The sequence below is a fragment of the Salvelinus namaycush genome, chromosome 12 (assembly GCF_016432855.1).
Source record: "Salvelinus namaycush isolate Seneca chromosome 12, SaNama_1.0, whole genome shotgun sequence".
NCBI lineage: Eukaryota > Metazoa > Chordata > Actinopteri > Salmoniformes > Salmonidae > Salvelinus > Salvelinus namaycush.
In genome coordinates, this window is record NC_052318.1 from 5,859,263 (window position 1) to 6,003,441 (window position 144,179).

At 41.7% G+C, this 144,179-nt stretch overlaps 8 protein-coding genes across 8 annotated transcripts; 3 read left to right on the forward strand and 5 right to left on the reverse strand.

The window, feature by feature from the left end:
• Positions 1-24,327: 24,327 nt before the first annotated feature.
• Positions 24,328-58,849, reverse strand: LOC120056750. Its single transcript, XM_039004957.1, has 38 exons — positions 58,686-58,849; positions 48,802-49,081; positions 48,423-48,522; positions 48,165-48,250; positions 47,738-47,822; positions 47,277-47,454; positions 45,946-46,110; positions 45,674-45,820; positions 45,351-45,413; positions 45,112-45,226; positions 44,832-44,968; positions 36,192-36,327; positions 35,890-36,062; positions 35,662-35,804; positions 35,454-35,563; positions 35,241-35,373; positions 35,032-35,148; positions 34,845-34,944; positions 34,410-34,556; positions 34,222-34,284; positions 34,001-34,122; positions 32,650-32,810; positions 30,489-30,499; positions 29,704-30,355; positions 29,172-29,275; positions 28,858-29,001; positions 28,594-28,755; positions 28,393-28,485; positions 28,138-28,287; positions 27,861-27,994; positions 27,423-27,719; positions 26,984-27,278; positions 26,206-26,480; positions 25,915-26,036; positions 25,477-25,703; positions 25,165-25,322; positions 24,893-24,996; positions 24,328-24,664 (listed from the first exon to the last, which is right to left on the reverse strand). The coding sequence occupies exons 1-38, from the start codon at positions 58,845-58,847 to the stop codon at positions 24,366-24,368; spliced, it is 6,150 nt and encodes a 2,049-aa protein (XP_038860885.1). The 5' UTR covers positions 58,848-58,849; the 3' UTR covers positions 24,328-24,365.
• Positions 58,850-64,505: 5,656 nt separating this feature from the next.
• Positions 64,506-79,308, reverse strand: LOC120056429 (C-terminal-binding protein 2-like). Its single transcript, XM_039004587.1, has 10 exons — positions 79,191-79,308; positions 78,253-78,424; positions 70,487-70,641; positions 67,612-67,756; positions 67,271-67,477; positions 66,526-66,740; positions 66,160-66,290; positions 65,894-66,021; positions 65,553-65,673; positions 64,506-65,414 (listed from the first exon to the last, which is right to left on the reverse strand). Exons 2-10 carry the CDS (start codon positions 78,308-78,310, stop codon positions 65,225-65,227), a joined length of 1,350 nt encoding a protein of 449 aa, XP_038860515.1. The 5' UTR covers positions 78,311-78,424; positions 79,191-79,308; the 3' UTR covers positions 64,506-65,224.
• A 728-nt stretch (positions 79,309-80,036) lies between these two features.
• fam53c (family with sequence similarity 53 member C) lies at positions 80,037-93,772 on the reverse strand. The gene is made up of 6 exons (XM_039004589.1): positions 93,498-93,772; positions 91,274-91,338; positions 90,595-90,850; positions 90,384-90,441; positions 82,295-83,139; positions 80,037-81,254 (listed from the first exon to the last, which is right to left on the reverse strand). The coding sequence occupies exons 4-6, from the start codon at positions 90,388-90,390 to the stop codon at positions 80,979-80,981; spliced, it is 1,128 nt and encodes a 375-aa protein (XP_038860517.1). The 5' UTR covers positions 90,391-90,441; positions 90,595-90,850; positions 91,274-91,338; positions 93,498-93,772; the 3' UTR covers positions 80,037-80,978.
• Positions 93,773-94,907: 1,135 nt separating this feature from the next.
• On the reverse strand, positions 94,908-97,187 carry slbp2 (stem-loop binding protein 2). The gene is made up of 7 exons (XM_039004959.1): positions 97,063-97,187; positions 96,444-96,521; positions 96,175-96,258; positions 95,824-95,970; positions 95,436-95,603; positions 95,245-95,356; positions 94,908-95,087 (listed from the first exon to the last, which is right to left on the reverse strand). The coding sequence occupies exons 1-7, from the start codon at positions 97,185-97,187 to the stop codon at positions 94,908-94,910; spliced, it is 894 nt and encodes a 297-aa protein (XP_038860887.1).
• A 3,445-nt stretch (positions 97,188-100,632) lies between these two features.
• On the forward strand, positions 100,633-103,655 carry zmat2 (zinc finger, matrin-type 2). The gene is made up of 6 exons (XM_039004590.1): positions 100,633-100,708; positions 101,241-101,352; positions 101,565-101,688; positions 101,882-101,955; positions 102,470-102,615; positions 102,799-103,655. Exons 1-6 carry the CDS (start codon positions 100,691-100,693, stop codon positions 102,937-102,939), a joined length of 615 nt encoding a protein of 204 aa, XP_038860518.1. The 5' UTR covers positions 100,633-100,690; the 3' UTR covers positions 102,940-103,655.
• A 767-nt stretch (positions 103,656-104,422) lies between these two features.
• On the reverse strand, positions 104,423-107,061 carry LOC120056752 (putative ammonium transporter 1). The gene is made up of 7 exons (XM_039004960.1): positions 107,055-107,061; positions 106,387-106,476; positions 105,459-105,680; positions 105,260-105,342; positions 105,039-105,164; positions 104,709-104,933; positions 104,423-104,566 (listed from the first exon to the last, which is right to left on the reverse strand). Exons 1-7 carry the CDS (start codon positions 107,059-107,061, stop codon positions 104,423-104,425), a joined length of 897 nt encoding a protein of 298 aa, XP_038860888.1.
• Positions 107,062-110,113: 3,052 nt separating this feature from the next.
• On the forward strand, positions 110,114-123,564 carry LOC120056847 (lymphocyte cytosolic protein 2-like). Its single transcript, XM_039005086.1, has 21 exons — positions 110,114-110,678; positions 110,828-110,890; positions 111,040-111,086; positions 111,583-111,648; positions 111,745-111,770; positions 111,880-111,920; positions 112,032-112,230; positions 112,450-112,547; positions 112,654-112,720; positions 115,638-115,739; positions 116,194-116,219; positions 116,494-116,513; positions 117,793-117,912; positions 118,454-118,478; positions 118,625-118,637; positions 118,768-118,858; positions 119,001-119,062; positions 119,189-119,298; positions 119,869-119,943; positions 121,347-121,496; positions 121,842-123,564. The coding sequence occupies exons 1-21, from the start codon at positions 110,601-110,603 to the stop codon at positions 121,992-121,994; spliced, it is 1,632 nt and encodes a 543-aa protein (XP_038861014.1). The 5' UTR covers positions 110,114-110,600; the 3' UTR covers positions 121,995-123,564.
• A 2,336-nt stretch (positions 123,565-125,900) lies between these two features.
• Positions 125,901-127,230, forward strand: LOC120056432 (forkhead box protein I1-ema-like). The gene is made up of 2 exons (XM_039004591.1): positions 125,901-126,495; positions 126,683-127,230. The coding sequence occupies exons 1-2, from the start codon at positions 125,901-125,903 to the stop codon at positions 127,228-127,230; spliced, it is 1,143 nt and encodes a 380-aa protein (XP_038860519.1).
• Positions 127,231-144,179: the final 16,949 nt, after the last annotated feature.

The window sequence follows — 144,179 nt, forward strand, 5'->3', positions numbered from 1 at the left end:
TAAGCATATCCCAGTTTAGGTCACCTAACAGTACGTGCTCTGAAGATAGATGGGGGGCAATCAATTCACATATCGTGTCCAGGGCACAGCTGGGGGCAGAAGATGGTCTATAACAAGCGGCAACAGTGAGAGACTTGTTTCTGGAAAGGTGGATTTTTAGAAGTAGAAGCTCGAATTGTTTGGGTACAGACCTGGATAGTATGACAGAACTCTGCAGGCCTATATAATCACTTCAAATGGTTACCATAGTGAGGGAGCATTACCAGTCTCCATGGTATCCACGTCATATGTTCAGGGTATTTTTCTTAATAGAAATCTATTTTGAACTCATTATAAATAAGCCCTCGTAAATAAGTTCCCTGCACAATGATGATCATTAAGGATAATTGCAAACATGACACATCATGGAGCATTGCTAAAAAGAGAATAGACGTGACAAGGTACAGTCTAATGGGGCAGGGGGGGCAGGGGTTCCATCTGAGATAATCTGCATCACATATCGTCTTAACGTTTTACATTGTACCAGAGTTCACAAAACAGGAAGTGATGATGTTTCCTGCTCTCCGTGATGTCACAGCGGAATACCAGACCAGAGTCAAATGTATGAGCACAGCCTTTTCCCTTTCGTTCTATCACCCACAACTGAGCTTTCACATTACACATCTCTTGAATGTTATAGTTCTCAACAGTTGTAATCTCCCAATGCTGATCGAATGATCTTTATGCCTTGTCTTTTGTAGTCTTTTATGAAATGAATGTGATGACTATTCCAGGAAACAAACAGCCACTTATTGGACTAGAAGGAGCTGTGCTGTAAGAGAATCAGATGTATAGACTTCCAGTTAATCAATTTGAGCTTTATGTTGATTTTATTAATTATGGACCAACATGCCCTTGGATGGACAATTGTACGTATTGTGTTCTTTCTTTATTCATACTGAGTTGTCAATGATTTATCTATTTCTAGGAAAGAACACACAGAGGGAACTCAAAGGTCAAAATGTAAATTCACATATTATTCACAAAGTTAAGATCAGAAAAACCTTGTGACAAAGGGAGCCTGATTATCACTCCTGATTATCACTGGTCCTATTGAGAGGATGTCTGACTGGATAAGTGCTATTCATATCAATAAGGAAATAACTCCCCATTGTTTGTCATCAAACAGGCCTAGTAAAGACCATGTGATTTGCTAGAGAGGGACAGAGTCCTGGAGCTCTTCCAAGAGGGCCATAATGTAGATGAGCTGCCCGTGCACGGTCCTCAGTGAATCACACAGACCAGGGCTTACTGTATATCAGTATGTTAGCCATTGGCATGCGGTCAGTCGGGCCTCTCTACTGTACAACAGTTCCCCCCCAGGCCAGGACTGATTGATGGTCAACATAACACTACTCTGAATCTAGATGTAAACACTAGTCTACTGCACAGTGCTACTACTTCACATAGTTATTTATTTATTATGAGGCCAGCGTGTTGTCACAAGAGCTCCTTGATTTCTATTGATATCGTGGGAGTGTCTGCATACTCCCATTCATATTTATCTGTATCCTATTTCATTTGGTGTTATTATTCTTAGCTAAGCCCTTGTATCAAAGGACATCTGTGTTCTGACTTTAGAATAGCTATAAGGTTAGTTAATAAGTTGGTGATCGCTCAGCTGTCTGAGTTTTACAGTGCTCATGTGTGTCAGGCCCAGTTGAGAGCCCAGGGGATCGTTCCACATCGGAGGAAGGCTAATGAGCCCACAGAAGTGGTGAGGAAGGCTAATGAGCCCACAGAAGGGGTGAGGAAGGCTAATGAGCCCACAGAAGTGGTGAGGAAGGCTAATGAGCCCACAGAAGTGGTGAGGAATGCTAATGAGCCCACAGAAGTAGTGAGGAAGGCTAATGAGCCCACAGAAGTGGTGAGGAAGGCTAATGAGCCCACAGAAGGGGCGAGGAAGGCTAATGAGCCCACAGAAGGGGTGAGGAAGGCTAATGAGCCCACAGAAGTGGTGAGGAAGGCTAATGAGCCCACAGAAGTGGTGAGGAATGCTCATGAGCCCAAAGAAGTGGTGAGGAATACTAAGGAGCCCACAGAAGTGGTGAGGAAGGCTAATGAGCCCACAGAAGTGGTGAGGAATACTAATGAGCCCACAGAAGTGGTGAGGAATGCTAAGGAGCCCACAGAAGTGGTGAGGCAGTCAACAACAGTTCCCAGCTACAATTGGCTGTTTTCACAGACCCCCTTTCAGACGTAGAAGGATATAACTCTTTCTATTTTCAGCCACTCCTTTCTTCCCTTTTCCTTTTAACAGGCTTTACTACTGAGGGCCAGCTCTGTGTCGGTCACTGGGTCTATATATATATATATGTTAATTATAACAGGCTTTACTACTGAGGGCCAGCTCTGTGTCGGTCACTGGGTCTATATATATATATATGGTAGTTATAACAGGCTTTACTACTGAGGGCCAGCTCTGTGTCGGTCACTGGGTCTATATATATATATGGTAGTTATAACAGGCTTTACTACTGAGGGCCAGCTCTGTGTCGGTCACTGGGTCTATATATATATATGGTAGTTATAACAGGCTTTACTACTGAGGGCCAGCTCTGTGTCGGTCACTGGGTCTATATATATATATGGTAGTTATAACAGGCTTTACTACTGAGGGCCAGCTCTGTGTCGGTCACTGGGTCTATATATATATATGGTAGTTATAACAGGCTTTACTACTGAGGGCCAGCTCTGTGTCGGTCACTGGGTCTATATATATATATGTCAGTTATAATAGGAACTCAGAGAGGTAAAAGAAAAGGAGTCTGGGAGAGTGAAAGAATACTGTGTGCGCGAGTGTCTGTGTGTGTGTGTGTGTGAGTCTGTGTGTGTGTGTGTGCTCATTCTAGGTAGCATTTGGTCCAGTAATTCCTGTCATGCAGACCGTTCAACTTGCACCGGCTCCTAGACTTGCCTGTCTAGTTTGAAAGTTGTTCTATTCCTCAACCCCCCCCCCCCCCCTCAGGCAGCTTGTCTCCCTCCTTTTGGCTTTGAGAGGCCTTTCACACACTTCCTTTATTAACAATCACTTCACATGACACAAAGAATTCACATCAAAGCTGAGAAATAAAGGCTGTATTCCCTTTTTTTGTGTTTTCTTACAACAGAAAATACTTCAGTCGGTTGTAATATGTCCGTAGTTCACATTTTTTAAGATCTAGACAGATGTTAAGTGGAAATACAGGCATGTGTGTGTGTGTGTGTGTGTGTGTGTGTGTGTGTGTGTGTGTGTGTGTGTGTGTGTGTGTGTGTGTGTGTGTGTGTGTGTGTGTGTGTGTGTATGCTATGCATGGCTGCAGGGCCTCTACTATCCTATGTCACAGTATACAGAAACACATACCAAAGGGTAACCAAGTACATGATCAAAGCAGTTCTGTAAATATATCTGAAAGAGCGTTGAATAATAGAGCTTTTTGTTAAATACTGTATTTTGAGACCCTATCATCCTGTTATTGGTGTGGTTGGCTGACAAATTTAGCCCCCTGTGGTTTTCTGAAGAGTGTGGAAACTGTGACAGGGACTCTTCTGCTGCGATACTTCCTGTGTGTACCATGCACTGCAGGGGGAAAAACACAAGGGAAGTGACACGGCTCAGGGCAAAACAAGTTGTGGTTTAACTTGAATGATTCCTCATATAACGACAGGAATAGACGAACTGTAAATATTGTGTTTCTGTATACAGTAACCACAGGAGGCTGCTGAGGGGAGGACGGTTCATAATAATGTCTGGAACGGTTCAAATGGAATGGTATCAAACACCTGGAAACAATGTGTTTGATGTATTTGATTCCATTCCACTTATTCTGCTCCAGTCATTAACCAATTAAGGTGCCACCAACCTCCTGTGACAGTAACATGCACACAGCGTGTGTGTGTGTGTGTGTGTGTGTGTGCGTGCGTGCGTGCGTGTGTGTGTGTGGACTAAATGGCATTGCCATGTGTAGCCTATAGTTATTACTCCTCCTTCCTCACTCTGAACAACCTCACACCCCATGTGTGTTTTCAAGATCAATCGCAGTTTCACACTGAGATAAAAGTCTTAAATCCTTAGATAATGTGGCCTACATATCGTTGACATTAGATGTTGTTTACAGGATGCCTTGGTTCTGTGTGATCAGGGAGAAGTGGGCGGTGCTTGACTACTTGTCTTAGTTGACCCCACCCACAAAGCATAAAAACAGAAAGTTCTAGAATACGGACACAGACAGAACTTTCCAAATTCGATTAATTCTATAAGATGCAAATTACAGTACATACATACTGCATCTGTATTTAGAGTGTCACATGGTTTATTAGGAAATCAGGTCTAAATGAGGATTGTGGTAGTCAGATTGTCAACTTGTATGTAATATGTAGAAACTATCAGTGAATTTAGACATTGCAACACAGTAACTGTAGCCGTTGTTTGGCCAAGAACAACACTGCTTGTCTCTGAAATGTATAACAGTGAAGCCATGTTTACCTGTGGTGCCCACTCTCATTGTTTTCGTGAGAAGAAACAGTTCAGTCTGAAATTACATTGACTTTCCCTCGCCAACCACTGACTGTATTAATCCTGTGCTACAGTACAGATTTCATCTGCCTGCACTGGAACATGAGTGGGGCTGAGGTGTGACGCTGACACATACTGGTTCCCCAGCTGCCCACTCAAACCAGGCCTGAAGTGTACAGTTAGGCCTGACCCGACCACAGCACCCCTCTCCTGAAACTGGCTTGTAGTCCCACACATTTCCACAAGTCAGATCAGACCTTTAGCGGTGTCTTAACTGGTGTCTTAACTGTAAGTGTGGCTTGTCGTAATGTAACCTTAATTCTAATGTGAGTTAATAATTGCTGGGAGTGGATTAGATAGACAATGATCTCACATGATGTGAGATCGCCTTGCCGGTCTTGGCCTTTTCCCATGAAGTGGATCATTTACTGTATCTTAAAAATGATCTCTGAGCTAAATGTCAGTGACACCATCAGTATTTTCTATTGTGTTGTTTTTCATGTCTTGAAAAGAAGTCGATATGATGATTATCTTTTATTTAACCCTGTATATGTATTTAAATTGTACTTCACATGTTCACCACATCTCTGAAAGCAGCTAATGCACAGATGTAGCAAGTCTACTGGGTTGTGCCACATTACTGAATCCCATATGGAAACCATTGATTTACTGAGTGTAACATCATTAAAACTTTAAATTAAACCAGTGACACAGTCATTTTTTAGAGTGATTCAGAATTTCTGCAGATTAATTTACATATACACTGAGTGTACAAAACATTATGAACACCTGCTCTTTCCGTGACATAGACTATCCAGGTGAAGCTATGATCCCTTTTGATGTCACTTGTTAACTCCACTTCTATAAGTGTTAATGAAGGGGGGGAGACAGGTTAAAGAAAGATTTTTAAGCCTTGAGACAATTGAGACATGGATTGTGTATGTGTGCCATTCAGAGGGTGAATGGGCAAGACTAAATATTTAAGTGCCTTTGAACTGGGTATGGTAGTAGGTGCCAGGTGTACCGGTTTGTGTCGAGAACTGAACTACTCAATATTAGGAAGGTATTCTTAATGTTTGGTTTAATGTCAGTGTTTATTACCTGGGTGGTTCGAGCTCTGAATGCTGATTGGCTGAAAGCCATGTTATATCAGACCGTATACCACGGGTATGACAAAACATTTATTTTTACTGTTCTAGTTATGTTGGTAAGCAGTTTATAATAGCAAAAGGCACCATGGGGGTTTGTGGTATATGGCCAATATACCACACCCCCTGGTGCCTTATTGCTTAAATATACTACATACAGTATGTTTTATTGTCACATACACCGGATAGGTGCAGTACGGCGCCCCTGGAGCTAATCAGAAGTAGAGCGTGATGCATAATAATGACAGAAATCTGGAGAAATTAATTATTTAAAAAATGAAAAAAACCTTTGACCTTTTATTCCACTATCAATGTACCGTGACTCACCAGTGTCACCAATTACCTTTGGATTTCCTCTTTTCACTAATGACAATTCAGATTGGCTAAATATCACTTTGAAGGAGTTTGTTCAAAAGGAGATGTAACATGTCCAGGGATGGTGTTGTAAAGACATGTAACATGTCCAGGGATGGTGTTGTAAAGACATGTAACATGTCCAGGGATGGTGTTGTAAAGACATGTAACATGTCCAGGGATGGTGTTGTAAAGACATGTAACATGTCCAGGGATGGTGTTGTAAAGACATGTAACATGTCCAGGGATTGTGTTGTAAAGACATGTAACATGTCCAGGGATTGTGTTGTAAAGACATGTAACATGTCCAGGGATTGTGTTGTAAAGACATGTAACATGTCCAGGGATGGTGTTGTAAAGACATGTAACATGTCCAGGGATGGTGTTGTGTAACATGTCCAGGGATGGTGTTGTAAAGACATGTAACATGTCCAGGGATGGTGTTGTAAAGACATGTAACATGTCCAGGGATGGTGTTGTAAAGACATGTAACATGTCCAGGGATGGTGTTGTGTAACATGTCCAGGGATGGTGTTGTAAAGACATGTAACATGTCCAGGGATGGTGTTGTGTAACATGTCCAGGGATGGTGTTGTAAAGACATGTAACATGTCCAGGGATGGTGTTGTAAAGACATGTAACATGTCCAGGGATTGTGTTGTAAAGACATGTAACATGTCCAGGGATTGTGTTGTAAAGACATGTAACATGTCCAGGGATTGTGTTGTAAAGACATGTAACATGTCCAGGGATGGTGTTGTGTAACATGTCCAGGGATGGTGTTGTAAAGACATGTAACATGTCCAGGGATGGTGTTGTGTAACATGTCCAGGGATTGTGTTGTCAAGACATGTAACATGTCCAGGGATGGTGTTGTGTAACATGTCCAGGGATTGTGTTGTAAAGACATGTAACATGTCCAGGGATAGTGTTGTGTAACATGTCCAGGGATTGTGTTGTAAAGACATGTAACATGTCCAGGGATGGTGTTGTAAAGACATGTAACATGTCCAGGGATGGTGTTGTAAAGACATGTAACATGTCCAGGGATGGTGTTGTAAAGACATGTAACATGTCCAGGGATGGTGTTGTGTAACATGTCCAGGGATGGTGTTGTAAAGACATGTAACATGTCCAGGGATGGTGTTGTAAAGACATGTTACATGTCCAGGGATGGTGTTATAAAGACATGTAACATGTCCAGGGATGGTGTTGTAAAGACATGTAACATGTCCAGGGATGGTGTTGTAAAGACATGTAACATGTCCAGGGATGGTGTTGTAAAGACATGTTACATGTCCAGGGATGGTGTTGTAAAGACATGTAACATGTCCAGGGATGGTGTTGTAAAGACATGTAACATGTCCAGGGATGGTGTTGTAAAGACATGTTACATGTCCAGGGATGGTGTTGTAAAGACATGTAACATGTCCAGGGATTGTGTTGTAAAGACATGTAACATGTCCAGGGATGGTGTTGTGTAACATGTCCAGGGATGGTGTTGTGTAACATGTCCAGGGATGGTGTTGTAAAGACATGTAACATGTCCAGGGATGGTGTTGTAAAGACATGTAACATGTCCAGGGATTGTGTTGTAAAGACATGTAACATGTCCAGGGATGGTGTTGTGTAACATGTCCAGGGATGGTGTTGTGTAACATGTCCAGGGATGGTGTTGTGTAACATGTCCAGGGATGGTGTTGTAAAGACATGTAACATGTCCAGGGATGGTGTTGTAAAGACATGTTACATGTCCAGGGATGGTGTTGTAAAGACATGTAACATGTCCAGGGATGGTGTTGTAAAGACATGTAACATGTCCAGGGATGGTGTTGTGTAACATGTCCAGGGATTGTGTTGTCAAGACATGTAACATGTTCAGGGATGGTGTTGTGTAACATGTCCAGGGATGGTGTTGTGTAACATGTCCAGGGATTGTGTTGTCAAGACATGTAACATGTTCAGGGATGGTGTTGTGTAACATGTCCAGGGATGGTGTTGTAAAGACATGTAACATGTCCAGGGATGGTGTTGTAAAGACATGTAACATGTCCAGGGATGGTGTTGTAAAGACATGTAACATGTCCAGGGATGGTGTTGTAAAGACATGTAACATGTCCAGGGATGGTGTTGTAAAGACATGTAACATGTCCAGGGATGGTGTTGTGTAACATGTCCAGGGATGGTGTTGTAAAGACATGTAACATGTCCAGGGATGGTGTTGTAAAGACATGTTACATGTCCAGGGATGGTGTTGTAAAGACATGTAACATGTCCAGGGATGGTGTTGTAAAGACATGTAACATGTCCAGGGATGGTGTTGTGTAACATGTCCAGGGATGGTGTTGTAAAGACATGTAACATGTCCAGGGATGGTGTTGTAAAGACATGTAACATGTCCAGGGATGGTGTTGTGTAACATGTCCAGGGATTGTGTTGTAAAGACATGTAACATGTCCAGGGATGGTGTTGTAAAGACATGTAACATGTCCAGGGATGGTGTTGTGTAACATGTCCAGGGATGGTGTTGTCCTTACATGGAGCAGGATGCTATAATATCAACCGCATAAAGCAAAGATATCAACCCAGGCTTTTTCAAATAGTAGCTGTTCAATGATCCCTAATCCCATTTTCATTAATGAGTTATTAAGGTGACATTTGTTATTGTCATTTTATTGGGATCCTATTGTCTGTTGTGAAAGCAGCAGCTACTATTCTGGGGTCCAGAAGGACAGAACTACATACTGCACATTTAAATATAAATACAGTACCTGTCAAAAGTCTGGACACACCTACTCATTCAGGGTATTTCTTTATTTGTACTATTTACTACATTGTAGAATAATAGTGAAGACATCAACACAAGGAAATAACACATATGGAATCATGTAGTAACCAAAAAAGTGTTAAACATAGTGTTAAACATATCAAAATATATTTTATATTCTTTAAAGTAGCCACCCTATGCCTTTATGACAGATTTGCACACTGCTGGCATTCTCTCAACCAGCTTCACCTGGAATGCTTTCCAACAGTTTTGAAGGAGTACCCACATATGCTGAGCACTTGTTGGCTGCTTTTCCTTCACTCTGTGGTCCAACTCATCCCAAACCATCTCAATTGGGTTGAGGTTGGGTGATTGTGGAGGCCAGGTCATCTGATGCAGCACTCCATCACTCTCCTTCTTGGGCAAATAGCCCTTACACAGCCTGGAGGTGTGTTGGGTCATTGTCCTGTTGAAAAACAGGGAGAGAGAACAGGCTATATGGATCTACACCTCATTCAGTATTTAGTGACGTTAGTGTTTAGAGGCACTTTCTGATCATGGAACTACATTCTCTTTCATTATATTCTGTTCACGCTCAAATGGAACCAATAATGAAGAAAATCCATGCAATTGAAAATATACACCACCGTTCAAAAGTTTGGGGTCACTTAGAAATGTCCTTGTTTTTGAAAGGAAAGCAATTAAAATAACATCAAATTGATCACAAATTGATCAGTGTAGACATTGTTAATGTTGTAAATGACTATTGTAGCTGGAAACTGCAGATTTTTTTATGGAATATCTACATAGGCGTACAGAGGCCCATTATCAGCAACCTTCCCTCCTGTGTTCCAATGGCACGTTGTGTTAGCTAATCCAAGTTTATCATTTTAAAAAGCTAATTGATCATTAGAAAACCCTTTTTCAATTATGTTAGCACAGCTGAAAACTGTTGTCCTGATTAAAGAAGCAATAAAACTGGCCTTCTTTAAACTAGTTGAGTATCTGTAGCATCAGCATTTGTGGGCTCGATTACAGTCTCAAAATGGCCAGAAACAAAGACCTTTCTTCTGAAACTTATCAGTCTATTCTTGTTCTGAGAAATGAAGGCTATTCCATGTGAGAAATTTCCAAGAAACTGAAGATCTCGTACAACGCTGTGTACTACTCCCTTCACAGAACAGAGCAAACTGTCTCTAACCAGAATAGAAAGAGGAGTGGGAGGCCCCGGTGCACAACTAAGCAAGAGGACAAGTACATTAGAGTGTCTAGTTTGAGAAACAAACATCTCACAAGTCCTCAACTGGCAGCTTCATTAAATAGTACCCGCAAAACACCAGTCTCAATGTCAACAGTGATGAGGCGACTCCGAGAATCTGGCCTTCTATGCAGAGTTCCTCTGTCCAGTGTCTATGTTCTTTTGCCAATCTTTTTTTATTGGCCAGTCTGAGATATGGCTTTTTCTTTGCAACTCTGCCAAGAAGGCCAGCAATTGAAAACAATTGGTCCAATGTGATGGCATGGGGCTCCATTCAATCACTCACATTACAGTATTTACAACATGCATGTAAACACTAACACACATCTTTTTCCAGTGTGAAATAGCAGGCTCCGATGAAGGCGATTCAAGCCGAAATGTAAGCCAAATGTTTACTTGTCCCATGAATAAATCTATCAGATTTATGAAGCAACAGAGTGCTTCTTTATTCTCCTGAACAGTCACGAGTTGAAAGGTGGAGACCTAGTCAGTTGTCCAACTGAATACCTTCAACTGAAATGTGTCTTCTGCATTTAACCCAACCCCTCTGAATCAGAGAGGTGCGGGGGACTAACTTAATCAACAACCACATCTTCAGCACCCAGGTAAGTAAGATGTAGCTGCCTTGCTCACAGACAGAATGACAGATTTTTACCTTGTCAGCTCAGGGATTCGATCCAGCAACCTTTCGTTTACTGGCCTAACGCTGTAACCACTAGCCCACCTGCCACCCCTGAAGTATCCCGGGGAAAGGAATGTTTTTTTTGGGAACATCACACACTGATTTGGGTACTGAAAGAAAGAAGAGTCCTCTCAGATAACACTGTTGTTGAAGCGTATTGTTACGCGTGTGTGTGTGTTTGCAGGAGGTTCAGGAGTATAAACTCATTAATGTTGCAAAATGCAAGAATGATTGAATTCAGCTAGTATTCTGTTGTTTCACTCATCATGTAAATCCTCTTCTCTCTGTGACAGTTGGTACCCTTCTTATTCTCCAGGAGCTCAGCTACATCTCACAGTATAGAGAAGTGGGCAATGTTTTGTAACTTGCATGCTAGGGGCACAAGCCTCCATGACAACAAACCTCACAAAATATGCACACATTGTGAGAGGTAAAATAAACAGTCGGATTCCAACAACACCATGAGCAGAGAGAGAGAGAAGGGCCTTCGAGAGAGTGCTCATCAAGGCCCTGATTCCAGCCCAAGTTAAGCGCGCATATTCGTTCAGGGTAGAAATCTAAGAAATGAAGGTGTGGCGGAGGTGTGTCTACAGATAAGCCGTATTCTGACCTTGACCTAATTCCCCTCATAATTCCACCACCTTTACACTCCAGAAAACCATGAATAAGGCTGAGCGAACCTGCCGTTTCCAAGTGGAAAAAGCCTCTACTTTATTTTTTTCCAATAAAAATAACAGCATTCTTTATGCACTGTAATTTATACATGAATAAGAGCGGATGTAAATGAGTAATCCGTTTTGAGAAGGGGATTGTAAATACACATTGATTATTTTTCTTTACGATCCCTGGAGACGAATGTGAAACCAGCCATATGGAAGCAAACTGAAAATCATATCAACTTGACATGTATTGTGGCCCCTTTTCCACAGTGAAATAGGCTACAAATAGCTGTGCCGTAAATTCAAAATTTTTATTGTGTGCCCTCGCAATTTGCGTGTATAAAATTTGGACAACCAATCTATAGGCTTCTGTAGGGCTGAACCTGCCAAGCTGATGAATGTTTTAATTATAGCCTATGCCCTGGCTTTTCTCCATTTTACATAGAAATGTGTATTGTGTTAAATATTAGCCACTATCAGGAGCCACTGTCAGTAATACCCATTGATTTATAACTGCTACTTTTGTGTTAGTTTCCTTCCATTTGTAGCCTACATTTTGCATCATTCCATTCCAATCTGTTTACCTTTCTTTCCTCTGTCAAGTCCAGGTAAGTAACGTTGTGCAACCATGTCGGACATGTTTCCTATTTTAATCAGTTATGGAACTACAAATAGCAAGTTAAACCTGGAGCCTGGAGCGCGGTTGTCACGTTCTGACCATAGTTCTTTTGTATTTTCTTTGTTTTAGTGTGGTCAGGGCGTGAGTTGGGTGGGTATTATCTATGTTTTCTGTTTCTATGTGGGGTTTTCTTGTTTGGCCTGATATGGTTCTCAATCAGAGGCAGGTGTTAGTCATTGTCTCTGATTGGGAACCATATTTAGGTAGCCTGTGTTCTATTGTGTTTTGTGGGTGGTTGTCTTCAGTCTTTGTGTGTCTGCACCAGATAGAACTGTTTCGGTTTTCACTTTTGATGTTTTTGTATTTGAAGTGTTCTGTTTTTGATTATCATTAAATTAAGATGAAGACTAACCACGCTGCGCTTTGGTCCTCTCCTTCTTCCACCGACGAAAGCTGTTACAACGGTTGACAATGACTGTATCGTTGTCATACAGTTCCATGATTGTAAACTTTTTTCCACCTTCCAATATTTCACGGATTAAACTTGAATATGACAACTTTCAGGATGAATCAAACCACTCTATTCTTTATTCATCAATATATTTTGTGCGTAAAGGCTCTCTAAAGCTGTTTTTTGTGTGATTTACACATACTTTCCTAACCCTAAAATGTGCATAAATACAAAATCAGAGTATTTTTTTATCTACCAGTTGGTGCTGTAATGGAGACGAAGATACATACTGTAGATGCCATTCTTTCATTGATCCATATATGCTGAATCCGTTCTCTAGATAAACTACATCACCAAAAGTACAGTGGGGAGAACAAGTATTTGATACATTGCCGATTTTGCAGGTTTTCCTACTTACAAAGCATGTAGAGGTCTGTAATTTTTATCATAGGTACACTTCAACTGTGAGAGACAGAATCTAAAACAAAAATCCAGAAAATTACATTGTATAAATTTTAAGTATTTAATTTGCATTTTATTGCATGACATAAGTATTTGATACATCAGAAAAGCAGAACTTAATATTTGGTACAGAAACCTTTGTTTGCAATTACAGAGATCATACGTTTCCTGTAGTTCTTGACCAGGTTTGCACACACTGCAGCAGGGATTTTGGCCCACTCCTCCATACAGACCTTCTCCAGATCCTTCAGGTTTCGGGGCTGTCGCTGGGCAATACGGACTTTCAGCTCCCTCCAAAGATTTTCTATTGGGTTCAGGTCTGGAGACTGTCTAGGCCACTCCAGGACCTTGAAATGCTTCTTACGGAGCCACTCCTTAGTTGCCCTGGCTGTGTGTTTCGGGTCGTTGTCATGCTGGAAGACCCAGCCACGACCCATCTTCAATGCTCTTACTGAGGGAAGGAGGTTGTTGGCCAAGATCTCGCGATACATGGCCCCATCCATCCTCCCCTCAATACGGTGCAGTCGTCCTGTCCCCTTTGCAGAAAAAGCATCCCCAAAGAATGATGTTTCCACCTCCATGCTTCACGGTTGGGATGGTGTTCTTGGGGTTGTACTCATCCTTCTTCTTCCTCCAAACACGGTGAGTGGAGTTTTTATTTTTGTCTCATCAGACCACATGACCTTCTCCCATTCCTCCTCTGGATCATCCAGATGGTCATTGGCAAACTTCAGACGGGCCTGGACATGCGCTGGCTTGAGCAGGGGGACCTTGCGTGCGCTGCAGGATTTTAATCCATGACGGCGTAGTGTGTTACTAATGGTTTTCTTTGAGACTGTGGTCCCAGCTCTCTTCAGGTCATTGACCAGGTCCTGCCGTGTAGTTCTGGGCTGATCCCTCACCTTCCTCATGATCATTGATGCCCCACGAGGTGAGATCTTGCATGGAGACCCAGACCGAGGGTGATTGACCGTCATCTTGAACTTCTTCCATTTTCTAATAATTGCGCCAACAGTTGTTGCCTTCTCACCAAGCTGTTTTTCTATTGTCCTGTAGCCCATCCCAGCCTTGTGCAGGTCTACAATTTAGCCCTGATGTCCTTACACAGCTCTCTGGTCTTGGCCATTGTGGAGAGGTTGGAGTCTGTTTGATTGAGTGTGTGGACAGATGTCTTTTATACAGGTAACGAGTTCAAACAGGTGCAGTTAATACAGGTAATGAGTGGAGAACAGGAGGGCTTCTCAAAGAAAAACTAACAGGTCTGTGAGAGCCGGAATTCTTACTGGTTGGTAGGTGATCAAATACTTATGTCATGCAATAAAATGCAAATTAATTACTTAAAAATCATACAATGTGATTTTCTGGATTTTTGTTTTAGATTCCGTCTCTCGCAGTTGAAGTGTACCTATGATAAACATTACAGACCTCTACATGCTTTGTAAGTAGGAAAACCTGCAAAATTGGCAGTGTATCAAATACTTGTTCTCCCCACTGTATGTGTATATCAAATTAGTGGATTGGGCTATTTCAGCCACACCCGTTTCTGACAGGTGTATGAAATAGAGCACACAGCCATGCAATCTCCATAGACAAACATTGGCAGTAGAATGGCCTTACTGAAGAGTTCATTGACTTTCAACATGGCACCGTCATAGGAATGCTGCCACCTTTCCAACAAGTAATTTTGTAAAATGTCTGCCCTTCTAGAGCTGACCCAGTCAACTGTCAGGGCTCTTATTGTGAAGTGGAAACATCTAAGAGCAACAACGGCTCAGACGAGAAGTGGTAGGCCACACAAGCTCACAGAACGGGACCACTGAGTGCTGAAGTGTGTAGTGCGAAATAAATTGTCTGTCCTCAGTTGTAACACTCACTACTGAGTTTCAAACTGCCTCTGGAAGTAACGTCAGCACAGGAACTGTTCGTTGGGAATTTCATGAAAGCCTAAGACCACCATGCACAATGCCAAGCATCGGCTGGAGTGGTGTAAGGCTCACCGCCATTGGACTCTGGAGCAGCGGAAACGCATTCTCTGATTTGATGAATCATGCTTCACCATCTGGCAGTCCAACCGACGAATCTGGGTTTGGCGGATGCTAGGAGAACGCTACCTACCCGAATGCATAGCGTCAACTGTAAAGTTTGGTGGTGGAGGAATAATGGTCTGGGGCTGTTTTTCATGGTTCGGGCTAGGCCCCTCAGTTTCAGTGAAGGGAAATCTTCATGCTACAGCATACAATTCTAGACATTCTAGACAATTCTGTGCTTCCAACTTTGTGGCAACAGTTTGGGGAAGGCCCTTTCCTGTTTCAGCATGGTAATGCCCCCGTGCACAAAGCAAGGTCCATACAGAAATGGTTTGTCGAGATCAGTGTCAAAGAACTTGACTGGCCTGCACAGAGCGCTGACCTTAACCCCATCGAACACCTTTGGGATGAATTGGAACGCCGACTGCGAGCCAGGCCTAATCGCCCGACCATCAGTGCCCGATCTCACTAATGCTCTTGTGGCTCAATGGAAGCAAGTCCCTGCAGCAATGTTCTAACGTCTAGTAGAAAGCCTTTCCAGAAGAGTGGAGGCCGTTATGGTAGCAAAGGGGGGACCAACTCCATAGTAATACCCATTATTTTGGAATGAGATGTTCGATGTGCAGTTGTATATTCTATTGAGTCTGTCGACAAAATTCTGATTAAAGGTAAATCGTATTTAAAGGGACGGCTTAAGATAAATGCACTGAAACCCCTATTGAATAAAATCTCCACAAGAAAATATGTTGGCTAGCAAGTGGTAGGGTTTTCAGTGGTTGAATTACATGTATTCAGTACTTGCAAGGGAACCACACCTGCAAAGCCCGTTACGCATCTTCATAAGGTAAGTCTGAATACCAATTACTGAGAAGTGCATAGGAAAGGCGTGTGTAAGAAAGGAAGGACAACTTGCTCCGAGCATCTTGACTGCCAGATGTGGCAGAGGGGAGGTCTCTGTTACTTCTGACTGGAGTATACAGGCCAAGGGTGGAGGGATGCTTGTAGAATAAACACTATCTGCTTAGCCTCGTCACAGTGCCACCCTCACCCCTTTACCTCCAGATCTCCAAACATGGTTTCTATTCTGGTCAGGCGGGGGCCCTCCTTTGGAGTGGATGGTGGAGGGGCGGCATGTGATGTGGCACGTGTCGGTCCTTAGGCGCTCGGCTGCAACACGTGAGTGATGCGAGGAGACAGAGGAGCGACGAGCGGGGTGACATTGTGACAGCAGCCACCCAGAGGTCTTGTGTGCTACCCGTTCCTGGTCTCTTCCTCTTTGGAACAATTCAGAGACACCCATATGATTATGAGCCAAGCCTAGGCTGCAGATGACATGTGCTGTGATCTGAGCATGGCTGTGTCTAACATAAAGTCAGAGGGACACTGCTGGCAGGAAGCTGGGAGCACAAGAGCCGTGGAAGAATCCTGCAGCCATACTATAAAAAGCAACAGTCTCATAAGGTTTCAGGTTTCTAAGGTCCCCATTCCACATTTTAATCCACCTAAGTATGGCTGAAAATGTTTATCTGGTCCTGTGGTGTGTTCAGCAGCCTGTTAAATCTGCCGAGCACCAATGCATGCTCACTTGTATACTGTAATGGCGCCGGAGGGGATGGCTGCTGTTTTATGAGCTCTTTTGTTAGGTTTTGTAACTTATTTTGTACATAATGTTGCTGCTACCGTCTCTTATGACCGAAAAGAGCTTCTGGACATCAGAACAGTGATTACTCACCTTGAACAAGATGAATAATTTTTCTTTAATGAGTCGGACGAGAGGGATTTACTCCAGACACCCAACGAGGCCCTCATCCCCGTCATTCGCAGGAGAAAAAGACAGAGATATCGCGGAAGGAGATCGGGATGCCTTGTCAGGATCCGGCGTAAGAGGGAAAACTGTAATATCTTATGTTTCACCGAGTCGCGGCTGAACGATGACATGAATAACATACAGCTGGCGGGTTACACACTGTATCGGCAGGATAGAACAGCAGCCTCCGGTAAGACAAGGGGCAGCGGTCTATGTTTATTTGTCAACAACAGCTGTTGCACGATATCTAAGGAAGTCTCAAGGTTTTGCTCTCCTGAGGTAGAGTATCTCATGATAAGCTGTAGACCACACTATCTACCAAAAGAGTGTTCATCTATATTTTTTTGTGGCTGTCTATTTACCACCACAAACCGATGCTGGCACTAAGACCGCACTCAATGAGCTGTATACGGCCATAAGCAAACAGGAAAATGCTCCTAGTGGCCGGGGACTTTAATGCAGGGAAACTTAAATCAGTTTTCCCTCATTTCAACCAGCATGTTAAATGTGCAAACAGAGGGAAAAAAACTGTAGACCACCTTTACTCCACACACAGAGACGCATAAAAAGCTCTCCCTGGCCCTCCATTTGGCAAATCTGGCCACAATTCCTGATTCCTGCTTACAAGCAAAAACTAAAGCAGGAAGCACCTGTGACTCAGACAGTAAAATGTGGTCAGATGAAGCAGATGCTAAGCTACAGGACTGTTTTGCTAGCACAGACTGAAATATGTTCCAGGATTCTTCCGATGGCATTGAGGAGTACACCATATCAGTCACTGACTTCATCAATAAGTGCTTTGATGACGTCTTCCCCACAGTGACTGCACGTACATACCCCAACCAGAAGCCATGGATTACAGGCAACATCCGCACTGCGCTAGTGTAGAGCTGCAGCTTTAAAGGAGCGGGACTCTAACCCGGAAGCTTATAAGAAATCCTGCTATGCCCTCTGACGTTCCATCAAACAGGTAAAGCATCAATACAGGACTAAGATCGAATCGTACTACAAAAGCTCCGACGCTCGTCGGATGTGGCAGGGCTTGCAAACTATTACAGACTACAAAGTGAAGCACAGCCGCGAGCTGCCCAGTGACATGAGCCTACCAGATGAGCTAAATTACTTCTATGCTCGCTTCGAAGAAAGTAACACTGAAACATGCATGAGAGCATCAGCTGTTCCGGACGACTGTGTGATCACGCTCTCCGTAGCCGATGTAAGTAAGAGCTTTAAACAGGTCAACATTCACAAGGCCGCAGGGCCAGACGGATGACCAGGACGTGTACTCCGAGCATGCGCTGACCAACTGGAATGTGTCTTCACTCACCTTTTAAAACTCTCCCTGTCTGAGTCTGTAAGACCACCATAGTCCCTGACCCCAAGAACACTAAGGTAACCTGCCTAAATGACTCATAGCACTCACGTCTGTAGCCATGAAGTGCTTTGAAAGGCTGGTCATGGCTCACATCCTCATCCTCAGATCCTCAAAAGGTTCTACAGCTGCACCATCGAGAGCATCCTGACTGGTTGCATCACTGCCTGGTATGGCACCTGCTCTACCGTCCGACCACTAGTCACTACAGAGGTTAGTGCGTACGGCCCAGTATATCACTGGGGCCAAGCTTCCTGCCATCCAGGACCTCTATACCAGGCGGTGTCAGAGGAAGGCCCTAAAAATTGTCAAAGACTCCAGCCACCCTAGTCATTGACTGTTCCCTCTGCTACCGCATGGCAAGCGGTACCGGAGCGCCAAGTCTAGGTCCAAGAGGCTTCTAAACAGCTTCTATCCCCAAGCCGTAAGACACCTGAACATCTAATCAAATGGCTACCCAGACTATTTGCATTACCCAACCACTCTTTTATGCTGCTGCTACTCTCTGTTTATTATCTATGCATAGCCACTTTAATAACTCTACCTACAAGTACATATTACTTCAATTACCTCAACTAACCGGTGCCCCAGCTCATTGACTCTGTACCGGTACCCCCGGTATATAGCCTCGCTAATGTTATTTTTACTGCTAATCTTAAATTACTTGTGACTTTTATTTAGTTTTTTAGTTTTTTTTCTGTAAACTGCATTGTTAGTTAAGGGCTTGTAAGTAAGCATTTCACTATAAAGTCTAAACCTGTTGCATTCGGCGCATGTGATGTCATGTGAACTGTCACTGTTGATAGTAAGCTTGAGTTGAGGTCAACAAAGCAAACTATTTTGTTTGTCATTAGCATCCAATAGAAGATGTGTTCAGGGTGATCTATCAGTTATCTCATACTAGCCTGGTATGGTTCATAGAAGGGGAACACTAAATCAGTGAGAACTATGGTTGAAAAGCAAAGATGAATGTGAGTGTGTGCTTGTATGAGTTTGTGTGACTCTGGGACAATGTGAGCCGTTGTGAAGAGAGGAAAACAAGAGAAACCAGTTGGAAAGGTTAAGGTGGAACAAATGGGATGGAAGGATCAGATTAATCATGACAGTGCCGCTAATGACTCATCCCCCATTTCCACAAACACACACTCGGTGTGTAAAGATTCTCTGCTTCCTTTGGGTGATCTAATTGGAATGGTGAGAGCAGCAGTATTACCATGTCTACTGTTTTGTTCACCATAATGGTACACCCTGTTTCGTGTCTTCCAGTGAAAATGAGCCTACTGTAATGCCTGTCTGTGAGGCTGTATTGGGTTCTTGTTTGCTGTGTCATGTGGACATGTCCTCATGTGACAGGAATCCTTTCTTTTTATCAGCTTGAAACAATAAAGCAGTGAAATGGATCTGGATGCGTGTGTCTTACTTTATTAGAGTCTCCAACAAGTCTCCAACAAGTCTCCAACAAGTCTCCAACGAGTCTCCAACAAGTCTCCAACGAGTCTCCAACAAGTCTCCAACGAGTCTCCAACAAGTCTCCAACGAGTCTCCAACGAGTCTCCAACGAGTCTCCAACGAGTCTCCAACAAGTCTCCAACGAGTCTCCAACAAGTCTCCAACGAGTCTCCAACAAGTCTCCAACAAGTCTCCAACGAGTCTCCAACAAGTCTCCAACGAGTCTCCAACAAGTCTCCAACGAGCATAAATAAGCCTGAATAAAAACCTGATGTGTTATTGTTAATGGCAGATTTCCAAATAAATAATTGTCACAAACTCCCCATAATTAACCTGTAATTGCATCAGTTTTCATTCCTCAGTATGTTGGGGGAAATCAGACAGCATAGTGAAAGTCAAGGCAGAACAGTAGCCTGTGTCTCTCCATCTCTGTCTGACTCTCTCCATCTCTGTCTGACTCTCTCCATCTCTGTCCAACTCTCCATCTCTGTCTGACTCTCTCCATCTCTGTCTGACTCTCTCCATCTCTGTCCGACTCTCCATCTCTGTCTGACTCTCTCCATCTCTGTCTGACTCTCTCCATCATCTGTGTTATGTGTTCCGTTGAATTATTATGTAGATGCACACAATCCTGAAATATGAATGAAATAAAACACTTATACAAGTTTGCATAATTTAATTTAGCGTCAAAATAAATAGCCCTAACTATTCCTTGCATTCAGTGGGCTCTGAAAGTGTTAGGGGATGAAGAGTAACTTTATGTGTGATCCAAGATATGATAAATGTCTCTACCATCTACACATCCGCTGAAGTAATGTTACCTCTAAACATAAGGGTCCCATGTGCTAAACTGTTTTCTATACACAGCAGCATTCCTTGTGTGGCAAGTTATATTTTTTAAATTTAACCAAGCAAGTCAGTTAAGAACAAATTCTTATTTAGAATGACGGCCTACCCCGGCCGACGCTGGGCCAATTGTGCGCTTCCCTATGGGACTCCCAATCACAGCTGGATGTGATGCAGCCTGGATTGAAACCAGGTACTACAGTGATGCATCTTGTACTGAGATGCAGTGTTGTAGACCACTGCCCCACTCGGGAGCCCGATATACTGTATGTCTTTTAGACAATGTATTGTGACTTGATCACATTTACATGTTCTATCAGCATCACTTCTGAAGTTGTCATACTCTGTGGGCGAGTGCTTGTTATGTGACATAAAACATGTAGGTAATCATTCCAAAGGAGTTCATGCTACGGGATGAGACATGGCCGCGCGTGTCACTCGCTAAACACATTTTTACGCAATGAAGTATTCAATAATTGTCATCCTTTTAACCTATAAATGCAGCCCTAGGCTTTAGCATGGCTATTAGCTGCTCAATACATTTGATGCAGAATCTGAATTAAACTGAGATGCTGGTTCATTCTCTAATGAATTCCACATACCCACACAAACAACCCCCCAGGCGCTCAAAGTTGTAGCTTTGATATAGCCCAGTTTACTCTAGTCATGTCTTGGTGATTGTCTGAAAGTGACAGGGCGTCAATCAGCCTGTAGGGCCAATTATGTATAGTAAATGGGTACGCCAGTCCCTGTTGGGATCTAACAACATGGATCTGAAATGTCAGGTTGGGTGACTGATGGGTAAAATGTTGGGCGGGGTAGGACAAACTGGTCAGCCAGCATACCATCTATTGCTGAACCTTACAGCGGCTACAACTCCAGATAACATGTTTACAGCTCCAGATAACATGTTTACAACTCCAGATAACATTTACAACTCCAGATAACATGTTTACAACTCCAGATAACATGTTTACAACTCCAGATAACATGTTTACAACTCCAGATAACATGTTTACAACTCCAGAAAACATGTTTACAGCTCCAGATAACATGTTTACAACTCCAGATAACATGTTTACAACTCCAGATAACATGTTTACAGCTCCAGATAACATGTTTACAACTCCAGATAACATGTTTACAATTCCAGATAACATGTTTGCAGCACCTTGGCCCAATTATAGCCTATTCTTTTTGATTCTAAACAAATTAAAAATAGGCCTGATTAATTGACCAACCCATTTGCAGCGATAATATATAGCCTAGCAACTGCAACAATTTATCTTATTCATCTTATTCTGTTCTGTGGGTGACTGAGTAGGAAACCCCAACTCAGAAGCTAAGAGATCAACCAGAGCGCAAGACATCAATGGCAGCACCACAATGTAGCCTTTCTCTGATGATATGGTCTTTCTTCCTCCCAGCCAGCATCTTTCCTTGAAATCCTTTACCAGTCATGATCATTATGAAATATAAAGTCTTTGAAGAGAACTAGCCTCAGTAATGTCAAGAACAGATCAATTTACACTGAACTAAAAAAATAACTTCAAAGATTTAACTGAGTTACAGTCAATTTAATCAAATTGATTAGGCCCTAATCTATGGATTTCACATGATGAATGGGAATACAGATATAAATCTGTTGGTCACAGATACCATTAAAAAAAGAAGGGGGGTGGATTTAAAAAAAACGTAAGTACCTTTATTTAACTAGGCAAGTCAGATGAGAACGAATTCTTATTTACAATGACGGCCTAGGAACAGTGGGTTAACTGCCTTGTTCAGGGGCAGAACAACAGATTTTCACCTTGTCAGCTCAGGGATTCAATCTTGCAACCTTTCGGTTACTAGTCCAACGCTCTAAACACTAGGCTACCTGCCGCCCCATTTGCCTCATGCAGTGCGAAAAATCTCCTTCGTATTGAGTTGATCAAGCTGTTGATCAAGTTGCTGGATATTGCCGGGAACTGAACACGCTGTTGTACACGTCAATCCAGAGCATCCCAAACATGCTCAATTTGTGACAAGTCTGGTGAGTATGCAGGCCATGGAAGAACTGGGACATTTTCAGCTTCTAGGAATTGTGTAATGATCCTTGTGACATGGGGCCATGCATTATCATGCTGAAACATGAGGTGATGGTGGCAGATGAATAGCATGACAATGGGCCTCAGGATCTCGTCACGGAATCTCTGAGCGTTCAAAATGCCATCGATAAAATGCAATTGTGTTCATTGTCCGTAGCTTATGCCTTCCCATACCATAACCCCACCACGACCATGGGGCACTCTGTTCACACTCTGTACACGCTGTCTGCCATCTGCCCGGTACAGTTAAAACCAGGATTAATCCGTGAAGAGCACGCTTCTCTATCATTCCAGTGGACATCGAAGGTGAGCATTTGCCCACTGAAGTCGGTTACAAGGCCGAACTGCTGTCAGGACGTTAAAGACAACGAGCACGTAGATGAGCTTCCCTGAGACGGTTTCTTACAGTTTGCACAGAAATTCTTCAGTTGTGAAAACACAGTTTCTTCAGCTGTTGGGGTGGCTGGTCTCAGACGATCCCGCAGGTGAAGAAGCCGGATGTGGAGGTCCTGGGCTGGCGTGGTTGCACATGCTTTGCGGTTGTGAGGCAGGTTGGACGTACTGCCAAATTCTATAAAACGACATTGGAGGCAGCTTATGGTAGGGAAATGAACATTCAATTCTCTGGCAATAGCTCTGGTTGACATTCCTGCAGGCAGCATGCCAATTGCACACTCCCTCAAAACTTGAGACATCCGTGGCATTGTGTTGTGTTACAAAACTGCACATTTTAGAGTGGCCTTTTATTGTCCCCAGCACAAGGTGCACCTGTTTAATGATCATGTTGTTTAATCAACTTTCTTGATATGCCACACCTGTCAAGTGGATGGATTATTTTGGCAAAGGAGAAATGCTCACAAACAGGAATGTAAACTAATTTGTTGTCAAAATTTAAGAGAAATAAGCTTTTTGTGCGTATGGAACATTTCTTGGATCTTTTATTTCAGTTCATGAAACATGGTACCAACACTTTACATGTTGTGTTTATATTTTTGTTCAGTGTAAGAAGATATCAAGTTTATCTTTATTTTTGTGGACTGTCCTGTGGAGATTAAGTACAATATAATTGACAATACATAATACTGATAAACAAATGGTAAGTGTACAGAATATGTATTTCTTTTCGAATGTCCATGCTTCATCCAGAGATATGAAATTAAAAATGCCTATTGAAATGGCAAAAAAAAAGAGTAATTCACTGCAATGTTATGTTTATGGAATCTGGGGATGATTATTGGCAGGAAATCACACTATTAAAATGCATGAAAACTAGATCATCTAGGTGCTGGCTATAGGTTCTAAGAGCAGAACATTGAAATGACCTCTACAAACAAAAAGGCACACGTGGCTAGTGTAACTTGTATGAATCAATTGGGCCCTCTGCTGTTCAAGAAGAGAACTACAAATGATCCCATCATCCCATTCTTTCCTAAGGGCCATAGTTTCCGGAGTGCTGTTTTTTTTTCACGCAAATAAAGGGTAAAAACACTTAAGTCATTCTTCATTCATTTACTTCAATGAATATATATTGAAGCAATCCAGTTAAACAATAAGTACACTTTATTCACATTGGGTTCATGCATATTTAAAACAGTTGGAACACATTTATTTGGTCAATTATTTCTATACATCTAGATTATTTACTTAAACGGATATAAATATATATTCTATAATAGTACATTTACAGAGACAATGTTTTTTCAGTCAACAAGTCATCTTTGGTCACAAAAAAACAACTGTAAACAGAATTACAAAGGAGTTCACATTTGAGCTTTCCTACTATTGATCAATATTGTGACCAGCCTGTATACCTTAGTAGGGAAAAGGGGTACCTAGTCAGTTAGTACATGTTGATAACGTTTGAGGCTCTCTTTAGCAGCTTATTCATGACATCTGGGTAATACGACCCAACTTCTTCAAAGTGCTCTTTCGACAGGAAAAATATATCCACATAGTTATCAGCAATGGCAGTGTATCTATACAACTTGGATTTCAGCAGCAAGTCAACTCCCAAGGCGGCTCCAGTTGTAAGATACTCAATGGCCTCCTTTCCAGTTCTCCATGAGCAAAGTTTCACCTTACCAATCAGGATCAGCAACATGCCACGGCCAGAGTCTCCCCTTCTACTGATGTATTCCCCTAGAAGAGATCGCATTTCAGCATGTATACCGAAAAGTATACAATGTTCCCCACTCAAAATACTTGTGAATAACTCATGTGGTAATGTACACACTGTCAGATTATTCCTCAGAAGTGGTTAGGTGCAGAATCTTAGTTAATGAAGTCCATAGAAAATGAAATGGGCAAAATGTGAAGTTATGCAGGTGAATTTCAAGTTAGTATTTAGCCCATGATGCTCAAATTTACCAGAGGTGTAGCTTTTCAGCAACATTTTCGTTGCCAAGTGTCGCAGGAATGTTTCTGAGAGGTGAGTGAAGAGCTGATTTTTCTTCAGTAGATTCACGCTTATTCTAAAATGGTGAGAAAATAATAAAGGGTTTTTATAAGCCCATGCTACATGGTCTTCTTTTGTACACATCATTCGTCAAATGAAGTAGTAGTTTGGTACAGTATGTAACAGTTTAACATTTCATCACTAAGCAGTTGCAGACATTAGTATTGATGGCTTGGCTAGTTACCTTGAGAAAATTTCAACTTTCATACAATGAGGTGTATCTTTGAACAATTCTTCTGAATCTATCCCTTTGGTGCGTGTCCATCGGTAATTGTAGAATCGGATTACGCGATTTTGCAGCGCTGATGGAATGTTTTCATCCATCATGTAGTTTTGGACTGCCTGCATTAAAATAGAAAGATAATGAGTCACTCAAATTCATAGTTCTCTCGCAACAGTACGTAATTTTCAGTTTTTGAAGACCGAATTGCAATAAATCAAAAGTTGACTCTTCAAAAAGTTAGTTAAATTCTAGTCTTGAGTATTTTGTTAATACCTGCAGTTTCTCTTCATACGCCACTTGAAGTGATTGCTTGTTTGTTTGAGTGGATGAGAGAAGTCCCATATTATAACTGACTTGCATCTTGGAAAGAATCATTATCAAAATGGAGAATAACAATTCTCTGTATGTCACTGCACGGATATCACCATAGCCTGTTGTTGTGTAAGTTGCTAAAGTCCAATATACGGAGTAGGTGTAAATATCAGGGAGGTAAAACACTTCTGTAAAAACAAAACATTAAAACAACACAAATAAATCTAGTGTTTACATATTTAGAAACTCAGAAATGCTGCATATGTCAGACTAAAACCCCTGTCAAAAGTCTAATAAATGTATTGTAATTAATACATGAATTATATTCATTTATTTATTTTCATTATTAAAAACTAATTTAACCATTCATTATGCCTTATCCATTTTAGCTGACCTTACCTGTGTTGACAACCCACGATTTAAAGCCACCATGCAAAGCAAATAAAAGAAATAAAACTGCGGTACAGTGGACAAACAGGATTGCATGGACCAAGTACTTGATGATTCGTATGGCAAGCAAGCTGTCAATGTAAAACGAGAGAAGAGAAAATAGATTAGAGGCAAAAGACTGGCGATAACACCAATCAACAACTTGACTGTGGGAAATTGTATCACACAACTGTTTAAACACATACTGGTAAAAACAGCATTGAGAACATGCTAAATTTAACAAAAACATAATGCATATACTTAGTTATGATGGATTGCTCCTCCTTGTGCATGAAGACAAGTACAGTCAGAATCCGGAGTAGATGAAAAGTGCGAACATATACTATTATGGGCAGAAATGTTGTCGGTGACACTTGATTCATGAGATGCAAAATTGTAAATGCATATGGGAATGAGCATATGACATCATAAATGTATCCCACTTTCCTCGTCATATAGCTCAGTGACACAGATCTGTAGTCTGAGATGTATGATCCACTTTCATCGTAGAAACAAATATGAAATTTCAAAATGATCTGAAAGAAAAATAACATTGTCTATGTAATCACACGCAAAGACCGAAAAACAAATCCGTTCTGAAGGGTATTTGCATATTGAGGCAGGCTTATACAAGGTTAAAACAAAAAGGTGGGTGTAGTGTACATTATAATTTATGGAAACACAATGTATCAACAGACTGAAAGGACCCTAAGGTGGTTATTTAGATTACTGACAAATTCGTGAGCTGCGTCTCTCACCTCAATCATTTGAATGTATTCGATAATCATAGTGAACAAAAAGATGCCTCGGTCAAGATCGTACACAGATGGCTGAAATTGAGGGAAATCAATGATTCATATTTTCTTATACTACTTACAACTCAAGTGTCCCAACACGAATATTCATACAGATTATTATTATATTTGACTGATATTTTACCTTGAGGTCAATAATACAATAGGCAGAACTCCGCTAATGGATATAGCAAACAATTATGCGACAACGAATTCTAATTCCGAGAACAATGTGTACCACCTACCATATATGTTATCGCCCAAAACAGAATGATGATCAGAAGGCAAGATGTGTACTGATACACAACACGTACTGTGCTCTCCGGATTGATTGTTGTGTTGTGGATTCTGATGACGTTCAACAGAAAACTGATCAAGAATTGAGTGATGCTTGTCTTAATTCGGACATGAAATGGGAAGTCTTTAAACTTTGCTTTATTTTCCTCTTCTGCCATGCAGTGCTTGTAAAGCTTTATATCTGATGGACGAAACAAATGGCTCATGTATAAATGGTGCAACCCATAAAAGCTACAATTATAATAAATATGTTAGCTGCAGCAATACTACACCAAAGAGCTAAGCAAAGCTTTTTCCTATAACTTGAAAGATTTTAAAAAAAGCAATGTTGGCACCAAAACATTTTTGTGGGGCAGTTTAAAAATGTGTGGTAGGGTGCCTCAGTACAAATACTTATAAAAGTTACATAGAATTGCTTTTGCAGGACTTTCTATTTCATCAACACATGAATATAGCAATATTTTTGAAGTAATGCCAGCCAACTTACATCCTGTGTCATTCATAAGTATGTCAGTTGCTGAAACATTCTTCTGAACTTTTGACATGTCCATTGTTCTTTGCAGTAGCTGTTCACGTTTCGTTTCTGCAGCTTTCTTTATCTGTTTGCAAATGTCTGGATAGTATTTGACAGTTTCATCAAGGCTTTTCTTGGAGAGGACATACAGATCACAATTTGTGGCAGCCCTGGGACGCACAAGAAAACAGTATAATACTGTTTGTTACAAGACATACAATGCTACAATCTGAAATGTATTTGATCAGAGACACATCATTTTATATTTAAATGAGAGAAAATTATGCTTTAAGTCATCAAAAGTATCATGCCTTATTGTGGTTGCACGAGGTTCTGCAAACAGAAGGCTCCCTTCTCCAAAGTATTGTCCCGAATTCAGTTTGATGATAACAGTCAACTCGTCCTGTGACAAGACTTCTACTTCTCCCTTTTCAATGAAATACATCTAAGGGAAAAAATGCTAGTAATGACAAAAATGGTGAAGAGAGCAACAGCAACATTCTCATGTACACCCTTTCCTGTCATTAGGATTGAGCCCTGCTGTCATAGAAAATAGAAACCTTAACACAGCAGGGCCGTGTGTCACACCTCAGATCCAAAGTCATTTCTTTTGCATATCAGGTCATTAGCTCTGTAAAGGCACGGTCGAATCTGTCTAGCTAGTAACCGAATGAATCCTCCATCTGTTTCCAATTGGTCCACACTCTCTTTCCTCAGAATTTTGTGAAAAAAGGGTCCCTGTAGAGTTGGCAGAACAAAAATAAACTTAGCTTCCAGAATTAATTTTGAAGAAAATATTTGAAGAAAATATTTATGAGCTGGAAAAAGTACAAATTATTTTACATCAAGCTTTCCAGATAATGTTCTCTCGAGTGGGGATAAATGTTGTGCCACTGAGTTCCGTCGCTGCTTCCTCTTGATATCAAGTCCAAATGCCTAAAATTAAACAATAATAATAATAAGTGCATACGGGTATATTTACTTAAGTCACAACATTAAATCAAGGTAGTCTAAGCTGATAAAAATATAAATTGATAAATGTACCTTTGCAATAAGGTCAGAGTAGATAATGGTAGATATATCTCCGAGTAGAGACGATGGCAAATACTCAAACAGTGTGTCTTGGTCTATTCCTTTCGTTCTTATCCATTTGAAAGCATAGAAGTTCACAGTATTGTGATATAGAGCCCCTGTAATGTTCTGACTCTAAGGCAGAGAATTGCACATAATGAGAACTCAAAACATACAACAGGTAAGCAACAGATGTTGCTACAAACAATATCACATCTACAAAAATAAAAACCTTACCTTCAAGAATAGTTGTATGCTTTCCTTTTTCTCAGTAAAAGCTGCCCTTGTAGCATCTGCATTGGCTAACATAGCAGCAAATGTACCAGCCACATAACCACAATACAATGCTCCAGACACCATTATGAAGACCATGGTCATTTTCTGCAAAGACACACACAAAAAATAACAACAATATAATTACTTTCAAATACTGTACATTTAATAATAACCGTATAAACCTTTTACAGTAGCTTTAAAAATATATATATATTGCTGTGATCTTGAGTTGTACAAATTGATCCTGAAACTGTTTGTAATTTGAATAACCTTACCATAGAGGTTAGATAAGGATGTATATCACCATAGCCTACACCACTGAGAGTTGCAGTAGCAAAATATAAACTTATGGAATACAGTTCTGTGAAGGTAGCCGTTTCTGAGGGGAAGAAGAGTTGTCCATGACAATACAAAGTTCTCAAGTAAGTTACACACTTTCCATAACATTTTTTTTTTGATAACCTATGTTGTAGTGTAATTTAATGATATTATACAGTACCAGTCAAAAGTTTGGACACACCTACTCATTCAAGGGTTTTTCTTTATTTGTACTATCTTCTACATTGTAGAATAATAATGAAGACATCAAACCTATGAAATAACAGATAGAATCACGTAGTAACCAAAAAAGTGTTAAAACAAATCTAAATATATTTTAGATTCTTCAAAATAGCCACCCTTGGCCTTGATGACAGCTTTGCACACTCTAGGCATTCTGTGTCCAAACTTTTGACTGGTACTGTATATGGTTAAGATAGTAGTACAACAATAGTAGCAGTAAAACAAACTAGTTGAGTTAGAACCTACCGTACACTACGTTAAACGTGTAGTCCATGTGATACACCCAGGATTGTGATGAACAGTTGTGCTTTATCATAGGCAATAAGTAATTGGTTGTGTCACCAAACAAGTCTGCTGGAGGGCATACAATTGCAAAAACGATGCAAGTGCTGAAGTGAAGAAAAAGGACGCTATACAGAAAGAACTTAGCAAATGTGACAATCGTCTTTTCGGTTGCAATCCCTGATTGCCAGAATGAAAATGCAAGAGGAATCCGATATAACTGGAGAAGATGTGGGGCTCTGAGATATGCATATAGGTGCAGCGCTTCACTGTTTGAGTAAAATCCATTCTCATCAAAAGGGGAAACCACCATCCAGCCAATAACTTCCCAGGGAAAACAGCTGATGAGATCTATTAGAAAGCTTGTCTTCACATAGTGTTTTGCCGTTTCCAGCGTGTCCACTTTGAGATTGTCCTTGTAAAAAGCAACATGCAAACGGATATACATGTCAATCCAGCAAAAAAGGCCCAGAATGTAGGACAAAATCCAGAGTTCCTTTTTGTAGTGGAGAAAAGCAAAAAGAAGAGAGCTATTGATGCTGACCGTTATGGCCAAAACAAATCGGAAACATTCCCATCGGATGTACAGTGGATTGCTAGGCAAAATGGCACTCCTATATCTAGAAGAAAAAAACATTTTCATTACAGAGCAGTGTCATACACTGTCATCAAGTCCCATAACATATTATTATTTCAAGTCATTTAGAACACACTGTCTGTCTGTCAGTTTGTCTCAATGAAACATTAAGCATTATATACACTGAAGGACAGGATCTGAAGAAAAACTGCTAATCTCTCTTGCGCACTTCTAAAAAACAAAGAGAGGTTGTAACTTGAATAACTTCTCACACTATTTTTAATTTACTTTTGTTTATTTAGTAAATGTTTGATTACCTATATTTCTTGAACTGCATTGTAGGTTAAGGGCTTGTAAGTAAGCATTTAACGTTAAGGTATACGTACACGTGTTGTATTCGGGGCACGTGACAAATTCATTTTGATTTGATTAATTTGTTACAGACATTCAGTGCATTCGGAAAGTATTCAAGACCCCTTGCCTTTTTCCAAATTTAGTTACGTTACAGCCTTATTTCAAAATGTATGAAATAATTTTTTCCTCATCAATCTACACAAAATATCTCATAATGACAAAGCAAAAACAGGTTTTTCGAATTTTTTGCAAATGTATTAAAAAAAATCGGAAACATAACATTTCCATAAGTATTCAGACCCTTTACTCAGTACTTTGTTTACGTATGTTTGGCAGCGATTACAGCCTCAAGTCTTCCTGGGTATGACGCAACAAGCTTAGCACACCTGTATTTGGGGAATTTCTCCCATTCATCTCTGCAGACCCTCTCAAGCTCTGTCAGGTTGGATGGGGAGTGTCGCTGCACAGCTATTTTCAGGTCTCTCCAGAGATGTTAGATCGGTTTCAAGTCCGGGCTCTGGCTGGGCCACTCCCGGACATTCAGAAACTTGTCCCGAAGCCACTTCTTTGTTGTCTTGTGTGATTAGGGTCGATGTCCTGTTGGAAGGTGAACCTTCGCCCCAGTCTGAGAGCATGTTTTCATCAAGGATCTCTCTGTACTTTGCTCCGTTCATCTTTCCCTTCCAGTCCCTGCCGCTGAAAAACATCCCCACAGCATGATGCTGCCACCACCATGCTTCACCGTAGGGATGGTGCCAGGTTTCTTCCAGTTGTGACGCTTGGCATTCAGGCCAGAGTGTTCAATCTTGGTTTCATCAGACCAGAGAATATTGTTTATCATGGTCTGAGAGTCTTTAGGTGCCTTTCGGCAAACTCCAACTGTGCTGTCATGTGCCCTTTACTGAGGAGTGGCTTCCGTCTGGCCACTATCATAAAGGCCTGATTGGTTGAGTGCTGCAGAGATGGTTGTCGTTCTGTAAGATTCTCCCATTTCCACAGAGGAACGCTGGAGCTCTGTCAGAGTGACCATTGGGTTCTTGGTCACCTCCCTGACCATAGCCCTTCTCCCACGATTGCTCAGTTTGGCAGGGCAGCCAGCTCTAGGAAGAGTCTTGGTGGTTCCAAACTTCTTCCATTTAAGAATGATGGAGGCCACTATGTTCTTGGGGACCTTCAATGCTGCAGAAATGTTTAGGTACCATTCCCCAGTTCTGTGCCTCGACACAGTCCTGTCTCGGAGCTCTACAGACAATTTCTTCGACCTCATGGCTTGGTTTTTGCTCTGACATGCACTGTCAACTGTGGGACCTTATATAGACAGGTGTGTGCCTTTCCAAATCATGTCCTATCAATTGAATTTACCACAGGTGGACTCCAATCAAGTTGTAGAAACATCTCAAAGATGATCAATGCAAACAGGATGCACCTGAGCTCAATTTCGAGTTTCATAGCAAACGGTTTGAATACTTATGTACATTTCTAAAAACCTGTTTTCACCATGTCATTATGGGGTATTGTGATGTCATTATGGGGTATTGTGTGTAGATTGATTAAGTTTTTAAAAAATCTAATCAATTTTAGAATAAGGCTGTAACATAACAAAATGTGGAAAAAATCAGGGGGTCTGAATACTTTCCGAATGCACTGTAATTTGTCTCTTGGAGCAAAAAAACTAACTAGATGTAAATGTTTATGTAAATGCTCGTTATATTGTGGTTTTTATTATGAAATGTGGATGGTTTGACAGTGACAAGTTTCACGAGCCTGAGCAGTTGTCTGCATACCTTGGTGTGGGAGGTATCAGTTTAGTTTTGCTCAGTTTCAGAAGTTTTTCCTCAACAGTTTCTTCCTCTGCTCCAGCATAGATTGGGAAGTTTCCAAAGTCCTCAATATCTACAATCGTTGTATGTTTAGTTTTTTCTAGTAATTGAATAACAGAGGCACATATTGTATGCAGACATGGTGAAGGGAAAACTTACAACACTTTGACTTCTTGGCATATCGACGACCTTGATATGTCAACGAGGCATCTTTCTTCTTTAGTGTGTCATCATCCTGTTCCTCAGACTTCATAATTTCTTCAACGCTTTGCAATAAAGTGTCGTAATACCCTGGTGTTGATTGCAATTCTGTAATTTGGCTAGAAGGAAACAAAATCAGAAATCATGATTTGCATTATATAATTCACTCAATCTGTTTCTCTACCAGTATATGGCATTTCTAACGTTTGTGCATACACATTTGAACAGGAAATCTCTTATCACATTTGACAATTCATATGACAATTCATATTATGGACTCTATTTAACAAAAGGATACATCTAAGGGCAGGCGGTAGTGCTATAGGTTCAGGTGTGTGTCAAAAATATTTGTGCTATTTTAATAACTATCACATTTACCGGCGCACTTGCTGGAGTTGGTGCAAATGCGCTGGGTTTTGATGAATAAATAAGTTGTGGGTGTGTCGAGGCTTGGCCTCTCATGCTCCATGGCGGAATATGTGGTTGCTTCAAGTTGTGTTTACGGTCTTTTATGTGTTGCCTTGGAATCAACTCCAACTCCAATTCCAATGTTAGTCCATTATAGTTTGTTAAATGGCTTATGGACACGCAGCCTACATCATGGAGTGTTTTAAGCAAGTCCAAAACGGGACCTGCATGGCTAAAATAATGTGAGTCTGCCTACAATGTATAGATAAAAAAGGGAATATCATCTCACTGTTTTACTCCTCTCAAACTTGATATATTAATAAAGCTTAGATGATTAAGATGTATTTCCAAACGGTCTCAGGAGCCAAACCCTTATCGACAGTCTTGACTACTTCGCTATTGCAGTGGGCAGAACAAAAAAAGCCTTCATTGAGAGCAGGGGAGGTTATGCTTGGTTTTTAACCAAATAAACGAAATAGGAAGAAACATGTATTTTTTATGTTTCTAAATACGAAGTATAAAGGCTACTCATGTTCCAGGCGCAATATGGGCAGTGTGCGTCACCGCTGGATAGGTTGTTTCCGCCTTCAACATTTATCCCATTACCACATGCGTAACCGCTAAAACCAGCTTTTGGTTGGTCTTAAAATCTCTATCAGCACTGCCTGAAATTAACACTTTGGATCATGATTTTAAGGACATACCTCAAATATGTCTACCCTCCCATCTGAGCGCAAGCGAGCTGATATAAGACGGGTCAATTCCCGAACCTGGCTTTAGGGCTTGGAAATGCCATTGCTACAGTTTTTACATGACGAAATTGCAAACTAACGTGCGTTTGACACTGGCGCCGCCTTAACACCAACTGAAACTAGAGCTCCAAGTGTTAAAATAGATGTACCTTTCAATGACCGGGTATCTCTCCAGAACAGATCTAATTTTGTCAAAATCGATCACTAATATCTCACAATGAGTCTTTGCACGGACGGTCATTGTAGCTTGTTTTCCAAACAGAAATCCAGCCTGAAATTAGATCCAACGAGTATTCAGTGTAACATTCCAAATATGAATAAAAGTAGTCAATCAAAACTTTGCTTGAGGAAATGTCTCTGTAAATATTACCTCTCCGAAATACATTCCTTCACCGTAGAGTCCAACAATTTCAGACAAGTCATCACTTAGAATCTTGAAAATCAAATCAAAGGATTTACTTGTAAAAACAAAAACAAATGGGGGGTGGGGGTGAGTAACTGTATAATGTGAATACACATTACGTATCATTCATACAAGCATAACTCTTTCATACAAACCTGACAAGTCCCTTTTCGAATGCAAAATAGTTCTCTGGTAATAGTTTCACTGTACTGGATGATCTCCCCTCTGGGAAAGAAATACATGACAGAGGTTGATGCGAGATCCCGAATAAACGCTTGTCCAGCTTGCTCGAAATAAGGAATCTGTTGAGTAAAAATAAATGTCCCTCTTTATTTAAACATAGGTTGATTATGCTGTATAAAACGGATGATGGTTGCAATGAAAGAAGAAATAACTAATGAGCTCATAAATGACTCAAAAACATAATAGTGTCACCCCTGTTATGACTGTAAATTAAGTTAAAGCTGTATAAAAAATCGATTTCCTTTATAAACAGTCTGCAATGTGTTTTTCTTCCTAACTACAAAATATGTGATATGACTGTCTTTATCAGCATACAGGTACATACTGTACAAAACAAATATGGATACCTTTGACAAGAACCTCCCTCTCTCTTTCATCAGGACAATCTGTTGAAGTTCGATTGGCAAGTCATGCATTAAAAATTGGCCTCCTGGGTATGCTTGACCCCTGAAACATAAAAATAATAATACATATTTGGTCTATTGAAAGGAATGGCCTCTGAGATATATTTGAAAAACTTAAAAACAAACTTACTGGTACTTTGACCAAAGAAGACTCATATACTCAGTGACCCTTGTTTGAAGAGATAAACTAAGGTCATGGCTTTCCATGAAGTTGGTCATAGCTGAGAGGAGATTCTGAAATGTAACCCTGGAGAAAAGATAGTCTTGCTTAGGAGTTATAAACCAATGCACATCAATACACACTCATTAAAAAACATACAAAAGTAAAAAAATATTTACCTGGCAGCATTGTGACTGGCCAATGTGGCATAGACTTGACTGATAATGTAGTTAAAGACAAACAAGCCAATGAAGCAAACAAACACAGCAGTAAGTCGCTCTTTCATAGTGCTGGGAACAATGTCACCATATCCTGAGAGAGAAATATTCAGTTATGAAACGTTTAAGGCACTGTACTGTTGTATTTACTGAGCGGGGTGGACTTAATCTTACCAATGGTTGTCATGCTTGTTGTGGTCCAATAAACAGAAATCATATAATGATACAAGTTGCTATGGCTGGCTTTCAGTCCTGTGTTCCAGGCCCATGACTCTTCATCACATCTATGGAAAATTGTAATACTTGTCTAAACATCAATTGAAACATAAGTCATTAACACTTCCAACCCATTGTCTTTTTTTCTAAAAGGTTGGAATATTACCTGAAGTCCTTGCAGCCTGTGAGATACATTACTCCAGAGCAGCAGTGCACAGAGAAAATCAGGAGGAAAAGACATTTAGCCGTTCTTAGCTCAAACAGGTTCTTATCCATGTCATTTTCTTTTTTGTTGAAAAACAAACACACCTGAAATGTAAGAACATTTGTGTTCAGGTTCAGCCTCACAATGACCTACATGGTCATAAAAACTATGAGACATTAAACTTGTTACCTTCCGAATCCAAATAAGACGATTCCATCGGACATAGCCTAAAACTCTCCAATGTGCTTCTCCGCTTGTTGTAAAAGAGAAGAAGTCCAAAGGGAAAACAGCCAGGACGTCATAATACAGATTCCAAGATTTTCGATAGTTGTCAAAAATACCCATTATGTCAGCTTGATAGCCTTTGTTAACAGAGAAAATAAACCACAATTAACATGCGTGTTTCTATTCACTGAAATGGCATCGGTATCAAACCTATCAAAACACAGTGAGTACTCTTTTCTATAAAACAACAAAGACCAAAACATTACCATCTTTTGTAAAAACTTCTGTGCGGAGGTTCACAAATATGTCGATAATGGCAAAAAAATCAACCAACGAGCTGATTGTAAGATAGAGCGCACCCCATCCTTCGTTGTAAAAGCCTGTAAAGCCATTTTTAAAAAACTTCACAAAAAACATTTTCAGTAATCGATTCATTTTAGATTAAGGACTAACTAACCTTTAGTGGTGGATGCATTTCTTTCAACAAAAGAGTTTACAGTTGTTCTAGTGGTGGTCTGGAAAATCAGGTAATTGAAAAATTCCAACAGGACTCACCCTTTGTGTCTAGGTTGTTGGTGAAAAAAAGTACCCATGTTTCAATAAAAATTGAAATGGTGATACACCAAAACATAAAAACCTCCCACTTCTGAGCCAAAATGCCATCTGGTCGAATAGTTCTCATCCAAACAGACTGGGATCAAAAAAAATCAAGATATTAAGCACTCATAGAAGGATATACAGTTGAAGCCGGAAGTTTACATACACCTTAGCCAAATAAATTTTAACTCACGTTTTTCACAATTCCTGACATTTAATCCTAGTAAAAATTCCCAGTCTTTGGTCAAATAGGATCACAACTTTATTTAAAGAATTTGAAATGTCAGAATAACATTAGAGAGAATGATTTATTTCAGCTTTTATTTCTTTCATCACATTCCCAGTGGGTCAGAAGTTTACATACACTCAATTAGTATTTGGTAGCATTGCCTTTCAATCGTTTAACTTGGGTAAAACGTTTTGGGTAGCCTTCCACAAGCTTCCCATATTAAGTTGGATGAATTTTGGCCCATTCCTCCTGACAGAGCTGGTGTAACGGAGTCAGGTTTGTAGGCCTCCTTGCTCGCACATGCTTTTTCAGTTTTGCCCACACATTTTCTATAGGATTGATGTCAGGGTTTTGTGATGGCCACTCCAATACCATGACTTTGTTGTCCTCAAGCCATTTTGACACAACTTTGGAAGTATGCTTGGGGTCATTGTCCATTTGGAAGACCCATTTGCGACCAAGCTTTAACTTCCTGTCTGATGTGTTGAGATGTTGATTCAATATACCCACATAAATTTCCTGCCTCATGATGCCATTTATTTTGTGAAGTGCACCAGTTCCTCCTGCAGCAAAGCACCCCCACAACATGATGCTGCCACCCCAGTGCTTCACGGTTGGGATGGTGTTCTTCGGCTTGAAAGCATCCCTCCTTTTCCTCCAAAACATAACGATGGTCATTATGGCCAAACAGTTCTATTTTTGTTTCAGAGGATATTTCTCCAAAAAGTACAATTTTTGTCCCCATGTGCAGTTGCAAACCGTAGTCTGGCTTTTTTATGGCGGTTTTGGAGCAGTGGCTTCTTCCTTGCTGAGCGGCCCTTCAGGTTATGTCGATATAGGACTCGTTTTACTGTGGATATAGATACTTTTGTACTTGTTTCCTCCAGCATCTTCACAAGGTCCTTTGCTGTTGTTCTGGAATTGATTTGCACTTTTCGCACCAAAGTACGTTCATCTCTAGGAGACAGAACGCGTCTCTTTCCTGAGCGGTATGAAGGCTGCGTGGTCCCATGGTGTTTATACTTGCATACTATTGTTTGTACAAAAGAACGTGGTACCTTCAGGCATTTGGAAATTGCTCCCAAGGATGAACCAGACTTGTGGAGGTCTACAATTGTATTTCTGAGGTCTTGGCTAATTTCTTTTGATTTTCCCATGATGTCAAGCAAAGAGGCACTGAGTTTGAAGGTAGGCCTTGAAATACATCCACAGGTACACCTCCAATTGACTCAACTTATGTGTCACGCCCTGACCATAGTTTGCTGTGTATGTTTCTATGTTTTGTTTGGTCAGGGTGTGATCTGAGTGGGCATTCTATGTTGTTTGTCTAGTTTGTCTATTTCTATGTGTTTGGCCTGATATGGTTCTCAATCAGAGGCAGGTGTGTGTCGTTGTCTCTGATTGGGAGCCATATTTAGGTAGCCTGTTTTGTATTGTGGGTTGTGGGTGATTGTTCCTGTTACTGTGTTCCTGTGTTTTGTGTTGTCACTTTACGGGACTGTTTCGTCTTCGTTCGTTTATTTTGTTATTTTGTTTGTTTCACGTATTCCTATTAAAATGGAAACTCACCACGCTGCATCTTGGTCCGACATTTCTTACTCCTCAGACGAGGAGGACGAAGACTACCGTTACAGAATCACCCACCACCAAAGGACCAAGCAGCGTGGTAACGGGCAGCAGCAGCAGCGATCGCAGGACTCCTGGACCTGGGAGGAAATTCTGGACGACAGGGGACCCTGGGCACAAGCTGGAGAATATCGCCGCCCCAAGGCTGAGCTGGAGGCAGCGAAAGCGGAGAGGTGGCGGTATGAGGAAGCAGCACGAAAGCGCGGAAGGAAGCCCGAGAGGCAGCCCCAAACATTTCTTGGGGGGGCACACGGGGAGTGTAGCTAAGTCAGGTAGAAGACCTGAACCTACTCCCCGTGCTTACCGTGGAGAGAGATGGTCCAGGCAGGCACCGTGTTATGCGGAGATACGCACGGTGTCTCCAGTACGTGTGCATAGCCCGGTGCGGTACATAGCAGCGCCTCGTATCGGCCGGGCTAGAGTGGGCATCGAGCCAGGTGCCATGAAGCCGGCTCTACGCATCTGGTCTCCAGTGCGTCTCCTCGGGCCGGTGTACATGGCACCAGCCCTACGCATGATGTCTCCAGTACGTGTGCATAGCCCAGTGCGGCCTATTCCACCTCGCTGCACTGGCATGGCTACGGTGAGCATTCAGCCAGGTAGGGTTGGGCAGGCTCGGTGCTCGAGACCTGTAGTGCGCCTTCACGGTCCGGTCTATCCGGTGCCTTCTCCACGCACCAGCCCTCCTGTGGCAGCCCCACGCACCAGCTCTCCTGTGGCAGCCCCACGCACCAGCCCTCCGGTGGCGGTACCACGTACCAGGCCTCCAGTTCCAGCACCCCGCACTCGCCCTGAGGTGCGTGTCCCCAGCCCGGTACCACCAGTTCCGGCACCACGCACCAGGCCTACAATGCGCCTCCAGGGTCCAGTATGCCCTGTCCCTGCTCCCCGCACTCACCTAGAGGTGCGTGTCCCCAGCCCGGTACCACCAGTTCCGGCACCACGCACCAGGCCTACAGTGCGCCTCAGGAGGCCTGAGCCGTCCTCCTGTCCAGCGCCGCCTGAGTCTCCCTCCTGTCCAGCGCCGCCAGAGTCGCCCGTCTGTCCTGAGACGCCAGAGTCGCCCGTCTGTCCTGAGACGCCAGAGTCGCCCGTCTGTCCTGAGCCGCCAGAGTCGCCCGTCTGTCCTGAGCCGCCAGAGTCGCCCGTCTGTCCTGAGTCGCCCGTCTGTCCTGAGCCGCCCGTCTGTCCTGAGCCGCCAGAGTCGGCCGTCTGTCCTGAGCCGCCAGAGTCGGCCGTCTGTCCTGAGCCGCCAGAATCGCCCGTCTGTCCTGAGCCGCCAGAATCGCCCGTCTGTCCTGAGCCGCCAGAGTCGCCCGTCTGTCCTGAGCCGCCAGAGTCGCCCGTCAGTCCTGAGCCGCCAGAGTCGCCCGTCTGTCCTGAGCCGCCTGTCTGTCAGGAGCCGCCCTTCAGTCCAGAGGCGCCTGAGCCGCCCTTCAGTCCAGAGGCGCCTGAGCTGCCCCTCAGTCCAGAGGCGCCTGAGCTGCCCCTCAGTCCGGAGGCGCTCCTCAGTCCGGAGGCGCTCCTCAGTCCAGAGGCGCTCCTCAGTCCAGAGGCGCTCCTCAGTCCAGAGGCGCTCCTCAGTCCAGAGGCGCTCCTCAGTCCGGAGCTGCCCCTCAGTCCAGAGGCGCTCCTCAGTCCGGAGGCGCCCTTCAGTCCGGAGGCGCCCTTCAGTCCAGAGGCGCTCCTCAGTCCGGAGGCGCCCTTCAGTCCAGAGGCGCCCTTCAGTCCGGAGGCGCCCTTCAGTCCGGAGGCGCCCCTCAGTCCAGAGGCGCTCCTCAGTCAAGTGGGGCCCTTTATTAGGGTAAAGAGGTTACTGAAGCGGGCAATGACTATGGTGGAGTGGGGTCCACGTCCCGCGCCAGAGCCGCCACCGCGGAGAGATGCCCACCCAGACCCTCCCCTATAGGTTTAGGTTTTGCGGCCGGAGTCCGCACCTTGGGGGGGGGGGGGGGGGTACTGTCACGCCCTGACCATAGTTTGCTGTGTATGTTTCTATGTTTTGTTTGGTCAGGGTGTGATCTGAGTGGGCATTCTATGTTGTTTGTCTAGTTTGTCTATTTCTATGTGTTTGGCCTGATATGGTTCTCAATCAGAGTGTTTGTCGTTGTCTCTGATTGGGAGCCATATTTAGGTAGCCTGTTTTGTATTGTGGGTTATGGGTGATTGTTCCTGTTACTGTGTTCCTGTGTTTTGTGTTGTCACTTTACGGGACTGTTTCGTCTTCGTTCGTTTATTTTGTTATTTTGTTTGTTTCACGTATTCCTATTAAAATGGAAACTCACCACGCTGCATCTTGGTCCGACATTTCTTACTCCTCAGACGAGGAGGACGAAGACTACCGTTACATTATGTCAATTAGTCTATCAGAAGCTTCTAAAGCCATGACATAATTTTCTGGAATTTTCAAAGCTGTTTAAAGGCACAGTTAACTTAGTGTATGTAAACTTCTGACCCACTGGAATTGTGATACAGTGAATTATAAGTGAAATAATCTGTCTGTAAACAATTGTTGGGAAAATTACTTGTGTCATGCACAAAGTAGATTTCCTCACCGACTTGCCAAACCTATAGTTTGTTAACAAGAAATTTGTGGAGTGGTTGAAAAAAACTAGTTTTAATGACTCCAACCTAAGTGTATGTAAACTTCCGACTTCAACTGTACAATTAAATAAATGTTCTCTTATTTCTGAGCAATTTGCTTCGTTCATTTAACCTACCCTTTTCACATCTGTAGATGTTTTAACTGATGAAGAGACATTGTGGGACTGGTTTGCAAGATATTCCATAAACAATGTAAAAATCTTCTGATCCCTTGGCTGAAAAGGAAAATAATTAAATACAATAACATCACGCAAAGTCTATTTTCCTCAAATAGACGTGCAGTACCAGTCAAAGGTTTGGCCACACCTACTCATTCCAGGGTTTTTCTTTATTTTTTACAATTTTCTACATTGTAGAATAATAGTGAAGACATCAAAACTATGAAATAACACATATGGAATCATGTAGCAACCAGTGTTAAACAAAGAATTTTAAATTCTTCAAAGTAGCCACCCTATGCCTTGATGACAGCTTTGCACACTCTTGGCATTCTCTCAACCACCTTCACGAAGTAGTCACCTGGAATGCATTTCAATTAATAGGTGTGCCTTGTTAAAAGTTATTTTGTGGAATTTCCTTCTTAATGCATTTGAGCCAATCAGTTGTGTTGTGCCAAGGTAGGGGTGGTATACAGAAGATAGCCCTATTTGGTAAAATACCAAGTCCATATTATGGCAAGAACAGCTCAAATAAGCAAAGAGGTGCTTTGCTGGTGACACTGTCAGTGATTTATTTAGAATTCAAAGCACACTTAACCAGCATGGCTGCCACAGCATTCTGCAGCGATACTCCATCCCATCTGGTTTGCGCTTAGTGGGACTATCATTTGTTTTCAACAGGACAATGACCCAACACACTTCCAGGCTGTGTAAGGGCTATTTGACCAAGAAGGAGAGTGATGAAGTGCTGCATCAGATGACCTGGCCTCCACAATTACCCGACCTCAACCCAATTGAGATGGTTTGGGATGACTTGGACCGTTGGAAAAGCATTCCAGGTGAAGCTGGTTGAGAGAATGCCAAGAGCGTACAAAGCTGTCATCAAGGCAAAGGATGGCTACTTTGAAGAATATAAAATGTATTTTGATTTGTTTAACATTTTTTTGGTTACTGTAAGAATATTTCAAAGATAAATACACAACGCAGAGGACGAGAGGTCAATAGAGTACTAACGGTCAATAGGGAATTATCAATGGAAATAGTTGGTTTTCAGTTCAACATCTGTTAGGAATGTCAGTCCTGAACTTATAGCTCTACATGTGGCACGTGCTTATTGGTCCAACCTGAAATAGGATACTTGTTATTTGGCCATTGGCACAGTTTTATTGCAAGGAATTGTAATTGGTCAATCACAGGCTAGGGCTGGGTTATAAAACTACATTCTGTCCCTTTGTTCTGTGGAGAGAACCACAGGAGAGAACCACAGGAGAGAATCACTGGAGAGAATCACTGAGGACAGGGAAGGAACGACCATCTACCATCTACCTCTCAGCATAACATCTATGATTTATACTCTTTGAATAACCCTATTTACCTCCCCCTGATTTGCTTTCGGGTCTGTGTTATTAAGTGGCGGCAGGTAGCCTAGTGGTTAGAGCGTTGGACTTGTAACCGCAAGGTTGCAATATTAAATCCCTGAGCTGACAAGGCAAAAATCTGTCGTTCTGCCCCTGAACAAGGCAGTTAATCACGAGTATCAACCCCGTATCCGGGATCACCCCCCACCCCCCCCACACTGATTAGCATCGCTAGCATAGCTTCACAAGTAAATAGTAGCATCTAAATATCATTAAATCACAAGTCCAAGACACCAGATGAAAGATACAGATCTTGTGAATAAACCCATCATTTCTGTTTTTTAAAATGTTTTACAGGGAAGACACAATATGTAAATCTATTAGCTAACCACGTTAGCAAAATACACCATCTTTCTTTGTCCACCATTTTCTCTCTCCACCACTAGCTATCACCAATTCGGCTAAACTAAGATATTGATAGCAACAAACCAAGACAAAAACTCATCAGATGACAGTCTGATAACATATTTATGGTATAGGATAGGTGTTGTTAGAAAAAAGTGCATATTTCAGGTAGAAATCACAGTTTACAATTGCACCGACCATCACAAATCGACTAGAATTACTAGATAGAGCAACGTGTATGACCAATTTACTCATCATAAAACATTTCATAAAAATAGACAAAGCATAGCAATGGAAAGACACAGTTCTTGTGATTTCAGACCATATTTCAGATTTTCTAAGCGTTTTTCAGCGAAAACACAATAAATCGATAAGTTAGCATACCACATGTGAAAACGTTAGTAGAGTATGAATTCAAGGCAAAGGGAGCTATAACGTTATCATCGCCAAAATATATTAATTTTTTCACTAACCTTCTCAGAATTCTTCCGATGACACTCCTGTAACATCATTTTACAACATACATATACAGTTTGTTCGAAAAGGTGCATATTTAGCCATACAAAACCGTGGTTATACAATGGAAATAGTCACAACTCAAGCATCAAAATGAGGGACGTCAGCTTTCAGAGTGATCTAGTTTAATCGAAAGCTAATCATATACTTGACTAAAAAATACAGAGTTGACAGGAATCGAAAGACAAATTAGTTCTTAATGCAACCGCTGACTTACATTTTTAAAATTATCCTTACTTTTCAATACAGGGTTCGCCAAGTGAAGCTATACCAAACAAAATGGCGAAATATGCGTTTAAAATATTTCGACAGAACAACGATTTATCATATTAAATATTGCTTACTTTGAGCTGTTCTTCCATCAGATTCTTGGGCAATGTATTCTTTCTTGGGTTTAATCTTCTTTTGGTCGAAAGATGTCCTTTGTCCGTCTAAATGCCCGCTAACGTTCGACCGGGACCCCGAAATGTGCCCGGTGCTTCACATAGAAATGCATCAAAATCGCACTAAACGGATATAAATTGCTATAAAACGGTTTAAATTAACTACCTTATGATGTTTCTAAGTCCTATATCGAATTAAATTACAGACGGATACATTTTACGTTGATAACCGAGCCTTTGAAAATGGCATCCGGAGGTGTCTTCCTGCGTAAAGGCGAGCGTCGAAAGGGGGGCTACCCTCACTCCTTGGTCCTTTATAACCTCTGAGAGCTACGCAGAAGGCCCATTCCACTTCTCATTGGTTACTGACATCCAGGGGAAGGCGGGTGCAGTTCGTGTCGTTCCATAGGATATACACAGACTTTTAAAACTGATCTGAAATCAGAGCTTCGCTCTCAGACCTTTCACTGTCTGTCATGGATTTCGCTGTAGAAAGAGTTCTGGGTCACCCACAGACATCATTCCAACTTTGTATGAAACTAGAAAGTGTTTTCTATCCAATAGAATTAATAATATGCATATTGTACGAGCAAGAATTGAGTACTAGGCAGTTTAATTTGGAGACGACAAAATGCTAATTCGGAACAGCACCCCCTGTAGTCGCAAGAAGTTATTAACCCACTGTTCCTAGGCCGTCATTGAAAATAAGAATTTGTTCTTAACTGACTTGCTAAGTTAAATAAAGGTAAAATGAAAGAATAACATCAACTGCTAACATTACTATATGATTCCATATGTGTTATTTCATGATTTTGACATCTTCACTATTATTCTACAATGTAGAAAATAGTTTGGACACACCTACTCATTCAAGGGTTTTTCTTTATTTTAATTATTCTACAATGTAGAAAATAGTTAAAATAAAGAAAAACCCTTGAATGAGTAGGTGTGTCCAAACTTTTGACTGGTACTGTTCATCGCTGAAGCATGAACACTGGATGAAATGGCTTGTGATAGAACTCATACTTACCAACAGATTTACACTTAAATCCTTCTGAAAAACCACATTCTGGGGGTTCGATGCCACTCCTAGAGCAAAGGCTTCCCTAATAGGATGCTTAACATTATGCAGCCGTTTTTGAGCTGTTCTTGCTATCTTCAAACCAGCTGTTGAAGATATTTTATTTTGCAATATGACAGTATTTTCAATGTCACAGAATATACATATTTCAAAGAACAGATTTCAAGGGATGTACACTACATTAAACAATATGTTCTATCAAAATGTGATTTAAAAAAACTATACCTACCTTCTGGGTAATCCGCAAACAATGCAAGAAGATCACTGCGTTCCAACACACAAATTTCACACAATGTTGCTGCACAAATCGTAGTGTTTCTCGGAATTCTGTACATCAGATAAGCCTTGAAGGACAATAATCATATTTTACACACACATTATGCATAAGCCCATGGAATAGCTTACAAACACATTTTTAAAAATAAATATTTCAAAATATCAAAACAGACGTTATGCTCTTTGCCATACCTCTCCAATTAACGATCCAGGCAGCAAACGGGCAACTTTGTCACAATAATTATCTCCTAATACCTGTAAGGTGGGCATAATAATTTGTAAACAGGAAGCAATTTTCTAATTAATTCATTTTGAAATATGGAAATCTAAATTTGGTTGGACACTCAATGTTTACAGCATAGGACTATACATTTTCACTTTAGTTTGGTAAAGACTTGGATGATCGATTAAAGTTTTGTACTAACTAGTTTAATCATGTTGAATGAAAAACTATTATTCATTATGATGGCATCAACGTGATGACTGCTGATATTCATAGATAAAACTAAATGTACCTGCACCACTCCATGTTCAATGTAGTATGCATTTTGATTGATTTCTCCAGGCTTTGCCAAAATTTGTCCAGGACTGTATGTGTAGGTGTTGAATTTAAGTGACAAAGCTCTTTTGAAGCCATCTTCGGTATCATGAAACAGGGTTGTCTGAAAGAGAATACAAAACATTGAATACTCATTGTCTCAACAGTTCAAGCCTTTGACTTTATCTTAGTACTATAAGGATCATACATGGCTGACCAAACCAAGGTACACATTAAAACAAATCTTACCTTTTTCATCAGAGGTTTGTAACAAGCAGAGGATATTTCTGAATGTAGCGCAAAAGGAAGGTCATCCAGTAGGCCAGCGATTATACTGCCTTTGCGATGCGTCCACAGATAATAGTAATATTTATGCACCCATGTTTGAACTTCCTCTGGCAATCCCATTTGTTTCTGGAAAAAGACAAAGAAAAGCTGTTGTTTTTATCACGATTATTACTTTTTTATACAACGGGTAGGTCCAATCCTGAATGCAGATTGGTTCAAACTGGATTCTAGCCGGTGTCTATTCCACAAATTACCATCAGCTAAATCTATGACTAAAATGCCTATCCACTGTCTCACCAGCCCAGCCAAGCAATTTATTAACTTGATCTCCACTATAAAAAGCATCTAGACATTATCTTACATGTCTTTTAGACTAACATTTAGTTTTCAACAGCAGAGATTTGTATAAACCTTCCTGTCTGTCTCTCCGACATTTGCAACATTGTTTCAATATCCAAATTCGATCTCCAGCTGTCCCATAGTAATGAACGTGTCGGGAGTCGGGACGAGACAGACAAGCAGGCAGCGTTTCTCAGCCAGACGAAATCATTAATCAGATGGCATAATTTTTGGGAGATATATACAAAGAAATGTCAATTGAAAAAAGATAAAACAAAATGTATTGCAGCTAGTTTACAGCCTTTCCAGCTTCAGTTTGAAGTGACTGTGTTAGCTGTGTTGTTGGCTAGCTCCTCTGAACAACAGTGTCCTGATGAGTGAGCACATTTTCTATGCCAGGTGAAATCACGCCTCATTAGCTCATTGTTATGGATGTATCCAAATAAATGTCTTTAGAAAACAGCTTAAACAAATGAAAATTAATCTACTTTGCTGTTATTCTGGCTTGATTGTAAATTAGCCATAGTTGGCTAGCCAGCAAGTAAGGGATAAGAACGGTGACAGCCAGTATGGCAATGGAACACTTAGAATGACTGCCATAGATACAGAACAAAAAGACTGAACACCTGGGTCGCGTCTCTAGCAACCGAACCGATAGAACGAACGACCAGCAGGCTTGCGTAGCAACCCTAGATTTGTGTCGGGACTATATCTTGTGGAAGGATAAAATAGTATGAATAAGTTAATCAAAATAACATTTTTAATGAAAATTTGTCAATTTTTATTTGAATATTGTGGTAACCCGTTGTATAAAAGTGATAATGCCCTCGAAACCGGTGTTTGGAGGACATATTGACAGGGTTTGCCCTAACAACACACGTGCCAATATATCCTCCAAACACCGTCTTCTCGGGCATTATCACTTAATTATGTCAATGGGTGTTGAGATATACCATATGAAGACAAATGGACTCCATTCGATGGCAGAACCTTCCTCTCCGGGCATCCAGATTGCTAATGATGGAGCTCATTCCAGTCGCGATGACTCCAATGAAGGCAAATAAACCAACCACCATTACCAGTGAGGCAACCATAACCTCCGGGATCTTCTTAGCATGTATGTCTCCATAGCTAAGAAAATCTAAATATTATTATACTTTCAGTTCTTTATGAAAAATTACCAGTATTCTAAAGCATTCAATACAAAACACATGTGCCCGTCAAAAACAAACTAATGCAAATACAGAGGAACACAAATGTATGGAGAACGTCACAAAGCATCCATGTGGTTATAGGTAGCCCAGATGGTTATTTTGTGATGTTTAATAGCCTTTGTCTAACATCGCTCACTATATCCAAGTGGTACTGGTAAAAAATATATATATTTAAACCCACTAAAGAGCAACTTACTTACCCCACAGAACATAGAGTTATTGCAGACCAGTATAGTGACGTGGCGTAAAACTCAAAATCTGTTACTCCAGTCAAATTGGTTGAAACTTCAAGAGAAAACATTGAATTCAATACATAACAGTGACTCATTCATACATGCACCTACAATGATACATTTATTAACATCTTAGTGTTGTTAACATGTTTATCAACACCAATGATGGGATTACATCGTTGGTCAACACTTATGAAACAAATCCCATCTCTGTTTCCAGTCATTAGAGAATGTTTTGCTCTACATCAGGGCTCTATGCAGACTCTTTTTTTCCCTCCTAGATGTAAATTACAGGTCGCACAGCAAAATATTTATGTGAGTAAAATGGTTGCACTGTAGAGCCCTGCTCTAGCTAACTACCTCATTTTGCAAAGAAGAAAACTCTAAAACGTACACTCTGGCAACAGCTGTAACCAGTTCTCCTCTTTTGGACACTCCCTTGGATGGCCACCATGAGCAGCAATACACGCCTGATTGTACCTAGTATGCAAAAATAAAGAAGATAATAAGGAATTCAACTTTAAAATACAAGTATTTTATCTTTCATCTTGAGACTGAAGGAAAAAACATGTCATAGTCTTACTTGTAAAGGGGCCTTTGAATGGTGGGTGGTTTGAAGGACCATGTAATTTTGACTAAAAGACCAACTCACCAGGCACACGCAGAGACTTGAACACAGAGGACAACAATAGAAAAGGAATTCAGGACTGCAACATGTATCTTGTTGGTGTCAGGTTCTTTTCCAAAGGACGCTTAATTGAAACAATATGAGACAGTATATACAGGTTAATAAGATTGGATTAATTGGCAGTTTTGGAAGAATTTTTACAATATAAATTAAGCTAACTGTTTTTTTGCCACAGTAAATAGAATTCTATCATTTTATCTTGTTGACATTATGTTAATCATTAACATGTACCATTATTTTATTTTTTTAAGTTAAGGCTTTAGGTGGTTTACAAATACAGTATTGATTATTAATGTCATCACTATTGTACAATAAAACAATCAAATGAAATCAAGAAACTTACATATTATGTCAAACAGCCGTAAGACTCTTAGACATCGATTGATATGCATAAAATGCAATTCAGGCGAGGCGTATCTCAGAGTCTCAAAGGGAAGAACAGCCAACAGGTCCATGATAAACCATGTTTGGAGATATTTTCTCTGCACTGGTTTAGAATCGATTATGACGACACCATTACTTTCATATCCAATGTAAAAGCGTGAGATGATGTTCAACAGGAAGATCACATCCAGGCAGTATCTTATCCCAACAACGACAGGGATAGCGGAGTTGAAGAACAGCTAAAAACAAAGCAAAAAGGTTAGCTGGAGGGGGACCTGTATCCGTGATTTTGACCAGATAGACAGATCATCTGCAGAGATATAGCTCCCCATGTATTCGCCTAAGATTGTACTTTTCTATACCACATATCATATGGCTGTGTACAAAACCGAAATAATCTTATTTTAGCGCATATAAAAATCCGCCAATGGATGTTTTAACAAGGTGGTGCTTCTGAGTACGGCTCGGGGGAGGCGCCCTCCTTTGGATTCAGAGATTTTTGAACACTTATAAATGCCATTTCCTGCAATCTAGTGCAAAAAACGGCCTTATATGATATATCATTTTTTTTTTTTTTATGATATAGTGCATATATTTTTTTTTACAATCAATATTACCTTACATATATGCTTAGTTGCATTCAAAACAGCTCATAAAAGTATTTCAGTTGAATGAATACTTGGTAGAACTGTAATACAGAAACCAGCTAACCATCTATATGTACACATAGTGCTGTATTGGTGTGTATTCTCAGAAGAAAATGTTATTTTACAGGAAATATTATATAATTCCTATAATATACTCCAATATTCTATATGTGCAACTTATTATGGTATTTGGTTTGCTATAACATTTGATTTAAAGAGACTTGGAGGATTTGGGCATGCTTTTCTAGGTATCCTACCATAAGCCCTAACACACCTATTGATTCTCTAGTAGCGATGCTCTAATGCTGGATGTGAGGTAAGAAAATAAAGAAAACGAAACCGTATTTTTTGTCATTGTCTCTCAGGATCAATGAATGGATCACTTTTGTCGATAAAATTAAGTATATTAAAATACTGGGTGTACCGGCCCTTTAAATAGCAGTCGTTTCTACCACATAAATATGACAAAAAATATATTTACTTAACATTTCTAAAAACTAAATTATACTATATTCAAATGATGGTAAATCAGCTTTTTAGTTCTAGTGTGGGTTGTCCTTTGAAAAGAAAAGCTGCAGATTATTATTTAAGGGAAAATATATATATTTTGGTTTGACAGAATATGCAAATGTACTGTAATTGTGCTAAAATATCAGTATTTCTTTATAATATTATATACATGTCTAATGATGTTTTGATAAGAATTAAATTGATATTTTGCTGGAGAAATTTAACCACTCTCAAATTCATAGACAGCGCTATGGATGCAAGGACTAACGATCCATGACATCAAAATTCTAGTTTTAACCATGATGAGGCCACACAGGGTACTTTGTTAACAAATAGAGAAAAAAACAAGCTACAGCCTATTTTGGGTTCTGATGGGTTACGACAGTTAAACTAAGATAATGAGGCATAAGTTATATTCGTCAAGAATCAATGGGTACATATCATTCATTTATAAGTCCAAAAATAGATGTAGCAACTGCAGATTGCCCCTTTAAATCTGACTTTGTAGTGTTGTAGCACAGCACTTGCCCTGATCACTAGCTACCGTTATTCTAGCTAGCTACACACATTAAAAGCAAGGTAACATTGAGCCCCACAGTGGACGGGTCATAAAATACCCATAAAACCTAACGTCAAACACGGAAATAGTTCCAATAGTTTTTTCACTATTCATTTTGTCCTTTGTGGATTTTAGAATGTGTTTCGTGTAGGCTTACCCTGACGTGACGTTTTGATAACTGTGTAAATCTCTCTCGGACAAGGTGACTTATATATATATATATACTGAACAAAAATATAAACACAACATGTAAAGTGTTGGTCCCATGTCTCATGAGCTGAAATAAAAGATCACAGAAATTTTCCATGCGCACAAAAAAGCTTATTTCTCTCAAATTTTGTGCACACATTTGTTTACATCCCTGTTAGTGAGCATTTCTCCTTTGCCAAGATAGTCCATCCACCTGCTAGGTGTGGAATATCAAGAAGCTTATTAAACAGCATGATCATTACACAGGTGCACTTTGTTCTGGGGACAATAAAAGGCCACTCTAAAATGTGCAGTTTTGTCACACAACACTATGCCACAGATATCTCAAGTTTTGAGGGATCGTGCAATTGGCATGCCGACTGCAGTAATGTCCACCAGAGATGTTGCCAGAGAACTGAATGTTCATTTCTTTACCATAAGCCGCTTCCAACGTAATTTTAGAGAATTTAACATGATACGTCCAACTGGCCTCACAACCGCAGATCACGTGTAACCACTCCAGCCCAGGACCTCCACATGCGGCTTCTTCACCTGCGGGATCGTCTGAGACCAGACACCCGTACAGCTGATGACACTGAAGAGTATTTCTGTCTGTCATATGGCCCTTTTGTGGGGAAAAACTAATTGGCTGGGCCTGGCTCCCAAGTGGGTGGGCCTATGCCCTCCAAGGACCACCCATGGATCCGCCCCTTATATGAACTGTAACTCAGTAAAATTGTTGAAATTGTTGCATGTTGCATTTATATTTTTGTTCAGTATATATTAGCATAAAAGTAGACATCATGGAAGACTACAAATCCTGCACGTCACCTCTAGCTGACACCTTTACTGTCAGCTAGCTAGCTTTACTGTCAGCTAGCTAGACTCCCTTTCTAGGGAGTTTTTCCTAGCCACCGTGCTTCTTTCTACACATGCATTGATTGCTGTTTGGGGTTTTAGGCTGGGTATTCTGTACAGCACTTTGAGATATCAGTTGATGTAAGAAGGGCTTTATAAATATATTTGATTTGATCCAAAATGACATATTGAACACTTTAATGTACAGTCCCATATTTTTTTTTGGCATTTGGTCTTGTCTTGTACAGAATACTATATGTATAATGTGCCATGAATACTAGGTAAGTTTTCTGCAAAGAAGCTATATAGTTAGCTTGCTACCTACCTACATGATATTAGCGACACCCTTATTTTACCAGATCCTCTTCTCCTTTAGCCGGTGGAGGTCTTTATTTAATCGCTTATAATTTCTGGCAACTATATGAACCAGGTGAAATCTATTTCAATTCATGGTGTCAGAAGGCACCACTGTAATAAAGCAATTCAGAACTAACTTGTTGACATGTTCTGTTGCAGATTCAATGCCAGAGTAACTCATTGCAGAATGTATCCATAATCATGAATAAATTAAGCATATTTATTTGACAAGAATGCACTTAGTCACCCATCAATCAAGTCAAACACCTGCACTCCAACAATTACATTGTTTTAAAGAAATCAAAATAGTAAACAATGCATACATATGCCTTTTATACGTAACATATAAACATCTGAATTTAAGTATTCATTCAATGATTTATTAATCAATACCACAAACCTGTGGCATTGATGAGCACCATATGAACTGTTATTACTATCCAATAGCGTACAGATTCTTCTGCTTTTCCAGTTTAGGAATTAGACCAGCACAAATAACACAACATGTAAAACAGCATATTGTGTTTTTGGTGGGCGAGTTACAAATGGAAAAACTGGATGCGTGAGGTAGTTTTTTTATATAAAATACTAGGTCAACTCCAGCAGAATGAGAAACACATTTAACAGACTTAAAACAAGGAAGCCATGCCTAAAGATATATCAACACCCTTCTGGTCAATTTAACAGGTCCATGTTGCTGCTGTCAATTGTAAGCAGCACATTTACCACTGTATTCAGTCTTAACCCCAGAATAAGCCGGACATCGTTACACAGGTGAGAAAAAGGTAGCAAAAACAGTACACCGCAACACTTAAAATTGTTAGTGAGTCTAGATGTTATCAAATCAGGAGAAGAACAAGTGAAGAAAGCAGCATAGGCAAAATGGGTGAAGGTAGGGTAGGTTTATAGAGGTTTATAGTGTCCGAAGTTGAGGGACCATAGGGCATAGTGTGGAATAAGAGGCAGCTAGAGAGATAGTCGGTCATGGAATAAAAATAAAATAGGGTGTGCTTTCTGCACCCCTTTTAGGTCGATGTCACAAATATCCGGCCCATGTCCAGTCATACTCGGGGTGCAGGCGTGTCCCTTGATGTTAGTCCGTCTGTTGCAGCATTCAAATCGTGGTCATTGTGTGTCTGTGAATCACAACATTAAAAATTATGATTGATCACAGCATTTCCACAAATTGAGCCATAGACAATACAACTTAAGCATTGAGGACAGCATTTTGTTGTGGTCTGCATCTATAAAGGTCAAGTACAAAATGGAGGAAGTAAACAATCTATGGCTTAGATTGAATTCAAAGTAGACAAAAATGACAAAATAAGCAATATGATGCAACAAACTACTACACATATGAAATACTGTACCACACAGGCCAGTACAAAAGCCTACACATGGAGAGGAACCTAAAGGCACATACAGTACCAACCAATACTACTCTCCTGACAGACAGGGCAGGTGTGGACCAGTGCTGCCATGGCTGCAGTCTTCTGGTTCGCAGCTGCTCCCTTCTTCTTAGCAGCCGCCGCCATGGCATCAGTCAACAAGTTCAACTTCAACTTGAGAGTGGAGCATGCGTTATATATCAAACACTATCAAGAATTATCAAGAATGCCTAGCCCTAGCTTCACCATATAAGTTAGCTAGCTAGTTAACTAGCAAGCTACAATGTTGGTTTATAAAAGCCAAAGAAAGCTAAACTTGTTTTTATGAATTTTTCATGCATTTAAATGGCTGGACAAATAGACGGTTTATGTAGCCATCTAGCCAGGCTAATGTTGCTAACTTGCTAACCATGAGCTAGCTAGCTAGATAACAGGCATTTTCAATAGAAAAATTGCCCAAGACAGTTAACAGAATTGTCAATTTAAACAACTTTAGCCAATTTAATAATTACAAAATGTAGCTAACATTAGATAGTTAATCCAGATATTCTTACCTTTGCCTCGATTCGGCAGTCTCATCCTGATCATCATGGCACTGGTCAGTGATGTGAAGCTTGAGACAGGAATTTGTAGTTCTGTATGATAGCCACATTATCAGCTAATTAGCATTTAATTTTGGTGTGGGTAAATACATATATTGATAATAAATATTGTAAATATTATATTGATAATAAAAGTCATCTTATCCGAGAGAGATTTACACAGTTATCAAAACTTCACACCTGGGTAAGCCTACACAAAACAGAGCACTTATTCGAAGTGTTTCTAAAATCCACTATGGATAAAATGAATGGTCGAAAAACGATTGGAACCATTTTCGTGTTTGACCACTAGGTTTTTATTATGACTCGTACTGTGGTAGACTTAAATGAAGGATACGTATATACCCACGGTTATGTGGCCTATTGGATCACTCCAATATGGTATCCTTCCGTGCGGCAGAATACATTCCAAATAAGGATTTCAGATTAGTCCCATGTACTGGGTAGTGCTGAGGCTGCGGCTGACCCCCTTAAATAGCTGCCACCGCACTACTTCTACTTCTTCGCACTACAACTCTACTACTACTTCTTTTTACGTAGATCACAGACAAAGAGGATTGGATTGATCCAATAGTGCACATAACCAGGTAGGGCTGAGCTCAGGGCAGTCATAGTTGCCCCTCCATCCCCAATCAGCAGAAGTAACAACCAGCAACATTTTTTTTTTTTTTTACCTTTATTTAACTAGGCAAGTCAGTTAAGAACAAATTATTATTTTCAATGACGGCCTAGGAACAGTGGGTTAACTGCCTTGTTCAGGGGTAGAACGAGAGATTTTTACCTTGTCAGCTCGGGGATTCGAACTTGCAACCTTTCGGCTGCTAGTCCAACGCTCTAACCACTAGGCTATCCTGTCGCCCCACATTGACTAGATAGTACCTAGAAACGATGCCCAACTGGCCGAGGCGCAAATGTCACTGAGAGGAACTCCTCGGAGCAGGGCCCACGACGTAGCTACTCCTCTAGTAGAATGCATCCCTACAGAAGAGGTCAGTGGCCGTTGGCCAGCCAATATGCTGTAGTAATAGTTTCCACAATTCAATGTGAGAGTAGCAAACGAAAAACCGATCAGACTGCTGTATTGCCTGTGTCTGTGTAATGGGGCCCTGACCGGGCACAGCACACTTGGGGAAAAACACCCAGCTCACCCACAGCAGAAAGGCATATGCGGACAAATGTAAGGGCCCGGTTCACATGTCTATCAGACAGGACCTTCGGCAAGAATGAGGGGCCCGAGCGGACCATTGCTGGACAGAGACGTTGATTTCCCTTTATAAATTTGGAGAGCTATGGCCGTCGTCATGGCATGCCAAGAAAGCAGCTAGATACACTCTCAATGTGGATGCCGCTCGGCCCACATCGAGCAGTAACTGTGAAAACCGTCAGAACGATTGCACATATGACACTCACAACCAGGTACAGAATATGCCCCACCACATTTGATATGACGCATTGGTAGAAGGAGCCATGACGCTCCGCAATGTGTTCACCACATTGTCCTGAAGACTGGTCCACTAACACCTCTCAGAGGCCAAGCCCGAAGATGGAGGCGGTGCGGGTCCGGGTGCCACTGTGTATCCAGAGCCAGAAAGAGCAGGTCAGGCTTCAGGGGCAGCTGCTATGGGGTCCCTGAAAAGAGGCACAACAGACCACTTTGGTGGTCTCGGCCAGAATGGAGCTATCGAGCAATTCAATTCAAGGTTTATTGGCATGGGAAACATGTTAACATTGCCAAAGCAAGTGAAGTAGATAATATACAAAAGTGAAATAAACAAAAATGAACAGTAAACACTACACTCACAGAAGTTCTAAAATAATAAAGGCATTTCAAATGTAATATTATGTACAAAAGTGAAAATAAATACACATAAACATGGGTTGTATTTACAGTGGTGTCTGTTCTTCACTGGTTGCCCTTTTCTTGTGGCAACAGGTCACAAATCTTGCTGCTGTGATGGCACTGGTGGCCCATCACGATGACCCTGTCTAGCGTAGCTGTGATCAGGGGAAATGGTGGGAACGCGTAAAGCTTTGTTGCCGGCCAATCGTGAGTGAGCACCACCTGAGGGTGTCCGAGAGCATGTCCACTGCATTGTTCAGGACCCCGGGGATATGTGCTGCTTGCAGTAATGCCAAGCAGTTCTGGGCCCATGGCAAGAGCTCCTGAGCCATTGGACCAGGAAATGCTGTCCTACTAGGTTGGGCTGGAACTGTTGGAGAGCTTGGCGAACCACCCTGAGCTCCAACACATTGAATTGTTGACCACTCCATGGCGTGCTCCAGTGTACGCCATTCCTCTGAACATGGCACCCCAACCCATCAAAGAGCGTCAGGGCACACCAGCTCTCTGCGGAGAACTCTGATCAGGAAGGAGCGGGATAGCAAAACATGCACTCAGCACCAACAGTTGACTGTGTCTGTGTTGTTTTGGATGCCGGCCATCACTGAAGTGGCCTGATGGAGAATGCCTAGTGGAACCAACAGTGAAGCCACCATCAGTAGACAAAGTGCCAACAGTTACTCGAACACCGACATGGCTCGTCCAAGATAGAAATGGTTGAGGTAGGATAGGATTTTGTTGCCCTCATGAAAGTCGAGTCTAAGGACATCTCAAGGTAGATCACCTTCTGTGAGGGGGTCAGGTGACTCTTCTCCTCGTTTACAGTGAGGCCCAGAACTCTGTGGTTCAAGAGGGTCCTCGTGTCCGTTGTGGCATGTTCCCTGGATGGGGCAGACTATTTAATCGTCCAGGTAAGGCAGTTACTCATCCAGCAGAATGTGCCACCAAAGGCAAAAGCCGGCAGGCCAGCCAAAATGCTGCAGTAACAGTGTCCATAACGCAATGTGAGAGCCCAGTCGGATAGGCCGTGGCCCAGAACTCTCTCACCATAGTAAAACAAAACTGATAAAGCTTTCGTATTGGCTCGGTCTGTGAAAAGTAAGTGTCCATTGCCCTAGCCGTGCACAACAAACTAAGGGAAGCCCCTAGTTCACCCGCAACAGAAAGAGGAGCATATGTGGACAATTGTAATGGCCGATTAATGTGTCTGTCAGACAGAACCCGTGGCCAGAATGAGGGGTTAGGATGTAGGTTGAAACACTTTTCATCTGAACTCATTCGGAAACATTCAGTCAACCAGGGCTTCAACACCAGAAGACCCTGAGACATTAAAAGGCACCAGAACTATAGCTGTGGCCGGCATCAGAAATAGAGTTTGTATCCTTCCATTACTGTGTTCAGTACCCATGGGGACTCCACTTGCCGCTCTCAGTTTGGCCTTTGGGCCTGTGAGAAGCTGCCAATGCCAGCGACAAGCACCTCAGGATGACTGCCGACTGTCACCCTTCTTAGACACAGTCTAAGCCTGTGGGCAGGGACACCTTGCATTTCTCAAGGTCGAAACGCCATACTGGAAAATTACATTTCTCTCTGTGTGAAGAAAAGGGCAGTGTAACAGAAACATATGGCAACCCCAGCTACACACTGCGTATGACCAGTAGTGTCATCTAGCTGTTATGTGAGTTTCTAAGGGAAACTAGGATAGTTACTGTCTGTACTGTAAAGTAGTGTAAGAGAACTATAGCTCAATCAATCAATCAAATGTATTACTAAAGCCATTTTTACATCAGCCGATGCCACGAAGTGCTATACAGAAACTCAGCCTAAAACCCCAAACAGCAAGCAATGCAGATATAGAAGCATGGTGGATAGAAAACAACTCCCTAGAAAGGCTTGAACCTAAGAAGAAACCTAGAGAGGAACCAGGCTCTGAGGGGTGACAAGTCCTCTCATAGATGACCAGCAGGGTCAGATAATAATAGCTAACCCAGATATACACTGAAATCCTCAGTGTAATAGATATGAGCTGTGAGTTTCCAAGTGAAACTAGCTAGCATAGTTACTGTATGTACTGTAAAGTAGTGTAACAGAAAACTATTACGCACCAACCCAGCTACGCACTGTGTGACAAACAGAAGTGTAATAGAGCTGTAATGTGAGTTTAATGGAAACTACTATTGTTACGTCTGTACTGTAAAGTAGAGCAACAGAAAAAACATACTAAACCCAGCTACACACTGTACAATGCCGCAGTGTATATATCTGAAAAGTACATTTCCAAGGAAAACCAGGAGAGTTACTGTCTGTACTGTAAATAAGTGCAACAGAACTATAGTACACACAGCTACACACAAACCCTTAGTGTAATACAGCTGAGATGTGAGTTTCCAAGGGAACAGTGAACAGACAAGTCACACAGACAACCCCTCAGCGCCGCAATACTGGTCGACAAAACAGAGTATCGCCAAGGTTTGTACACTGTCACAAGTAATAAAAACAGGGACAAAACCCAAACGAGATAGCTGGCATGAGCCAAACCGAGTGGGGGGGGGCAGCAGAGCACCCTGATGGAGAGGCTAGCTAGCTAGCTGCTCCAAGCTATTGAATAGCTGCGGGTATACTTCTGCGTTTGTACACTCTTAACATAAAGCTCTTACTAAGCAAATACTCTCTGGAATAAGCCGGAAAGATTAAGAGGTGGAAGTATTTAAGGGAGTCAGCCGCAGCACTAACCCATACACTGGACTGATCTGAAATCCTTACTCTAAATGTGGCCTGTCGCGCGGAAGGATACCATATTTGAGTGATCCAATATAACAGTAGTGCTCCATACTGACAGCAACATAGCTACATAAATATTTTACAAGGAAGAACATAGCTAACGTTAGCCTACCTCAAATAAAGACACTGTCACAGCCACCAACGATGTTAGGGCGATGAATAAATTCCATATTCGTACAATGTTCTGTTTCGGAGAAATGATGGTGACCTCATTTTTTTTCAAAACGGTTGTCGGGCATTCCTCCTTGATATTGTACATTTCCTCGAAACCCATTGTTAAGGGACAGTTGGTATGGTATCTGTAAAAATCCGCCAGAAAACCAGGATTTATCTGTTTTACTAACGTTAGCTAGTTAGCTAATTTAGTTAGCTAACTAGCTTTCTTTAGCTAATGTAATCTATCTTCATCATAAAAACGTACTAGATGTTGAATTCAAGACATTTTCGTTTGTATCTTCTATATATAACTACCGTTTCTTCAATGTTTCTCTGAAAAAAATAGGGTAAATGTAGCTAACGTTAGAGAGCTAGCTATGAGATGTGAGGGAAACCGTAATCTCTCCGATAAAAATCCGTTGGTGATGCTCTCCTCGCTATTATTCCAAACACTCGTTTGAGCGCGCGAGTAAGGCTTTTTGAAATCTGCAGGTGTACCGTGCAGGTTGGCTGTGACAGGAGCTTTTCAAATGCAAAAGTTCATACACACCAACTTGAATTACTGCATGTGAAGCTTTTAACATTGTCAATGAATCATGAGACCAAACCAATGAAAATAAAATTATAAAATGCATTTCGGAGGAACAGGAATTTTTTATTAAAATACTTTATTGTAGAAGCTAACATCACAAATACGTGTTTCTATTTAAAAAGTTCAGAATAAATCCTAGTTACAAATGTATTGGGTTTTTCCTCATTTTGCAGTCTGATGGAGATGACATCTAAACATGAAATAAAATAACCTAATGCACACAATGACATTTGTGTACGCTGTAATGTAAATTATCCAGGCATAGAGCACATCACATTTGAACCACATTGATTCCATTTCTAAAGATTTGATATCTCTCTCAATAAGACAAGTAAATCAATGATAAAACTTGATTGATGAAACAGGCAAGGACAACTATTTATTTTGTTATTGTTCCATCAAAGCAAGTAACATTCTCATCTCTATAAAATGTTTTGGATTCTAATTACTAATTAATTCCCACAAGGAGCAAGACATACCACCAGACAACTTAAACACCACAAAGCATTGAGATCAACTAAGGTATTTCCCTATACTTGGCCAGTGTATCATAATGAGCAGGGGTTGATTTGAAATTCTGTAGCTCATTGTGCCCAAAGATGGCAGAACTCAGTTCCAATGCTTTTCCGGTTGTAAATGACCCGATTACAAGTAGGACTTATAGGAGGCTGCCCACCTTAGGCAGAATTGCCTGTTTGAATAGCCTACTCTCCTCACACACATCCCCTCTCCAGTGACACGCACAACTCTAAAGCTGTGCCTGGCTCAGTGTTATATCTATAAACTCCCTTGATTTTCAATGACTGTTGGGGGTGTTAAGGCTTTGCCACAAGCATATTTTAATCTCTGACTTTATACAACATAGGGACTTCCTTATCCACATCACACTGCTATGCTAAATACACAACCAAAAGTGTACTCGATTTTCCACTTCCTCTGTTCTTATACTTACCTTGACAGTCAGGAAACAGATTGGACATCCCTGCCAAGGACTCACTGCCAAGCATCAATTCTGTCAGATTAAGAAATTAAGCCACATCTAATCAATCAGTTTTCTAATTAATATACTAGTAATGAACCACTGTCCTCCGGTCTTCAAATGTTCTGAATGTGGGTTGTGAACACCCATGTGACCAAGCCACAGATGCAAACACACATCACCACACAGCAGCAAGCCCCAGGTTCACACTCAAAAGCTGAAAACAACCAGAATAGTATTCCACATGTGATCAGGGCCTTGCACTGAACCAACATCAACTGGGCTCCGACCACCTTAGTAATATTTCTATGGTTGTGACCTCGTTTTGCTAGGATGAAATGTGTTTTAAAGTTAAATTTAAAATGTTCAACTTCATATTCATCATCTTCAGCACCACCCCAACATATGTGAAAATGGCACTTGTCTATGTTTGTAGTAAAATAAAATGGAAAATAAGTGTTTCCAATAACATAATAAACCAATTAGCGGTGGCAGGTAGCCTAGTGGTTGGAGTGTTGGGCCAGTACCCGAAAGGTTGTTGGATCAAATCCCCGAGCTGACAAGGTAAAAATCTGTCGTTCTGCTCCTGAACAAGGCAGTTAACCTGCTGTTCCTAGGCTGTCTTTGTAAATAAGAATTTGTTCTTAACTGACTTGCCTGGTTAAAGAAATTAGTAGATAATCAAAATTATTTAAAAATCACACAATGGACACCGATGCTGTCATTGGAATCACATCTAGTCTTTGTTACTACAGATCATAGAAAAACACAATTTTCACTTATGGTGGGTCTGGAGATGATTATGTTACTTTCTAAATGTAACCCGTTACAGTTACCTATCCAAATCGTCAGTAACGTAACTTTGGATTACCTAATCTGATTACATTCAGTTACTTTTAGATTACTTTCCCCTTAAGAGGCATTAGAAGATGAGATCTATTGCAGGATAAATCATTGTTAAAGTTTACATAGCTGGCCATATATGGATGTTACATTTTACTTTATGGGTTGGTTATGTAGGCTTCTTCTAACCCATCGCTTTCTACTACATATAATAATACGATTAAATTATATCATTACATTAAAAAACAAAGTCCATCAGAATTCCAGTCATTCCAATAAATGTTACACCCCTTGAGCTTCAAGAATAGGACTTATTAGCCAGCCCTACTCTCTTGTTTATGATTTTGTTGTCATGGAGGACTGATTGGGCTCATTGATTCGAGTTGAAAAATAAATGCTGCGCTCATGGAATGGCATGTTTTGAGCACTACTGAAAAGTGCTATTTACATGTGAAAAATGAATGCCATATGCTGCATTTGCTATAGGCCTATTGTTTACCTTTTAGTTGGTGACATTTTGATATCTTGACAATATGCAGCTGTTTAAAGGGCAAATCCATATGAAACAATAACAAAATGGACACCCTGTCTCTGTTTTGGTAAAAAGCTGAGGGATGGGCCTTGAGAAATGTAACCAGTCTCAGATTAATAGACAAAGCTATGGATGCAAGGACTGACCATCCATGATATCAAACTTGTTTTAACCATGTTATGAGGATACACAGTATGTTTACATTTAGAATGTTTACAAACATTAAAGACAAGCTTATATTTTGGGTTCTCATGTAGTGTGACAGTTGAACTAAGCTCATGAGGCATTTATAAGTTATGTTCTTCAAGAATCAATGGATATATATATATATATATATAAAATGTTAAAGTAAAATAACTGATGTAGCAACTACAGATTGGCCCTTTAAGTCTATCAAAAGTGTGCGAGTTTGAGCATGTGTCCATTAGGCCTATGGATTTTTTATCAGCATGAATTAGATGGCGCAATAAAATACCCACTTTTATTCCATAGGCTGTAATCCGCACTACGCATGTGAGCATTTTTCATCGTTTACTCTAGTTGGATAATCTTTGGATGCCGACAGCAGTCGCACCATTGGAAGACATAGCTCGGACTGTAGCCTAAAAAAAAAGTATATTCCTGCTCTTTTCCCGCGATCCATCAAACACATTTGGTGTCATCATAGTGGTCTCTGACTTGTGGTCAGACTCGCTCAGGTGGAACAATGTTGTCATTGACAATGTTGTCATTGAGACAACAGAAGTGTCCCCCCCCAAAAAATTCACAAACATACTTTCTGAATATAAAAAGTAATCCTCGAGGTAATCTAGTTCTTCAAAAAGTATCTAATCTGATTAGAATATTTTTCCTGGTAATGGATTACAGTTTACATGTTCTTTTTTTGTAATCCCTTACGTGTAATCTATTACTCCCCAACCCTGGAGATGAATATGAAGTTGAACATTTTTGAAATTTCCCTTTAAGAGTGACATACAAAAATTCCTTGAAGACTGATTATTGTAGTCTATTTGAGATTGACAGCAACTGTGGAATCCATATGGGTAAAATAAGTTTCAACGCCTGCAGTAATAACACAAGATGAAACCCTAAAATGAGTGTCAATGGCAGCAAACACTGTTGGGGGGGACAATGGTGATACCGGAGTACCTAAAGAGGATAGATAATTTGAGGACTTGACAAAGATAATATTGTTTTCATGTTCTATTCATATCCAAAAGGTAACATAAAAAAAGAAGTAGGAAGGTATGAAGACCGTCGTCAAGCAAATCTTAGCAACCACAATGTGCAGAACATCTACGCATTTAATCAAAAGAAGAAAAAAAAAGAAAAAAAAGGTTATAAGAGCAAACTAGTGTACAGTTGTGGCCAAAAGTTTTGAGAATGACACAAATATAAATTTTCACAAAGTCTGCTGCCTCAGTTTGTATGATGGCAATTTGCATATACTCCAGAATGTTATGAAGAGTGATCAGATGAATTGCAATTAATTGCAAAGTCCCGCTTTGCCATGCAAATGAACTGAATCCCCCCCAAAAACATTTCCACTGCATTTCAGCCCTGCCATCAGCTGACATCATGTCAGTGATTCTCTCGTTAACATAGGTGTGAGTGTTGACGAGGATAAGGCTGGAGATCACTCGGTCATGCTGATTGAGTTCAAATAATAGACTGGAAGCTTCAAAAGGAGGGTGGTGCTTGGAATCATTGTTCTTCCTCTGTCAATCATGGTTACCTGCAAGGAAACACGTGCCGTCATCATTGCTTTGCACATAAGTGCTTCACAGGCAAGGATATTGCTGCCAGTAAGATTGCACCCAAATCAACCATTTATCAGATCATCAAGAACTTCAAGGAGAGCGGTTCAAGTGTTGTGAAGAAAACTTCAGGGCGCCCAAGAAAGTCCAACAAGCGCCAGGACCGTCTCCTAAAGTTTCTTCAGCTGCGGGATCGGGGCACTACCAGTACAGAGCTTGCTCAGGAATTGCAGCAGGCAGGTGTGAGTGCATCTGCACGCACAGTGAGGCGAAGACTTTGAGGATGGCCTGGTCTCAAGAAGGGCAGCAAAGAAGCCACTTCTCTCCAGGAAAAACATCAGGGACAGACTGATATTCTGCAAAAGGTACAGGGATTGGACTGCTGAGGACTGGGGTAAAGTCATTTTCTCTGATGAATCCCCTTTCCGATTGTTTGGGGCATCCGGAAAAAAGCTTGTCCGGAGAAGACAAGGTGAGCGCTACCATCAGTCCTGTGTAATGCCAACAGTAAAGCATCCTGAGACCATTCATGTGTGGGGTTGCTTCTCAGCCAAGGGAGTGTGTTCACTCACAATTTTGGCTAAGAACACAGCCATGAATAAAGAATGGGACCAACACATCCTCCGAGAGCAACTTCTCCCAACCATCCAGGAACAGTTTGGTGACGAACAATGCCTTTTCCAGCATGATGGAGCACCTTGCCATAAGGCAAAAGTGATAACTAAGTTGCTCGGGGAACAAAATATCGATATTTTGGGTCCGTGGCCAGGAAACTCCCCAGACCATAATCTCATTGAGAACTTGTGGTCAATCCTCAAGATGCAGGTGGACAAACAAAAACCCACAAATTCTGACAAACTCCAAGCATTGATTATGCAAGAATGGGCTGCCATCAGCCAGGATGTGGCCCAGAAGTTAATTGACAGCATGCCAGGGCGGATTGCAGAGGTCTTGAAAAAAATGTGTCAACACTGAAAATATTGACTCTTTGCATCAACTTCATGTAATTGTCAATAAAAGCATTTTACACTTTTGAAATGCTTGTAATTATACTTCAGTATTCCATAGTAACATCTGACAAAAATATCTAAAGACACTGAAGCGGCAAACTTTGTGAAAATTAATATTTGTATCATTCTCAAAACTTTTGGCCATATGTGGTGGTCTTGACACAGAAATATACTGTACATATTTCTGTGTTTTATCAGCAGAGACATATAATGTGATATTATTCAATTTATGTCAAAAAGCTAAAAAATAAAAAATGTTTAAAAAAAAATCACAGCCACACTTTTATTGTGATGACTAAATGTAGAGTCCGACATTAGAAAATCCTTTGTAAGGTTTGTGAACAAATAGTAGTGGGGGGGAAAAAAATCTTCAATACCGTTCCAGACTTATGCCTCACTTTATAGCATGTCAAACAGCAAAAGAGATAACAAAAGCCAAAAACACAGGAAAAATATTGGAAAAGGTCTCCACAAAGGACTAATTTACAAAACCACTGAGCCACATGAACGTCAGACACAGAGGGGTTTAAAAGCAAACTGGGAGAAAAAAAATTCCTTGAGTAATCCACTTATTGCATTCTGGATGAGAGAAAACAGGATGTGTGGAGAGAGTCGAGGATTCTGTCCCTCCTGAAGGATTCTGTTCTGTAGGACGGGACCAAAGCCAGGTCAGAATGGACCTCAATACCAGTGTCTATAAGCTTGAATGAACATGAAGGGTGACGACGGAATGTTGTGGACAAGAGGGGGATTGGGGACAGTTGGGGGGGTGGGGTGGAGGGCTACTGGTCCGTTGGCATGTCTCTGTCTGTTTCTGCTTTAGAGGGTTGCCCCGGCGATGGGGTGTGGGGGGGTCGGGACATGGGGGCAATCCCATGTGCCATAGCCAGGTTTCCTGCAACAATTCCCTCCACTGCAGCACCTGCCCCTGTCAGACCTCCTGCTGTCACTCCCACTAGACCAGTAGGGAACCTGTCGTTCAGCGGGTGGAGTCAAAAGAATTACAACAGCTTTCTAAGGACATAGAACACAAGCCAGATTCAAATCGAAACCTGGAGTTGTCTTAATGTAATTTATATATTACCTACATGTGCTTAAGTCTAGTCGTACCTGTAAGCTGCAGCTCCGTTCTGTTCTGAGTGCACGGCCCCATGGTCCACACCAGGCCACTGGGGTGTTGCCATCAGATACTCCTTGTTCACACAGTTCTTCAGACTGTCAGGGATGCGGCCTGTCGGGAAAACCATCACAACAGTGAAGCTAACTGATCAAATGATCAATGACAACTCTTGAAAAGGTTCTTTGTGCGGTAATACAAACTATATCACTAAAATGGTAAAGACTACTGTGCCAAGTATCACATGGCTAGACGGTTGTTCACTCTGCACGCCTGGTGTATTTGTGCCTATAAATATTCTGTCATACACCCTGAGGCTTGCATAACTGAATACCTGTGATGGCCCGGCGCACTTCTCTAGCTGCCTCCTCCCGAGCTTCAAGGGACGCCTGCTCACTGTACCAGGATGTGTGGGGGGTGCAAATCAGATTGGGAGCGTCCTTCAGTGGGCCCTGAGAGAAGCTGGAGAGATAAACAGATTTAAGAGTGTACAAGGTGGAGTTTATACAGAGAATCACAACTTTTAAAACAGTTATTGTTTTCAAGTCTTAAATGGCTGGCCTATAAGTTGGAGGAGGAGGAGGCTGGGAGGAAGCTGACCTGAAGGGCTCTGTCTCATGTACGTCCAAGGCCGCACCCCGTATCCTTCCCTCTTTCAGTGCCTGGGCCAGGGCCTTCTCATCCACCAGGCCCCCTCGTGCCGTGTTCACCAAAAATGCCCCCTGGCGCATCTGCACAGAGATCACAGTCAGAGGGAATGGGTTAGATATCGCAAAGCAAGCCATGCAGACAACAATAACCAAAACACATGATCTCATTATTGGGGAGAACGGAGATACACTCAAGACTCGAGGTTATGAGGGGTGACTTGTTCATGGAGTGTGAAAGTGAAATCATTGATAATTGGGGGTGTTGTGGGTGGTACACACCTGTGGGTGTGTGTGTGTGTGTGTGTGTGTGTGATACCTGTTTAATGGTGAAGTCGTTGATGAGGTGATGGTTGTGCTCGTTGAGACTGCAGTGCAGTGACACACAATCAGAATGGATGAGAAGGTCCTGCAGGGTGGCCATTCTCTGCAGGCCCAGAGAGCGTTCCACTCCGTCTGGCAGGTAGGGGTCGTAGAATATCACACTGAAGCCAAAGGCCTTGGCCCGCAGCGCTACAGCCTGGCCCACTCGCCCTGCGGAACAAACACAGACACTGTATGCTCAGACTGGAGGACGGAATAGCGGAGAGAGGAACCGCTCACTAACTCTGAGAAAACTAAAATGATTTGCATTAAATATACACTGAAATGACCTGTGAGGCCACCCATAATAATTACTATAAAAACGGTTGAGCGTGAAAAACTCAGCAGCGTTGCGTTGCAGTTCTTGAAATAAACCGGTGCGCCTGGCACCTACTACCATACCCTTTTCAAAGGCACTTAAATCTTTTGTCTTGCCCATTCACCCTCTGAATGGCACACACACACAATCCATGTCTCAGTTGTCTCAATCCTTCTTTAACCTGTCTCCTCCCCTTCATCTACACTGATTGAAGTGGATTTAACAAGTGACATCGAGAAGGGATCATAGCTTCACCTGGATTCACATGGTCAGTCTATGTCATGGAAAGAGCAGGTGTCCTTAATGTTTTCTATATACCGCGTCCTTTGTGACTACACTTGCAGAGAGCCCATGCTAAGACAAGATCCATTTCCCTCCTCACCCAGGCCAATGATGCCCAGCGTCTCTCCCCGGATGCGGGCAGCTCCGCTGGCCACCTCCCTGATCTGCTCCACGCTGGAAGCCCTGGTGCCCTCTCTCATAGCCTGGTGCATCCAGGTGACGCGGCGGTAAAGGTTCAGGATCAGACACATGGAGGTGTCCGCTGTCTCCTCCACTGACGTGGCAGGCACATTACACACAGCTATACCTGAGGGGGACAGAGCACAAAGGAGACAGTGGTTAGTTCTCATATATATTAAGGTGGATGGATGGGTCGACTGGAGGGGTGTAATAGGTCGACTGGAGGGGTAGGAGAAGCAAAGTAATGATCCAGTAGCCAACCTAGTTCAGCCGCGGCCTTGATGTCCACGTTGTCGAAGCCACTACCTATTCGCACGATGATCCGCAGGCCCTTGAACTTGTCGAGGTCATCCCGCGAGAGAGTGATGGTGTGGTACATCAGGGCGCCCACTGCTTCATTCAGCACCTGAAGCACCAGGGAGAGAATGGGTGAGTAGTAGGGCTGGGAATTGCCATATGTAGAGTGCGCGATTCTATACAGTTGAAGTTGGAAGTTTACATACACCTTAGCCAAATATATTTAAACTCAGTTTTTCACAATTCCTGACATTTAATCCTAGTAAAAATGCCCCGTCTTAGGTCAGTTAGGATCACCACTTTATTTTAAGAATGTGAAATGTCAGAATAATAGTAGAGAGAATGATTTATTTCAGCTTTTATTTCTTTCATCACATTCCCAGTGGGTCAGAAGTTTACATACACTCAATTAGTATTTGGTAGCATTGCCTTTAAATTGTTTAACTTGAGTCAAACGTTTGGAAGTGTGCTTGGGGTCATTGTCCATTTGGAAGCCCCAAATAGCGACCAAGCTTTAACTTCCTGACTGATGTCTTGAGATGTTGCTTCAATATATCCACATAATTTTCCTCCCTCATGACTCCATCTATTTTGTGAAGTGCACCAGTCCCTCCTGCAGCAAAGCACCCTCACAACATGATGCTGCCACCACCGTGCTTCAGGGATGGAATGGTGTTCTTCGGCTTGCAAGCCTCCCCCTTTTTCCTCCAAACATAACCATGGTCATTATGTCCAAACAGTTCTATTTTTGTTTCATTAGACCAGAGGACATTTCTCCAAAAAGTACAATCTTTGTCCCCATGTGCAGTTGCAAACCATATAGCTTTTTTTGGGGGGGTGGTTTTGGAGAAGTTGCTTCTTCCTTGCTGAGTGGCCTTTCAGGTTATGTCGATATAGAACTCATTTTACTGTGGATATAGATAATTTTGTACCTGTTTCCTCCAGCATCTTCACAAGGTCCTTTGCTGTTGTTCTGGGATTGATTTGCACTTTTCGCAACAAAGTACGTTCATCTCTAGAAGACAGAACGCGTCTCCTTCCTGAGCGGTATGACGGTTGCATGGTCCCATGGTGTTTATACTTGCGTACTATTGTTTGTACAGAAGAACGCGGTATCTTCAGGCATTTGGAAATTTCTCCCAAGGATGAACCAGACTTGTGGAGGTCTACAATTCTTTTTCTGAGGTCTTGGCTGATTTCTTTTGATTTTCCCATGATGTCAAGCAAAGAGGCACTGAGTTTGAAGGTAGGACTTGAAATACATCCACATGTACACTTCCAATTGACTCAAATGCTGTCAATTAGCCTATCAGAAGCCATGACATAATTTTCTTGAATTTTCAAAGCTGTTTAAAGGCACAGTCAACTTAGTGTATGTAAACTTCTGACCCACTGGAATTGTGATACAGTGAATTATAAATGAAATAATCTGTCATGCACAAAGTAGATGTCCTAACCGACTTGCCAAAACAATAGTTTGTTAACAAGAAATTTGCGGAGTGGTTGAAAAACCAACCTAAGTGTATGTAAACTTCCAACTTCAACTTTATGTAGAGTGATTCCTTATGTAGTGCACGATTCTATATGTAGTGCGCGATTCCATACGTATAGTGCGCGATTCCATACGTATAGTGCGCGATTCCATACGTAAAGTGCGCGATTCCATACGTATAGTGCGCGATTCCATACGTATAGTGCGCGATTCCATACGTATAGTGCGCGATTCCATACGTATAGTGCGCGATTCCATACGTATAGTGCGCGATTCCATACGTATAGTGCGCGATTCCATACGTATAGTGCGCGATTCCATACGTATAGTGCGCGATTCCATACGTATAGTGCGCGATTCCATACGTATAGTGCGCGATTCCATACGTATAGTGCGCGATTCCATACGTATAGTGCGCGATTCCATACGTAAAGTGCGCGATTCCATACGTATAGTGCGCGATTCCATACGTATAGTGCGCGATTCCATACGTATAGTGCGCGATTCCATACGTACAGTGCGCGATTCCATACGTACAGTGCGCGATTCCATACGTACAGTGCGCGATTCCATACGTACAGTGCGCGATTCCATACGTACAGTGCGCGATTCCATACGTACAGTGCGCGATTCCATACGTACAGTGCGCGATTCCATACGTACAGTGCGCGATTCCATACGTATAGTGCGCGATTCCATACGTATAGTGCGCGATTCCATACGTATAGTGCGCGATTCCATACGTATAGTGCGCGATTCCATACGTATAGTGCGCGATTCCATACGTATAGTGCGCGATTCCATACGTATAGTGTGCGATTCCATATGTATAGTGCGCGATTCCATATGTATAGTGTGATTCGATACTGTGATTTTATTGCGATTTTATGTTCCAAACTTACTATATGTCTGCTGCAGAGGGACAAGAGAGACATGAGAAAACAAGTTTTGATCAGTCATGGAAATAAAGTGCTTAAAACAAATTGGCTCCCTGTTTAAAAACATGGAGAACAAGCTACAGAAGGAAAAATACAGGAGTGTTGGTGCAAGTACAGCCAACTAGCGCAAAAATAATATTGCGATAGTCAAAACGATACGATATCTGTATCTGTATGTATCTGTATCGATCTTTTCCCCCCATCACTGGTGAGTGTTCAGAAGAGGCTATTCAATCGATATCCTTATTCTACCATTGCAATAAAAGAGCAGAGACTTTCCCTAATTCTATCGAGTTGGAAATAAAGCCCACCACAAAAATAGCAGACGTGTTCACGATGCAGACATTTCCCTCGCTAAAAAGTGCAGACAGATACTTAGAGGAGAACCATATAGTTAGAGGTTGGGTACCTTCTCGTGGATCTCCTGGGTGGACTGGGCATCACAGAAGGCCACCGTGGCCACGTCCTTCAGGACAGGCATCTCCACGGTGCAGTCGCGACCATCCAACAGTGCCACTAGGGGGCGCGGGTGCATCGGCCCATTCAAAATCGGGGGGCGAATGCCTAAACAAATCAACATAAAACGGACAAGACTTAAAAATAAAACACTCTTTGGATCTTTATCCAGGGTGTATCACTTGTGTCCTTTCTAACGGATCAATCAGATAGAGCAATGTGATCATGTAGTAGGTCTAACCGATTGAATTGTATGACAGTTAGACCTATGTGATCATGTAGATGGCCTAACTGTCACACATTTCCATTTATATCAAACTTCCAGTATAAAAAATAAAACCATTAAAAAATATATTACAAATAGCCTATTAAAAGACAGTTAGACAGGGCTTAGACTCGTGGGCTAAGGTAATAGCCTATACAAGCACACTGAATAACAGATTCACTACATAGAACAGTCCCCCCCACCCAAAAAAATAAAGGAAGTTTGTTCTGATGTGTCTGTCCTATAACAGAGATAAGAACAGGAAACATGTGTTTTTTTTTTTACATGTATTTAACCCTTTATTTTTGGCACTAAACAGCCTCCATATATACTTCCATAAATTTTTTTCAACTGGTCCTGGGAGACCTTTGGAGGAATCTCGTGACGGCCTACCCCGGCCAAACCCTCCCCCTGGACTACTGTTCAGTCGTGTGGTCAGGTGCCACAAACAGGGACTTAGCAAAATTGCAATTGGCTCAGAACAGGGCAACACGGCTGGCCCTTGAATGTACACAGAGAGCTAATATCAATAATATGCATGTCAATCTCTCCTGGCTCAAAGTGGAGGAGAGATTGACTTCATCACTACTTGTATTTATGAGAGGTACTGACATGTTGAACACCCATGCATACCCAACAAGACATACCACCAGAGGTCTCTTCACAGTCCACAAGTCAAGAATAGACAATGGGAAGCCACAGTACTACATAGAGCCATGACTACATGGAACTCTTTCCACATCAAGTAACAACAGTGGGGACTGTGAAGTAACACAAACACGATAACATACGCACACATGGATATAGTACTGTAGATGTGGTAGTGGTGGAGTAGGGTCCTGAGGGCACACAATGTGTGGTGAAATCTGTGAATGTATTGTAATGTTTTTAAAATTGTATAAACTGCCTTAAATTTTGCTGGACCCCAGGAAGAGTAGCTGCTGCTTTGTCAGGAACTAAATGGGGATCCATAATAAATACAAATACAACCCCAACCAACAGGGCAGACTCCTCCAGCCCCCAACCAACAGGGCAGACTCCTCCAGCCCCCACAACAGGGCAGACTCCTCCAGCCCCCACAACAGGGCAGACTCCTCCAGCCCCCACAACAGGGCAGACTCCTCCAGCCCCCACAACAGGGCAGACTCCTCCAGCCCCCACAACAGGGCAGACTCCTCCAGCCCCCACAACAGGGCAGACTCCTCCAGCCCCCACAACAGGGCAGACTCCTCCAGCCCCCACAACAGGGCAGACTCCTCCAGCCCCCACAACAGGGCAGACTCCTCCAGCCCCCACAACAGGGCAGACTCCTCCAGCCCCCACAACAGGGCAGACTCCTCCAGCCCCCACAACAGGGCAGACTCCTCCAGCCCCCACAACAGGGCAGACTCCTCCAGCAGAAGGGTGGGGTTGGAGGCACAGGCTTCTTTTGAGTTATTATAACCTTAATTTCCCCTGCCCTTCTGCAACAATACACAGTCTGCCCTTCTGCAACAATACACAGTCTGCCCTTCTGCAACAATACACAGTCTGCCCTTCTGCAACAATACACAGTCTGCCCTTCTGCAACAATACACAGTCTGCCCTTCTGCAACAATACACAGTCTGCCCTTCTGCAACAATACACAGTCTGCCCTTCTGCAACAATACACAGTCTGCCCTATCACCACAAAGCGCACACATCTCAAATAAACATCAATTAGAAACCTAAATTAGCAAAGATAGATATGGCTCATAGCTGGGAGATAGATACTGCATTAACAGTTGTCAATGCAGTATGTATGTGATATTGATACAGTGCCTTCAGAAAGTATTCACACCCCTTGTTACAGCCTGAATTACATTGAGATTAAGTCACAATACCCCATAATGTCAATGTGGAATTATGTTTTTAGATTATTTTTTTTACAAATTAATTTAAAATGAAAAGTTGAAATAAGTATTCAACCCCCTTGTTATGGCAAGACTAAATAAGTTCAGGAGTAAAAATTGCTTATCAAATCACATAACTTGCATAGACTCACTGTGTGCAACAATAGTGTTTAACGTTATTTTTGAATGACTACCTCATCTCTATACCCCACATATACAGATAATTGTTCGGTCCCTCATTCGAGCAGTGAATTTCAAACAAAGATCAGGGAGGTTTTCCCAATGCCTCACAAAGAAGGGCACCTATTGGTAGATGTTTATATTTTTTAAAGCTCATGTAGAATATCCCTTTGGGCATGGTGAAGTTATTAAATTACACTTTGGATGGTGTATCAATATACTCAGTCACTACAAAGATACAGGCCTCCTTCCTAACTCAGTCACCGGAGAGGAAGGAAACCGATCATGGATTTCACCATGTGGCCAATGGTGACTTTAAAACAGTTACAGAGTTTAATGGCTGTGATAGGAGAAAACAGAGATCAACAACATTGTACACAATACTAACCTAAATGACAGAGAGAAAAGGAAGCATGTACAGAATAAAACATATTCCAAAACAAGCATTTTGTTTGCAATTAGGCACAACTGAAAAAATGTGGCAAAGAAATTAACTTCAATGTCCTGAATACAAAGTGTTATGTTTGGGGCAAATCCAACAACACATGACTGAGTATCAAGCATGGTGGTGGCTGCATCATGTTATGGGTATGCTTGTCATCGGCAAGGGCTAGATAGTTTTTTAGGATAAAAAGAAACTGAATAGAGCTAAGCAGAGGCAAAAACATAGTAGTGTTGCACAGGTATACCAGTACCATGGTACAAAAACGTCATGATACTTATAACATTTTAGTATACCTGTAGTACCATTTAATATGATACTACCTAATTGTTCAGCCCTACCAATCTAAAGAACCTGCTGGTGCCTATTATTACATTTTTATAAAGTCAGTTCTGTTTACGAATGTAGTTGAATCCAAGCAACAGCCACTAGTCTCTTGTATGAGCAGGTTCAATGATATCCACTTCACTTTCATGCCCATAGCACGTGTGGAAGTTGTAATCAGCCCTCACCTGGTTCTCTTCATCCGCATCTATACCTTGCATCAGTTTTTTTTTTTAAATATATATATTTTGCCGTGATGGCGAGAACCTGATGACTCTTTTGTTGTTTATTTTATTGATTTAACTAGGCAAGTCAGTTAAGAACAAATTCTTATTTTTTACAATGGCCTACCCCAGCCAAACCCTCCCCTAACCCGGACGACCCTAGGCCAATTGTGCCCCACCTTATGGGACTCCTGATCACGGCCGGTTGTGAATACAGCCCGGGATCGAACCAGAGTCTGTAGTGACGTCTCTAGCACTGAGATGCAGTGCCTTAGACCACTGCGCCACTCGGGAGCCTTAGATGTTCACATTTGTTACATTGGAGCGGAACCTTTCAAACCTGAAATATTTTGTAACTGCAGAAAAAATGTATTTTATTATTTTGGATGCAGTATTTGCACCATACTGAAGTTATACTGCACTCTAACTGCAATCTTTTTTCGTATGAGGAGCTAGCGATGTTGATAAATTGTATAATTTCATCGCCTGTTATAACCAAGAGCCCAGTCTGAGTAGACTTTGCAAGTTCACCATAAGCTCAGCCTGAAATCAAACCAGGGTCTGTAGTGACACCTCTAGCACTGAGATGCAGTGCCTTAGACCGCTGAGCCACTTGTACTATTGCATGTGTGAAACAGCACAAATACAAGCACCCATCAAATTATTATTACTTGAAGGGCAGTATTATTACTTGAAGGGCAGTATTATTACTTGAAGGGCAGTATTATTACTTGAAGGGCAGAGAATGCCAACCCACTCCAATAGTGCAATTCTAAAATCTTGATGCCAGAGTCCCAAGTAGTGACGGCTGAAAACACAAATAGCCTAAACGAACAAGCTCATTCATAAGAGATAACATTACCTTAGCCCCCCTAAATAAACAAGTTAGTTTACCCTCCCCCAAGAACTATGAGAGATTACATGCGTTTAGCAATTAACACATTGATGTGTGTGTGGACTTTTTCAATCTTAATGATGTGTTGTATTGACAGTGACACCAACAACCAAAAAATTGGGCAACAGTGAATGGACAGTAGCCCAACCGGACAATACAAAGTGTAGCAAGTGTACCAACTAAAGCAAGTGTCACATGACCCTCACAATTATAAAAAAAAAAAAAAAAAAAAAAAAGGCACACAAGGGGCCTTGTGGACCTAAGATTTCTTCAGAGCTAAGGATAATCATAGAGCAGCCTAGAGACATTGATGGCACTTAATAAAAGAGATGAACATGAGAATTCAAGCCTCAAAGCAACAGCACTACACACACACAGACCACACAACTCATTGTGACTGTCAATAGCTTCCTTTGATAGATAGATATATATCTATATACACACACATATAGTACAGCTTAGTGCTCTGTCGCCTAAAAGATTCCTTCATTCATCTTTTTTTTTTTAAAGACAAGTTATGGACAAAGAAATTGCTTTTTGGCTCATTCTAATCTGATCCAGAACATGAAAAACATAGCAGTAATGAGGAGCTAGCCTGACAAATATTCACAGGGGATTGGAACAGAATTAGAAAACACACTGCATAGCAAAAAGGAGTGTTCAACAAACCTACAAAAATGACCTACTTCTTTCTGGACAAAAAGACGAAGACACGAATTCAAATTAACCTAAGGAAGGACAAGAAAGGCACATTCGACAGGGAAAGAGAGCGGAGCTGGCTACACACATGCACCATATGGTCTGGCAGAGTGTATGACCATGTGACTGTGTGACCGTGTGTGTGTGTGTGTGTGTGTGTGAGTAGAAAGCCTGGTCCGACCAGCAGCAGGGCCATGCACACAATGCTATTCATTCAGCGCTCATTCATTCTCCCCCGTCCGCCTGCCACTCTGTGGGTGTAAGTAAGCGAGCTCGCAGGGAGGGGTGGGGGATAATGCTGCAGTACCCCACCCTGCCCCCTGCCACACAGGCTCCAGAGCACTCACACACACAATACTATAAAAGACCAAGGACAAAAATGCACCGGGATGGCGAATCACCTATTTAAATAATAAAAAACAAAATAGCAGATTTGTACTCCTCTGTCCTATCGATCTAACCCCGCCTACTCCTCCTCTCCTTCCTTCCTTCCCTCTCGCTATCGCGCTGTAGGAAAACAAAAGAGAAGACATTCATCATCCTAACCTTGCATGCTGCAGTTGACCAGCCTTTCTTCTTCTCCTTCTCCACTTACAGTTACTGTCAGAATGCTTTCGCTTGGCACAATCCCAGGCAAACTCTCTCCTCCTTCAACCTACCCCTTGCTCCAATCAGAGTGAGGAACAATTCAGCCATAGCCAACCAAAACTAAGCTTATTAGCATTGAGAGGCTAGGTTGGGTAGTGTGCAGTAGAGGCAATTTCCATGTTGTTTTTTAAAGAGAAATGTGAGCCAGTGTGGTGCATTGCTCGCTGGAAAAACAACGAAAATGTAAATGATTATGGCCAGTCTATTCAAATAAAATATTTTTAGAAGATTAAATTCAGAAAGCACGTACTAATTCACTAATATAACAAATTCATGAAATTGTAAAATGATCAAAAGGCCACTACGTGCAACATTGATTTGACTGGTCAACAGTAGCTAAGGAACTGACTGTATAGGCTACTACTTGATACTAGATTCATATTAAAAATGGTGCATAAAAAGCAAAAAGCTATTGTGGGAAAAAATTATTTTAAAACATAGCTAATTAAAACCCTTGAATGATTTTTATACATTTAAAATAAACACGAGTACAGGATTACAATCATCCCTGTCAAATAAAAATCCTAGTATCCCAAAAAATATTTCTGTGGATATTATTCCAGTGGATGCTCATTATGGAAGATGAGGCTATAGTGGGACCTCCGCAGCAAACTCAGCAGTCACCTGCACCACTGTAACAGAGACTGTATCCCTGCCACAGCAGACCTGGGGTTCGAACACATGTCACAACCAAACAAATGCATTCATCATCAATACCAGTACAGTGGGGCGGCAGGTACCGTAGTGGTTAGAGCGTTGGACTAGTAACCGAAAGGTTGCAAGATCGAATCCCCGAGCTGACAAGGTAAAAATCTGTCGTTCTGCCCCTGAACAAAGTTAACCCACTAGGCAGTCATTGAAAATAAGAAATTGTTCTTAACTGACTTGCCTAATTAAATAAAAAACTGTATTTCAATCTCAGAAAGATGAGCTGCGCAATACAAGTTTAGCCATCCACTACACATTTGCAGTCAAATCACTGTCAGGAAGAGCTGAATAGCCATTCACATTGATATCACAACCAGTTCCGCAATTATAAACCGAGAGCTCAATTAAGTCAAATGGGAAAATTCTAAAAATCCTAATCCACAGTTCTTTACCTGCCAGCATCCTCTGGGCACTGGACAAAGCACAGAGCAAATGGTTATTCTTTTATTATATCTAGGTAACTCAAATGACTTCAAGCGTGTATATAAGTGCAACTGGAACAAATGTGCCTTTCAGAAATCACATTCCTGACAGTTCCACCACTGAAAGTAGAGAGCTCTGTTCAGTTACATGGTAATATATATTTTTTTAAATGCCCATTTGCACTCTACCTATCCAGCGGCGAGAGAACACTGGCACCAACGGATAGCCATAGAAATTAATAACATGGTGTTAATACGGCAGTATTTTGACTGCATATGTGAGCGCCCTTAAGTGACTGGTGTATCAGCAGAAACTCTGTAGGTAGCACATTAACCGTAGAAATAACAACTACATTATAGAAGTTTAATAAATTATTATTCGTATTATTATTATGAAGGGATGGAGGCACAAGGTTTGACAGTGGCATGAGCCAAACTCAAGCCAATGGTGCAAGTAAGTGGTTCATCAGTGTGTGACTGTCCTAGAAGCAGGTGTGTGATGCAAGGAAAACATACAAGTATACAAGTATCAATGTAATCTAAACTGCCAGTAATGACTTGACAAAGGCAACAGGAAGTAAGTAGGTCCACAGGCACCCTCCCTCTTTTGCTGTTTATGGAATTAGATCTGTCATTGACTCCGTTATTTGACAACCCTTCCCAACACAGATTAGACAGGAGTATAACATTTTGAAGTGTTATTGTCACATACACTGGGTAGTTGCAATGAAATGTGTTGTTTTACAGGGTCAGCCATAGTTGTATCAGGGACAGAAGGGGATTAGTTATAAATATCTTTGGTCGTATGGCGCTATATGGCACTGTCTGACATAATGAGGTCAAGCACAAATGTATGGTGTCCATCACCTATGTATGTCTACGGTCCATCGGGCCAATGTTAGTCATTTCCCATTCTACATTGGAGAAAATATGAAAATGTCCAAGAATCCTTAGATAGCCAGCTGTTAACTACAAAAGTTTGTACACGTGCATTGTCAGTCTCTAACATGATAATTGGGGAAAAGTATGTTAATACTGACCTTCACAAATTCGGTCAAGCCTCTGTCGCTTGACTTTATGCTTATCCATGAGAGCCATCGGCGTTCTTCACTCCAGCCAAAGCACAAACAAATCAGACCAAAGCTGAGCCACACAAGGCAAATGTCAGAGTCAAACACCTCCCAGGGAACAATTATATGCCCCGGTGAAAACCTGTAAATAAAATTAACAGCGTTTTAATATCTACATGACTGGCTTAGCTACTAAACGTTTCCTAGCTACCATGCCTAAATGTGTAACCACATGACTAGTTGTATGGATAATAAAGTTGTTGATTTGGAATTACATATTTTTATCTAGCTATTTTAGCTAACGCTAGCTAGCATCACTTTGAATGGCTAGTACAGCTGGCCAGAGCCAATACTGTAGCTTGCGCCACAGCCGATTATCGAGCTAGCTAGCTAACGTTCGTTTCTTTTCCTAACTTTCACACTGCACTGGCTTCTTAGTTAACGTTAGTTAGGAAATAAAAAAAACAATTCATTTGAAGCACCAGTTTATAGCTAGCTAGCTAAATACCCACGCAATTTACACAGTAGTTAACTAGCTAGCTGGCTAAATGTTGCTAGTTAGCTAAAAAAAAAAAAAAGTAACTAGCCTACTAATTCAAAGTCGGTAGCCAATATTCGTGTGGCTAACATGGCTAGCTAGTTAGCTTTTTTAAAATCCCGCAAACGTGATACAGAGTTGCACGAAAATAGGCCTGTTTTACAAAGCTAACACAGCTACTGTAGCTAGTTAATACTACTAGCTAGCGCCACTGATGGTAATTTACAAGCAAATCAACACACGTTTAGGCGGCGTAAAACTATTTTTGCTTCAAGAGAATACCAAGAAGACGACCACGGAGCAGTAACGTTAGCTGTTGGATCAGATCACAGCACTACTAAGTAGCTAGCTAAGGTTATTGGTTCATTACCAAGTACTGCAGGTTCTGTTAATCTTGGTCTTGTGGGGGTCAATATGAGTTTACGTCTTCCCACTTAACGGATCGTCATGAATCCAAACAGTTTGTTCAGATGAGTCAGGTGACGGACGAGTCGGTGTCACAAAATAATGAGAAGTCTTGATAAACCACGGTTAGTGGAGTGTGGCGCCTTCACGTAACACAGGGGGTATTGCAGACCAGGCTACACACTGACCATCCGACCCCGATTTCTCAGGGACCACATTTGAGCTTGATGAGGTTTCTTTCAAGATGGCAAGGGTCATAATGTATTCTTAACCACAGGTAGGCTGCTACTTCCCTTTATTGCACAATAATAATCTCTACAGTACCAGTGATCTGAGTGGAGGACAGTCACATGAGGCCGAGTGGACAGTGCTAAAGCATTATGCATTTTAGTCATTTAGCAGACGCTCTTATCCACGATTTACAGTACATATGTTTCACCTAGTCGGCAAGGGAATTCGAACCAGCGACCTTTCAGTTACTAGCCCAACGCTCTAAACCGCTAAACTACCTGCCTTCCTATCCCCCATACTATGCTAGTTGGGGATGAGGCGCATCAGATGCAGGGCATCCTGGCGAGTGTGATGGGGGCCACTCATTCATGGTGGATGAGGACAGATACCTGACATACATGCTTGAGATCAAAGGGAATATGATATATAAATGTGCTTAAAATAAGCAAACGTAAAATGGTAAAGACTAGATCACATGCAGTTGAAGAGCCCTTCCCCATAATCTTTTCAAAAAAGCTCAGACTCTTTGTTTCCTTTCCTTGTAAAATAATTTCCAATAAACTTTATTTATACACAAACTGAGTTTGAAATCGCCATCTTTTTAACACATACAATAAAAAACATCTCTAAAAGACAGCAATGGCCTTCCCCGGGTCTGTCAACTACCATCTTTACACATAACTTGTTTTCAACAAATGATCGCTGTATAATACAATATTACAATGTGCCCTCAGTGGTTGCCTCCCATTTTTAGGTTTTTGTTTAACTTGTCAAACACAGTGCATTCATTATCAATGTCTATACATCTCTATATTCAGAGGACGAGTCCTAGAGATAAGAAATATTAAGAAAACAGCAGAAAAGAAATAACAAAAGGACTAATATCAACTGCTACACAATTCATTTCATTTTCATAGTAGTATTTATTTATTTTTTTACAGAAAAAAAGTTGTTCTTAAGGCTTATGCTGAATCATGTGGATTGTTTACCAGGAAATATAAACTGCAATGACATACTGCCCTTTTGCATCAAACTTAACAAAACACAGATATTTAATTCATCACCATCATTCAAGAAAGTCTATTCTTACTACTGTACCGAGAAAAAAAAGACAATCGAGAGGAAAGTCATTGTAAAAGAAAGCAAGTGACCAGAAGGTTGTTAGTCTTCCAACATTCCATCCTAGTCTGTTTGAGGGCGCATTTAAGAAGCCATTCAACACACACTACGGGAATAGCTGGCATCTCCAGCATTCAGATTATTCACAAGAATGTTTCAGCAACTGGTTCTGGAATGTACTCTGATGGAAAGACCACATCCATGGCTACCTGCATGAATTGTTCTTATTAGTAGTAGTCATTTCATGACCGTTGTCAATGAGATTATATATATACACCCCAGCTCATCCCATGAGAGAGAAGTCGTGTTCCTGAGAGCCCTGCTGATGAAAGCGGAGCAGGGCTGGGGTGGAGTGTTGAATGCTGGGGCTAGAGGGGAAAAACAGTCTCCAATTAACAAGATTTTAATTTTCTTCAATTAGGCTCAAATCTAGTTCTGTACAATCCCTCTCAAAGACACTCGGCTGACACTCTTCTCGATCAGGGTCCTCCTCTTCCTCCCCCTCTTCACCCTCCTCATCACTCTCGCTTAAAGGTCCAATGCTCGTCCTTCCCAGCCCCTCTGCTGGTGAACATGATCCTCTGAAATCCCCCCAAAAAGGCTCAAGGCCCATGCAAACGTCCCCTCCAGAAGCCAGCCGCCCACGCTCCATACAACTCAAGGGGTCGGTACTGCGAGTCTGGAAAGACACAAATAGGAGAGATCAAACAAGGCCTTGTTTACACATTTTATCATGTCTCTAGAAATACAAGAGCAGTTTACATTCAGGACTGTATTCAAACCACACATGTTCTCTATTTACAATAAAGAAATAGATATATCAAATGAAACCAAGTTGATATAACTGGCTAGGAAGTGGAAAAATGTAGCATCATACATAATATCTGTGATTCTTTTAACATGGGCGCCAAAGTTAGTTTTTCAGTTAAAATGTGACAAACTGTAGAAACAAAGGTAATATGATACCACATCTCCCTGAAAATGAACTGTGATAGTATCGCCAAATTGAATATATGGGGCTGAACTGACAAAAAACGGTAGAGGTCTAAGCCTAGTCTCGTATGCCCGACTCAAACTCTTCAAATGACTGTGGCTTTTGAAAGAGACTATTCTAAACTTAGCTAGAACACAACTGTTTTACATATACCACATGCACACGTTTTAGTGGGAAATTAACAACTTCTTAGTGTAGTATTCTTAGTATTTTTTTAATGTCAGGGGGTGACTGGAAGCACTAAAAAGGGAAGCCAGACTTTCTCAAAGACATTCAGCAGCTGCATGCAAAGTATATGCAAATAAATTCCAGTGAGTCTTGGTGTACAGTACAACAGTGGGCTGCCATTGCCTACAGTCAGGGCCATTGAAACCCTGCCAATCACCCAAACTCAAGGGCTGAGCCTAGGGCATGGGGGGTAGAAGAGACAACTGTGGCCTGAGACAATGGGTAACAAGAACAATTATAGGCAGGTGTGGTCTGGGTGACAGTTTTGCCTCATGTATGTCTACTGATGTTATAAAAATGAATGGTCCATCTCACTGATGAATTGGAATGTTTCTTTGTTACAGTATGGTTAAACTGTGTAGTTTGACAAGCTTAACAAGGATGTCTTTTAAGCCTTAACCTTCCTCTGGCTAGAAGATGGCATGTTCCACCTCCACCAATCTACATACGGCAACAATTTCTATTCATTTGCTGACCCGCGGTTATCTTTTGTTTACCTGAGTCATCTTGGTGAAGTCCAGTACTGGCCGGGCAAATGGTCTGTCTGGGTCACGGCGTCGCTTCAGGCCCGGTTTGAGAAGAAGCAGGTCGCAGGGCTGGGAGTGGCAGCGTGGGAGCTGAGGGGGGATGGCTCGGCGAAGAGAGGACGGGGTGCTGCAGGCAGAGGAGGGCGAAGCAGGCACAACTGGAGGGGGTGCTGCACGTTGGGGTGGAACTGGAGGCGGGGGCAGGAACTGAGCAGCAGCTTCTCTGATAAGGACAGGGGACAGCGAGAAGCGTCGCTGCGGAGGAGGGGGAGGGTGGAGCGGGGAGGGAGAGGATGAGCAGGACGACGGAGAGGGGAAGAAACAGCAGCAGGCGCCTCCTCCAGCAGTGTCACTTGGGTCCCATGGGAAATTCCAGGGCAGTGGGGAGTCAGGGGAGAGAGCAAGGCTAAAGAATGTGGGGCTTGAAGAGGAGTGTAGAGAGGAGTTTAGAGACGAGCTAGGAGCACGAAGCGGACAAGGCCCCCCCGCTCCCCCTCCACTGTGGCATTGGCGATTCACAGGTGTCCAGACCCTCGACGCGCTGGGTCGCCAGGTGTAACGGCAGCGTGAAAGGTCCTCTGGCACGGACAGTGAGCGACAGTGGCGTTTCGGGGGTGGCGGAGGGGGAGGGGGTGCACCGGGAAAAGACAGGTCCGTTACTGAGGTGCTTGGGACCAGGGGCCGGTGCAGGGCTTCCCCCTCTGGGAGGTGGGTTTCGGGGGAAACCAAAGGGACAGGGCCGGGGGGGAAACTGGAGCTCAGCACACCCTGCAGGCCAGGCTTGGAGGGAGGGCTGAACTGCCAATAACTGCTCTCTGTGAGGATAAAGAAAGATGATACCATTAATATAAACTACTGTCAATATTCATTTAATTAAATTGTGAGAAAATGGACAAAAGGCAATTCATTCCTGATGCAATGTAGTTGCAGCTTGCTCTTGACAACAACCAACAAAGAGGGAAGCGGTACCATGATTAAACTTTTACAGGGAGCTGTTATGCATTAAACACAGTGGACTTGGTCCTTTAAAAGGGAAATTTCACCGCTGGTCTTTCACAGTATATGTCCATTAATATGTTAAAAACCAAGAATTTCCAGGCCTCCCGAGTGGCGCAGCGGTCTGAGGCACTGCATCGCAGTGTTGCGGAGTCACTACAGACTGGGGTATCTGTATTCCAGTCATGTGAAATCCATATACTAGGCCCTAATGAATTTATTTCAATTGACTGATTTCCTTATATGAACTGTAACTCAGTAAAATCTTTGAAATTGTTGCATGTTGCGTTTATATTTTTGTTCAGTGTACAGTTGTTTATCTAAACAAAAATCTAGCTAGGTTTCATAATTCGCTGGCTAGACTTTTCAAAGCAAACTAATGTAATTAGCCAGCTGCTATCTGGCGATGTGATTTGTAACTTTGCAAGCTAACGTTAGCTACATTAGGTTACGTTAGCTACAGCCTATCGGACCGTATCTAACCATTAGCTAGCTAACTAACTACCGCATAAGCTAAAGGCACTGGCTTATGTGTTCTACTTACAGAGTCCGATCCCATTAACATCTGCAGCGGCATCAATATCAAGCTCAGGACCTAGTGTAAGTCACCTTTGCTAAAATTTGTTCCATGACTCCATGATGAGCAAATAAACACATTGGACCCAGTGGATGAAAGCTTTCAGCCAGGAACAAGCTCAAGCTCAACATCATCTGACTGGGAAGAGGAAAAGACTGCACAGGGCTGGCAAGAGCCAAAGTGTATAGTCTATGAGTCCAAGGTCAAGGAGCTCATGAAGTTCTGCCAGACCAGCTGCCATTGCCCAACACAAGGTTCACCAGTTAATGAACATTCAGGACTCTGCCTGGAACGTGCAGCCAACACAACATCCATATTCAGTAAGACTGATGTTGTAGTATAATACAGAATGCATAGTATGCTCACAACTGCATTGTGGTCTAGATATTGCTAGCTCTTGTACATATGTATATAACAGATTTATTTTATTGAGAATCTTATTTACAAGTGTATTGACAAGTGACTAAACGATTCCAGCTGCATCAGAAACCAAGCAAGTGTTGACTTCAACTTCATGATCAATTTATTGTGATATTCATGTAATGTTTTTTTTGAAGTAACTAACAACAATCTTTATGCGAAAACAAATGATGCAGGTAGTTGGTGTATCATTTACACTTTAATTTGTGGGCAAGTAAACATGTTTCAATAAAACAGCAGATTAGTCAATGTAGCATATAAGTAGACTTGGATTCTATTCAAAACATTATTATTTATTTGCTCTGGAGACCGAGGTGAGTTTACACAGCAGTACGCAGGAACAGTTGTATGACATACACTGAGTGTACAAAACTTTAGGAACACCTTCCTAATACTGAGTTTTGTACACTCAGTGTATATACAGTAGAATAAAAATAAAATTAATACTACAGTTTTAAAAAGGGAATATTTGCATATTCCCTTTGGGAATATGTGGGTGCAATGGGGTGTTCGCAGTCACTTTGAAACAAGGGGAGATTGTTGTTATGGACTTTCCACATCTCATCTAAAGTCATCAACTTATTTGTCCATCGTGTGAGGGATTCATTGCTTTAATGGCCCCAACAACACACGCAGGTGTAACGGATGTGAAATGGCTAGCTAGTTAGCGGTGGTGCACGCTAATAGCATTTCAATCGGTTACGTCACTCGCTTTGAGACCTTGAAGTAGTGGTTCCCCTTGCTCTGCAAGGGCCGCGGCTTTTGTGGCGCGATGGGTAACGATGCTTTGTGAGTGACCGTGGTTGATGTGTGCAGAGGGTCTCTGGTTCGCGAGGGGACGGACTAAAGTTATACTGTGACATTGATGCTGTTGACCCGGATCACTGGTTGCTGCGGAAAAGGAGGAGGTCGAAAGGGGGGTGAATGTAACCGATGTGAAATGGCTAGCTAGGTAGCGGTGGTGCGCGCTAGCAGCCTTTCAGTCGGTGACGTCACTTGCTCTGAAACCTTGAAGTAGTGGTTCCCCTTGCTCTGCAAGGGCCGCGGCTTTGTGGAGCGATGGGTAATGATGCTTCGTGGGTAACTGTTGTTGATGTGTGCAGAGGGTCCCTGGTTCGCGCCCGGGTCGGGGCGAGGGGACGGACGTAAAGTTAAACTGTTACATTGATGCTGTTGACCCGGATCACTGGTTGCTGCGGAAAAGGAGGAGGTCGAAAGGGGGGTGAGTGTAACGGATGTGAAATGGTTAGCTAGTTAGCGGTGGTGCACGCTAATAGCGTTTCAATCGGTTACGTCACTCGCTTTGAGACCTTGAAGTAGTGGTTCCCCTTGCTCTGCAAGGGCCGCGGCCTTTGTGGAGCGATGGGTAACGATGCTTCGTGGGTGTCAGTTGTTGATGTGTGCAGAGGGTCCCTGGTTCGCGCGAGGGGACGGACGTAAAAGTTTAACTGTTACACAGGCAAAGGAATTCAGTGTTCTGTGCCTAGCTTCTCTCCACATAGAACAAACTCCAAAAATAATCTGTAGGCCACCAAACTGTATTGTCTGTAAGATAATGACAACAAAAAAATGCCTTTCATGGGCAATCGTTGTGTTCTGTCTGTATTCCTACTGTAGCAACACGATGCAGAACATAACACATCTCACAGCCACACATTAGCTAGTTAGCTACAACACACAGGTATAGTTACTCAAAAACTAATATGAGTCATTCCTTTACTCTCCATCCAAATGAATTCCTTTACTCTTCATCATCATCAAAACATTTCTCCAGCTTTGATCCTAATAAGATGCAATGAGGTTAGCTAGCTATAACAGACTACAGTACATTTTAGGTATAGCAAACAAAGCTGGCTAGCTCAACTTGCCTAGCTTGGCTTGTAGTGGTACTAGTAAGCCCCGTTACGGCCGAATCGATCACAAACTTACATGCTGACCAGACCGGACACGTCGTGTGCGCGAGCGTCGCAAAATAAATGTAGAAATCCATGTTATTCAATTATTTCACCCACACTGCTCGCGCGCGCCAACCAGCGTCTGCGTTGCCAAGGGCTAAAATAGAACTCATTCCTATTTCTGACGCAGATCGCGCTGAAAGTCCTGCCTCTCCCATCTCCTCATTGGTTTATAGAAGCAGGTACCCACGTGCCATCTCCTCATTGGTTATACCCACGTGGGTGATTGAAAGACGAACTGTTTTGCCGGTAGTCTTGGTAATACTATGAAAGTTTAGATGCCAATCACCATATAAGTTCAAAGATGAAAAAGCCTGGAAGGAGGAGAGATGACTAGAAACGATTAGGTTGGCCGTTTTATGTGTGGATTAATTGGCGGAGTAGAGGAGCTTGTGCATTTCATGTAAAATAACAACTCAATGTTTATATCCCAGGACAAACTAGCTAGCAACAGCAAGCTAGCTAAATACGACAAATTAGCTAGCAAGTGCAAGCTAACTAGCTAAATTGCCATACATGTTTAATGCTTTTCGACCTGTCCCCAAATTAATGTCATTGGTTCAGAGTTTGTTTTGATATTTTAACCTGCGTGTTGTGATCGCGTTTGTTGTAGGGGGACAAAATACATTTATGCACGATAGCGCACAATGGCGCACGCGCGCAGCCGGTTTGGGTTCCGTGTTATACTGTACTGAACAACACTGCTTCATTTGAAAAAAGAGCTTATATTGCTAGCTAGCTACCGACTACAAAACAACTTACTCGTTTGTCATTTGCCCTTCTGGTCCAGCTGGTCTAGACTGCTGCCACCAGATGACCTTGGAGGTTCTAAAGAACATCTCCAGCACATCCATATGTGAGACGAAACTTCGATGGTCTGTCACAGACACACGATCCATTGGGTCTGCAGTGACCCTCTACAGTAAGAACTGTCCGCGATCTAATTCGTTGCAGCACAGACAATCGTCTTCTGTCGGAAATTCTGTTTGTTCACTTGTTTACAAGGATATGCTTCTTAGTAAAAACCTATTTGAAACAAGCCATTACACTTCGTTATTATCATGCCATTACATTATTATTATTATTCAGGTTATTACTTATAAATATTAATCAACAAATTAAGAAATGCCAGGTTGAAGGGGATCGGTCGCATTTTCGTATTGACAACATTTAACTGAGTCAAAATAAAGAGATATGCCTACCTTGTTCTTGTCTGTTGGCTTTTCTGTATGTACATTATTTTTATACAGATCCTATTTCGATGCACAAAACCATTCAAACGAAGTAGGATGGGTTTTCTTCTACTTTTCCTTAAATATTCGCATAAAGTCACAAACACAGCTGCTGCAGCCATTCGATGGCATTGGCATATGTTCGTCAAAGAGAGAACGCCATATTGAGAGAAGTAATGTAGCCTAAGCTACTGAAAACACGCCTTTTACAAGATTACATAATGACAGGAGCGTTTGATTCTTATTGAAGAGATGGAGTCCAGACAGGCTTTAGGAAACTTTCTGAATGGACATACACTCCCCAGCCATTTTTTTAGGTGGTTCGGTCTTACAGACAGTGAGTCATGTGGCTTGTTATATAAAGCAAGCAGACAGGCTTCGAGGAATTCAGTTACTGTTCGATTGAATGTTAGTATGGGCAAAACTAGTGACCTAAGCAACATTGAGCGTGTTATGCTCGTCGGTGCCAGGCGTGCCGGATTCTAGTATCTCAGAAAACGGATGGCCTCCTTGTCTTTTCACACACGACAGTGTCAAGGGTTGACCGAGAATGGTGCGACAAACACACATCCAGTCAGCGGCAGTCCTGTGGGCGAAAACAGCTCGTTGATGAGAGAGGTGGAAGGAGAATGGCAAAAATCGTCGTGCAAGCTAACAGGCGGGTCACAAACAGACAAATAACACTGCAGTAAAAACAGCGGTGTGCAGAACGGCATCTCGGAACGCACAACTCGTCGGTGCTCGTCACGAATGTGCTATTGCAGCAGACGACCACACCGGGTTCCACTCCTATCAGCTAAAAACGAGAAGAAGCGGCTCTAGCGGGCACGCGATCACCAACACTGGACAATTGAGGAGTGAAAAAACATTGCCTGGAACATGACAGCGAGTTCAGTTTACTTGAGTGTCCTGCGCAGTCCATCCATACAACCAATCAACTACCTACCTCATCCCCATATTTGTTTTTGTTTTTCTCCTCGTTTGCACACCAGCATTTCTACCTGCACATCCACATCTGCACATATATCACTCCAATGTAAGTTGCTCAATTGTAATTACTTCGCCACTATTGGCCTATTTATTGCCTTACCTCCTTACTTCATTTGCACACACTGTATACAGATTTTTATATTGTGTTATTGACTGTACGATTGTTTATCCCATGTGTAACTCTGTGTGGTTTTTGTTGCACTGCTTTGCTTTATCTTGGCCAGGTCGCAGTTGTAAATGTGAACTTGTTCTCAACTGGTCTACCTGGTTAAATAAAGCTGAAATATATATTTTTTTTTTAAGTCCCCAGACCTCAACCCAATAGAGTATCTTATAGATGAGATGGAACGGGCTGTTCCCAGCATGAATGTAGCGCCGTCCAATCTGCAGCCATCGCGTCAGCATGTACCAACATTCCTGTGGAACATTTGACACCTTGTAGAATGCCCCAAATAATTCAGGCTTTTCTGCAGGCAAAGGGGGATCCGACCCAGTACCAGATGGTGTTCCTAATAAACTGTCCGGTGAGTGTATAGGCTAGAGAGAATCAGCTTCCTTTCCTGAAAGTAGGCTCTAAGATAATGAATTGACAAGGAAAGTACTGTATGAAGGGGACAGCTATGCTATGGTATGAAAATGACATTGACAATCCTACCAAATACAAGTATGAAGTGTATGTAGTGATAGCTGACAAGTACAGGCTTTGAGGAATCATCCCTGCCAACTGTAGTTTCTGTTTTAGGAAGATTCCCTTTGCATGATCCGCCCTAAAGTACATGCATGCAATTGATCAGGTAATGTGGTTTCCTGTTTGGGGTGTATATAAAACAAGGGGTGGTGGAGAAGGAAACCCTTCCCCAGGCACCATAGTACTGTTGTTCAGTCTATTTAACTTTAATAGCAGTAGCCTACTTTTTGAGAAGTGGAAAATGCACGCACCTCTAGCCCCAGTGCCCAGTGGGGTTGCCTAACACACTCTCTCTCTCTAATAATGGCTTGAATAATGGGCTAGTCCGAGGAGTTTTCTAGGCAGAGACCATGGCGTGTTTTTTTAAAGATGAGAATGTCAGCTAGCATTCAGACCGTATGACTGTGCACTCTCAGTAGCCTTTTGAACATATGGCTAGCTACGCTACTCCCCAGGATAAGCATTGAGTTGGGCAGCTAACAGGTTGTTTGTTGAATGTACATCCCCTGATCAATCCATTCCTGCGTCTCATATTTTACATTACAAAATGACTGTGTTATTATTATGATATTACAGTGGTTATGATTACCATATTTCAATGATGAATAGAAATACACCTTGCAAATCACCTCGTCATCCATATACCACTCTATCGAAGGACAAGAACATCTATAAATTATCAAAAACGTTGTGACATGTAATTTGGCTACTGGTCTATTGTGTCACAACATTTTGGTGCAAAATAATTTCCTAGGATAACTATATGAGCTAAAATGCTGAACATGTGTGCAATGTTTGCAGTGCCAGTGCACTCAGTTGTATTGATTTCTATGCCACCAGTTTAGCGAGTGGTTCCCCCAGTGCTGTCACAGAGCAATTGACAGAAACCAACTGTTTTTCAAAACGTCTCTGCAAATGAACGTAAAAAGTAGTCTTATTTTTTTTTAAACAAGGTGAAATTAGATTACTATTGGTTGTGAATAGGCTACTGGGTGGTTGTCGAGTTGTTTTCTAACAGTTGTTTTCCCTATTAAAATGTTTCATATACTCCTTTCAACAACCAATTCCCTTTTGTAATTTGGAATTCACCCCCATTACCCTGTGCTCGTGTCAACATGGCACAGTACAATGCCAAAATTACAAAGCGTAATGCAAGGATTGCTGAATCACAGGCTAAGTGGCTATACTTGTACATACTCACCAGGCATCAATCCATCTGTAGGCCAGCAAATTCCTAGGTTGTTGGGGTCCAGCAGAGACTGGAAGACATACATGTTCATTTAGAGGAACCACAGCACAGAAAATAACTATCAGCAGGAGAAATAAATGGTCCTAAACATGAGGACTATATTACAGTCAAGACAAGGGCACGCAAGCAGTCATAGGCTAACACAGAAGTGAAGAAAACTTACCACGTTGAGGGCCGTTTGGTGAGTGTTGCCGTCCAAAATATGTTCCGCAGACGCTCGACGATCAGTGTGACCATGGCATGGTTGCGAGGAGTAGGGGAGGTGGGTGAGGTGGAGGGTAAGGGGGAGGGGTGACCCTCTGTCTGTTCGTCCGTCTGATTGTGAGTAGCCGAGCTATTCTGGCACCTCCAGTACTCCTCTGGGCCAGGTTGCCCTGCCCAGTCTCACTGGGGCATGTTCATCACTGTAGTCAGCTCACCTGAAGGGAGAAATCAGACACACAACAGGAGCCCTGTTACCACTTTTGTCTTCTCAACAGGAAAAGGCAGTACAAGGGTCACCTTCATTAAGCTCCAAAACAGGAGCAGGTGTTTAAAACGGTGGTGGTGCCTCTTAAATGGGAAATCTGTCTAAATGTTTTAGGACATTTGCAATAATCCAATTTTCATCATATTCTGTACAGTTTGCCATATTGACTTTGGTGACCCATCCCTTTCTCTGTCAAAAGTCTCCAGACCTAGAAGATGGAGACTGACTTTGAGATACTCAACCACTGAACAAACCTTTAGGAAACATGCACATTAACATGTGTTCAGACACACACTATGTAAGTGCAGAAAGAATGGTGACAGGTGCCTGGGGAAAGCATGAAGCCTCAAGGTGCCTGCTGTTCAGGGCTTACCTGCCTGATGAAGCCACTCTGGGTTTCTTGAACAGTCCACGCTATCTGGAATCCCTGGGACGTCCCTATCCCATTGAAATTAAAATGTAAAATGGTTAGGGTAAGGGTTAAGGTTATGGACATCCCCTAGATTCCAGATGGCATTGATCACTACGCACATGTCCAACAACCAGAACATTTAAACAAAAACGAATATCTCAACCAGTAACCTTAAAAGGATACTTTGGGATTTTGGCAATGAGGAAATGTATCTATTTCCCCAGAGTCAGATAAACTTGTGGATGCCATTTTTTATTTCTCTGCGTGCAGTTTGAAGGAAGTTAACTACAGCTAGCGCCATGATTGGAAGTATATGGCAATAGAGAGCAATAGTAATAGCGTCTTTTTATAGGCACTAAATCCGCCATGGTTTGTTGAACAAAGTCTATGGAGAAAATGAATGGAGTTGTTTTTTTAATATCGTAATGAAACAGCAGGGAGCAGGTCTCGAACCCTCGACCCCCTAGCCCGAGGTCCGGCGCGCTATCGACTGTGCCGCAAAAGCATGCTCGTGCGGCAGAGTCGATTTCCGCGCGTATAAACCCAGGGTCGTTACAATATTTTGTTGTTGATAAACACCGAAAATAAGGTCTGTGGTAAGCAGGCTTAGGAGATCTTGTACGTTTTGTTCTACGATATAATCTTCATCAGCTAACGTCCCTTTCTGTGAATTTTTAAGCATGTATGTAATAAAGCACAACAAAGCTCATAAAGGCTTCATAATTCACGAAGGTCATGTTAACTGACTGATATCTCATAGAACAAAACGTATAAGATCTCATAAACCGGTGTTAAACGGCAACAATAATGTCTGAGGTTATTACAAAACCCTATTCTTTCCCCATAGGAATGTCTGAACAAACCAAGAGATAAATCATTCCGTTTTTTAGGACCACAAGCTGGCGAGCTCAATGAACTGGAAGCCTATGGTATCTGCTAGCATGCTAGTAGATACCCATAGACGTCCAGTCATTGCACTAGCAGATACCCATAGACTTCCAGTCATTGCGCTAACGCTAGTTATCATTGGCTCGCAAAACTTACTCTTACTTCATACTGGACACCAACATAAAAATGGTATCCACCTGACTCTGGAGAAGATAAACAAAGAGCCTCATTGCCAAAGTCCGTAAGTATCCCTTTAATGATGGATATGTACATTTGAAAGGGGGTCATACTGAGGTCCAATCGTGCAAATTATTTTTGTATTTATTATGGATCCCCATTAGCTGCTACCAATGCAGTAGCTACTCTTCCTGCGGTCCAGCAAAATGAAGGCAGTTAACTTATATACAATGAAAAACATTACATTTCAAAACACATTAAGTGTGTACCCTCAGGCCACTGATTTACAACACAAAATCCATATGTGCGTGTGTGTATGGTGCGTATGTTATCAAGCTTGCCATAATCTATCAATTGGCACGCTCTTCTGCATGATAAAATTGCCAATGGAACAGATTGAGAAATAGCTAGTTTGTTCGGTAGCTACCATTTTGGGGGGGGGGGGGCATTTGGAAAGCCAGAATGACGGCTACATAGGGCTAACTAGTAGATAACACATAAACTGGCAACCCTGTAGTCCATTACAAACATATCCAGTGTGCAATAGTAGCTATTCATTCACAATTATTATATCGTAGTTTTGAAGGTCGGTCTAAACCCGTTCACATGATATTAAGCATTCTCATCGCTATATCAAATAAAACTAACGTTAGCTATTCCGCTAACATTGGTAGCTAGTTGTGGATGTAACGTTAGATCCACAACTAGCCGCACTGTGACAATCTGATGCTATGGTAGCTAACTAGCCGGTCAGTTAACGCAAGCGCAAATCGTAATGTCTATGGCTAGCAAGCTAACGTTAGCTCAGCTTACGTCCATTTAACTGATTATGCCGATTTGCAGACAAACACATACACATTAAAATCAACATAGCTTGTTGGCCTTAAATTAGTCAATTACAATGACTCCCTCCCCACCATCTGATTCAATCCCTAGCTATCGAGGCTCGCGAGCTATTGCATGCAATTATTGCTACACCCTAGGACCTCTGTGCTGTGTCTAGGACGCGTGCTAGCAAAACACGGCCATGCAGAATATAATGCAGTGAGCTATTTTCTGATTAATGAGGCTGGTACCAATAACTTTTTGTAACGGCTACTTGATTTAATGTCGTTCTTACCTTGACCAAGAACCCCACCGGAACTTAGGCCTTGCACACACGGGTTAAATACTGCTCATGAAGGATAAACCCAATTTGTAGCCTGTGCAGCTCCCGACTATTCAGCCGCGCTAGTGTTCGGCTATGGGTCTCCGATGTATTGACCTATTAAGCATAACATGTACCAGACCATTCGTCGATTCCAATATCTGGAACATAACATTTAATATGATCAGCGTGCCAAATATCTAAAGATACTATCGCCCTTTGAAAAATACATCGCCTACAATCAATTCATCCAGTCGTCCATTTAAAAAAAAAACATTCACACGCCCGTAAGCGATTGGAATTCATAAATAAAATTTACCGTGAGAAGGGGGGAGAGGGGCAAGCAGTGAGTATTCAATAGTTCAAACAAAATATAAGTCGACAACATTAAAATAGCTCGGAATTTATGCTGGAAATAAAAAGTTAGCTCAAAATGTCATTCATGTTTGGAAATTGCAAAAATTGGACTGAACCGACAAAACTGTTGTGGGACTTGTAGTTCGCTATATCAGGATCAGTTGTTTACGTGACAAATTGATAAGACCTGACAAATAGTGTCAGGGCCCAACATTGGAATCGATAACTTTTTATATTAGGCTCTAAGACGCATTGATCATCCCACAATACATCTGCGTCAAATTGGCGGGTATTGGTGTGGCAAGTAAAAACAAACAAAAAACACCAAGCGTATAGTGTCATCTTGTGGCTGATTAGCGTAATGCAGTTAGTATGTTGGAGCCTAGTGCCATTTCCCCAGAGTCAATTTTCCACATATTCAATTTGGAACATATCTTTATTAATTTCGTTCTGCATCAGTACTCAGGTTGTACAAAAAGACAAGAAAAAAAAAAAGAATAAAAAACTAAACAAAGTGATAGCATTTTCCCCATCGACATTGTTTTTAGAAAAACAGCTAGGTAGGCAGGAGAGGATGGTGCATGAGACCGTATAGAGCCTGACAGTCAGTTGGGTCACAGACTGGTGAACATGGTGATGTGGCTGGTGAGCCAAACGCAACAAAGCTAATACATCTTTACTCTTTAGAGAGAAAACAGAATTCAGGCAGGTCAGGATAGAGTCCTGTTTTAGAGAGGATGGGGCAGTGAAAACCTAACATAACTAAATGTAATTGTGACAAAGGTAAACAGTGCAAAAAAAGTGAATTACAGTGGGTCCAAATAGACATCAATGTAGGTACATGATTAGTGAAGCAGTTTGAAAATGTGCAATACAAAACCATAACCAAAGTGTAAAAAGTGAACCCAAAAGTTGTAAATATTTTACAGCAATCATCCCTTTCATAGTCAGCACAACACCCAGTGCAACCCTGCAAGTCTATTAGGATATACCCAAAAGATCTACCGCTGTGACTGACAGCAATGATCAGTATGGCTTCCACAGTAGCCGGTCGCCCTGCAGGGGCGCCTGTTGATCGCGGGAGTGGTCAGTTTCCAGGAGAAATCTCAGCCACCCCACCACATTCTCATCAGCTGTTAGATGACTGCTAAAGGCGTACCCCAAGCCTGGCTGGGAGGATGGCACCTGAGGACCCGACACATCCACCTAAAGAGAGGCAAGTCACAGTCTGTACAGTTCTCCAAATACAACACAAAATCGGGGGGGAATAATGAAACAAAAAAAAAAAAGGAGAAAAAAAAGATTAAAACTGACACACCTGAGATCCATGGGGAAACATCCAGGGACTGTTGAATGACATTACTGCAGGTTTAGAGGAGAAGGGGGCTTTGGAGTTTGACAGCATCCCTCTGGTCCGCTCTTTACCACTACAGTCTTCATATAGCTCGCAATTCATCTGCTCAAGCAACCCCTGCCTGCATATAGTCAAGAATTGATCGGGTCAACTTAAGACAAGCAAATACTATTACAAATGTAAAGACACCCAATACCTACAGTTGGTCAAGAGGGTCTTGTTCCTCAGCTTCTCCATGCGGTTCAGACAGAGGGTCCCACGCATGCAGAGCTCTCCGCCAAAGGCGAACCTGCATGTCCCAGGAACGGCGGCTGTATTTTCTATATTTGTTTGGAGTGGATGGGTGCAGCCCAGAGATTCTCAGACGCCTTTTAATCAGATAGAGGAGAAAAGCATAACTAAATATTCCAACTTCTCATGGAGACTTACATGTATAGCCAACTTTTAAGTTTCCAAGGTTTCATCCAATAAATAGTTCAGTAAATGTGTTTAGGGCTTTTCACAGGCCATTAGTTATCCTTTAGAACCTAGTTACCGTGCCCTTTTCTGATTGCAAAAAAATAAACAGATAATAATCAGTTGTCATACTTGGGAACTTGCTCCAGGTAATTCTGGTAGCCAGAGGTGTTCTTGCCGTACTGAACCTGTTTCTGCCGTCGTTTCAGAACAGATTCATTGCCTTCCATGTGAGCTGGATCCAGGTTTCGTGGGGCCAAACGCATCCCTGCCTGGGACCTAGGGAAACAAGCCTTCAGGATTTCTACTAAGATTGCTTGAAATAGTGCATGGAATTTCCCATCTAAAAAGAGAACATGTTATACATTTCAAAAGAGCAATGGTAAAAGGTTCAATTCAACTGATTAAGGAACTGAGGCCCTTCATATAGGAGTCCTTAACTATGCTCTTTAGGCTAACAAAAATAAATGAGTGGATTCCTACCTCCTGATACCATCCATGTCTTCCGTTCCAACAGCAACACTTGCAGTAGACATCCTAAGGATACATCGCTCAAGGATAGAGGCCCTGATAGGAAAAGCAATCGGACAAAAGTTCAGGTTAGAGTAATCAAGATAAAAATCAGGAAAGAAAGAAATGACCTAAATGTTTTCCTTTGCAAAAAAAATTCTCTAGTGTGCACTAACAAATAGAACCGTTATTAGAGCCGAAGTCCAAGGCAGGTGCTGGAATACCAGAGTAATGAAAAATACCTGCGCAGCTTTTGCATAGCAGGGGCAGGTCCTCTTTCTCCATTAATGGGGGAGGGCGGCATGGCTGGGGCTGTATTACTGAAAGGGACAGGAAAAATAAAGTAAAGGGGGATACCTAGTCAGTTGTACAACTGAATGCAGTCAACTGAAATGTGTCTGATTTTAACCCAACCCCTCAAACAGAGAAGTGCAGGGGCTGCCATAATCAACAGCCATGTCTTCAGCACCAGGAGAACAGTGGGTTAATTGCTTTACTCAGGGGCAGAACAACCTTTTTACCTTGTCAGCTCGGGGATTCAGCAACCTTTTGGTTACTGGCCCAACACTAACCTTAGGCTACCCACATAAGTAACTAGTGATTAGGTGGATTTTTGCCCAGCTGAACAAACATTTAATTTAAGGCATAATTATGGTTAGGAACAAGGGTTAGATGAGAGTTCCGGTAAGGGTTAAATGTTAGGGAAAGGCACAGAAGTTAGTTGGGGGTTAGCGCACTGCCTTTCGTTTTCTGCAGGTCAAATATTCTCTAAAAGTACACCAGACATTTGGGCCCAAAGCAGTTTCTCTGGGTAAATTTGGTTTGACTGTTGTCGTGCTCAAATCAACAAAAGAAATGTACCTGACCAGACTGTCATACACAGAGCTACATCCTGGGAGAAGCCAAGGTTCAGGGCTGCTTGGATAAGAAGGTGGTCTGGACCTGAAGCCAGGGGGCAGCGCTGGAACGCCAGACAAAAGAGGCATTGACCAACCCCTAAAATAGCAGTACACAGGGAGAAAAATGTTATTCAATATAAGTGAATAGTTTTTTTTCAATTATACCACTTAACATAACTTTGAGGGTAGACTATACAATTTTTCAGAATAAATTACGTGACCTTGTTGTAATTTGTGACAAATAAAAAAAAAGAAAAATGATCTAGCGGTGGTCCGCCACTTTATGGTGATGGGATTTTCGGCCATTAACATAAGAAAACTATCCTAATCATCTTCAATGTAGACTCGATTTAAACTACACCTGATAGAATGACAAACAAAAATACAGACCTCGGCTCCATAAATGGACCTTGAAATGCGGATTCGACGCTTGTTGACATGATATATTTGGCTGCAGCCACGCAGTAAATTCACCATTGCGGCAAGGAAAGGTTTTAAATGAACGCCAGGTGCCATCAGGGCGGGGCTGCAGGGGTGTGGCACCTGCCCCATCTTGGGTGCGTTCAGTTCGATTGAACGTTGGATACGTTGCATAACGGCTTGTTCTGAACGACATGCTTCCCCAAAACGCCAACACCCGTTTCAAGGTGCATTTATAGAGCCGAGGTCTGTATGTTTTTTGTCATTCTATCATGTGTAGTTTAAAACTACTGTATATTGGCTGAGTAACATTTTGTTCCCTGCTCCCTCCCTGCTATTTTAGGGGTTTGCTATAACTTTGGTGCTCATGAAAGCACCATATGTTATAGAAATCTGTCAGTCGATGACACAGTCGAAGATTTTGACGCATGCAACATCTGAGCAGGGGAACAAGACCATAGTTATGGCTAAAACCCTTATTTCTACAATTTGTCCTTGTTCAAGAGGATCAAATCCGTAATGTATCGTTGGTAAATTGTGACTGACTGACTGATTTACAAATAATAATGAGTAGGGCTAGTTATTTAGAATGCAAGGTTCTTTGTAGATCAGTCAGCAGACACCTGAACTGAAGGCTGCCATGACATACAAGTCCAAATATAGAGTTATATGGGGCGAGATGCCCCATGGGGTAGGTTGCCCCCCACCCCCCTGTAATTCTCACAAAAACCACATGATGTAAAAAAAATAAAAAAAAATAAACAGTTCCTCAGCCTTCCTTGATCAACTACAAATGCCATAATTCCATCAAAACGATTTTGAGGTAAGTTTATAATTTCAATTGCAATTTAGAAAAAGTTATAGATATAATCCAAGTTAGATCCATTATTATTTATTAAATGTACATGTAGGGAAGCCTTAAGATAAATCTTCCACTTTTTTAGAGAGAAAAATGTTGATTGTTTTTTAGTGAAATAGTAATATGTTAGATTAGTATGTTGGGGACAAGATGCCCCTCCTGAATGTTGGTAAGAAAAATAAATGTTTGCACTCATTTTAGGAAACATAAAGTAGCATATAGAGTGATTAGAAATACATGTTTATTGAACCAATACTCATTTGTTCAATAGTTGTCCCCCAGGCCAAGGATACAGGAGGCGAGTCCTAGCAAAATAAAGGCTGACTCAGCTACAGTCCTGACCGCCTCACCCCACAAGAGGTTCCTGGAGGACAAGGCAAAACAACTTTGAGAGAAGTAAGAATGCAAAAGGACACAGAAAAAAGCTGTGGTGCCACTGAAAAAGGTTGTTCCAGGTTCCAAAACCACAACAAACACCCTAAATGAGCTCTTCTCTGTTACCGGTGGGGACTGGATACGGTGCAAGTGTAACAGTATAACTTTAAACCGTCCCCTCGCCCCGACACGGGCGCGAACCAGGGACCCTCTGCACACATCAACAACTGACACCCACGAAGCGTCGTTACCCATCGCTCCACAAAAGCCGCGGCCCTTGCAGAGCAAGGTGCAACACTACTTCTAGGTTTCAGAGCAAGTGACGTAACTGATTGAAACGCTAGTAGCGCGTACCCGCTAACTAGCTAGCCATTTCACATCCGTTACACTCACCCCCCTTTCAACCTCCTCCTTTTCCGCAGCAACCAGTGATCCGGGTCACGGCACCAATTTAACAGTATAACTTTAAACCGTCCCCTCGCCCCGACACGGGCGCGAACCAGGGACCCTTCTGCACACATCAACAACGGTCGCCCACGAAGCATCGTTACCCATCGCTCCACAAAGGCCACGGCCCTTGCAGAGCAAGGTGCAACACTACTTCTAGGTTTCAGAGCAAGTGACGTAACTGATTGAAACGCTACTAGCGCGTACCCGCTAACTAGCTAGCCATTTCACATCCGTTACACAAGCAGTGTCCGAGGTGGGCTCAAGAGCTATGCTCAAATTTAACTGTCGTGGGATTCATTTGTGACCTTTGTGTCAATAAAAAAATCTGGGAAAATGCCATTGTGTTAAGTTATTGTTATGAAATGCTTAATGTGTGTGTGTTTAATCAACATTTAATCAGTTAAATTCCAATGAAAAATATCAATATTACAAACTATTGAAAACCGTTTGCTCTTGAATTCATTTTAAAGACTGCTGGGTCTCTGGGTTCGCGCCCAGGCTGGGCTGGGTTCGCGCCCAGGCTCTGTCGCAGCCGGCCGCAACCGGGAGGTCCGTGGGGCGACGCACAATTGGCATAGCGTCGTCCGGGTTAGGGAGGGTTTGGCCGGTAGGGATATCCTTGTCTCAGTATGTAAAATGTAATAAAATGTATGCACTCTACTGTAAGTCGCTCTGGATAAGAGCGTCTGCTAAATGACTTTAAAAAAAATATATATATATATATATATAAAAAATATAAAAAATAGGTCAAATTGTATTTTTTCAAAAAAATAGGGACACTTCTGTGAAACCCTATGGCATAATCTTCTATTAGCTGCCCCTTTCCTAAAAAATAAATGTTAACATTTAAACTGTAGGCATTTATTTTCCTTTATAGTTTGCCACCCTAAACATGGCCAAAAATGTTTCTCCAAACTTTGTTTTTTTGTTTCAGCTATTAGGCATTGGGGGGGGGGGGGGGGGGGGGGGGGCTCTTACCCCATGTTACCCTATCTTCTTAAAATCTGCTAACTTTATGCCTAACGATAAACTTAAATTAAGACCTTATGCCTAACCCTAAACTTAAACTTGGCCCCCAGATGACAACCTCACAACTAAATTCATTAAATTTGACGATATAGCCTATTTTTACTTTGTGGCTGTGGTAGGCTAACTAGTGACAACCCTTTGGTCCGGCATCCCAGTACGCTTAAAGTACTTAATTTAATAGCTAGCTAATCTTATCTGATGTACAGTAGATAATAATGATGAATATGATTGTTTACCATAATGCAATGCATTCGATTTTTCCATTTCATAAAAAATTCTAAGAAAGGTGTCAGCTTTTGTTTAGAAATCCCATTATATGACGAATCTATGACTTGATATGAATAGGCCATTTATTTTTCCTAATTAAAACAAGGCGCTCGACATAAAAACGACAATATACTTCACATCCCCAAAATATTGCGACAGTGACGTATTCCAAAACGTTGTTACAAACAAAATGGCGTCCGGCAGTGGGGTATGTATCGTCTAAATTCGCGAGGCTAATTAATCCTAAAGGTTTTAGTGAAATCAACATGACTTTTGTATGTCATAATTCGTGTGAGAGTAGAATGTTTGAGATAAATTCTAACTTTGTAAAATCACCAGCCATTATGGACGTAAGCTAGCCGTGCTAACTAACTAGTAAAGCTTGTGACTGTTACCAATGGCTGTTTGTTTAACTCATTGATTCTCAAAACTCTCCTCTGGACCCCCCCAGATGTTTCACAATTTTGTTGTAGGCCTGAACTAGTTCACCTGATACACTTAGTCAAGGGCTTGATAATTAGTTAGTCAAGGGCTTGATAATTAGTTTACAATTTTAATCAGATTTGCTAGCTCAGGAATATTTCAAATACAAGATACGGTTGTTGGTCCCCAGGAGGTTTGAGAAATATAGGTAGGAAGTAAAAACTATAAGTAATTGTGCTTGAAGAAATTGTTCTGTCTTGAAATGTACTGTCATCATGCATTTCTTAAACTAACTTTTTTTTGTTTTGTTGCTAAAGTCCAGTGGTGGAGGTAATAGCAGCAAGAATGATTTTCGACGAAAGTGGGACAAAGATGAGTATGAACAACTGGCTCAAAAACGTCTCGATGAGGAGAGGGACAAAAAAGATGGTAATTATCCATTCGCCCCTGTAACTAACACATGGGAGTTAATAATACAGATTAAGTGTTTCTACCTAAACTGTCAAACTATGGAGGCAAAATTCTAAGTGAAAGCTTCCAACTGAAATTGATCCCCACGAATCGATTAATTCCTGTGAGTAATGAATAGAGAACAAACACACCTTGAACATATACATAATTATCATGCCCCCTTCTCTCAGGCAAGCCAGCGCCCCCAGTCAAGCGGGAGCTCCTGCGACACAGGGACTACAAGGTGGACCTCGAGTCCAAGCTGGGTAAAACCATTGTTATCACCAAGACCACACCACAGGCTGAGATGGGCGGGTAAGAGGCTGGCATCCAAAGATGCTCCTGAAATGAAGTTGACACTGTATTGTCACTCCCTTATCTAACAGCTGTATGCATTATATTATTTATGGATACAGATTAGCCCTAATTGATGTCATTGTCTTTTTGACAAGTGATACAGGTGTCTGATAAAGGCATTGAGTGCTAACCTCTTCTATCTAATGTTCAGGTACTACTGCAATGTGTGTGATTGTGTTGTGAAGGATTCCATCAACTTCTTGGACCACATCAATGGAAAGAAACGTGAGTATGCACAACATTGTCATCTACATTAGAAGTGCAGCGTATGGCCTGCCGAGCGGCGCAGCGGTCTAAGGGACTGCATCGGAGTGCTAGAGGTGTCACTACAGACCCGGGTTCGATCCCGGGCTGTATCACAACCGGCCGTGATCTGGAGTCCCATAGGGCAGTGCACAATTAGCCCAGTGTCGTCCGGGTTAGGGGATGGGGTGGTGCTTTACTTGGCTCATCGTGGTCTAGCGACTCCTTGTGGCGGGCCTGGCGCCTGCAGGCTGACCTCGGTTGTCAGGTGAACGGTGTTTCCTCTGACACATTGGTGCGGGCGGGTGTTAAGAAGCTCGGTTTGACGGGTCATGTTTCACAGGATGCATGACTCGACCTTTGCCTCCCGAGCCCGTTGGGGAGTTGCAGCGACGAGACAAGATCGGAAAAGGGTGTAAAATACCAACAAAAATGTAACGTGCAGCGTAGATGGCTAAATTGGTAATCTGTTTTCTCATCTACTTTCTCCTCACAGACCAGAGGAATCTGGGAATGTCTATGCGCGTAGAGCGATCCTCATTGGACCAGGTGAAGAAACGATTTGAAGTTAACAAGAAGAAGATTGAGGAGAAGCAGACGGAGTATGATTTTGAAGAGCGCATGAAAGAGCTTCGAGAAGAGGTAAGTGATGGGGCTAGAATACTGTCAGTCTTACTCTGTCAGTCCAAATGGATGTAATGTGTATTATTAGTTCAGGTCAGGAAATAAATGCCATTGCTGGTATGTCTAACAAGTGAGTATAATGATCATTTAAGCCATGTTAAAACAAATCGTGAAAGCATGTATCCCTGTCACTTTTCCAAGGAGGAGAAAGCAAAGGCTTACAAGAAGGAGAAGCAGAAGGAAAAGAAGCGTAAAGCAGAGGAGGATCTTTTCGAGGAGGATGATGAAATGGCTGCTGTGATGGGATTCTCGGGGTTTGGTTCCTCAAAGAAAGGCAAATGACCTAAAGACTTTATGCATTTCTTTACACTCTACAACCTTTCCCTTTCGGCTGATCAAAGTAAACTTTGCTGTCTGTAGTATTCCATCAGCCTGTTCCCAGATGTGCTTAAGTCAGCTACTTGTTGTCATGAGCACAACAGAAGGGTTGGCTATAGAGCAAAGCGTTCTGCCACCAGGTCGGTATTCTATGACTCATCATATCCCCAAAAGCCCCCATTCTATTCCCAAACCAGCTTCCCAAAAAAACTAAACGCATGCTGTACATAGTCTGAGGAGTCCCTGAAACTGCAAGGTTTGTGGTTGATAGAATGGGATAACATGTCATAGTAATACAATTAGTAATTTATTGGGAATTTTATATCTGAATTTAGGGTAAATGTCCACAGATGTTTTAAAAATAATAATCATAACTTACAACAGGTTCCCATTGACCTTGAAGATTATTTTGTGTGTTCATTTGCCTACATTCCACTAGTTGCACTACCTGTTTTTTCACGCAAATATAGTGGATGTTTATCTGCTCAAAGATGTCAGTTATTGGACAGTGCATTTCATTTTATTTGCCTTTTCAACTGTTCGGCCCCCAAAATAACAACCTCATAACTAAATGCTTCCCCAGTAAATTCCACCTAGAAACACGGGGCAATTGTGTGTAGTAGTGTTGGCCTTACTCAAAACATCTGTGATTCATACAATAAATTGTTTGACTTTGTAAATATTTTGTACTGCCATCCTTCTCAATATGAAACTATGGTGCAAACAAAAGAGGATTACTCTGGAACATATATGCTTGCTAACAAATGTTTTAGTTATGCATTAAGAAATTGTTTAGAAAAAAACATTCAAATTATCCCCAGGTTTAACTTCATTGCCTCTGGATTGATGTTTCTGTCTGGGGTTAGTTCAGTGACTTCCTGGTGCCGTGAGGATGCCTTAGCGTGTGTCTGATTTTGTCTATTCCTGTAAAAGACACACCAGGGAGAGAGATCTTACATTATTCCAGAGATAATGCATCATTATGCATACCAAATGTACCATTCCTCTTAGCTTCCAGTGCTGAAATGAATACCGCTGCTCTGCAGTATCTCACCTTGTTTCTCCATGAAGCGGGGGACTCGCAGCACTCCAAAACACATGAGTATGGAGAGAAGAGGGTACATAATAGCCACTGCCCAGAAGAATAACACCAGTGCCACAATGCAATTGTTCCCCAACACCTGGAAATAATAAAAGGAGAACCAACTCCATAAATGTTGTGCACTACAGCAATTATGCAGCAGAGGTAACTCCAGGGTGGTCTGTTTCATTCCTCACCTGGATATGTCCTCCAAGAGCCCCATGATCAGAGAATAAACCAGCAAGCATCAAGCCCCAGGCCCCTGGAATTAAGTACCCTGACAGAGAAAGTGAGACGCATTATGATTCATGTGGGTTTTGGGGATGGGAGGCAATTTTTTGTTGTATTTCAATCAGAAATATGATTCTAACCAGAGATGATGTTAAGGGGGTCATCCACCTTCACAGCACAGAGGAAGCGGCGAAAGCCAATAAAGAGGAGAGATCCAGTGGCCCCACACATGACTGCCACACCAGGCATGTAGGTGTCTACTCCTGCACACACTGCCACCTGTAAACACCACAGAAAGACCGGACTCTGAGATCAGCGTAAAAACAAATGCTTAGTTATTGATTATGCACAGGTCAACACAAGCCTCATAGATGATGTGCAGTCACAACAGACCAACAACTCCCAAGCCCCGAACTGTTACCATGCCAGCAATGGCCCCAGAGAGCATGCTGTCGAGATCATAGTAGTTCTTATCGATGCGTTGGATCATTAGTCCGTAGAGTCCTCCGCTTGTAGCAGCATGCAGCAGGTTCACAGTGCCTAGCCCCAGTAACAGGCCCTCATCAGCATCCAACACACGGGGGTGAGTGCCTATCACCAGGCCCAAGAAGCCCAGCATTTGAAGGCATCCTCCCAGCACCACCATCTAAGAACAGTCATACACATGGGAGACAAGGAGTTGGTGGATGAAGAAGAATGCATCTACTTGTGTAGTCTTCAGATGGCCTTTGCACTTGTATCCATGACTAACAGGCTGTCTGTGCTCTGTCCGTTTGAAATGGGGACTCCAGCGTCCAGCCCGTGATCCTATAACCCGCAGTGAGACAGCTGCCGCTGCACCACCCAGCAAGAAGATCACACCGCTGCCTGCATAGTCCTGAACGGAAATGTGGGTCAATACGAGAATCTCTGCTTGTAATGCATAGTTAAATCCTGAATTTGATTATGGTATGTGATGTGACTGGTTCACACCTGTGATGGGTAGGAGGTGGAGGTTGGACTGAAGATGCCTTGCTGGTCCCAGACCCAGTGACAAGCCAGAGGGTAGATTATTCCTGAGGAAACAGAGAGACTCTGAACACAAGCAATATAACAAACCTCACCTTAAAAGTATTGAATGAAGGGAAAGTGGCCCAAAAACTGTGGTTTTAGAATCAGTGAGTGAGAATACCTGAGAAAACGTATGCGGATATGAGGTAGCCGATTGGTTCTGTCCTCTCGTTGGCAGCCCCTAGTGCCAGAGTAGTGGCCACAGCACAGCGAACATAGTTGAAGAAGAAGTTTACCATGTTTGTCTTATTCAGTGTGAGGAAGAATTGGGTTCCGATAACAGCGTTGTGCTCCCCAAAGGCAAACGCATAGCCATGGAGAAAGAAAGCCAGCAAGGTGACAACTGAAAACAAACAAGGGATGGAATGGGTTAAAATAAGTAGTGAACTTAGGTTTACCCATTAGGCCGTTTGTTAAGTCGGTTGCATTGCATAAAAACATGAATACTTTTTTCCAGCAGATTAAAGATCTTCATGAAGTAAACAGTCACCTACTCATTTCCTTCTTTGACCTGTAGGCCTATAGTTCATACTCCTACTCTGCCACATCAGTCACCAGGAAGTGGAAACTGCTATCGAAACAACAAGCAGCATGCATGCTATTGCCACTTCTTGCACTAACATGCAAGCATAAAGCTTGCAATGTGTTTATGGGTTGGTGTTGGTGGAAGCATGTGACAGCTACAGTAAGTATCCTGAGAATACAGCCTCATCTCATTCTAGTCACATTTAAAAAATATATTTAAGATGTGATACCTGATTCTTCACAGATTAAACACTCACACAATGCTCTCCTTCAAAGTTATCATTTTGATATTGCAAAAAGCACAGTTGCCTAAAAATGTATTTACAACTATGGTTGTGCAGCTCAATAAAAGCAAACCGACAAAAAATTACACTTCCATCAAACAGCATTGGGTGAACAAGTTCAATTTGATCAATTGTAACAATTTGGCATATGTGTTTGCATCTCATGAAATGTATATTTTTATAATCTCCTTGATTATCTTCATACTGGGCAAAAGAAACTACCAAAAAATGTCAACTTACATGTGTCTGCTACATTTTTAAAGATGACATTGGAGACGTTCTTTGGATCTGTTTTGCCTGCCTCCACAAACGCAAACCCAAACTTGAGGCCTGTGCAATCAAAGTTGAAAGTAAAGTTAGAATATATATTTTTTTATCATCAAATAATAATATTATATTTATTTTATATAGCTAGCGCTTTTCATACAGAATCTCTAGGTCGCTTTATTTTTTATTTTTTAACAATTCAGGCAGCTGGCAGTTCATTGGAGATGTCTTCCACAGATCGATGATGATCCCGTTCAATAAAGGAGTAGCTTGAGTGGTGGTGGCGTCGATGATACAGCCAGGGAGGGAGAAACATCAGTCAGACAGGCCAGGAGCTTTTCATCAGGCACTTCTGTCGTTGAAGTTCACAGTTACGGCTCTGTATAGGCTGGATCATCCACCACCGAAAGTGTAACACCCACCTGGGTCATCCTTCGGCAGCTATAAGAGCCTGAGAGACCACCACAGTTCGGCAGTTATCCTATGAGGCGAGCCTCTGTAATCCACTCGCACAGTCCACGTCCTTCCAGAAACAGGGTAAGGTGTAATAAAAAGCCGGTGCTGTGTTGATCAGGTGTTGCATGCATTATTCAAATTAAATTAGCCAGCTAGCTATAGTTAGCCAAGACAAGTAAACATACTTGCCATCGTCAGTCCTGCAACTCCATGAGTCACCAACATATGTTTTAGCCCAACCCTCAACAGGTTATCATCAACCCCCACAAAAAAAAATGTTTTAAATACTTAAAATAACAAAAATATCTACATTTACAGAGCTCTCTGCCAAAGCTTCCTCACGGCGCCATGGCAACCACGGAACTAAGACGAGATAACAGTAAGATCTTACTTTACTACTCTAGCTAGCTAGCTAACGTTACATTACCTAGCTTGCCTGTCAGACAGACAGATTCATGAACAATACTCACACAATGCAAAGAAGCTGCAGAGGAGGATGAACGCATCATGGACAGCTATCGAATCAGGGAAAGCCATGTCAAAAAACTGTACAGCTAGCAAGCTGGTAGCATAAATAGCTAGCTACTAGCTTGCAATCTGGTTCGTTAGCGCAGCCGTTAGCTAACTATGCAATGGCAAAACAAACAAGTAGCCTAGCTAATGTTACACGTATAAGCACATTAGCTATGTGTGGTTCACGGTATCAGGCTCGCAAGTGACTGATCGTGATGGAGGCAGACACGATACATACATATATCCAGGCTAGGTTGAAGATAAGTAGCTAGCTAGCAAAGTATAAGTTGCATTTTTTCGAACTCGCATTCGGGTGCTTCTATTACGTCAAAGATCCTTACCTGTGTGATTAGCTAATCATTAAAAAACGTTTTTATTTATTTATTATTATTCATAATACAAAAATATATTTATATTGCTACATTAAACATGTCTAACAAAACAAAACACAGGTATTAACAATAAAATACTCAAACATACAAAAAATATCAATAAAATAATACAAAAAATAAACAATTTTAGTGCAATTGTATTCACTCTGAAAAAATAGTATTCTAATGATTCAGGAAAATGTTATTCTTGTTGTTATTCATTAGTGTTAATGTTTTAATAAGATAGTTGAATTCAATCAGAAAAATGTGTAATTTTAGTATAGAATTTTGGAAATTTTGTTTGTGTATGAAGTATTTGGCAACAAGAATACACTTTTTTACAATCATTTCAGTGGTCTTGTTATCATTGTAATAGTAACATATATCTTTAATGTCAAAAACCTATGCCGAAGAGAGCGCGAAATGCCTGTGTGATGGGTCGTTCGCGAACGAGTCGGCTCTAAGAGCCGGCTCTTGTAGGTGAACGTTGGGATCCGGCTCGAATATCAGAAGAGCCGAATCTATTTATTAAAAAAATATTGAAAAATTAAGATATAAATAATCAAAATATTTAAATGAATAGAATTAACTAATTCAAAGAACGAAAAAATTAATAAAATAATATAGGCCTAAATGCTCAAGAGCACACACATTCGTTCTGACTGTTGACTCTCTGCTCAGACTAACAGCCTCACCTGTTGTTCCTGTCAATCAGACACGCACGCAGTGTCAACCAATGAACCAAAGATGAATGAGGGAGGGCCGAGCCAACTCACTCAGTCACACCAGAGAGAAGCAAATGTAACCACAGGACATGTGACAGAGTTGATGGACACCCTATGTTCATCAACGGACAGAAAGTTCCACAGAATGGAATATAATCACGTGCTATCAGAAACCGCTGCACTTGACCCCAGGTTTAAGAAGTTAGCCTTCAGTGATGCCAGAGCAATTGGTGAGGCTCTTCAAAGAATAACCTCAGCAGCAGGGAGGGACAGCCCCAGCAGTCAGCTGGCTCAGGCACCAGGGCAACAGGAAGAAGAGGGATCAGATGGAGCAGAAGCACCAGCAGTAGTGCCACAAACGTCTGCTGTTTGGATGCTGTTTGACGAGAGAGCAACTGGGGATGCAGCGTGAAGGAATCCCTCAGCAGATGCCATAATGGAGGTCCGATCCTATTTGGAGGAGCCCCTCCTGGATCTGCAGATCCTCTGAGCTGGTGGAAGAACATGGCCTCTGTCTACCCACGGCTTACTAAAGTTATGACAGAGAGACTCTGCATAGTGGCCACATCCGTTCCCTCTGAAAGGGTCTTCTCGGAAAAACGGGACGTAATTACTGGGAGAAGAAACCGCATCAGCCCCTCGAAATTGAGGCAGCTTGCATTTCTGAATGCAAATGTCTCATAAAAGCAAAATATGATCAGCATTGCTGTGTGCTGCTGGTTATAACATGGCAATGAAGAAGAGAGAGAAAAGAGGGACCAGTTTAATGTTTTAAGTGGGATGCTGCAGTTTTGCACATTGTTATTTGTTTTTATTTGATATGGTGCAATATTCTATTATTATGCTATTCAGATTGTATTCGTTTGAATGGTTATTTATATGGACTTTGTTTATATACATTAAAAAGTTCTACTTGAAATGAAAATGTTTAATAGCATTCTTTTTCATAACAAACCAATGCATTTTAAAATACATTGTGGTAGAGGGTAGAGTATGATTTCATTTAATAATTTAATTAGAATTGTTAACACCAATCATAGTCAAACTATCGCAAACTGTTTGAATTGAAAAAAAATACAAAACATATATTTTTTAAAGAGCCGAATGCCCATCACTACTGGCTTAGTCTTGGATTATTTTCTTTTACAAGTTAGTGACCTTGATGAAGTCTCAAGTCATTAAAGTTAAATAAGTTGGCTGTTGTCGTCCAAACCTTTGTCAGATAACATTAAATGTGTGTTCATTTTATGGTTCAAATAAAAGCAAAATAAGATTCATTCTGAATAGAAATATGTCATGCATAAATCATTATTTTAGAATAACTGACATTTTAAATGTGTGGCCCTCAAAAGTTTCTGTGTACTGTTCCCCATCTAAACTTATGAAATATGTGACACTTATGTAATAATAAATAAATAAAATAGTAACAACAACAATTTATGTGATTTGTGTGTGTGTGTGTTTGTGTGTGTGTGTGTGTCATTAGGTTTATTGTGTATAGTGTTATGCTTCTATGTTAACTGCAGTTGTTCTTAGAAGGGGCTGTAACTTCTCTTTGCTATTGCCCCCACTGTCATCGTCAACAGGAAACTCATGAGGAAGTTTGCTTTCTTTCTTTCTTTCTTTTCTCAGAGGTCTCAGATAACTGACTAGCCTACCGTTTAAGATATTGACATTTAAATGTTTGTGTTGGTCTTGTCTGGACTTCAGATCATACATAACTCTTGGTGAATAGATTTCATCACTTACCAGACAATTGACACACCCAACATGATTTCACAGAAGAGGAAGGAGACAAAATAGTAAAAAAAAAAAAAATCTTTCTGTAGTCCTCAGATTGCACTTGTGGTGGGTGTCGTGCTGCTTTTCTGTGTGGTGAAAGAGTAATGTCTTCCTATTTTATTTCTCTGAATACTGGTCAGACTGCAAACTTCCTCGACAAAGGGCCAGACAGAGCATTGCCAAGGGCGTAGCAGCAAGATACAAGGAACCATTTTCTGACAGGCCTCAAAGTCGAACATGGCTGTGGATATGACTGCACCGTAACAGAGGAGGTGTTGCAGCCAATTGTCTTTCAAAGGATTTTGTATTTCATTTATATTCAGAAGAAGAGAAGGGAACAATGAGTTTTGACCGAGTGCCATCCAAGTCAGTGGTAATGGACTGGAATCCACACCAATTGGCAGACTACATGAAGAAGGTAAGTCCTTTTCAGGATAAATTATTGAACCTTTTGTTGACAGTAGTTCACAACCTGTAACATTTTTCCTTAGTTCTCTGTCTTACAACATCATATTCAAAGCTGTTTCCCAGGATCCATATTAATTCATTTGTTCTATGCATTTACAGTTGAATTTAAGTGGCTGCGATAAAGTCATTATGAAATGTAGCATAAGTGGAGAAAGGTTCTTGGTAAGTGATATGAAGCAGATGTGTGTCCCTTTTCCCATGTGTTCCTTGTATAATTATGTATCTTTGATCAGGGATTTCATATTCAAACAATGCTTTGACTGTCATGTAATGTATCACTTGATGGAAATACTTAATCTATCATTTTGTAGAACATGACTGAAAATGACCATCAGAAATTCCCCAAAATCCATGCGCCGTGAGTAATTAATTACTTTCTCTTTCATTATTTTAAGAAAACTGAACATTACAACAATTACATTAAACTATGAATACGTTGGGAAGTATGATAATTGCACAGGGAAAGGAAATTATTCAACAGCAAGAAAATGGAGCTACATTAGTGTTTTAGGGCAGGAAACTGAGTAAGCAGCGAGACCATGAAGAACATGAGAGATAGACAGAGAGGGAGGAGTGTACTAGTGTGCCGTATTTTAGAGAAGATGTGGAGACAAAGACTGAAATTGAAACTTAAATATACTGCAGATACCACATCCTGTCACAGTGGCAGACTCAAATAGAACTCACCAATCACTGCTCAATATATTGAAGATACGACACATGCTTAGAACATAACTATAAGGCAGTTATAGACTGTGTCGCTACACGACTGTGTGACAAAAGATGGAAGCACTGTTTGCCCCAAAATATAGTAGCTGTATTTACTGCCACAATGTTGTATGCTCTTTCTGCAGACTCATCTCCAAAATCTGCAGTGAAATCAACAGGAAAGAAGAAAAAAGGAGATTCTTTACTAAAAGGTGTGCACTTATTGCCATTCTTAGCTATTCAACTGTAGTCATTTAATTCAAAGCAATATCCAAGCACAATTTTGCTCTCCTCTGTATTTTCTCCAGAACTGCAGCACCAAAATACGAACCAGGTATGGATTATTTCAGACCTTACCTTAGATCAAGTTATTATGATCAACAGAGAAGCAATTGGACCATGATAAATTGCCAATTTTACCATTGTACTGCTACTTACTACAGCTATGCCGCAAGAGGATCAGCCCTGGGGACCGGATGAATTTGTAAGTCTGTATTTGGTATACCATTCCTTCCTGTTTTATTCCGTTAAAGTGTTCCTCTCTAGATGATTTATCACTCCATCAGTAATCAACTTGGTTGTCTGTCTCTCCCAGGATGAGGGGAGTGACGAAGACTATGAGAATCCAGATGCTGAGGAAGATGATGGCAGTGGGGGAGATTACGAGTCACCAACAGAGGGAGTTGAACATGAGGACAGTGACAACGGCTATGAGTCACCTCCGTCTGAGGCGCCTGAAGAGATTCCCCATCAGCTCCGTGCTGCCAAGCCCATGGCTGACAGGGAATACATTGGTACGGAGACATCAATACAACATTGCCTTGCCGTGCTCAACTCCTCTCACAAAGAATATGTGTTGTGATTTTCAATTTTAACAACATTTTAATTTGTTTTGTCCCACATTGATACAATTTTGTGTGTGCGCGTCTGTCTGTCTGTCTGTCTGTCTGTCTGTCTGTCTGTCTGTCTGTCTGTCTGTCTGTCTGTCTGTCTGTATCTGTCTTTGTGTTTAGATAGTACACCGCACCGCAGTACAGCTAGAAGCCATCCTCCTCCAACAACCCAACGCCCTGGGGCTGGTCCTCCAATCCCCTCTGCCAGTCACCCTAGTGTGAGTATATTCCCTCTGACTACACCCCCCTTTTCACTCCTCCACTCTCTCCCTCCCTCCATCCACGCAGTCATTCAACATTACATTTCATACCTTGTATCTGCAGCTGCTGCAGCCTCCCCCACCCAGAAGAGAGCAATCTCCCCAGCACCCTGGCAGAATAACTGGCAAGTGTAAGTGTACAATCTGGAATGTTAGTGTCTAACTATAATTATAAACTGTGTGGTTCGAGCCCTGAATGCTGATTGGCTGACAGCCCGCATACCACGGGTATGACAAAACATTTATTTTTACTGCTCTAATTATGTTGGTAACCAGTTTATAATAGCAATAAGACACTTTGGGGGTTTGTGGTATAACACGGCTAAAAGCTGTATCCAGGCACTCTGCATTGCGTTGTGCATAAAGAACATCTCTTAGGCATTTGATAAAGTAAGACTGGATTTTATTTATAAATGCCTGGATTTTTTCAATTTCGGTAATTCTCTTATAAAATGGGTAAAAATATTGTATAGCAACCCCACGTGTAAAATAGTAAATAGCGGCTACTTCTCAGAAAGTTTTGAATTGTCAAGAGGAGTTAAACAAGGGTGTACGCTGTCACCATATCTATTCGTTATGGCCTTCAAAATGCTAGCTATTAAAATCCGATCCAATAACAACATTAGAGGATTAGAAATCCAAGGCTTAAAAACAAAGGTGTCCATGTATGCCGATGACTCAAGTTTTATATTAAGTCCGCAAGCTAGATCCCTGCAATGTCTCATTGAAGATCTAAATAACCTTTCTGTACTCTGGACTAACACCTAATTATGATAAGTGTACAATATTACATATTGGATCTTTAAAAAATAAAAATTATTCTGCAGTTTACCAATACAATTGGCTGATGGTGAAGTAGACATACTCGGTATTCATATCACAAAAGATATAAATAAGCCCTCCACAATGGTTTTCAATAGAAGACTTGTAAAAATAGACAAGATACTGCAACCATGGAGAGGTAAATACCTGTCTATTTATGGAAAAATTGCCCAGATTAACTCCTTAGTCATATCTCAGTTTACTCACTTATTTATGGCGCTGCCTACTCCTGATGATTCGTTTTCAAATCATATGAGCAAAAAATATATTTCGCTTTATCTGGGACGTTAAACCAGACAAAATAAAACGTGCCTATCTATATAATGAATATGAATTGGGTGGGTTGAGATTATTAAATATAAAACCACTGAACCCCTCTCTCTCTCTAGCCTCACTCATTCAAAAGTTTTATTTGAACCCTAAATGGTTCTCAAGTAGATTACTAAGAAAAGCTCATCCATTGTTTAAAAATGGCCTTTTTGCCTTTGTGCAGATTGCCATGTCTCATTTTCGATTAATTGAAAATGATACTTTTTTCAAAGAATCTCTCTTTTTCAAACAAGCATTGCAGAGCTGGCTACAATTTCAATTTCATCCCCCTGAAAAGATAGAACAAATATTCCAACAAATATTATGGCTGAACTCAAATGTGCTGGTTGATAAAATACCTGTTTTTATGGAAAATATGTTTGAAAAGGGTATTTTGTTCTTAAATTATATTGTAAATTGGAATGGTAGAGTTATGTCCTTCATGGAGTTATCAGAATTGTACGGGAAGGTCTGCTCAATCCAAGAGTACAACCAATTGATTACAGCATTACCCCAAAAATGGAGGAGGCAGGTGGCAGCGGGAGGAGGTATGATACTGGTCTGTCTGCCCAATATGAAGGATCAAAACTGGCGGAGGAGTAAAACTAGCATAAATAGGAAATTATACCAGTTTCATTTGAGGACCAGGATGTTGACAACTGTGCCATACAGATTGCAAAATAGTTGTGAAGAGATTTTTGATGTACCGATTCCATGGTACAGGGTGTATGAGTTGATATATAAAACAATGCAAGATTCAAGACTTTGTGCTTTTCAGCTAAAATTATTATATAGAATTCTTGCCACCAATAAAATGTTGAATATTTGGGGGATAAAGTCATCGAAGCTCTGCAGATTTTGTTGTGAGGATACAGAATCAATAGACCATTTATTTTGGTATTGCCCTCAGGTAGGTAGCCTGTTTCTGGTCTCATGTTCAGGAATGGCTGAAAATGCATAGCATTGATCTAAAATTGACCCTAGAAATAGTACTGTTAGGAGATTTGGAGAGACCGGGCCAGTCAATTACTAATATACTAATACTCTTAGTAAAAGTATTTATCTTCAACTCGCAATGTGTGGATTCTATTCGATTAGATAGATTGAAATTGTACGTTAAACATCACAGCATAGTTGAAAGATATGTGTTGCGTAGAAACCCGAAGTGGGTGGCCAGCAGAGATAGATGGGATGGGCTGAGGGAAGCTGAGGAATTGGAGACAAGTGGGAGTGGAGTTGCTGTGTGGGAGATAGAATGATGGTCAAAGATAAAAGTAAAAAAAAATAAAACCTATTAAAAAGTACATTTGAATGACACTGAGGGGCAGTGTTTTTACAACTAATGCCGGTTTGCCTGAGGCTGATGCCGTGCAGGTGTTTGTACACATGCATATACACACACTCTCATTCAAATAAACACATACAAGAATACACACATACATGTAATAGTGCCAGACATGCACACAAACATATACAGTTGGCATTGCTGTTATGATTTCAGTTGTCCTTAATGTCCTTTGTTTTAAATGTATTATTTTGTTTTATAATTTTTTTGCATTGTTGTTTTCTGTATTCTTCTGTCTTTTCCTTTTTTCTCTTTAGTTCATTCTCTAGGATGTTGGTGATTGGGGGGTTCTTGGGGGTGGGGAATGGAATTAATTGTATTTATTTTTATTTTTTTTCTTCTTGGGGGGGACTGTGGGAGGGGTCTCGAATGGTTGAGGGACAGCTATTGGGGAACTGTGGGTGGATCTTGGAGGGTTCGGGTTCACGTTTTTTGGCCTGGTGGTATCTTAGCCGTGGTATATTGGCCATATACCACATCTCCTCATGCCTTATTGCTTAAATATAGCATTTGAACACTTTTTATTCCCTTGTATTGATTTGTACCCTGTCTTTTCATATTGTCTTTTAAAGTGCCTGCTACTTCCTCAAATGCTGCCCCCGCTCCACCAGTTGACCGCAGAAGAAAGCCCACCAAACTGGATCACACAAGACCTGCTGAATCTCCAATACCAGGTACTCTCACATCACAGGAGGCTGCTGAGGGGAGGACGGCTCATAATAACGGCCGGAACGGAGCAAATGGAATGGCATCAAACACCTGGAAACCATGGAAACCATGTGTTTGATGTATTTGATTCCATTCCACTGATTCCGCTCCCGTTATTACCACGAGCCCGTTCTCCTCAATTAAGGTGCCACCAACCTCCCGTGTCTCACACCAATCTAAACCTAGCAAGAAAATGTTTACTACTGCAGTTGTCTGTTCCTACACCTGCCTGCCCACAGATACATGTCATGTAACAGTTCCTCTTCCATAAGTACGTGTCAATGTTAGTATAGAGAGGATACTTTCTATTTATGTTAGATTTACATACTTAATCACATTTAGGGGATTTATCATCACCATAAAGCAATAATGTCATGTTTTTTATGTCCTCGTACTGACCTGATCTGTTATTCCACACAGCAACGAAGTTAAACACAACTAATATGGTGAGAACTAACTTTGGTTATGTTTTGATTAGTCCTGTATTGTGTCCAAACAACATTCTTGTCATCCCAATGTCAAGTGAACAAACATATGCCTATAAATCTTTGCATGTGCTTGCTGAAGTTATAGTTGGCCTATATAACTGTATAGCTAATAGCTATAAGAATGTCTACGTATGAGTGTTTAAAGGCCATCCCAGACTCTTTGCTAATAGTTTGAAATATGAAGATTTCACAATGAAGTGTATGACATGTTTGTTTTGTCTCTCACACGCAGCCTGCTCCACATTCATGGAGGTATAGAATACTTATTTTGGTTCTATATTGCTTTCCAATCATGTGACTTCTCGCTATTCTATTTCATAATGTCATTGACAATGCACCTCCTTTTCTATTTGAATGATGACTGCACATAAGTATATTCACACCCCTTTGACCTTTTTCAGAAATGTGTGGTGTTACAAAGTGAGATTAAAATGGATTTAATTGTCACTACCTTGCTTGAAAATATGAAGAGTGGTACTCGGTGATGTGTTGTTTTGGATTTGCCCCAAACATAACGCTTTTGTATTCAGGACATGAAGTTAATTTCTTTGCCACATTTTTTGCAGTTTTACTTTAGTGCCTTGTTGCAAACAGGATGCGTGTTTTGGAATATTTTTCATCTGTACAGGCTTCCTTCTTTTCACTCTGTCAATTAGGTTAGTATTGTGGAGTAACTACAATCTTGTTGATCCATCCTCAGTTTTCTCCTATCACAGCCATTAAACTCTGTAACTGTTTTAAAGTCACCATTGGCCTCATGGTGAAATCCCTGAGCGGTTTCCTTCCTCTCCGGCAACTGAGTTAGGAAGGACACCTGTTTCTTTGTAGTGACTGGGAGTATTTATACACCAACCAAAGCCTAATTAATAACTTCACCATAATCAAAGGGATATTCAATATCTGCTCTTTTATTATTTTTACCCATCTACCAATAGATGCCCTTCTTTGCGAGGCATAGGAGAACCTCACTGGTCTTTGTGATTGAATCTGTTTGAAATTATCTGCCCGACTGCGGTACCTTACAGACAATTTCTTTCTGTGGGTTACAGAAATTAGGTAGTTATTCAAAAATCATGTTAAACACCATTATTGCACAAAGAGTGAGTCCATGCAACTTGTTATGTAACTTGTTAAGCACATTTTTACTCCTGAACTTATTTAGGCTTGCCATAACAAAGGGGTTGAATACTTATTGACTCAAGACATTTCAGCTTTTCATTTTTTATTAATTTGTAACATTTTGGAAAAACATAATTCTTCTTTGACATAATGGGGTATTGTGTGTAGTCCAGTGACACAAAATCTAAATGTAATCCATTTTAAATTCAGGCTGTAAGACAACAAAATGTGGGAAAAGTCAAGGGGTGTGAATACTTTCTGAAGGCACTGTACACCACATTTGTTGTACATACATTCAGTTTCTAAAAACGGTGCCTTTTCTACAAGAAATGAACCAAGCTATAACTTCCTGAATTGGTAACTACACTGTCCAGTTTTGGAACCTCTGACTTCACATTGCTCCTATATCCAGGCCTCAGGCAGAAGAGAGGGGTCCAGATCCTCCCAGAATGCCCAAACCTCCCCTCCCTGGGTCAAGTAGTGTCAGCAGGAGCAGCTCGTCGGTCAGCAGAGCCCCACTGAACAACAACAGGTCTGCAGTGCACCTAGCCTCCCTGCTTCCTCCATACGGCACAGCTCCAGACACACATCACATGTAGACTACACATCAACTGATCCTTAAATAAACACACTGTGATTCAGTGGTTAGTTGAGCCATGGTATATTGGCCCTATACCACAAACCCCGAGGTGCCTTAATGCTATTATAAACTGGTTACCAATGTAATTTTGTCATCAGCATTCATGGCTCGAACCACCCGGTTTATAAGGAAGTACACTCCATCAGAAATACATGGAATTGCGGTTGTTTAGTCAGCAGGATTGAGCTGGGGTGAATCACTGCCACAGAGCACAGCTTCGTAGGACCTTTACTTGTTGTAGAATGAAGGAACTCTTCATCTCAAGACGTGTATCGTTTTATGATTACCCTTCCAGTCTTCCGTCTGCGTTTTGTTTGATTTGTTGGTTGTTGCACATACAGGATTTGACTAAATCTTCGTGCTCGCTTGTTGAGTTCAACACTAAGAAGCAATATGCAAGTGAATATGCAAGTCATTTCCATTTGTGTTGCAGATATGTGCCTGATGCAAGAAATGAGGTAAGGGTATTTCATGGTGTACACGTGGTGACATCACCATGATGGGAGGAAGTAGCTGATAAGGATTTTCAAACTGTGTCTTTGTCGTAACTGAGAAAAGTCTATAGTTCCTCCTCATAAGATGTTTAATATTATGTCATCAACAGGTACAAGATGATGGTAAGACATTTTCTGAAACCTTTTTCTACTTGTTAAGGGAACTTTACATTGTAGCTATTTAATCTTCATCCTGTTTTACATTGAAGGACTATGCAGTCATAGTGATTGCATGAGTGTATCTCTCTTTTAGTGCCCATGCCCAAACCATACAACTCCAACACATTTCCTAGACCAGGGCACCCTAGAGCAGCGCTCCCCGGACCACTCTTACATTCAGACGGGTAAGATCAGTTTTGTCTTGTCAAAGTTAGGAATTCAAATGGCCTCTAGGCTTACATGGAGGACAGAACTTTGCTGGAGGTGATGGAATTAAAAGGTTCATTTTAATGTTAATCTGCAAACTGTTGTTCCATCTGTCTCCAGCTTTCCTCCTAATATCGCTTCCACTGCATCTCTACCTTCAAAACTGCAGGCACTGCAGGCATGTGAGTGCTTTGTTCTCACTTCAGTACCCATCCTTAAAATATACTGTACAGTGTGTAAATATGACTCACAACTTCTCCTTTTGATAACTGGTATGATTCTAATTTCTTTCTTTCTTTCTTTCTAAGCCATCTCACCCAGGGGCAGTTCTAGGATTGTGCCAGACAGACACATTATGCCCGCTCCGCCACCTATGCAAGCTTCTCTCCCCCCACCGGCAGACCTAGAGGATGAACAGGTGATCCCCACTACACAAACACAGACAGACAGACAGACAGACAGACAGACAGACAGACAGACAGACAGACAGACAGACAGACAGACAGACAGACAGACAGACAGACAGACAGACAGACAGACAGACAGACAGACAGACAGACAGATTCTCAAATATGATCGTACATACTTGTATGTTGGATGTGGTCTAGTGATGCAATGACTTGCGTAGCTCAGTAGGTGGCGCCATTGCATTGTTATTCTAAGGGAGTATTGTACATTCAGGCTGCCAACCACTAATCTCAAAAGCTGTGTTGAGCAGAGCCCTTTGTCTCTAAGACTAGTCAGCTCTTATTGATTAGACCAAATATTTCACTAGGTCCTCATATAGTACAGTATGTGCAAATAATTGTCATTTGGAGCATTTAACAACTCACTTCTATTGAACAATGTGGAAACATGTTGCAAACCCAAGGATTTTTGTTCATGTGGTTTTTGTTGTCTGAAGCCTATCACAGAAATTAGTAACAGGTCACAAAGTCACAAATCCCATCTGATTGATGTGTGATTTTGTTCCTGTGTGAATATGTAGGACCTGAACCCTCAGTGGTACGTTGGTCAGGTGACACGGGGTCAAGCGGAGGGCTGTCTCAGACAGGTCAACATGGTGAGACATCTTCTGCTGCCAATATCACTCACACACCTGATTAACTGTAATAACAGGCAAACTGACATTCACACTCTGTACTCACAGATTAATCGTGACAATGGTTTTTGAAGGGACAATGCAATATCACATACAGTGCATTTGGAAAGTATTCAGACCCATTGACTTTTTCCACATTTTGTTACGTTACAGCCTTATTCTAAAATGGATTAAATAAAAATGTGTCCTCATCAATCTACACGCAATACACCATAATGACAAAGCGAAAACAGGTTTTTAGAAATTGTTAGAAATGTATAAAATGTTTTAAACAGAAATACCTTATTTACATAAGTATTCAGACCCTTTGTTATGAGACTCGAAATTGAGCTCAGGTGCATCCTGTTTCCATTGATCATCCTTGAGATATTTCTACAACTCGGAGTCCACCTGTGGTAAATTCAATTGATTGGACATGATTTGGAAAGGCACACACCTGTCTATATAAGGTCCCACAGTTGACAGTGCATATCAGAGCAAAAACCAAGCCATGGGGTCAAAGGAATTGTCCGTAGAGCTCTGAGACAGGATTGGGTTGAGGCACAGATCTGGGGCAGGGTACCAAAAATGTTTTTCAGCTGTAGGAACTGGAAGACTAGTCAGGATTGAGGGAAAGATGAACGGAGCGATACTTGATGAGGTACTTGATGAAGTACAGAGAGATACTTGATGAAAACCTGCTACAGAGTGCTCAGGACCTCAGACTGGGGCAAAGGTTCACCTTCCAACAGGACAACCACCCTAAGCACACAGCCAAGACAAGACAGGAATGGCTTCGGGACAAGTCTCTGAATGTCCTTGAGTGGCCCAGCCAGAGCCTGACTTGAACCCAACAAACATCTCTAGAGAAATAGCTGTGCAGCGACGCTCCCCATTCAACCTGACAGAGCTTGAGAGGATCTGCAGAGAAGAATGGGAGAAACTCCCCAAATACAGGTGTGCCAAGCTTGTAGTATCATACCCAAGAAGACTTGAAGCTGTAATCGCTGCCTAAGTGCTTCAACTCAGTCAGCTCAGTAAAGGGTCTGAATACTTATGTAATGGTGATATTTCAGTGTGTATTTTGCTATTCTTTGTAAATAAATAAATAAATAAAAAAATGTTTTGCTTTGTCATTATGGGGTATTGTGTGTAGATTGATGAGGGGGAAAAACTATTTAATCAATTTTAGAATAAGGTTGTAATGTAACAAAATGTGAAAAAAGTCAAGGGGTCTGAATACTTTCCGAATGCACTGTCCAAAATGACAATATACTGTATAAAATATTTTTTATGTGGATAGTTCACCAGTGCTCTTTGGTGATAGAATACAACACAAACACCACTATAATGTACAATGTTTTTCTGTTTCATTTGCTGTTTAGGACGGTGCATTTCTGGTACGGGATAGTTCGAAACGTTCGTCCATTCAGCCCTATACACTCATGGTACTCTACCAGGACAAAGTTTACAACATCCAGATCCGCTGTGAACAGAATGAGTTTCTGCTGGGGACTGGTCTGAAGGTCTCAGAGGTACACAATATCTGCCTCATTCATTCTGACTATGGCCAAGAATTGTTCCTGACCAGGTCACATGGTCAGAAATGAACTCATATCCCTAATTATGACCAGTCAGAGTAATATGTGTCATTTTATATCATATTATCAATCACTCTGAGGACGAAGTAGTGAGCTTTGTGAACTGGATCCATGAATCTGTCATCTGAAAGTTTGTTATATAGCAATTTTTGCCAAAACATCAACTACGAGATTCAATTAGATGTACAGCAAGCCATCTTACCTGTTATGTTTCAACTTCTGTTATGACACAGCTCAATGATGCCCTGCTAATGTATTGGTTCATGTTTTATGTTCCAGACCTATCCGATGGTGGCACACATCATCGCCCATTACAGACAGTCACCGCTTCTGCTGATTGATGCTAAGAACCGTGGATCACAACAGCAGAGCCAGTGTCCCCTGATCTACCCAGCAGGAGGAGCACTAGCACGTCTCTACCCGTCCTTTTAACAGACAGCAGAGCCAGTGTCCCCTGATCTACCCAGCAGGCAGAGCACTAGCACGTCTCTACCCGTCCTTTTAACAGACAGCAGAGCCAGTGTCCCCTGATCTACCCAGCAGGCAGAGCACTAGCACGTCTCTACCCGTCCTTTTAACAGACAGCAGAGCCAGTGTCCCCTGATCTACCCAGCAGGAGGAGCACTAGCACGTCTCTACCCGTCCTTTTAACAGACAGCAGAGCCAGTGTCCCCTGATCTACCCAGCAGGCGGAGCACTAGCCCGTCTCTACCCGTCCTTTTAACAGACAGCAGAGCCAGTGTCCCCTGATCTACCCAGCAGGCGGAGCACTAGCACGTCTCTACCCGTCCTTTTAACAGACAGCAGAGCCAGTGTCCCCTGATCTACCCAGCAGGCTGAGCACTAGCACGTCTCTACCCGTCCTTTTAACAGACAGCAGAGCCAGTGTCCCCTGATCTACCCAGCAGGCAGAGCACTAGCACGTCTCTACCCGTCCTTTTAACAGACAGCAGAGCCAGTGTCCCCTGATCTACCCAGCAGGAGGAGCACTAGCACGTCTCTACCCGTCCTTTTAACAGACAGCAGAGCCAGTGTCCCCTGATCTAGCCAGCAGGCAGAGCACTAGCACGTCTCTACCCGTCCTTTTAACAGACAGCAGAGCCAGTGTCCCCTGATCTACCCAGCAGGCGGAGCACTAGCACGTCTCTACCCGTCCTTTTAACAGACAGCAGAGCCAGTGTCCCCTGATCTACCCAGCAGGCCGAGCACTAGCACGTCTCTACCCGTCCTTTTAACAGACAGCAGAGCCAGTGTCCCCTGATCTACCCAGCAGGCAGAGCACTAGCACGTCTCTACCTGTCCTTTTAACAGACAGCAGAGCCAGTGTCCCCTGATCTACCCAGCAGGCGGAGCACTAGCACGTCTCTACCCGTCCTTTTAACAGACAGCTGGGGGAGTGATAACAATAACATGGAGCAATAGTCAAGATTCACAGTGGTTTTAAAGGACTGCCACTAACATTATGGGTGGAAGGACTTATGCAACCTTTGAATTGCAGTTCATAGTTCATGTAAGGTAATTTCATGTAAAGACAAGTGACTCTTGGATTGAGATGGTAGGTACGGTACATCTCTGTCAACTGTTCACTGTATGGACCTCAGAAAGAAAAGTCCATATACACAATAATATTCGTAGTTTTTGTCTCAATGTGTATTTTATTATTTCAGTATTGAAAGCACAGAAGCTGAAAATGTGCATGTGAGTAGTTATGTAAATGCCTGTGTTTGCTCTGTTATTTCCCTGTTACATGCAATGGAAAGGTCTAGAATAGCAGCTAGCTCTGCAATGAATCAGAAGCAGCATACATTATCCAAGTAAGGAAATAGTGGGGTAGACAGTCAGTCACAACTGCTGAGCTTTTTTAATATGAATTTTGTTTCAATTTCCTGCATTGTTTAATGGTTAAATGAAAACTATATTCTTTAATCTCTCACACTGTATGTTCCATAACATAGCTATTATCAATATTTCAAATAAACGTTTGCATTTTTTTTATTGGAAACTTGTGGCAGAAATTCTACAAATCATTGGTCACACTAGGAAAAACTTCCCTGACCTCTGTGCCAAATTCTCCCTATCTTTTTCATTCAACTTTATATCATCGACGTCCATTGTTTCTCTAACTTCTCTGAAGCATGGACGATTACCAAAGGCTCTTTACAGCTGATCTGGCGCTGTAATATTACTCAAGTGAATACGAAGGCGTGTCGGATCTGCACTACTAACCTGTTGTAAAATACAATGCCTCACCGTCGGTATCATTATTATAATCAGACCGTATAAAAGCATTATGTCCCTAATCTCTCTCATTTGTCTGTTGTAATTTACACAAGCCTTGTCATTTCGAGTGTGAAGATCTTAAGCATCCAGTATGTAAAATACAACAGCAGACAGACAATATGAACCCCCAGGAGGGACAGATGGGCCGTTATGTCTGTGTCAGCACCACTGGAGAGGATTACTATAATCACACTAACCGCCATCCTTGGTAACCTCCAAGATTTGTTTCTTTGAAATGAATCATGGAACACTTAGCCTGTCCTTGCAGGCAATTTGAGAGAGACACCATCTCTAAACTGATAAAGTAGGATATATCTTTGGAAGGAACTTCCAAGTTCACAAATGATGAAAAGCAGAAACAATCAAACTGCCATCATGTCTCTGCCCAAATTCAGGCTTGGATTACAGGACACATGACAGTGCAGAAATGTTTGCAGTAAAAAAAAAAAAAAAAAAAGCACATCAACTCTTCTAAGCCTGCATGGATCACTGAACTGAGGCATGTAATCATAACGTTCCTGAATCACTCATCTCATATTTATGTTTCCACCCACCCCGAAAAATTCCATTGCGGTACATACTACCGTCCCAGTAAAAACAAATTATTCCGCATGAAAAAGAAGCCATAGTAACCAATCCGCGCACAATGTGTGCAGATTGCCAAATATCTTCGCGCGCGCTCCGCTCTTGTGTATCCTATTATGGGCATTGAAGAGCACGCTACAATGGAAAAATATTCATTCCTGGCGTCCTGGCGACGGCCATTTATCAATTAAACTACGAGCATAGGTTCCTATACGAGAAAAACAAAACCGTTTAGAGACATTTCAGAACTGCTAATGATATGTCATTATTGTGAGCTTTAAATGTCCATACGCAGAGAAATAACACCATTGTATGTTTTAAAGTAATGTAATATGGAGAACAGGGCATTCTTAAAAGCATTATATGGCGGGGTAAATCAATTATATTAAAATCATCCATGGCAGGATGGAGAAACAAATCCGCTGTGGCGCCAACCCAAGTTACCAAGTCACGATAATGAAAGGTGTGTCAGGGGAGAAGTAAACGCGAGCAGCTGATGTAAATTTGACACGGGTTAGCTAAAAAAAAGGGCAGTCATAATACAAATAGTTTTAACAATCATATCTGTTTTGACGATGAAGGTGTTAATGGCTTCACACCCAACCCAATTCGTTGTAGTATTTATAACACCTGTTTCTGAATAAAAACCTATCTAAATTTCAACAAGCATGATGTCTAAAATGTTTGTGACATCTAAGAAATGGACAAGGGAAAAAAAAACGTTTTGGGATAGAACAAATATATAATTCCGAAGCAAGAAAATGATGTATACGAAGAAGCCTAAATGCAGTTTCCCCTTGGAATGTTGAGCGCATGAAATCACATGTGAAAGTGATTGCCTATTTGAGCCTATCGTCACAATAAAACAGTTGCACATATTGCCCATACAACTATGTTAGAGGAAAAACAAATAAATGTACAAACTTCAAATTCAACTGACATTCAATTATCCTTTCATATTACGTTATATTTATATATTATATTTGAGTCTTGAAATTGTTATACATTAAATTACTGTAACATTTGTAAATGTAGCACCCATTATCCCATTCTGCTGTAAAATAATCAACTTTAAAATGTTCTTAAGTAAATGGTTGGATGTCAAATTAAAATAGCTAAACATTTCACAGAGCTTAGACTAACTTCTGGTGGAGAACTGGTGGAATTTCACCTCCTATTCAAAGGGAATTCTCCACGCCTAAACTCACTCAAATGACATAGTCACAGAAACACCCAATGAGAGCAGACATGGGTGTTGCTGTAGTACTATAAATTGATCAGGTGAGACAGGTGTCAGGTTGTGATGCACCTGTACTGGACACTAAATACAGAGTGAAAGGAAAATACCTCTCAGCTGAAAACAGAGGAACAGATAATACTGAAGAAAAGCGAGATCCAGATTTTTTTTTACCAGAGCCATTTATTAGACTGAAGAGACCAGCTGCCAATCCAAGGATCAGTCTGTGGGTGAGCATGATGTCATTTGTGCCACAGGGCCTCTCCCCACCTCCTTGTGGAACCCAGTACCCTAGCCTCGAACAGGAGCCTCCAGAGTTCAGCCTGTACAGCGACAACTTCTACAGCCCTCCAACCCTGCCTAGCCCGCAGCAGGCCACCCCTACTTCCTACGACCTGGGAGACTACACCAGCCCTCCTTCCAACCCTTACTTGTGGTTCAACGGCCCAGAGCTCAACAGTGTTCCCTACCTAGGTGGGCCCACAGGGCCAGTCTGTGGGCCCTATGTGCCCCAACTCTACAACATGCAGAGGCCCTATCTGGGTGCTGGCGCCCCGAGGGGTGGTGTAGGGGACCTGAGCTGGTTCTCCATGCCCTCTCAGGAGGAGCTGATGAAGCTAGCCAGGCCACCCTACTCCTACTCTGCCCTTATTGCCATGGCGATCCACGGGGGCCAAGACAGACGGCTCACCCTGAGCCAGATCTACCAATATGTAGCAGACAACTTCCCCTTCTACAACAAGAGCAAGGCCGGCTGGCAGAACTCTATCCGCCACAACCTCTCCCTCAACGACTGCTTCAAGAAGGTGCCCCGAGATGAGGATGATCCAGGTAAGAACATTTGGAACTTGGTTTTTTTAAATTGTTATTTTAATTTCAAGGTGTTCCATGCCTACTCAATGTTTGGGAAGTGTATACACGTACAGTATAACCTTTTTAAAAAATACAAATATTAACTCTTGCCTAACTATGTGAGAGCAATTCCTTAACAAAAAATGGCTTATGTGTCTCCTTATAGGCAAGGGTAACTACTGGACCCTAGACCCCAACTGTGAGAAGATGTTTGACAACGGCAACTTCCGTCGCAAGAGGAAGAGAAAGTCGGACTCCCTGCCTGGTGAAGGGGGCTCCTCAGGTTCTGAGTCGTTAGAGTCCAGCCCCAAACACCACAACAACATGAATGACGTTTCCAGCTCCTCCGAGCGCGGCCCCTCCCCCATCTCCTCAGCCCCCTCCCTTTGCCTGAACAGCTTCCTGTCTCAGATGGCTGAAGTGGGGACGGTATCAAACACAGGAGTGTCAGATACCCTCCACAGACCTAGCCTGGCTACAGAGCTGTCCCAACGCGTCTCTCCGGCCCAGAGATACGGCTCCTACTCGCCCAATGCTGCGATGCCTCAGTGGGAGGTCTGTATGTCCCATCCACAGCAGCCTACCATTTCCTCCTCTCCTCCCCTCTACCCTGCGGGCTACAGTGACTCTGTCCTCACCCAGCTCAGCAGCCAACTATACCCAGCCCTGGACTCTGCCTCAATGCTTTACCCACGGGAAGGCACAGAGGTGTAAAGCACAACTGATAGATCTACTGGGTCGTTCCACCAATTAGGTGCCTTCGAGTACTTTAATTTGCCGATTTAAAAACAAAAAATTCACCTACTTTTAACATTCTTTCATAAAGAGCACTGGTTCAACTTAATAAAAAACACCCTTTCCCATCTCAAGAAGTTAAATAACTAAAGTACTATAGTAAGTGCCTGTTAAGTGCCCAATAAAGTAACAGGGTTGACCGTCTTAAATCAGCCATAAATCCCCTTGTGACAGGGGGAATGGAAGCGTGTTGTGTGCAACAGGGAAGGGCAATCGAAAGCAAGCTTCACAAAATTTGTATTTATTGTTAAAAAACATTCTAGCCTGTCTATCTCTGGGTAAAAGGGTTGACGTGTTATGCTCTACCTGCTCAGTTTTCCACCACAAAACAAATTGTAGAGCCAGCTCACCTGCTTTTACTCTAGGATTTGACTATTAGATGTTCAATGTGTCTTTTGAAAAAAATATTTTAAAAGGAATAGCTTCACCATATTATTTTTTTTAAATTTCAGTTCACATAACATGATTGACCTTAAAATAAATCACTAATAACATTAAATAAATAATCATCTTTAGAAATTACTTTGCTAAAGTAACAAAATAACTAGGGCTTTACAATGATGGTGAAAATTTGGAGAAATGTTGGGGTTAAAGTGGGTTAAAATCTTCCAGAGGATGAACAGAGGGACGTGTCGAAATGCAGAATTATGGCACTTTAGCAAGTCCTTATTCTTATTAAAAATCAGATGTATTAAATTTTCCATGTGGTCTATATTAAAGAGCACTTCATTTAATATAACAGGCTTTTAAATATTTGCGCACAATTTCTACTTAAAGTATCAAAGAAAGGCACTCATTTTGTGGAACAACCCGTACTGTGTAGTGTAGACCATAGGACAGCTTGTCTTGGACAAACTCACTGGAATGTCTTCCCCAGCAGAGAATGAAAGTGCACTGAACTCATACTAAACAGTGGGTGATTTACAATGGGGGTTTTTTCTCTTAATTGATTGTACATATGTATATTGTTTGCGGTTCCACATATTGTCTTCATAATATCAACTTAACTATCTGTCAAATGTTTATTGAGGGATTCTTGACTTTAGTAAAAACTTGTGGGTTGTGTATGAGCTGTACATAAATGTCCTGTCATCATGCTTTTTCATATTGGTAAAATAAAGAACAGCAAAAACAAGACATTCTCACTGCTATTTTTCTGGAAGCATTTATTTAAAACTGAATAAAAGAGAGAAATACAGGATATGGTCACACTTTAAACCCCAAAATGTTATTTGGCTTGTGATTAATTCAGAAATTCCTATTTAGCATGGTGCTTAAACACAGTTTGATCAAGATTTGTGATTGCCAGTGCTTTTGGTTGAGACGACAAGTCAAGCTCCCATTACAGTCAATGACCCACATCACAGAGACAGGTTGTGAAATGAGGGAGATAAAGAAACCGTTAAACTACACTCTGAACAGGGGGGAAAAAGACAGGTTTGACTGCCAGTGAACTAAAAGATACATGCAACAGAACTTGTTCCTCAAGGTTCCCCTCTGCTCCCACTTACTGCCACAGCTCCCTCTCCTCACACCTATCACCCTTTATTTGCCCCTCTTGGGTTCAGGGTATAAGCCCATGCCTCTCAACATCAGTCAGCCATGCTTTTGGAGACCTAATAACCTATTTAACAGATTTATTTCCTTTTACACTATATGAATGTAACGGATGTGAAATGGCTAGCTAGTTAGCGGGTACGCGCTAATAGCATTTCAATCGGTTACGTCACTTGCTCTGAGAGCTGAAGTAGGGTTTCCCCTTGCTCTGCAAGGGCCGCGGCCTTTGTGGAGCGATGGGTAACGATGCTTCGTGGGCGACCGTTGTTGATGTGTGCAGAGAGTCCCTGGTTCGCGCCCGGGTCGGGGCGAGGGGACGTACTAAAAGTTATACTGTTACATTGATGCTGTTGACCCGGATCACTGGTTGCTGCGGAAAAGGAGGAGGTTGAAAGGGGGGTGAGTGTAACGGATGTGAAATGGCTAGCTAGTTAGCGGGTACGTGCTAATAGCATTTCAATCGGTTACGTCACTTGCTCTGAGAGCTGAAGTAGGGTTTCCCCTTGCTCTGCAAGGGCCGCGGCTTTTGTGGAGCGATGGGTAACGACGCTTTGTGGGTGACTGTTGTTGATGTGTGCAGAGGGTCCCTGGTTCGCGCCCGTGTCGGGGCGAGGGGACGGTTTAAAGTTATACTGTTACATGAACAGAACTTCTTAGACGGCTATTTGTAATTGTGTTATTTTTCCCATATTGGCAAATACAATCTTTAAAGGCCCAGTGTAGTCAAAACTCTGTATTTTCTGTGTTTTGTATCATATTGTACAACAGCTGATAAAACTGACACTGTAAAAGTGTGGATTTTTTTAATCAGTATTATATCCTGATAGTTGCTGAATGAAAATACAATCTACACAGGACCTAATCAGCCTGTTTGCATTGGCGGGAGTTTCGGCTTGCCTGGTGACATCACTAGGCGGTAAATTGGTTAATAGACCAAACACAAAGAGAGTTCCAAACCTCTCTGCCAATAACATCTAGTTTTCAGTTTTCCCCTCCCCACTCAGACCGCTCCCAGACAGTCATAGCAAAAATCTTCCTTGAGAAATAGTTTTTCTTCTTGCTAAAAAGCATTTTTTTTTTGTAAATGGAAAATTATTATAGTAAGGTATTTGATTATTAAACTGAAATGATTTGATAAAGATGGCTGTATTGGCCCTTTAAACAACTCCATTACCTTTTCTGCTAGGGTTTGGAGGTGGTGTGGCATTTCAACTTTGGATGGCCTCAACTTTGGATGGCATCTCCTTCCTGAGTTTTCTCCTAAAACGTACACTCCATACCTGTCCCATTTCTGTCCCACCCACTTCACAATTTAAATTGAGTTCAGTTCACATTCTGAAATGTAGTCTTCGACATCTCTCTAACACACCATTGGTTTGAAGCGGTTTTTAGCTTCTCTATGCTGTTTCGTGGAGGATACACAACTGTACAACCTGGGAATGTGAAAGTAGACTCTTCTCACAACAAGTTTGACAGTTGACAGTATTATAATTTTTTCAGCGCATTACATGTTTGGCATATATCTATTTGCTTTAACAATTTGCTTTCATCTCAGCACAAAGAAAACTGCTGATAGTATCATTTAAAATCTCACACCTCCAATATTCACACGAGCTGAAAAACATGTCACCTCAGCAGATTCAATTGAGGAGGTCTGTGAGATGCTACGGTCAACATCTGTAGCCCAACGCTTACAGCCGTGGGAACCAGAGCACCCCATGTCTCCCTCGGAGTTGCAGGCAGCAAATGGGTACTAGAGAACCTCCGTGGAGAGGCCCGAGAGTAAAAATCGAGTGAGAAAATGAAGGGATTAATGGGGCGAATGAGGAGAAGGGTTTAACGATCACTCTCACAGATCACCCCTTGGAAAGAGGGACGGTGGGATAATGATCCTCTCCACTCTACAGGCCTCAGCGCCTTCAAATCCCTCTCTCCTCTCGTCATACTCCTCATTCCAATTCCTCTCCTGTTACTACTAGTCTGGAGGGAGAGGGAGGGGTAAAGACTGATCCCCTAACATGGAGGGAGAGGGAGGGGTAAAGACTGTTCCCCTAACATGGAGGGAGAGGGAGGGGTAAAGACTGTTCCCCTAACATGGAGGGGGAGGGAAGGGTAAAGAATGTTCCTCTAACATGGAGGGAGAGGGAGTGTGATTGTGACTGGTTGATTTTGAGAAGGAGTGTGATTGTGACTGGTTGATTTTGAGAAGCAGTGTGATTGTGACTGGTTGATTTTGAGAAGGAGTGTGATTGTGACTGGTTGATTTTGAGAAGCAGTGTGATTGTGACTGGTTAATTTTGAGAAAGAGTGTGAATGTGACTGGTTAATTTTGAGGAGTGTGATTGTGACTGGTTGATTTTGAGAAAGAGTGTGAATGTGACTGGTTGATTTTGAGAAAGAGTGTGATTGTGACTGGTTAATTTTGAGGAGTGTGATTGTGACTGGTTAATTTTGAGAAAGAGTGTGATTGTGACTGGTTAATTTTGAGGAGTGTGATTGTGACTGGTTAATTTTGAGGAGTGTGATTGTGACTGGTTAATTTTGAGAAAGAGTGTGATTGTGACTGGTTAATTTTGAGGAGTGTGATTGTGACTGGTTAATTTTGAGAAAGAGTGTGATTGTGACTGGTTGATTTTGAGGAGTGTGATTGTGACTGGTTAATTTTGAGAAAGAGTGTGATTGTGACTGGTTGATTTTGAGAAAGAGTGTGAATGTGACTGGTTAATTTTGAGGAGTGTGATTGTGACTGGTTAATTTTGAGAAAGAGTGTGATTGTGACTGGTTGATTTTGAGAAAGAGTGTGATTGTGACTGGTTGATTTTGAGAAAGAGTGTGATTGTGACTGGTTAATTTTGAGGAGTGTGATTGTGACTGGTTGATTTTGAGAAAGAGTGTGATTGTGACTGGTTAATTTTGAGGAGTGTGAATGTGACTGGTTGATTTTGAGAAAGAGTGTGATTGTGACTGGTTAATTTTGAGAAAGAGTGTGAATGTGACTGGTTGATTTTGAGAAAGAGTGTGATTGTGACTGGTTAATTTTGAGGAGTGTGATTGTGACTGGTTGATTTTGAGAAAGAGTGTGATTGTGACTGGTTGATTTTGAGAAAGAGTGTGATTGTGACTGGTTGATTTTGAGGAGTGTGATTGTGACTGGTTGATTTTGAGAAAGAGTGTGATTGTGACTGGTTGATTTTGAGAAGCAGTGTGATTGTGACTGGTTAATTTTGAGAAAGAGTGTGATTGTGACTGGTTGATTTTGAGAAAGAGTGTGATTGTGACTGGTTAATTTTGAGGAGTGTGATTGTGACTGGTTAATTTTGAGAAAGAGTGTGATTGTGACTGGTTGATTTTGAGAAAGAGTGTGATTGTGACTGGTTAATTTTGAGGAGTGTGATTGTGACTGGTTGATTTTGAGAAAGAGTGTGATTGTGACTGGTTGATTTTGAGAAGCAGTGTGATTGTGACTGGTTGATTTTGAGAAAGAGTGTGAATGTGACTGGTTAATTTTGAGGAGTGTGATTGTGACTGGTTGATTTTGAGAAAGAGTGTGATTGTGACTGGTTGATTTTGAGAAAGAGTGTGATTGTGACTGGTTAATTTTGAGAAAGAGTGTGAATGTGACTGGTTAATTTTGAGGAGTGTGATTGTGACTGGTTGATTTTGAGAAAGAGTGTGATTGTGACTGGTTGATTTTGAGAAGCAGTGTGATTGTGACTGGTTGATTTTGAGAAAGAGTGTGAATGTGACTGGTTAATTTTGAGGAGTGTGATTGTGACTGGTTGATTTTGAGAAAGAGTGTGATTGTGACTGGTTGATTTTGAGAAAGAGTGTGATTGTGACTGGTTAATTTTGAGAAAGAGTGTGAATGTGACTGGTTGATTTTGAGAAAGAGTGTGATTGTGACTGGTTAATTTTGAGAAAGAGTGTGAATGTGACTGGTTGATTTTGAGGAGTGTGATTGTGACTGGTTGATTTTGAGAAAGAGTGTGATTGTGACTGGTTGATTTTGAGAAAGAGTGTGATTGTGACTGGTTCATTTTGAGAAAGAGTGTGATTGTGACTGGTTAATTTTGAGGAGTGTGATTGTGACTGGTTGATTTTGAGAAAGAGTGTGATTGTGACTGGTTAATTTTGAGAAAGAGTGTGATTGTGACTGGTTAATTTTGAGGAGTGTGATTGTGACTGGTTGATTTTGAGAAAGAGTGTGAATGTGACTGGTTAATTTTGAGGAGTGTGATTGTGACTGGTTGATTTTGAGAAAGAGTGTGAATGTGACTGGTTAATTTTGAGAAAGAGTGTGATTGTGACTGGTTGATTTTGACACCAAATTGTGTCAAACATCAATATGTGCCCTTGCTCTTACTTGTGCTAAGCAAAATCCACACTTCTACAGTATCTCAAATGTAAGATATAAGAGTGAGTCCAGTTAAAGTCCAGTCATAGATTTCAATTTGATAGCCTGAGGTAAGGAGTCATGTGATATTCAGTAATTACCCCAACTTGCCTCATTAGCCTAGTGAACCCTCAGAGAGGCAAGTGTCTCTCTGTCAGTGGGTGACAACAGCAGGCTGGTCATTACCCAGTCAACACATGTGGAACTATAGCCCCATCCCTTCCACCACCCCACCCACATGCTCCAGGACCTCCATCCTCATGTGTTTATTGACACAATACTGTGATCCACTATCTTGACATGATGAGACGGCCCATCCCCTTCAGATGTCGAGGTGATGGATAGGCGACCAACGACAGCGTAGGTGTGCCCTGTGTTTATGGTCTTGTGCCTCTTTAACTGTATCTGTCAGTGTTGCTTATGAGGAAATCTAGAGATTTCCCCTTTAGCTTTCTGCATGACAGTAGTTTTTTTTTTTTTTATCCCCCTTTACATTTTTTTTTCTTCATTTAACACACATTGTTATCCAGAGCAACTTACAGGAGCAATAAGGGTTGAGCGCCATGCTCAAGGACACATCGATAGATTTTAAACCATGTCACTTCAGAGCATTCGAAAAACCAACAACTTCTCGGTTAATGGCCCAACTAGGCTACCTGCCGCTCTCATCTCATTCCGCATACTGTATACTCTAACCAACTCAGACCCCCTAACAAAATCTTAGCCAGGCCAATTTAATTAAGGTAAATACAATTAATATGAATACAATTTTAACCAGGTACATTTTACAGGATTTCACCCCCATTTTTTATGTAAATGAATGTCTTTAACAAGTCAAATAGATAAACAGCTGCCAGATGGGTGCAAATGAGGGCTTTAATCTGTTCTGTGTGACATGTAGAATATACCTGAGGTTCTTCTCTAGTTCACAGGTGTGTGTGTCTAGCTCACAGCATGGGCCTGTCTGAAGCTGGGCTGGCCGGTCTAGTCTATGAGACCAGGCTGGTCTGAGGCCAAAGGGGGATAAACAGCTTCTTAAAACCCTGCCCCCTCGACCTGCTGTTAACATCTCTCTGCTTATCCACAAGTTCAGTCATGTCTATAGTGTATTGATGAAATGGGGGCCAAACGGCAGCCTTGATCAGTTCTACCTGTTGAAATGCGTCTCTCCTGATTCACTGTCTTAAACCTCACCGCGCGAGCATTGCAAAAATAAATGTACACATACATGTCTTCATTCAATCATTTTACTCATACCGCTCGCTCGTGTGAATGAGCGTCTGGGCGGCCAGGCGCTAAAATATAACTTGGTTCTATTTAGATGGTCGACCTGCTGCTACTCCCCTTCTTATTGGATATCAGGAAGACACAAACCCACGAAAGACAAATGCGGAGAGATTAGGAAAAATAACTAACTTCAGAAAGTAATTCACACCCCTTGACTTTGTTCCACATTTTGTTGTGTTACAGCCTGAATTAAAAATTGATCAAATGCGTTGTTTATTTTGTCACTGGCCTACAAGTCCATAATGTCAAAGTGGAATAATGTTTTCTGAAATATTTACAAATTAATTTAAAAAAGAAACGCTGAATAATAAGTATTATACCCCTTTGTTACTGCAAGCCTAAATAAGTTCAGGAGAAAAATGTGCTTAACAAGTGACATAATAAGTTCCATGGACTCACTCTGTGTGCAATAATAGTGTTTAACATGATTTTTGAATGACTACCTAATTTCTGTACAATCATAATGTTAAAAAGTTGTTTGTGTGTAATAATTGAAGTATAGTACTGTAATACCCCATATACTGGTAATGGTACCATTCATCATGTGAGCACTTTCAATCCAAACAGTGGCACCAATAAACCCATTTTGACACAGAGACGGGTTCTACTACCATCACAACTGGGTCATTCACTTAATGACTGTGATTAAGGAGAGGTGTTGGAGAATAACGTGGATTTCGATACCAAGACCCCAGCCTGGCAACAATGGGGCAATAATCATTGATAAGGCCGTGCCCCCCCCCCCCCCACACACACACACTTATCTGAACCCTCATGACCTCACCCTGTCAAAGGTTACACTCCTTCATCTTTATTGATACAAGACTGCAGGCTCAAGGCTATCTCTACCTGCCCTTGGTAAAACGATATATAAATCTGACAAGACGTCCAACGACACAGTACGTGTGCCTTGTGTTTTACTGACGCCCCAGCAAACACGTCATGTAACCCGACAAACCCCTGTTTAATGTATTGGTAATTACTGGTAATGCCATGACATTACCTTCCCACAATGTGGCAATGTTAACATCATGACCACTGCATTTGGTCATCTTCCTTACTTCCTCAACAACTCGCAGCAACGTGATAAGGTAACATATTGGTCCTGGTTATATAAATCTACACCTACGGAGAACACAGTATGACTGATATGGTTTGTTTAATTGGCTGGCTACTAAGCGCATTTGCATTGCTGTGTTTATTAAATAATTTGGTATGGTTCCAACCTTCTGTATGGTTACAACCTGCTGTATGGTTCCAACCTGCTGTATGGTTCCAACCTTCTGTATGGTTCAAACCTGCTGTATGTGCTGTATGGTTCCAACCTGCTGTATGGTTCCAGCCTTCTGTATGGGTCCAGCCTTCTGTATGGTTCCAGCCTTCTGTATGGGTCCAGCCTTCTGTATGGTTCCAACCTTCTGTATGGTTCCAACCTTCTGTATGGTTCCAACCTGCTGTATGGTTCCAACCTTCTGTATGGTTCCAACCTTCTGTATGGTTCCAGCCTTCTGTATGGGTCCAGCCTTCTGTATGGTTCCAACCTGCTGTATGGTTCCAACCTGCTGTATGGTTCCAACCTGCTGTATGGTTCCAACCTGCTGTATGGTTCCAACCTGCTGTATGGTTCCAACCTTCTGTATGGTTCCAACCTGCTGTATGGTTCCAACCTGCTGTATGGTTCCAACCTGCTGTATCAAATCAAATTAAACGTTATTTGTCACATGTGCCGAACAGGAGTAGACCTTACAGTGAAATGTTTACTTACAAGCCCTTAACCAACAATGCTTTAAGAAATGTTAAGAAAATAAATACAAATAAGTGTTAAGTAAAAAATAGATAAGTAAACAACAAAGCCTCCTTCACTCAGGCTGCTAAACAAACCCTCGTAAAACTGACTATCCCACCGATCCTTAACTTCGGCGATGTCATTTACAAAATAGCCTCCAACACTCTACTCAGCAAATTGGATGTAGTCTATCACAGTGCCATCCGTTTTGTCACCAAAGCCCCATATACTACCCACCACTGCGACCTGTATGCTCTCGTTGGCTGGCCCTCGCTACATATTCGTCGCCAAACCCATTGGCTCCAGGTCATCTCTAAGTATTTTCTAGGTAAAGCCCCGCCTTATCTCAGCTCACTGATCACCATAGCAACCCCCACCCGTAGCACGCGCTCCAGCAGGTATATTTCACTGGTCATCCCCAAAGCCAACATCTCCTTTGGCCGCCTTTCCTTACAATTCTCTGCTGCCAATGACTGGAACGATTTGCAAAAATCACTGAAGCTGGAGACATATCTCCCACACTAACTTTAAACATCAGCTGTCAGAGCAGCTTACCGATCACTGTACCTGTACACAGCCCATCTATAAATAGCACACCAAACTACCTCATCCCCATATTGTTATTATTTTTTGTTGCTCTTTTGCACCACAGTATCTCTACTTGCACATCATCATCTGCACATCTATCACTCCAGTGTTAATGCTAAATAGTAATTATTTTGCCTCTATGGCCTATTTATTGCCTTACTCTCTAATCTTACTATATTTGCACACACTGTACATATACTTTTTCTATTGTGTTATTGACTGTACGTTTGTCCAGCCCATGTGTAACTCCGTGTTGTTGATTTTGTCGCACTGCTTTGCTTTATTTTGGCCAGGTCGCAGTTGTAAATGAGAACTTGTTCTCAACTCGCCTACCTGGTTAAATAAAGGTGAAATAAAATAATAAAATAATAATGAAAATGGAAAATAAAAGTAACAAATAATTAAACAGCAGCAGTAAAATAACAACAGCAAGGCTATATACAGGGGGTACCGGTACAGAGTCAATGTGCGGGGGCACCAGTTAGTCGAGGTAATTGAGGTAATATGTACATGTAGGTAGAGTTAAAGTGACTATGCATAGATTTTAAACAGAGAGTAGCAGCAGTGTAAAAGAGGGGTCTGGGTAGGCCTTTGATTATCTGTTCAGGAGTCTTATGGCTTGGGGGTAGAAGCTGTTTAGAAGCCTTTTGGACTTAGACTTGGCGCTTCGGTACCTCTTTGCCATGTGGTAGCAGAGAGAACAGTCTATGACTAGGGTAACTGCAGTCTGACAATTTTTAGGGCCTTCCTCTGACACTGGATGGCAGGAAGCTTGGCCCCAGTGATGTACTGGGCCGTACGCATTACCCTCTGTAGTGCCTTGCAGTCAGAGGCCGAGCAGTTGCCATACCAGGCAGTGACGCAACCAGTCAGAATGCTCTCGATGATGCAGCTGTAGAACCTTTTGACGATCTGAGGACCCATGCCAAATCTTTTCAGTGTCCTCTTCACGACTGTCTTAGTGTGTTTGGACCATGATAGTTTGTTGGTGATGTGGACACCAAGGAACTTGAAGCTCTCAACCTGTTCCACTACAGCCCCGTCGATGAGAATGGGGGCGTGCTCGGTCCTCCATTTCCTGTAGTCCACAATCATCTCCTTTGTCTTGCTCACATTGACAGAGAGGTTGTTGTCCTGGCACCACACGGTCAGGTCTATGACTTCCTCCCTATAGGCTGTCTCATCGTTGTCGGTGATCAAGCCTACCACTGTTGTGTCATTGGAAAACTTGATGATGGTATTGGAGTAGTGCCTGGCCATGCAGTCGTGAGTGAACAGGGAGTACAGGAGGGGACTGAGCATGCACCCCTGAGGGGCCCCTGTGTTGAGGATCAGCGTGGTGGATTTGTTGTTCCCTACCCTTACCACCTGGGGGCGGCCCGCAGGAAGTCCAGTATCCAGTTGCAGAGGGAGGGGTTTAGTTCCAGGGTCCTTAGCTTAGTGATGAGCTTTGAAGGCACTATGGTGTTGATCGCTGAGCTGTAGTCAATGAATAGCATTTTCACATAGGTGTTCCTTTTGTCCAGGTGGGAAAGGGCAGTGTTGAGTGCAATAGAGATTGTATCATTTGTGGATCTGTTGGGGCAGTAAGCAAATTGAAGTGGGTCTAGGGTTTCTGGGATAATGGTGTTGATGTGAACCATGCCCAGCCTTTCAAAGCACTTCATGGCTACAGATGTGAGTGCTACGGGTCAGTAGTCATTTAGGCAGGTCACCTTTGTGTTCTTGGGCACAGGGACTATGGTGGTCTGCTTGAAACATGTCGAAAATGTCAGTGAAACCACTTCCAGTTGGCCAGCGCATGCTCGAAGTACATGTCCTGGTAATCCGTCTGGCCCTGCGGCCTTGTGAATGTTGACCTGTTTAAAGGTCTTACTCACATCGGCTACGGAGAGCGTGATCACACAGTCGTCCGGAACAGCTGGTGCTCTCATGCATGTTTCAGTGTTATTTGCCTCAAAGCGAGCATAGAATTAATTTAGCTCGTCTGGTAGGTTCGTATCACTGGGCAGCTCGCGGCTGTGCTTCCTTTGTAGTCTGTAATAGTTTGCAAGCCCTGCCACATCCGACGAGCATCGAAGCCGGTGTCGTACGATTCAATCTTAGTCCTGTATTGATGCTTTGCCTGTTTGATGGTTCGTCGGAGGGTGTAGCGGGGATTTCTTATAAGCTTCCGGGTTATAAGAAGCGTTATTGAGCTGTGGAGCATGCACCCTCACATTTCTTTTGAATGCACTACACATTTATAGATTAAGGTTTGGGTCAATTCAGTGGTTTTTAAATAACACTAGCATACGGAAGTTCTCCCTCTGTTTATAAAATATATATTTTCATCTGGAGCTTCAATATTTGGATTAGGGCAATTTGAGATTTTTATCCGGCAGGTGATGAATACCACATTTTTTTTAAACGAAGAAATGTGATATACTTCACCTTCAAGTCATTTAATTTTCTAGGTCATTTGCCAGATAAAATGTATGTAGGTCTCTGCTGTCCAGTATCAGATGCTATCAGTGATGCTATCAGAGATGGTCCCTAATTTAGAGAATCTCTATAAATAATTACATTGTACTACAGGTTATGTCAATGTTTTTTGTTGTTCCAAAATCCACCCAATTTAAAAGTGCACATTCACTTCCATTTGTTCTACCAGCATATAAGATATACATGCACAATAATAAATTACAAAAGCTGCACTAATAGATTACCCTTTTAATAGGCTACCCGGTGAAAATGCAGTACTGCAGTACAATTAATTAATGGTTGTTAAATGATATCTGGTAGTTTGCTGTGTTGGCTTCTAATTGTAATATTTTGTCATGTTAATTGCCCTGTTTATTGTGCTGCTTAATTTATTTTGTTCAAATGAAATAACATTTTATTTGTCACTTGCTTCATAAACAACAGGTGTGGAGCCAGTGGAGGCTGTTGAGGGGAGGACGGCTCATAATAATGGCTGGAATGGAGCAAATGGAATGGCATCGAAAACATGGAAACCAGGTGTTTGATGTATTTGAAACCATTTCACTTATTTCGCTCCAACCATTACCACGAGCCTGTCCTCCCCAATTAAGGTTCCACCAACCTCCTGTGGTATGGACTAATAGTGAAATTTGCGGGTTCTTCCCAACAATGCAGAGAGAAGGAAAACAGAGAAATAATAGAAAAGTAAAACACGTAATAAATAGTAATAGATACATAATGAGTAACAATAACTTGGCTGTATACAAGGAGTACCAGTACCTAGTCAATGAGTAATGATAACTAGGCTGTATACAAGGGCTACCAGTGCCAAGTTGATGTGCAGGGGTACGAGGTAATTGAGGTAGATATGTACGTATAACCAGGCATAAAGTGACAGATAATAAACAGTAGCAGTAGTGTGTGTGATGAGTCAAAAAAGTTAGTGCAAAAAGGGTCAATGCCGATAGTCTGGGTAGCTATTTGGTGAACTATTTAACTAACTATTTACCATTCTTATGGCTTGGGAGTAGAAGCTGTTCAGGGTCCTGTTGGTTCCAGACTAAGTGCATTGGTACCGCTTGCCGTGGGTTAGCAGAAAGAACAGTCTATGACTTGGGTGGCTGGAGTCTTGGCCATTTTTAGGGCCTTCGTTCGGGAAATAGAGGTCCTGGATGGCAGGGAGCTTGGCCCCAGTGATGTACTGGGCCGTCCGCACTACCATCTGTAGCCCCTTCCGGTCGGATGACAAGCAGTTGCCGCACCAAGCAGTGATGCAGCCAGTCAAGATGCTCTCAATGGTGCAGCTGTAGAACTTTTTGAGGATCTGAGGACCTGTGCCAAATATTTTAAATTACAATTTCCTACTACAGCCCATAGAAACAAGTAATATATGGTAGTAGTATATGCCTTATGCAGTACATCAAAGAACGTGACATATATTTTAAAATATAAGACCATTTTTATATAATTTGTTTTTTTGTTCTACCTTGTTATGTTTAGTATTACATTGTTATTGATTACTACATTGCTGGGGTTAGAAAGGCATTTCACTGCACGTGACATTAAAACTTGAAACTTGAAGACAACATTTCTTGACTGGTAAGCTTTACAACGTAACGATAAGGTTTGTAAGTTACGTTGTAACGACCAACCAAAATAGGTCCGTCCCTATTCCGGTTCTAGCGGCGTAAGATAGTTACGTACAGTAAGCGGTACGAAAAGTTACGTTCTCAGTAGGTCGTGACAACGTAATATTGTTTGTTGTGGTATTCCACATCAATAAGTCTGTATTTTTGGTAAACACTAGTGCTGATGGGGGCAGAGATATGAACACCTCTGTGCCTCACTATACCCTTGTGCTCATTCAGAAAGGTATGAAACAAATTGTTGTCTAGAATGCCAGCATCCCGGAGTCGCCTCTTCACCCTTTACTTTGAGACTAGTGTTTTGCGGGTACTATTTAATGACGCTGCCAGTTGAGGACTTGTGAGGCGTCTGTTTCTCAAACTAGACACTCTAACGTACTTGTCCTCTTGCTCAGTTGTTTACCGGGGCTTCCCACTCCTCTTTCTATTCTGGTTAGAGCCAGACTCAATTTTGAGTCTCATAGCAAAGGGTCTGAATATTTATGTAAATAAGGTATTTCTGTTTTTGATTTTGAATAAATGTGCAAACATTTCTAAAACCTGTTTTCGCTTTGTCATTATGGGGTATTGTGAGTAGATTCATAAAAATAAAAAAAATCCATTTTAGAATAAGACTTTAACGTGACAAAATGTGGAAAAAGTCAAGGAGTCTGAATATTTTCCGAAGGCAATGTATGTCTCTAAAATATTGCAAAATGAATCACATGTTTGTTTATACAATATATGTCAGAACATAATCCAGGTTTGCCTGGGGAAATATGATCTTAAATGGGGTTGTTGGTACTAATCCTCTTAACACAGACATACAGTGGCTTGCGAAAGTATTCACCCCCCTTGGCATTTTTCCTATTTTGTTGCCTTACAACCTGGAATTAAAATAGATTTTTGGGGGATTTTTTATCATTTGATTTACACAACATGCCAACCACTTTGAAGATGCAAAATATTTTGGGTGAAACAAACAAGAAGACAAAAAAAAACTGAAAACTTGAGCATGCATAACTATTCACCCCCCCAAAGTCAATACTTTGTAGAGCCACCTTTTGATGCAATTACAGCTGCAAGTCTCTTGGGGTATGTTTCTATAAGCTTGGCACATCTAGCCACTGGGATTTTTGCCCATTCTTCAAGGCAAAGCTGCTCCTGCTCCTTCAAGTTGGATGGGTTCCGCTTGTGTACAGCAATCTTTACGTCATACCACAGATTCTCAATTGGATTGAGGCCTGGGCTTTGACTAGGCCATTCCAAGGCATTTAAATGTTTCCCCTTAAACCACTCAAGTGCTGCTTTAGCAGTATGCTTAGGGTCATTGTCCTGCTGGAAGGTGAACCTCCGTCCCAGTCTCAAATCTCTGGAAGACTGAAACAGGTTTCCCTCAAGAATTTCCCTGTATTTAGCGCCATCCATCATTCCTTCAATTCGGACAAGTTTCCCAGTCCCTGCTGATGAAAAACATCCCCACAGCATGATGCTGCCACTTCGCTGTGGGGATGGTGTTCTTGGGGTGATGAGAGGTGTTGGGTTTGCGCCAGATATAGCGTTTTCCTTGATGGTCAAAAAGCTCAATTTTAGTTTCATCTGAACGTAGTACCTTATTCCATATGTTTGTGGAGTCTCCCACATGCCTTTTGGCGAACACCAAACGTGTTTGCTTATTTTCTCTGGCCACTCTTCCATAAAGCCCAACTCTGTGGAGTGTACGGCTTAAAGTGGTCCTATGGACAGATACTCCAATCTCCGCTGTGGAGCTTTGCAGCTCCTTCAGGGTTATCTTTGGTCTCTTTGTTGCCTCTCTGATTAATGCCCTCCTTGCCTGGTCCGTGAGTTTTGGTTGGCAGCCCTCTCTTGGCAGGTTTGTTGTTGTGCCATATTCTTTCCATTTTTAAATATTGGATTTAATGGTGCTCCGTGGGATGTTCAAAGTTTATGATATTTTTTTATAACCCAACCCTGATCTGTACTTCTCCACAACTTTGTCCCTGACCTGTTTGGAGAGCTCCTTGGTCTTCATAGTGCCGCTTACATAGTGGTGCCCTTTGCTTAGTGGTGTTGCAGACTCTGGGGCCTTTCAGAACAGGTGTATATATACTGAGATCATGTGACAGATCATGTGACACTTAGGTTGCACACAGGTGGACTTTATTTAACTAATTATGTGACTTCTGAAGGTAATTGGTTGCACCAGATCTTATTTAGGGGCTTCATAGCAAAGGGGGTGAATACACATGCACAAACCACTTTTCCGTTTTTTATCTTTTAGAAAAAAATTGAAACAACATTTTTTTTACATTTCACTTCACCAATTTGGACTATTTTGTGTATGTCCATTACATGAAATCCAAACAAAAATCTATTTAAATTACAGGTTGTAATGCAACAAAAGAGGAAAAACGCCAAGGAGGTGAATACTTTTGTAAGGCACTGTAATCCTTGATCAATTTGGTCCAGTGCCCATTGATGCTATTCCTACAGTTATAGCTCCAGACAATTTGCTTAGGAATATGGGTGGTGCAGTACATTACCAGAGTGATACTTGGATTGAGAAAACCTTACCTCAGTTTCCTGTCTGGGTTTACAGATGTTATATTAACTACCAAAAATGTTGTCTTACTGACAGTGGTGAAAAGTACCTAAGTAAAAATACTTTAAAGTACTACTTAAGTAGTTTCTTTAGATATCTGTACTTTACTTGATTATTTATATTTTGGACTACTTTTACTTTTACTTCAGTACATTCCTAAAGAAAATAATGTACTTTTTACTCCGTACATTTTCCCTGACACCCAAAAAGTACTCGTTACAGGAAAATGGTCCAATTCACTCACATATCAAGAGAACATACCTGGTCATCCCTACTGCCTCCGATCTGGAGGTCTCACTGAACACAAATGCTTCGTTTGTAAATGCTGTCTGTGTGTTGTAGTGTGTCCCTGGCTATCCATAAAAATATTTAAAAAATAAATTGTGCTGTCCGATTTTCTTATTATAAGCAATTTTAAATTATTTCTACTTTTACTTTTTAAGTATATTTTTGCAATGACATTTCTTTTTGATACTTAAGTACATTTAAAACCAAATACTTTTAGATTTTTACTCAAGTAGTATTTCTCTGGGTGACTTTCACTTTTACTACTCATTTTCTATGAAG

Bases quoted from the DNA above. Each gene is read 5' to 3' on its own strand.
- fam53c (XM_039004589.1), bottom strand. The intron at 81,255-82,294 runs GTAAACAAAAGA...GTGTCTTTCCAG, and splicing joins ACTTCACCAAGATGACTCAG to ACTCGCAGTACCGACCCCTT.
- zmat2 (XM_039004590.1), top strand. The intron at 101,353-101,564 runs GTAATTATCCAT...CCCTTCTCTCAG, and splicing joins GGAGAGGGACAAAAAAGATG to GCAAGCCAGCGCCCCCAGTC. The intron at 101,689-101,881 runs GTAAGAGGCTGG...TCTAATGTTCAG, and splicing joins CCACAGGCTGAGATGGGCGG to GTACTACTGCAATGTGTGTG.
- LOC120056847 (XM_039005086.1), top strand. From the start codon at position 110,601: ATGAGTTTTGACCGAGTGCCATCCAAGTCAGTGGTAATGGACTGGAAT. The intron at 116,220-116,493 runs GTGAGAACTAAC...TCTCACACGCAG, and splicing joins AGTTAAACACAACTAATATG to CCTGCTCCACATTCATGGAG. The intron at 119,944-121,346 runs GTGAGACATCTT...TTTGCTGTTTAG, and splicing joins GTCTCAGACAGGTCAACATG to GACGGTGCATTTCTGGTACG.
- slbp2 (XM_039004959.1), bottom strand. From the start codon at position 97,187: ATGCCTCTTTTGTCTGGCGTTCCAGCGCTGCCCCCTGGCTTCAGGTCC. The intron at 96,259-96,443 runs GTATTTTTCATT...TTTTCCTATCAG, and splicing joins GCTATGCAAAAGCTGCGCAG to GGCCTCTATCCTTGAGCGAT. The intron at 95,088-95,244 runs GTAATGTCATTC...GCCTCTCTTTAG, and splicing joins CCTTCTCCTCTAAACCTGCA to GTGGATGTGTCGGGTCCTCA.
- LOC120056752 (XM_039004960.1), bottom strand. The intron at 105,165-105,259 runs GTGTGAACCAGT...ATTTCCGTTCAG, and splicing joins CCACCTCCTACCCATCACAG to GACTATGCAGGCAGCGGTGT. The intron at 104,934-105,038 runs GTTAGTCATGGA...GACTGTTCTTAG, and splicing joins GGACAGAGCACAGACAGCCT to ATGGTGGTGCTGGGAGGATG.
- LOC120056432 (XM_039004591.1), top strand. From the start codon at position 125,901: ATGATGTCATTTGTGCCACAGGGCCTCTCCCCACCTCCTTGTGGAACC. The intron at 126,496-126,682 runs GTAAGAACATTT...GTCTCCTTATAG, and splicing joins CCGAGATGAGGATGATCCAG to GCAAGGGTAACTACTGGACC.
- LOC120056750 (XM_039004957.1), bottom strand. From the start codon at position 58,847: ATGGGTTTCGAGGAAATGTACAATATCAAGGAGGAATGCCCGACAACC. The intron at 28,486-28,593 runs GTACATTTATCA...GTTTAATTTTAG, and splicing joins ACTCTGACCTTATTGCAAAG to GCATTTGGACTTGATATCAA. The intron at 25,323-25,476 runs GTATTAACAAAA...ATTTTAATGCAG, and splicing joins CGTATGAAGAGAAACTGCAG to GCAGTCCAAAACTACATGAT.
- LOC120056429 (XM_039004587.1), bottom strand. From the start codon at position 78,310: ATGGCTCTCATGGATAAGCATAAAGTCAAGCGACAGAGGCTTGACCGA. The intron at 66,022-66,159 runs GTCAGCTTCCTC...TTATCTCTCCAG, and splicing joins CATGAGACAGAGCCCTTCAG to CTTCTCTCAGGGCCCACTGA. The intron at 65,674-65,893 runs GTATTCAGTTAT...TTTTCCCGACAG, and splicing joins AGTGCGCCGGGCCATCACAG to GCCGCATCCCTGACAGTCTG.